Source organism: Ictidomys tridecemlineatus, chromosome 2 (genome assembly GCF_052094955.1).
Source record: "Ictidomys tridecemlineatus isolate mIctTri1 chromosome 2, mIctTri1.hap1, whole genome shotgun sequence".
In the NCBI taxonomy this organism is placed as follows: domain Eukaryota; kingdom Metazoa; phylum Chordata; class Mammalia; order Rodentia; family Sciuridae; genus Ictidomys; species Ictidomys tridecemlineatus.
In genome coordinates, this window is record NC_135478.1 from 224,281,642 (window position 1) to 224,403,537 (window position 121,896).

General features: G+C 42.2%; 1 protein-coding gene across 4 annotated transcripts; it reads left to right on the forward strand.

Moving 5' to 3' along the window:
* The first annotated feature begins 35,823 nt into the window (after nucleotides 1-35,823).
* Nucleotides 35,824-119,864, forward strand: Cul1 (cullin 1). 4 transcript variants are annotated; one of them, XM_078040750.1, is made up of 22 exons: nucleotides 35,824-35,843; nucleotides 71,623-71,923; nucleotides 86,825-86,999; nucleotides 88,890-89,057; nucleotides 92,568-92,618; nucleotides 92,813-92,903; nucleotides 93,595-93,758; nucleotides 99,059-99,221; nucleotides 100,101-100,231; nucleotides 106,463-106,570; nucleotides 106,648-106,754; nucleotides 108,551-108,599; nucleotides 108,919-109,050; nucleotides 109,892-110,009; nucleotides 111,286-111,362; nucleotides 111,693-111,824; nucleotides 113,984-114,076; nucleotides 116,744-116,791; nucleotides 116,871-116,953; nucleotides 117,496-117,601; nucleotides 118,111-118,224; nucleotides 119,329-119,864. In XM_078040750.1, exons 2-22 carry the CDS (start codon nucleotides 71,784-71,786, stop codon nucleotides 119,407-119,409), a joined length of 2,331 nt encoding a protein of 776 aa, XP_077896876.1. In that variant the 5' UTR covers nucleotides 35,824-35,843; nucleotides 71,623-71,783; the 3' UTR covers nucleotides 119,410-119,864. The 4 variants fall into 4 exon arrangements, with proteins under 4 accessions (XP_077896876.1, XP_077896877.1, XP_077896875.1 ...); XM_078040751.1 differs by lacking the exon at nucleotides 35,824-35,843 and adding an exon at nucleotides 36,476-36,566; XM_078040749.1 differs by lacking the exon at nucleotides 35,824-35,843 and adding an exon at nucleotides 36,635-36,772.
* The last annotated feature ends 2,032 nt before the right edge of the window (nucleotides 119,865-121,896 follow it).

Sequence of the window (121,896 nt, forward strand, 5' to 3'; positions counted from 1 at the left end):
GGCGGGACCTGGGTTCGATCCTCTGCACCACATAAAAATAAAGGCATTGTGTTGTGTCCATCTACACCTAAAAAATAAATGTTTTAAAAAGGAGGGGGGATGGGGATGTGGCTCAGTGGTTACGCACTCCTGGGTTCAATCCCTGGTCCAAATAATGACTCTTCCAATCCTTCAAAGTCCTCCACAGGTGTCCTCTCCTCTAAGCCTTCCTTTCCTTCCTCCTGAGCAGGTGTCTGTTGTTCTGGCCATCTGCCTCCCCACGTTCCTTTTGCCTCACCCTTGCCTCGGAGCTCAGCTTCTCTCCCATCCCCCATGGGCTGGGAGCTTCCAGTAGAGTAACCCTGGCCAGAGGTGTGCGTGATGCTGGACCCCACACACTTGGTTGCTGCGGCCCCGTGTAGTCTGAGCCGGCATGGCGGAGACAGCTGCTCTTGCCTGCCAATGACCATTTGCCCCTTGATTGCCCCTAAGGGAGAATAGGTGATTTTTCAAGGGAAAGGATTGAGTCCCAGGCAGATGGGCGCCTGAGTGGCCTGGTGTTTGGAAAAGCAGCCTCTGCGTCTCCACGAGTGAGGACTGTGTGCCTCTCATCTCCACGCAGGTTGCAGCCCCAGGATCTAAGAAGGCTACATGACCCGAGTTTCTGTGCTGGTTCCAGTGGCCGGTGTCTGGTTCCTGTCCTGGTTAGTATTTCTGGCAAGCACCCTTCCAGGTGTCTTTATCTGGTAACCCGGGAGGCGGAGGGGAGATCCTGCGCATTCCTAGCTAACGTTAGTGTGTAGGTGATCTATAGAAAAAAGACTTCAGTGGACAGCTTAAAGAGATGGAGCAGTCCGAAACAAAGAGAAACCTCAAAGAAGTGGGTCTTGACGGGGGCCGGTATGTGCACTTTCAAGGCCTTTAGATTATCTAAGCTCCTAGAATTAGTCATGACCCAGAAAATGGTGGGAACACCATTCATTCCATCCTGGTCAAAGGTAGGGCTCAATACAGACATTAAAGAAAAACCTAGAGGCTGGGTGTGGTGGCGCACACCTGTCATCCCAGCGGCTCAGGAGGCCGAGGCAGGAGGATGGTGAGTTCAAAGCCAGCCTTAGCAACTTAGCAAGGCACTAAGTAACTCAGCGAACCCTGTCTCTAATAAAATACAAAATAGGGCTGGGGATGTGGCTCAGTGGTCGAGTGCCCCTGAGTTCAATCCCTGGTACCCTCACTGCCCCCGCCCCACCAAAAAAAAAAAAAATGTAGAAAGAAATTGTTCTTTCTTACTTGGGTTGAAGACTAAGATTAACACTCCTGATATACTTATTTCTGTCTTGGTCTTATCCTTCCCGTTAAACTATAATAAGCAAGGATTGTTTTATCTTTGTGTCCCCTGCAACTGCCATCACAATAATTTATGCAAAGCAGACACCCCATCACTGTGTTTCCAAGTTGAACTGAATCAAGCAGATTGGGAAGCTTACAGCGGGGCTGGATTTCCTACGGCAATGAGATAGTCTTTCTTGATTTATGAGAAGACCTCAAAAAACTGTGCATATTTTCATGAGAAAATGAAAAAGTCTCATCAATGGTCTACGAAGGTCCATGGAATTTGCATCTCTGGCATGGGGAGGGTTGTTTAAGCCTAGTTATTAGAAGAACTGGCCGTGTCTCTCCCGCGTGGTCAGAGAGCACTGCACTTTTGAAAAACAGAACCACAGAATTTGAAAAATGGAAGGGATGTGAGCCATCATCTAACCAACACCCTCCCTCCTGAGTAGGGGAAACCAGAGATATGTGGCAATTGCCCAAAGTGACAGAGTCCACGAGAGAGCCAGAGCTCGAATCTGCCCCCTCCCACTTTCCCCTGCTGGCTGAGGTCCCATGACCCACCTGCCCCCAGAGTCCTACAGACCCTCCACCATCTTGCCACAGAGCCCACCCTCCCCGACCTCCGGGTAAAACACCTGGATCAAGCCAAGGTTTCTGATCTTCGTATACCTGGGCTGCCTGAGACCGACAGCCAGCCTCACAGACCGGTGCCACCACAGGGTCACGGCTGCAGACTCCTTGGGCCCTGGCACTGCCAGCCACCCCTGGATCCTTCCCTGTGCCATTCCCTGAGCGTCACGCCAGATATCTCACAAACTGTCTACTCTCCTAACCTCCTGGCCGCACTCAGACCTACTAAAAGGAAGTCCCGTGATGGAAATGCCCACCACCAGGCCACTGGGAACCTGCATCCGCCGGCGTGGAACCACACTCCAGGCTGTGCTCTGTGCTCTCTCTTCTTCTCTCTGAAGGACTCCTGCTTTGCCTTGTCCCCTCCCTTGCTCCGTCTTTCACGTCTCCTTCTGAAGGAGCTGCTTACCATCCGAAGTCCTGCAGGAGAACCCAGAGGTGGCTCCTAAGTTAAAAATCAAACAAACTTGAGAAATTATACCCCGTCTGATTCAAATGTATGATATATCAAGATCATTGTGCTGTCGTGTCATGTGTAAATAATTAAAATAAATTTTAAAAAATTAAACAAATTTCCAAGCCTCAGGTTCCTGTGGTCTCTCCCCACCAGCCCCTCGTGCTCCCCTCTCAAGCCCCCATCCCACCCCCACCGTCTGGCTGTCCTCCCAGGACCTCACTGTCAGGTCCAACAGGGTCGGCTCAGTCCTCACCTGCTGGCAGCATCGGACTCTGTCGGCAGGCCTCTTTCCAGAACATTCTCTCACTTGATTTCCATGACTTGACGTTCCTCTGATTTTTCTAGACTTCTCTAGCCACATCCTGTCAGACTCCTTTTCAAGCCACTCTTCTCTTAGCCACACCATAAATGTTGGTGTCCCTTGGGAGTGCTGTGTTATCTTCTCTGACCACCCTGAACACTGTCCCTGAGTAATTTCATCTACTTCTCCACTTGCAATCCATGTTGACGTCCTCCGAATCCATGTTTGTGAGCCCTGACCTGGCTCGGCAACTCCAGATCTATAATTCTATTGAGCCTCTCCTCTTGGCCTCTCTGATTCAAACCAGTGAAGGGCGGTACCTCTGGCCTCCTCATCACCCAGAGCTCTTCCTGTGCCTCGTGACTCCCAAGTGTAGGCCATCAGCGAATGCCCGATCAAGTCCACCCTCTAAGTACCCTCAAGTCAGTGCATCCTGGAGAGAAGACTGTAGGGAGGTGCTGAACCTGCAGACGGCAGGGGTTCAAATCCCAGACCTACCTCTTGGTGAGGCAGGTAACTCAGCCGCTCTGTGTCTCTTACAGCACAGGAGGTAGGTACAGACTCCCCCGCCACTCGGGCACCAGGAGGGCTCCCTGAGCTTGCGCGTGTCAAAAAGCACTTAGAAGGGCCTTTGCCACACAGAAGGCGTTGGATGTCCTTGGAGTCCTTGCTGCCACTCGCTAGCACTAGCCACCCACCCCCTGTTCCCTGGCTGACCATTACAGCCTCCCATGGTCCTTCTGCTTGTCACTTGTGCCCTCTCAATCTGGTTTTCACACTACCGTCAAAAGGACCTTACAGAAACAATCAAGAGCATGCAGAGAGCCTACAGGAGGGGAGAAAATCTTTGCCACCTGCACCTCAGATAGAGCACTAATCTCCAGGATATAAAGAACTCAAAAACACCAAAAAACAAATAACCCAATCAATAAATGGGCAAAGGAATTGAACAGGCACTTCACAGAAGAAGGAAATACAAATGGTCAAAAAATATATTTTAAAAAGTTAATATCAAGGGCTGGGGATGTGGCTCAAGCGGTAGCGCGCTCGCCTGGCATGCATGCGGCCCAGGTTCGATCCTCAGCACCACATACAAACAAAGATGTTGTGTCCGCTGAAAACTAAAAAAATAAATATTAAAAAAATTCTCTCTCTCTCTCTCTCTCTCTCTCTCTCTCTCTCTCTCTCTCTAAAAAAAAAAAAAAGTCAATATCACTAGAATTAGAGAATGCAAATTAAAGCTACCCTGAGATTCCATCTCACTCCAGTCAGAATGGCAATTATCAAGAATACAAGTAACAATAAATGTTGGCGAGGATGTGGGGGGAAATGTTCATTCACACATTGCTGGTGGGACTGCAAATTGGTGTAACCACTCTGGAAAGCAGCATGGAAATTCCTCAGACAACTTGGAATGGAACCACCATTTGACCCAGCTATCCCACTCCTCGGCATATATCCAAAGGACTTAAAATCAGCATACTACAGAGACACAGCCACATCAGTGATTATAGCTGCTCAATTCACAATAGCTAAGCTATGGAACCAAAGTAGGTGCCCTTCAACAGATAAATGGGTAAAGAAAATGTGGTTTATATGTACAATGGAATAATACTCAGCCATAAAGAAGAATGAAATTACAGCATTTGCCAGTAAATGGGTGAACTGGATATTCTCATGCTAAGTGAAATAAGTCAATCCCAAAAAACCAAAGGCCAAATGTTATCTCTGATATGTGGATGCTAACAAAAAATAAGGGGGGGGGATAGAAATTCATTGGATTAGATAAAGGGGAATGAAGGGAAGGGAAGGAGATGGGATTAGGAAAAACAGTAGGATGAATTAGACATGACTTTCCTATGTTCATGCATACATAACCAGTGTAACTCCACATCATGTACAACCTCAAGAATGAGAAGTTAGGGCTGGGGTTGTGGCTCAGTGGTAGCGTGCTTGCCTTGCGTGCATGGGGCACTGGGTTTGATCCTCATCATCACATAAATAAATTAAATAAAGGTATTGTGTCCATGTACAACTAAAAAAATGTTTTTAAATGGGAAGTTGTACTCCCTGTATGTATAATATGTCGAAATACACTCTACTGCCATGTATATCTAAACAGAAAAAAATAAAAAAGGAATTGATCATGTTGTTTCTTTTTTATTTTTCAAATTTTTTTTGTTTCAATTAGTTATACATGACAATACTGCACTTTGATACATCATAAATATTGGAATATAATTTCTCATTCTTCTGATGGTACGTGATGTGGAATCACACGGGTCATATGGTTATATACGCACATAGGTAATAATGTCTGTTTCATTCTATGTCCTTCCTACCCCTTCACCCCCTCCGTTTCCTTCACTCCCCTCTACCTATGTTGCTTCTTAATTAAAATCGTAACCCTGGTTTCCCATTGCTCTTAAAATAGGTTTCAGGTCTGACTGTGCTCACCAGTTCCCCTGGGACCTGGCTTCCAGCCACTCTCCTGACTGACCTCTACTCTCTCTCCTACATGCCTCTCCAGCCACCCTGGCCATCTCCATTATGGTTCCTAGAAGTCCTCTCTCCTCTGGGCCTTCTCAGTGACGGTTGCTGTGCAAGGGACACCCCTTCCCTACCCAGGTCACCTGCCTGGGCTCTGCTATCCTACTCTTCAGGTCTCAGCTTACTGTCACTGGCTCTAGAAGATGGGACTCTGAGCTTCCCCAGGAGGAAAGCTCCTCCCTCCCCCATCATGGACCTCCCCACTGGGCCCATCAACACATACCTGACTGCTTCTCCTGCACATGATGTGCTCTGCTATCTTTCAGAATTTTTTTTTTTTAATGGCTGACTGCCATGAGGTCTTTGGGAGCAGGAACTGCATTTGATTCCCCACTTTATCCCAAGAACCTTTCATCTAAGAAGCACTCAATAAATATTTGCTCAATGAATTAAAGGATAAAATTTCAACACAGATGTCAATTTTTCAGGTAATGGAAGTTACTATAGTTCATTCTAGACACCCAACACCCGAAAAATCTTAAAATAATAGAGTCTGCTCTTGTTTGGTGGCTCTCCCTTGAGAAGCCTCGCACAATCTTCTCCAGTGACTTCTCCACGCCCCATCCCTTCTCTAGTGCACCTTCCTCCCCGATAGGTTCCAGAGAACTTCACAGAAAAGAAGTCTTACTTCTTTCCACGGAGAGATCTGGAGCAGACAAGACTGTGGCCTACTTGGACATGAAGCAATGACCCTAATCACAGGTGACAACCTTCTCTACTTAAAATTATCTGTGCCAACCAAGAGAATAGTTAGTAAAATAGTCAAATCGAACTTCAAATGGTCTTTCCCCAAATGTTTTCACAGTAATGACTTGCAATACAAGGTAATATTGTTGGTTTTAGAAAGTAAGAAAAGAATTTCTTTCATTTTAAAATGTGTTCTTTTAAAATTTCCTCCCTTAGGCTAAAAGATGAGATTCCAGAAGAGCGTGTGTCAGTACCGATTATGATTAAGCTCTTATTCTTTTGTATTAATGTTTGGGCATCTTTTGATCACCCAACATGTTCTCTCTTCTCCCCGCATCCTACCGTTTCTCTTTCTTCCGACAGTTCTTGAGGGCAAAGGAAAGAGAAGAAAAAGTATACAATATACATGGCTAGACATCTGAGGAAGGAGAGGGATCTTGCAATATGATCATAAGTGGAGAAAGAAGGCTTTGCACATATGTATATATAATCAAGTCATGCATGTAGATGTGTGTATGTGTGTATATATAAATACTTGGTATATATAAATACATGTATTAATGGAAATACATGTGTATACATATATAAAAATACATAAACACTTAGTAATTTCTAACATGTTATTAATTAATTTCTAGGGTTATCTCTAGAAATGGGTAAAATTTCCATAGGTACATATGAACACATATTGAGTATACACCCATAGTTTATATTTATGTTGATATTATATTAATATAAATATATATTATTAATATAGTATTCATGTTATTTATATGTATAATGTATATATAACTATATATGTACTTTATATACATGTGAATATATATATGCACCCATATGGTCATATGCATTTATGAAAATTTTATTCATTCATGGAGATGACCCCAGAAATTAACTAGTAAATCACATTGTGCACACTGTTTATGTTCCTAAAAAACTATATCACCAAGCGCATGAATGTGAATTTTTTATTTCTTTGTAATCCCTGACTTTTGGGAGAATTTGTGGGTAAACTTTTTGTCTGGACTCATGAAAGAGTTTCTTCCCAAAACTGTCACAGGGAAACCAAAGTAGAGCAAATGCTTTGCAGATCTGAGGATAGTTCCTTGACACCACCCTAAAATCCTAGGGATGCCCCAGGAAGTTACCTGCTAAGGGCCAGCGCCTTACCTCACACACTTCCCACTTGTCCCAGGCCCACTTGTCCAGGCAGGCCTCTGCTGTCACAGCCTAGCAGACAGATGACCTTTCCAGGAGAAGCCAGGTTACCTCCCACTCTTCCTCTCCTTGCCCAGGTCTGAAGGTCAGTATCGGCCTTTCTGTTCCCAATGGCTCCTCTCCTCCCGTGTCTCTGGGAATGAGAGATGCGAGTTTCCACCAAATTTATTCATTATTGGCTAGCTGTGCACACATCACATGCCTTCTCTGAACTTTACTTCCTCTCCCTCCACTGAGTAATTTGAACAGCATCTTTATTTATTTATTTGGTACTGGGGACTGAACCCAGAGACCCTTTACCACTGAGCCATGTCTCCAATATATATATATTTGAGATGGATCTCAGTTGCTGAGTTCAAAGTTCAAGGTTGGCCTTGAACTTTGAATCCTGTTGCCTCAGGCTCCTTAATCACTGGGATTATAGTCTTGCACCACCGCACCTAGCTGAACTATTTTATTTTTTTGGTGGTGCTAGGGATTGAACCCATGGCCTTGTGCATGCAAGGTAAACACTCTACCAACTGAGCTATATCCCCAGCCCCCTCCCCGCCCCATGAACTAAGTCATCTTTAAGCTACTTTTAGCTCCACCATTGGATTCTAATTTTCTAAGATGTGGAAAGATAGGTCTGCTGGCATTCCAGTACCTGCTCCATGTAGTAAAAATGTTTGACCAGTTTATTAAAGCTAAGTATCTTTTCTAGTGAACACAAAATGAGGAGCTTAGGTTTAAGGACAGTCTATAGGATGGAAAGGGAAGATCTCACAGGTTGACATTTCTTCTACTAACTGGATCTTAAGTGGAGGCAAAGGAAGGAGGAGGGCAGTTTGCGGAACAGCTTATCCCACTGAAGAGATCTGGAAGCAACAGGAACAACTACAACAACACCTCTTTCCTGACTCTGAAGGTTAGAACAGATCTGGGGAAAGAGTCTAGGAGAGACAGTGAGAGGGGGATTAGAGAAGACTCCATTCTGTAGCTGTATATTTACTTTTGACTTGTTAAACCGTGTGTTACTTTGCACTCAGGGGGAAAAGATACATAAGATTAGTGAAAAGTAAAATCCCCACAGTGAATTTTTATTGAGCTCCTCTAGGATTTATTTTGCTCACAGGGAGCTCCCATGTGGAACCCCTGCTGCTCTTCACCCCTGTCCACAGAGGTGAAAGAGGAGGTCTTACCGCTAAAGAAACTTCCACAAAAGATCACAGCCCATCCCACTCTGCCCACCAGAGCAGGAACACACCCCCCACCCCACCCCCCACCGTCTCAGCAGGGAACGTTCTCTTCGGAAGGCTGGAGAGCTTATCTCACAGAACCTTGGATCTCCCCGGGGGGTGGGGGTGGGGTTCAGAAAACCCATTCTCTTACCAAGGTCAGAAAAAAAAAGGCAGGGGCTGGAGCTGTGGCTCAGTGATAGAGCACTCCATGTGTGAGGCCCTGTGTTCAATCCTCAGCACCACATAAAAATAAATAAATAAAATAAAGGCATTGTGTCCAACTACACCTAAAAAAATTTTTTTAAAGAAAAAAAAAGGCAGGAGTTTTATGCTTAAGCAAAACAAGAGTCAGCATGAGGAACAAAAGGCATAACTGAAATTCATTAGGGGCTGAGGCTGTAGCTCAGCGGTAGAGCAGTTGCCTAGCATGTGTGAGGCACTGGTTTCAATTCCCAGCACCACATATAAATAAATGAATAAAATAAAGGTCCACCAACACCTAAAAAAATTTAAAAAAAGAAAGATATTCATTAACCAGACTTTGAAAGAGCCTTAGGGATGGCAGTGCACACCTATAATCCCAAGTTCAGGGGGCTGAGGCAAGAGAGTCACAAGTTCAAGGCCAGGGAAACTTGGTGAGGCCTTGATTCAACTACAAAAAAGGGTGGGTGATGTGCCTCAGTGGTAGATGCCCCTGTGTTAAATCCCTAGAACCACAGAAGCTGAAGCATGAATAGGGAAAAAGAGAGAGAGAGAGCCTTAAACAAATTTGTTCTCTGACTACATGCTTCGTTGATATCTTTTAATTACTGGCATTTTTACCTGCCATTAACTATTAATGAAGGGGGCTAATATTACTAATGTGTTATTATCTGTTGTAGCAGAAGCGACTACTTGTCCCGGGTATTTATTTTACCCATTTCCTATTTTTTCATTTTATTATCATTTTAATGGCACAAATGTATGAGTTACAGTTTGATAGTCTAATACATATATACAGTGCACAATGATCAGATCAATGTAGTTACTAAAGGGAAAGCAAGGAACGAGAAATGGGTAAGCGAGAAATAAAAGATGGAGACCAGGCGGAGATACCTGAGAGTTTGTCAGAGCTGACAAATAAAGGCCATCTCTCTGTAGCAGAGAGAGGCCAAACAGGCTTGGCTTCTGGGACTTTTATAGGGCAGGCTCAGGAGTCAGAGCCAGGCGGGTCCTAATGGGGCCGTTAGGGGTGGGGTTGGAATGAGGGAGTGGTGAGTCTTTCTCAGGCCCTTGGACAGGAAAACAAAACTTTTTCCTTAAAATGGCAGTTGTCGCTTAAGATGGTGGTCCAGATGCTAAGCAAGGACCTTACACTTAACATTTGCATTTCCTTAAACATTTTTTAAATACTTGATTATAATGAAGTACAGTGTCTACTGCTGTACTATGCACAATAGCTAAGATATGGAATCAACTCACAGGCCTATCAATGGATGCATGGAGAAAGGAAGTATTTTACCTACCCACTCTACTAAAGATCAGCCTGAGGCCAGATCCTGCCTGCCACCTGGTTTTTTTTTTGTTGTTGTTTGTTTGTTTTTTTAACTGAACCTGAGACTGCCACACATTTTACTGCCACTTTTTTTTTAGTTGTATTTACTTTTATTTTATTTATTTATATGTGGTGCTGAGGATCCAACCCAGGGCTTCACATATGCCAGGCAAGTGCTCTACCACTGAGCCACAACTCCTGCCCCAGCCTTTTTTTTTTTTTAAGGACAAATTTTATTATTTTTTATAACTTACTTTATTTATTTATTTATTATGTGGTGCTCAGGATTGAACCCAGTGCCTCACAAGTGCTACTAGGCAAGCGCTCTACCACTGAGCCACAACCCCAGCCTCTGCCACCTGTCTGTATAGATAAAGTTTTATTGGAACACAGCCACAGACACTCATCTCTTTATTGTCCATGGCTGCTTTTCCACCACAATCACACAGAGATAGTTGAGACAGAAGGCATGTGGTTCACAAAAGTCTTAAGTATTATCCAGATGGCTATTTATAGAAAAAGTTTGCCAACATTTGTTCTATAATAGTAGAACACAGAACTTTAAGTATCTAGAAGAGGGCTGGGGATGCGGCTCAAGTGGTAGCGCGCTCACCTGGCGTGCGTGCGGCCCAGGTTCGATCCTCAGCACCACATACAAAGATGTTGTGTCTGCCGAAAACTAAAAAATAAATATTAAAAAATTCTCTCTCTTTCTTAAAAAAAAATAAAATGAAAATAAGTATCTGGAAGAGAGACTTAATTTTCCAACTTCCCCTAAGCCTCATGAGCCTAGGGTTGCCAAAAGATGCAAATGAAGCTGGGTGTGGTGGTGCCGGTTTGTAGTCCTAGTTACCTGGGAGGCTGAGGCAAAAGGATCACAAGTTAGAGGCCAGTCTCAGCAACTTAGTGAGACCCTGTCTGAAAATAAAAAATAAAAAGGGCAGGGAATGTAGCTCAGTGGTAGAGCATTCCTGGATTCAATCCCCCAGTCCACCATCCCCGCAAAAAAGATGTAAGTGAAAACTATGTACAGCTTCATCTGAAACCATGAGATGATCTCGAGAACAAAGGGCACAAGTGGTAGACTGATAGGGCAGGAAGAGCCTGATCCTAACACACAGAGTTTTGTACTAGCCTGGACATTCTGTCAGTCTCTAGATAAGAGACAGAGACAAATCCTTACTTTGGATTTTTTTTTTTTTAAACCAGGGATTGCACCCAGTGGTGGTTACCCAGCGAGCCACATTCCAGCACACACCATTCCTTTTTTTTCTGAGACAGCATCTGCTAAATTGCTGAGGGCCTCACTAAGTTGCTGAGAGTGGCTTTGAACTTTCTGTCCTCCTGCCTCAGCTTCCCAAAAGGCTAGGCATGCGCCACCCTACCCGACCCTTACTGTGGATTTTAAGACTCTTACAATTAAATATAATCTTCATATGTACATCTTCTTTTAATGTAAAATTCAGCTAAGCTAAAAAGAAAGTTTTATGTCTCTTCCTCAAACAAAAACCAGTTTTCTATCAGCATTCAAATAAAAAAAGAGATGTTATAACAGCTATTTAAAATAATTTCGCATAAGTGACCCCAGACCATTCAACAGAGACATGGGAATGCTCCTGTTCGCATCTGAAGCTTTGGTTTTATAAGCTGTAACTTCTCAGTTCATCATCCGGGTCCTTAACTGAATGAGGACAGGATGCTATTTCTTGTAATTATAATAACTATTAAACAAAGTTGTCATGCCCTAAGTAATTGAGAATGTCAAATCCAGAATGTGTGCTTTCCTAATGTGTCACCGCAAATGAATGGGGGGGAAATCGGGATGTATTGGCTACAATTCATCTTTTCCTTCTGGCTGTTATTTTCCTTCTGCCTTCATCCTTAAGTGGCAAAGCTGTTCTGTCACAACAGGGGAGAAACCTGTGCCTGGTGACACAGCAGGTATGGGGCACATGTTTTAACAAAATGCCTTTTTATTAATTTAATTAGCACCTGCGATCCCAGGCTAGCATGCAGAGCCAGAAGCTGAAGCATGAACCCAACCATCTCCCTCCCCGAAGCAAACCTCCGCAGGGGCCCATTTTCCTCCATCTTCTTCCAGGGCAAAGTCGTTTGTCATTTAATCCTGTTGTCACTCTTGGCTTGCTGTTTTCTCTGGAATTGAAAAGATGGAAAAATCTGAACCTTTCCAGATAGGTGGCGAATTATCCACCTATTTTGTTTTTATTTGATGAAAAAATATTTGAAGAATCAGGAGTCTAATGTGCCAAAGACATCCTTGATGGTTTAGTCTCACCTCCTGTCTCTCTAGAAAGCTCAGTCTCAGAGAAGTTGAGGTCTTTTGTCCACAGTCATGGAGAAGTCTGGGTTAGACAATGAACCTTTGACACAGTTCAAGGCTTTTTTGTGTCCTGGACAAATTCAGATGGCTTCAAGACCTGTCACTCTTAAGGAATGCAACACGGAGCTCAGCAGGTTTGTTCAGTGAATTTCACCCCAAGGCAAGGAGGACTCCGAGCATGTGGAGAGGCTCAGGATGGTCACAGCCAACCCCACTTGGTTGGCAACAAACAAATCTAATCAAAGATGGCACCATCCAAGACAATCAGATAGACCTACTAATTCAATAGTTTTGTGAAGACATGCATTTGGTTCTGCTGGAAAAATGTCTTAGATTACCACCACCCAGAGCATCCAGCCATTATCAAACTTTTATTCTCTTATTATAACTAAGTACTTAGTAAGAACTCTAAACTGATTTTTTTTTTTTTAGGGGGAGGGTACTGGGAATTGATCCCAGAGGCACTTTACCAATTAGCTACATCCCCAATCTTTTTTTTTTTTTTTAATTTCTCCAAAGATAGGGTCTTACTAAGTTGCTTAGGGCCTTGTTTAGTAGCTGAAGCTAGCCTCAAACTTTCAATTCTTCTGCCTCAGCCTCCCAAGTCACTGGGATCACCATGCCCAGCCGTAGTCTTTATTTCAATATAACTTATTTAACTATAAATTTATAAAAGTTAATGTTAAATAATGACTGTATAACAACAGGCTGGCCAAGTTCTCCGAATCTTAACAATTGACTTTCATGAGCTAGGATGAGCCAGCACTATCGTTAGCATCAGCAAATGCTCCATAGAAGGTTTCTGTTATCAGAAAAATGGGGAACAGATGCTGAGCAGGTCAAATAATAGACATCTCTTATAATCAAGAGGTGAGATTTTAATGAAAGTTCCAAGCCAGTTATATTGTAGCTTGAGGATATGCAAAAGAAAATTTCTATTCTTGCCAGAAATAGATTTCAGGAGAAAATCATCAAGAATTAGGGAGAGTCAAAGATGCTGGGTGAGTTTGCCCCTCCTCCTACCAAGGGCTAATAGCTCCCAGTACTTCTGCAGCCTCAGCCCTGAGGGCTGCTGGTTGGGGACAGCACAGCACCAGGGGCTGTTCCACAACCTCACCAGTGTGCTTCTCTCTTGCTCTCCCTACTTACATCCTCCACACCAGTTCATGTCAATAATCAAAATTAAATGCAGAAAAATCCTCTGTAAACTCATGGAAGTCTGAATTGTCACTTTTGGAGAAGGGAAGTTGCATTTCAGTGCACATGCTGAGCAGTCTTCTTTGTCTCAGCATTCACTGACTCCTGCCTCCTGAACTTCTGCAGTACTTCATCATGATACAGTTGACACTAACATACACGTGCTCATTTTGTTACAAAGATATTGGTGGGTGAAACTTTTATCCTTCTAAGCAGGTTATTGGCTCCTGAATATCTGTTTTTATCTCCAATAATACTGAACATAGTATTAAGTGCATAGAGTGGCCTCAATTTTTAAAAATGACATGAAGATTCAACATTGAGTAATACCTTACTAGCTACCAAAATAACTTAGTTTATGAAAGGACAAGAGTGATTTGGTAAACAGGAGAGTAAATTACATTTAAATACTGCATCTACATCCTTGAGGGTGCTTTAAAAGTATTTACTTGCTTTGAAATCTTACCAATAATGCAAAGTTACATTTCAATTTTTTTTTTAAATGGTGTCATGGTAAAATGCAAGTTAAGCCTTATCCAAATCCATTTGCAGTTTGTGTTCATCAAAGCCAACGTATGAGACTTCACTGTAAGTAAGAATTTATAGCAACAGTTCTTTCTTTGTCAGTTCTTTGAGCTCTCGGTCCTGGAAGAAAACTAGCCAAACTGGACAAATTCACAGAATTCCAGAAAGGCAGCTTCAGATTAGATAGCCTGACTGAGCTAATATCTCGTGCTGGCCACTGGATGAAAGGTCACCAGTTTCTTAACACAGAGTCTAAGGTGGGAACTTGATTCCAAATGCAGCTTCCAAGCCCACTGTGGGGATCAGAACCCAAACAGTTGACAACCACTTAACTTACCTTTGGAGGCAAAGTCATCTTTCTGGCAACAAAATTGAAACAATTACCACTTAATCATCTTAATTATTCCTATCACACATTAGAAAAGTCGTAGAGTCTCAAATGCTATAATTATAGTGTCTTACTCAGCCTTTATTCTACAGCTGTGCCCTCGACACGCCCCTACCCCTTGCTAAAATAGATTCTGACTACTTTCCCAGTTTACAGGGGATGAGACCATACCTGAAGCCCTCTCCCTTTGGTTTTCATTTCTCAGTCTCCTTGTGCCAGCTGCCTTCAGCAGATGGGATTATGGCCCCTAAATAGGTGGTGTGCTAGGGTACCTGCTGTCTCATTCCGTGTTAAATTGCATACATGTGTGCCTGTGGGCTTCTCCAGTCACACTTTAAATTATGTCTAAATTTAACTTTAATTCTAAACACAATCTCTCAGAGCAGCAAATAAAAACAGGTAATTAGAAGTTTGCAAATTTCTATTATGATAATAATTTGGAGGAACAGAAAAATAATATAAGGATGAGGATGTGGCTCAAGCTGTAGTGCGCTTGCCTGGCATGTGTTCGGCCCGGGTTCGATCCTCAGCACCACATACAAACAAAGATGTTGTGTCCGCCGAGAACTGAAAAATAAATATTAAAATTTTCTCTCTCTTTCTTTCTCTTTAAAAAAAAAAGAAAAAGAAATAATATAAATGCAGAATTTTAGAACGGCTAGGACAAATTCACAAATGTTGCTAACCTCCCCCCCACACACATACACACAAAAGAAAACATAATATTTTTAAGCCATTGTCCAATTTCCTGCTATCTCAAGTTCTTATAGAATGTGATTTTGCAGAGCTAACTTTCTAAAAATAATAACTATGCCTTATCAAACCTTCAAAGCCACAACCATTCTTATTCGAATACCATCCAAGAGATGTTATAGTAAGCTTACAAATATCATTTAATCCACTCCTGAATGACTTGCAGTCATTCCTGTGCACATTGTTTCTTGGACTGCACTGTCGTAGCAGATAGCTCAGCGAGTCCGAAATACGTCTTGTTCATTTCCTTCCCATACCACAAACATTTTTGTTTGCTTGCTGGGGGCCAGCCATGATGCTGGGTCCTAAGAACAGATGAATGGAACTGGCCTGAGAGCAGGGATGCTCATTCTAACAGAACTCGAGAGCGCAGGGATACCAGTGCCAAGTCCAAGATAACTGGCCTTGGGCAGGTCAGCAAGAACCGGGTTACGAGGGACTTTGGACTTGACCCAGAAGTATTTTAAATGGGCAGTAACCTGATCACCATTAGGGTTCACCGTAAGGGTGTGATGACCCTACATACAAAAAGTGAACAGGTACAGGCCAAACCAGAGACTATGAGAGGGGTTTGGAGAAGCCTGCTCTAGCCCAAACGAGAAGTGATGCCGGCATGAGCTCAGATATAGGGCATGTAGGAGCTTACATGATGCGGTGTCTATCTTAACAGTGGACTAGAGAAGGAACAATCTGGAATGATTTCTCAGTCCCATGCTACAGCAACTGGTAGATGATGCTGTTAGCCAAAATGGGGAATTTGGGGTTCTTTTCTTTTTTGTCTTTTTTTTTTTGAACTGGGGGTCGAACCCAGGGCTTTGCGAATGCAAGGCAGAGCCTTTGCCACTGAGCTACATCCCAGCCCCCAAATGGGGAATCTGGAAAGGGTAGGCTTGCCAGGAAAGGTACTCAGTTTGGGTTTTCATTCATTTATTCAACAATTAACTCTCAGTCACTAGTAAAAGCCAGTCAGTAGGCTGGCACAGTGGGTACAAGTGCAACCAAAAGGAGACAGGGCCCTGGACCTCTTGGGTTGACAGAAGATTGGCTAAGTAATCACATAAATATATGTTTAAACGCATCCTCTGTGATGATTGTGCCCTGAAGGTTTGTCATGCCAGGTGTGTGTGGGGAGGGGGGAGAAGGGAGCTTCCTCAGGAATTATGAGAAAGTAGTCTTGGAGCAGAGAAAGGGAGGATGAGTGGGAGTCAGCTAAGTGCTGGGGAGGGGGGGAGAAACAAAGTGTCCTTGGGCTCCATAGTGGGAGGGAGGTCTTTTCCCAATTCAAAGAAAACCAGTGTGGCTGGAACAGCTGGGGCAGAAGATGACACTGGAAAGGAAGATATACCAGATCACAGAGGGCCACTGGGACAGCCTGATGGGCAGGCAGGCCACACCAGTATGGCCACGCTGACAGTCAGACATTATGTAATGTTATGGTTTGGACACGAGATGTCTCTGGAAAAGCTCATGTGACATGAAGGAAGGTTCAGAGGTGAAATGATTAGATTATGATTAATCCCTTAGGTGGACCAATAATTCGAATGGGACTAAGTGGGTGGTAGCTGTCAGCAGGTGGGGTGTAGCTAAAGGAAGTAGGTCACTGGGGTCATGCCCTTGGGGATTATATCTTGTCCCTGGCTTCTCAGTCTGTGTCTCTGCTTCCTGGATGCCATGAGCTAATAGCTTTCCTCCAACATGCCCTTCTGCCAGATGGCATGCCTCACCTCGGGCCCAGAGCATTGGAGTCAGCCAACCATGGGCAGAACCTCTGAAGCCGTGAGCCCAAAATAAACTTTTCTTCCTCCAAGTTGTTTGTGTCAGGCATTTTGTTCACAGTGACGAAATGCTAACCAACACACACACCTTGGTGCAAGTTGATGAAAGGTGTTTTACCAAGCTACCCTAGTGTTTTCCCATCCCCGCCCCAGACGCTTCTCCAGCTGTTCAGCACCTCCCCACCCCCACCGGGCTTCCCCAAGATCTAGCAACCAAAAGAATATCTGTCATAATGGTGGGGTGGGGATAAAATACTGCTCCAAACAGTTGGCCTGTTCTGTTGAGTCAGTACCTGCTCAATAACAATGGCTAAATATTTTGACAAGAATAATGGGACACCTTTGAAGTAAGTAACATGATCAGAGATATATATATATATATTTAAATACCACTCCAATTGCAAGGGGAATAAAAGACTGGGGAGGAACCAAAGTGTAGGCAGATGGACCAGTTTGGCAGACTGTTGTTGATCCCAACTTCTGTTAGGGGTGGCATTTGTGGTAGAGATGGAAAAAAAAAATGGTTCAAAAGATAGAGGAGAAATGCCAATCAAAATCTCTGCAGGCTTTCTTAGAGAATCAGCAAGTTAATTCTAAAATTTATAAGAATTTTAAAAAGTCTAGAATTACTGTAGTGATTTTTAAAAAGAAAAACAAAGTTGAAAAATACTACCTGACTGCGAGTTTTGCCATAAAAGTTAAGGCATTCAATGGTGCCCCTTTGGCACAAGTATAAACACGTTATTGTAAATGGAATTACTTTCTTGATTCCTTTTCAGACTGTTCTTTGCTAGTGTATAGGAATACAACTAATTTGTGTGTGTGTGTGTGTATTCACTTTGTATCCTGCAACTTTATTGACTTCATTATTATGTCTAAATGTCTTTTTGCAAATTCCTTAAGGCTTTTGCACATAAGATTATGTAATCTTTGTAAAAGGACTGCAGAGAGTTTTACATCTTTATTCCCAATTTAGATTTTTTTTTTCCTTTTTCTTGCCTGATTGCTCTGGCTAGAACTTCTATTATGAAGTTGAAAAGGCAAAAGCAAGCATTCCTGATCTTGGCAGAAAAGCTGTTAGTTTTTATCATCAAATATAATATTAGCTCACCGTGTGGTGGCCCACATCTGTAATCCGGCGGTTCAAGAGGCTGAGGCAGGAAGATCACGAGTTCAAAGTCAGCCTCAGCAACTGTGAAACTCTAAGCAACTCAGTGAAACACCATCTCTAAGTAAAATACAAAATAAGACTGGGGATGTGGCTCAGTGGTCAAGTGCCCCTGAGTTCAATCCCCAGTGCTGCCCCCCAAAAAATATATATAATATTAGTGTGGGTTTTATATATGGCCTTCATATGTTCAGGAAGTTCTTAGTGATTTCCAGTTTACCGGATGTTCTTATTATGAAAGGATATGCATTCAAATGCCTTTTCTACATTAATTAAATTTATTATATTTGTCTCTTTTTTTTCTTTTGGTACTAAGTATTGAACCCAGGAATTCTTAACTGCCAAGCACATCCCCAGCCCCTTTTACTTTTTCTTTTGAGGCTGGGTATCATTAAATTGCTCAGGGCCCTGCTAAGTGGTCAAGGCTGGCTTTGAACTTACACTCCTCCTGCCTCAGCCTCCCAAGCCGCTGAGATTACAGGCGCGCACCACCATGCCCAGGTGTTTCCTTCTTTCAACTAGGGTGTTTTATCACACTGATTTATTTTTGTATTTTGAGTAACACATTCCTGGGAAAAATCCCATTGACAGACTGATTTTTGATAAAGATCCCAAGGTAATTCAATGGGGAAAGGACAGCTATCCAACAACTGGTGAAGAGATAAATTGTGGTATGCCTCTACCGTGAAATGCCATCAGCAACGAAATGGAATGAACTGATGTTACAATTGCCCAAATTGCAACAGCCTTATGCTAAATGAGAGAAATCAGATGCCAAAGACAAACTACCATATGGTTTTGTTTATTTGAAATTCTAAAAAAAAAGTGATTTCCAGAGCACCTGGCATAGGGGGAAAGAGACTTATTGTAAAGGGGTATGAGGAAATGTTGGGGGGCCATGGAGAGATTCCATATCTTGACTCTGGTATTAGTTATGTATTCACCAAAATTTGTTGAACCATTCACTTTTAAAATTGTTAAATTTTATTTATTTATTTTCTTTTTTTCTTTGTTTAATAATTTTAATATTAGTACTTCTTAAATTAATTTTTTATATTAAATTATATTTACTTGGTATCAGTTGCTTTTTAAACTCATTCTGTAAAATAAAACACATCATAGGAAAATACACTAAACAGAGGTAGATGTTTCTGAGGTAGATCTTAATGAATTATAAAGCAGTTACCCTGGTGACCCCCATCACCATCATTCCTCTCCTCACATACCCCTCAGTTTGCTTTTTTGGTTGTTTTTAGGTTGGTGTTATAATATTCACTAAATAAATGATGTGGGTGAAAAATTGTTAAATTTTATAGGGCCTAAATCAGACTCCATAAAGCTGATCTTTAAGTAAACAACACTCAGAAGTAAACTCCATGAAACAACAATAAGTGTTGGCAAGGATTTGGGGGGAAAGGCACACTCATACACTGCTGGTGGGATTGTAAATTGATGTAGCCAATATGGAAAGCAGTATGGAGATTCCTTGGAAATCTGGGAATGGAACCACCATTTGACCCAGCTATCCCTCTCCTCGGACTATACCCAAAGGACTTAAAAACAGCATACTATAGGGACACAGCCACATCAATGTTTTATAGCAGCACAATTCACAATAGCTAAACTGTGGAGCCAACCTAGATGCCCTTCAGTGAAGGAATGGATAAAAAAAAAAATGTGGCATATACACACAATGGAATTTTACTCATCAATAAAAGAGAATAAAATCATGGCATTTGCAGGTAAATGGATGGCGAGGAAGAAGATAATGCTAAGTAAAGTTAGCCAATCCCAAAAAACAAATGCCGAATGTTTTCTCTGATATAAGGAGGCTGACTCACAATGGGGTAGCTAGGGGGAGCATGGGGGGAATAGAGGAACTCTAGATAGGACAGAGGGGTGGGAGAAGGGAGGGGGCAGGGGATTAGCAAGAATGGTGGAATGTGATGGACATTATTATCCAAAGTACATGTATGAAGACACGAATTGGTGTCAACATACTTTATATATAAACAGAGATATGAAAAATTGTGCTGTATATGTGTAATAAAAATTGTAATGTAGGGCTGGGGATGTGGCTCAAGCGGTAGCACGCTCGCCTGGCATGCGTGCGGCCCAGGTTCGATCCTCAGCACCACATACCAACAAAGATGTTGTGTCCGCCGAAAACTAAAAAATAAATATTAAAAATAAAATTCTCTCTCCTCTCTCTCTCTCTCTCAAAAAAAAAATTTAAAAAAAATTGTAATGTATTCCACTGTCATTTATTTAAAAAAAATCAATAAAAAAAGAAGTAAACTACATGAGGTGAACTATGAAGGGGAAGGAAGAAAATTGTCATGCAATGGACTGAATGGCAAAGCCAGGGGCTGAAATGACGAATCCTGAAGAACAGGGCTGGGGGGACATCAGATCCACTTTGGGACTCTGCTGAGTGTCGCTGTCTTTGAGATACCTAAGAGTGATCAAGGAAGTTGTTTGGTGTATTGGTCCAGAGCTTCAAAGAAGTCTTCTGTTTAAAGATATAAATGTGCAAGACGTGTACGTTGAGGTGGTAATTGATAGAATATCAAGTGAGAAGAGGAAAAGCCAAGACCGGGCTTTTTGAGGAAGGCCAGCATTTAAAAGCCAGGAAGAGGCAAGTGAGGCTACAAAGAACCAGAGAAGTGTCAGTCACAGCTCTTCTGTGAGGAAAGCAAAATAAGATAGCTTGGGGCGCTCACCAGCCATCTGGGTGGAGGAGCCAAGAAGACACAGAGGAATGTGGGCCAGGAAGTGGGAAGCCTGGCCCAGGAGGAGAACTGGGCTGGGAGTTATTGTACACAGGTAGGTCAAAAGCCTCCCAGAGAGAGTGCTAAGCCACTAGGCCAGCACTGAGGAGACAAACCTGGAAAACAGTAATTTTGAGCCATAAATGGAGGACATAGAGATTTAGGAAAGAATGGTGTTGAGAAGACCAAGGGATACACTGAGAGAAAGAAGTAGGGGAAATTGCCAAAAGCTGCAGAAAGATGTCTGGACTGTTTCCTGGGTGATGATTGAAACATTATTACATTTGTGGGTCCTGTTGTGTAATGTCATGCTCTTATCCTGGGTTATGTTATCTTATTTTGTGTTGATAGCTGCAGGGACTACTGGAAGGTGCCCCATAGTTGGAGAAAGTAGGATCTTAGTTTCTCTTGTCCCTGGTCCCTTCCTCTCTCTCTCATTCCCTCCCCACTCCCTCTCTCTCTGCTTCCCTGCTACCTTGCACTAAGCAGCTTTCTTCCCCCATACCCTTCCGCCATGATGTTTCTGCCCTAAAGCCAGCTGACCAAGGACAGAACTCTGAAACTGTGAGCCAAAACAAACCTTTCCTCCTCTAAGTTGTTCCTGTCAGGTACTTGGGCACAGAGAGGCCAAGAGGAGAAAAGGGTGCTGCTCTGCAGGAGGGTGAGATCAGAGAGCCTCCTGATCTGCCTTTAGGGCTGTCATTAAAAGTGGGTATGGTAGGCAGAATAACAGACACCCAAAGATGTCCATGGCCTAACCCCTAGAACCTGGGACTATGTTACCGTGTGTGACAGAAGGGGCTTTCAAATGTGATTAAACTAAGGATCTTTACTCTGGAGGAGGTGGTCCTGGATTATCTGGGTGGTCCAATGAATTATAAAGTCCTCTTGAGTGGGAGGCAGATTCCTTCAGGGTCAAAGAAGAAAATGTGATTCTGGAAACAGAGGCTGGGTGAGGTAGTGTCAGGAGCCTAGGAGCATGGGCAGAGAGCCTCGGGAAACTGGGTCCTTGAAGTTAGCATGGATTCTTCCTTGCTCACTCCTCCTTAGATTGCTTCCTTTGTGGAAAATCAGCCACCATGTTGTGAGATATCCATGTGCAGGAAAACCGAGGCCTATAGCCAATAGCCTGGTGAGGGAGGAGCTGGGAATGGACTTCCAGCCCGTCTAGCCTTCTGATGACCACAGCCCCTGCTGGCCTCCTGATGTAGCTAGCAACTACTCTTGCATCTTGAGCTGGCCTTAAGTGCTCCCACCGGCCCAGGCTGAGGTTGGAAGGCAGAGGAGTTCTACGGTGAGATATTCAAGTAGTATATGACTGAAAAGCTACTTTAGCTCATATGATCTTTTCCTGGTAAATAGAGAAAGGAGATATGTTATTTCTAAGAATGTATTAAGAATGTATTAGTTATCTATTACTGTGTAACAAATTACCCCAAATTTTGGTGGCTTTAAACAACAAACATTTGTAGTCTCACATTTTCTGTGGCTCAGGAATTTGGGGCTGCCTGAGCTGAGTGATTCTGGCTCAGAGTCTCCCCCACATCAGGAGGCCAGCAAAGGCTATGGTCATCGGAAGGCTAGATTAGGCTGGAAGATCCATTCCCAGCTCCTCCCTCACCTGGCTATTGGCTGTAGGCCTCGGTTTTCCTGCACATGGAGATCTCACAATATGGTGGCTGACTTTCCACAATGGAAGCAATCTAAGGAGGAGTAAAGCAAGGAAGAATCCATGCTACCTTCAAGGACCAAGTTTCCTGAGACTCGCATCATCATTTCCACTTCATTCTATTTATTAGAAGCAAGTCCTAAGTCCAGGACATACTCAAGGGAAGAGGAATTTGGTTCCATTTCTTAAAAGGAGGAGCATAAAAAATTGTACATATATTAAAGCCATTATAAAGAATATTAACCCCAAGACTATAACAATTCAGAGGCTGAAGTCTCACTGGGTGCACTGAAGTGACGTGAAGCACATTAAATATACAATTTTACCTATGCAAATAATGTTTTTAAAGGATGGCAGCTGACTTTGGCAGCTCTCATATCCTTGCTTACTTTTATAAAGTAGGCAAATACTCTTTGCATTCTTATTTTCGTTGTTACAAGTCAGGATGAAAAACTGACATGTTCAGAAAACTCATCTCTTAACAAAGTGCCATTTTCAAATAGTTCCGTTAAAAGTACTTTTAATAAACATAATGTAATGATTTTTTTAAAAATCCCTAGTACTGCATATCATATTATATTTATGATTTGGAGTTTTCTTTTTATGATGTCCTCGGCATGTTAAACTTACTGCCTGTTGAATATATGTGTAAATGATAAGTTCAGGGAACTTAAAAGTCAGGCTAAAGATGCCTCAGAAACACAGAAATTCTTAAATCTTTTCAGAACTTTCTCCCTCCTCTTTCTCTTCCTCTTTTTTCCCTTCCACCTCTCCTTTTCCTTATCTCCTTCTCTCTCCATTCTTCTTTAACATTTGTTTTAATCACCAGGTTCTAAAAAATTACTGCCGAGATCTGATTTAACATCATTCCTTTTTTTTTTTTTTAAAGAGAGAGGAGGGAGAGAGAGAGAGAATTTTTAATATTTATTTTTTAGTTCTCGGCTGACACAACATCTTTGTTTGTATGTGGTGCTGAGGATCGAACCCGGGTCGCACGAATGCCAGGCAAGCGCGCTATCGCTTGAGCCACATCCCCAGCCCCAACATCATTCCTTTCTTACAATAATTAGTCTATACCCAAATGTTTTGGATAAAACACACTTAACCTGACCCTGTTCATTCACATGCTTGTAACCTTAACTACGTCATTTTTCTAAGCAGCTAGAAATCTTAATTAAACCTAGCAGTTTTTCTTCTACAATATTTCTGCTATATTTAACTTTCCTTTTATTTCTTTTAAAATAGAGAATCTTTATTTTGCCTTTTATTGGGATTGTATCTTTTATGGTCTTTTTTTTTTTTTTAAAGAGAGAGAGAGAGAATTTATTTATTTTTTTCTTAGTTTTCGGCGGACACAACATCTTTGTTGGTATGTGGTGCTGAGGATCGAACCTGGGCCGCATGCATGCCAGGCGATTGCGCTACCGCTTGAGCCACATCCCCAGCCCCCTTTATTGTCTTTTTATGGAGAGGCAGCCATTTTAATAATAGTAATAGTTATTATTATTTTTGAGACAGACCTCATTATGTTGCCCAGGCTGGCCTTTATCTCCTGGGATCAAGTGCTCCACGTGGCTCAGTCTCCCAAGAAGCTGCGTCCAGAGGCACACGTTGCTGCACCCAGTGAAGCAACCACTGTAGATTGATGTGCTGGGGCCCAATGTCACATGAAGGTCACAGCCCCTGTGGTCCCGTTTTAGAAGAAATGCTCCACTGCTCTGAATGCTGACAGGTGCTCAGCAGGAGTCAGACTTCCATTCCATAATTTGTCCTGAGGTTAAATGAAAATGACACTCTGTATTTGGATACAACACTGAACAAAGCGCTCCATGGGCCTTGTCCGCGTGCCAGCACGTCAATGCTGTGAAGTAGGAGCATCATGATATTCTCCTTTGAAGGCTCAAATGGACAAAGTGACTTGACTAAGAAGGCCTGAGACATGTTGGCTATCACTCAACAGATAAATAGTTGGATGTTATTCCAAAGACCTGGACCTTCCCAGTGTCCCAGCCAACTTAATTCCCTCCAGTGTGTCAGATGAAGCTCTCAGAGGCGTGCTGTGGAGTACAGGAGAGGAGGGGAGACTTGGTGTCACAAGGACTCTAAATGGTGGAGGCAGTGGCTGACTAAGTCTGAGTCCACTCAGGAGATTGAAGCCCCATGGCAGGCTGGTTAGGGAAGATGAACGTGAAGAATTGTTGATTGTGCCAAGGCAGGAGGAAACTCTATTCAGCGCCCTAGAGTCAGGGGGCCATCTTGCAATGGGTTCAGTCTCCTTGCAGAAGGGGCAGTTTGGCCCACCAGGGAGCAGAGAAGTCTACTATTTGATAGAGCTGGTCTGGAGTAGCTGGGCAGGCACTGGCCACCATGCAGAGTGCAGGTGGTGCCCTGGGAGGTGGGGCGCACAGTGGGAATCTGGGCCCCAGATGGGGCGGAGGACCTGGCGTGCAAGCTGTGTGGGGCCAGGTTGGGCTTGCAGAGGGGGCAGCTGTTGTACATGAGACCCTCTTTCACGGGCAGAGGCCTTCAGAGTGTGCAGGACATGTGGGGACTCTAGTGACTGTGTCAAGAAGCCCAAGGGAAAGGTTATCACTGAGCTGAGACACTGAAGTCTGCTTCTCAAAACTCTAAGAACTAATTCAGCAATAATTTAACTCCCACTTGTAAGACACTTATTAACTCTTTATTTTTAACAAAAACTTATTGAGAACCTACAATGCCCTAGGCACCAAGTTAGTTAACTACTGTTTCCAAGGTAATATGCCAAAGAGATGGCAGAAATAAAGACATATATCTGGCTCTCAAGATACCTAGGATCTCAACATGTGGACCAATAGACTAGGAGAGAAAACCCAGAAATAGTAGCCCACAAATATGATTCATAACTTTGTAACTTCGTTTGACAAAGTTACAAAGAGAATCCAACAGAAGAAGGATAGTTTTGTCAACAGATGTTGCTGGAGCAGTTGGCTGTCCATGGGCAAATGAGCTTTACCCTCAACCTTCCACTTCACACAAAAATGAGCTCAAAATAGATCCCACAGTTAAAAGTAAAACATAATCCTAAAACATGATTAGGAAAACCACAGGAGGAACTCTCTGGAACCCAGGAGTGGGTGAAGTGTTCTCAGCTTCAACAGCAAAAGCACAATATATAAGGAGAAGGACTGAGGAGTTGGATGCTGTCCAATTAAAACCTTTTGCTCTGAGAAAAAGCAGAAAAAGAGGATGGACAGACAAGGAGTGTGGAGTCTCGCATTCAGAAAAACAAGACTCCAGAAGCCCAGGTGGTTCAGGAGAACACAGGAAGACAAGATCCATTTCAGCCCTGGGACTCTGAGAAGTCTGATGAGGGAAGAACCTAAATACGACTTGAAGAATAAACGCAATAAAATGACCCAGGAGGAAAAAGAGCATGCAAACACGAGTGAGCAAAAGCTAAAGTGCAGGGCGTCTACATGGGATGCTCCAAGACCCAGGGCAGCTCAAGGTGAACAGGAGGGGAGGGCAGGGAGTGAGCCTGCCACAGGGTTGGGGACAAACCGTGTAACCAGTGTGGTAGTGACATAGCCCTGCTTCCAAATAGTTCAAGCTAGAAATTGGTAAATACAAAGAGAGGGACAGTTCTGACAGCTTGAACTCCAGGTGTCAGAAGGATGGGATTCAGCAAGACCATCCTGAGAGATGCCCCTCTCCTCCAAGAGGCAGAGTCTGGGGGCAGGACCAGCCAGGAGCCTATGCTGCCTCACATCCTGTGCTAACCTGTCCTGCCTGAGTCTGTCTTGTTCCTTTGGTAGCCTGCTTCTTCCTTGCATCTTCCCCCAGTTCTCACACTGAGGGCAGAACTGAAAATAGCTTACCTGTAGCACAATCTCAGGGTGTGGGGGGTGGATTATATCCAGTTCCGTGCAAGGTAAGAGCCACCCCTACTTCCTGTCTCAACCACCTTGCAGGTTTTGGCTTTGGGGGGAATAAAACAGAAAAGTAGGTCAGTTAGCAAGTGATTCATGAAATACTTGCTCAAGAAACACATCTCAGTAAATATTTTTCAAATCCGTGGATAAACTGGGATTAAAAACAAAAATCACTTTACTCTGACCATTAGAATTTCATATGTGTCATAAGTGTCTGGTATTAGATTTTATTTCATTGCTAGTTTCTTCCAAGTGGTCTTGCTGGTACCTTCACAGTAAAAGTCCATCTGCTCAGTTCAAGGAGCATTTCCTCATTTAAATGCAATTAAGACTGCAATCTTTTAACAACCAGGGAGAAGTTTGCTGGATATTCATCTAGTTCTAATCTCTTAGGAAAAGATTCCGACGTGGAGCTGTAGTGGTTTAGCATGCACGGGGTCCTGGATATATTCCCAGCACTTATCAAAAAAAAAAAAAAGTAGTAGTTTAGGCTATTGGGAGATAGTGAGTAGGGGAAAAATAATAGTGTAATTGACAAAAGAAGGGGAAAGATTACCAGCCACTGGGAGGAAAGTTGAGCTGTTCTTCTGGATATTGAGTTGCAGTTTTCTACCCATCCCTTATCTCTCACTTCCCTACCAATATTTGTAATTCTTGTTCTCGCCAGGCTATTTCCCTCTTATTTATCTGTTAAGTTTGCAGAAGGGACTTGAAGACTGAGAGTGTTCTCAGAGAAGCCCAATGCCTGCTAATGACCGTGTTGCTGCTGAGATGGAACAGTGGGTGATGACTACATTTCTGGGACATTATCAGCAAAAATAGTAAGTAGCTCTCATGGTGCAATGAGAGTTTGGTTTCTGAATTTCTTCTATCAGCAGAACTAGCCAGCAGTTATTAATCCAGATCCCAACTCTGAATTAAACGCATCCTTTTAAAAAAAAGGTCAGAGAAATTATGTAAATTCTCAAGATGTCACTTCACTTGTCACCCACAGAAAAATTACTTGGGGAATAAGCAATTTTTCCCACAAAATGATAATATAATACGTTTTTTGGTGGTGGTTGTTCTTATCCATTAATTGAGGACTCCAGGCTGCAGGTTCCTTCAGTCTCCTTATTCTATTTGAGTAAAAAGCAGTTAACCACGTGGGATGATGCACACCTATAATCCCAGCAGCTCCGGAGGCTGAGGCAGGAGGATTGAGAGTTCAAAGCCAGAGGTGCTAAGCAATTCAGTGAGACCCTGTTGCTAAACAAAATACAAAAAAGAGCAGGGGATGTGGCTCAGTGCTTAAGTATCCCTGAGTTCAATCCCTGGTACCAAAAAAAAAAAAAAAAAAAAGCAACTGACCACCCCATAAATTGGCACATACCTGTAATCCTAGCAACTCAGGAGGCTGAGGCAGGATAGAATTCTGAGACAGTCTCAGCAACTTAGTGAGACCCTGACTCAAGATAAAAAAAAATTAAAAACAGCTAGGAATATGGCTCGGTGGTTAAGAGCATCTGGGTTCAATTCCAAGTACAAAAAAAAAAAAAAAAGGCAACTGATTTTATGGAACATGAAAACTAAGATCTAAGGTCATTGCGATTTCTTGATGCTCTGTGCGTAATATTTCTTTAAAATATTTACTTCCACAAATGGTGTTGATGAGCTATAAAGTTTTTCCTGGCAAGAATATGCTCTGACCTGGAAAACACACTTCATTATTCATGACTAGAATATTCTCTCCAACTTATGCCAATAAAAACGTGAAATAATCTAAGATACGCTTTACCCGAATTACATGAGCACGGGCATGTGAGTGGTAGCTTCGAAACTTACACTCTGTGATTTGGAATTGATGAGGAAAGTTCAGGGTGAGGGAGTTTTTCAGAGGTCTTTTGCCCGATGTTTATGAAAAAAGAAAAGAAAAATCTCCAGACACTGTGAGGGTAGAGAGAAGAGGCTGAGAAAACTTCAGAGTCTGACACTGAATCAGGAGTCTGGGGAAGTGATTAATATTCCTCAGCCAAAGAAAAAGGAAGGACAAGCCGGGCACGGTGGCATATGCCTATAATCCCAGCAGCTCGGGAGGCTGAGGCAGGAGGATCAAGAGTTCAAAGCCAGCCTCAGCAATTCAGCAAGGCACTAAGCAACTCAGTGAGACCCTGTCTCTAATAAAGTATTTAAAAAAGGGCTGGGGATGTTGCTCAGGGGTTAAGCGCCCCCCATGTTCAATCCTGGTACCAAAAAAAAAAAAGGACATTCCCAACAAAGGAAGCCAACGGGAGTGCCCATGCTGTCTGGGAACATCTGTGTGACCGCACCATAAGGTCTACTAAGAGATAAACATTCTGAACAAAGAGGACTCTCAATAAAGAAATTGGCTGTCCATAATGTGGGTGGTCCTCGTCCTAGCATCGAAGATCTTTTTAAAGCAAGGTCTACACTTCCCTAAGCCTCCTGATGGTCTTAGACTTGAACTGCAATGTTGGCTCTTCCATGGGGGGCCAGCCTGCAAACCTACCCTGCAGATTTTGGACTTGCCAGTCTCCATAATCACATGAGTCCTGAGTCAATTTCATAAAATAAATATCCATCTATCTATTGGTTAATGGATCCATCCATCTCTATTGATTTTGTTTCTTTGGAGAACCCTAACTAGTGGTTCTATTTAAATCTATTTTAAAATGTCTTCAAGAAACCTACCTGTGCAAGAAGAGAAATGACATTCACATCTTGTTGAGGAGCAGGAGAGGATTTTACTAAGGAGATTGCATTCAAGGTGGGCCCAGAAGGATGGATTCTACTGGGGTAAGCAGTGGCTGGGGAAGAGCAGCTTATATGGAAGGTGGAGTTGCACGAGAGAATGCTTGGGGCCAATCAGGCATTCCCAGGATCCAGTTTGGATCTAGTGTGATATCTATTAGAAATTAAAGGGGACAATCTGGAAGAATTTATCCATTGGAATCAAATTTTAGATGATGTTTCAAGGTTAGGATTCAGGAGTTTGTGGTTTTTTCAGTAGGGAACAGGGAATTATTAAAGGCCTTTGAGCAGGAAAGTGAAATGACTGTGTTTCATAATACAAGCAATTCCAACTAATGCATAAATTGGATTCCAATCATTCCTCTACTATGTGCCAGGCGCTATGCTAAACGCAGTGGATGTAGTAACAAAAGACTGTCTCTGAAATCAAGGGGCTCACAATCTATGAGGGAGTTGGAGATAGACAAGGGAACAATTAAATGCAAGAAGATAAATTCTTCATTGAGAACAGACACAGGATGCAAGAGAATCACAGACACCTAGTTCCAATATGGGTGGTTGAGGTATGAAGGGTCAGAGAGAGCTTCCTTAAAGGAGAGATTTTAGGACAATTTCTGGAACTCTGAATGGTTTCCTCATGGAGACAGTTGAACCATTTGAAAATGAATTGCAATCTCATGTGATCCAACCTAATCCAATGTTAGATGGTGTTTAGGTCCCCCAGGATGGACCTCCAAAGACCACTTAATTCAGGACTGACAATAGTATTTTCCAGGTTCCAAAACATCTGAAACTATATATTCAAATTTTAAATCTTTCAGCGCCTTTCCAGTCTTCCCTTCTTTTGCTGAAGTCTCCTCTTCCCTGAATCTCTGACCTGAGGTTTTCAACCTTCCCTGAGGCTCTCAATGTTTCAGCAAAACTTGATTTGCTCCAAACTTTTTGCATTTTTAGGTTTTACTGATCCTAAGAAGGCAATATGATTCAACTTGGTGGTGCTAAAGTACAAATGATCACCAAGCCCTCTTACCCTCTCAGAACAATTTGCGCTCTTCAGAAATGCTAATTAGGAATTGTTTGTGTATTCTAGCAATAAAAACAAGCCCTTTGTGTATTTGCTTGAATAAGTGATTTAGAAGTCAGAAACTGAGAGCTGGGTTTGGTGGCAGCACCTGCAGTCTCAGCAAGTTGGGAGGCTGAAGTGGGAGGTCAGCCTGGACCTTGTAGCCAGAGCCTGTCTCTCAGGAAAAAAAGAAAAAAAAGGAAAGAAAGTCTTAGAGTTGGGAAGGTGAGGTCTACCAATTTTGTGTTCCCCATGAGGATTGTTTGACTTAGGTAAGTTTCTGCTTCACATTTCACATCTAGTTACCTCTAAATAGCATTAAAATCTTGTTTCTTTGGCATTTGATGGGCCAAAATGAGCTATGATTTTTTTTTCTAATGAATTAACATGGAAGATTTAAACACTTGCTTCTTCAAAACCAGTTTATGTCTCTTTGAAATGGAAGAAAAACACTGCTTCATGTTTTTCCTGTTTCTTCTGAACACTTACCTGGTTGAATTACACAGTTACAACTTATGTACAGCTATTTTTCTAAGAGGAACCAGATTTTTAAAAATCGTGAATAATGTACATTTCATGATATGGATTAAAAAAACATTTAATTAAAAAATCTGGAAACTGTTTGATACTGGGATTGTCAAGTGAAGCACCTCTGTTGGATCTGGCCCCTCTGGGGGACTCTGAGGAAAAGCTCACTCCAGGCACCATTCTGTCACCACAGGGGAGGAGAGGGGCAAAATGTCTTCATATGCCAAAAGAAGAAATACCCAGACTCCTTTTCAGTTTCAATGAATTCTCCAAGAAATGTTCAGAAAAATGGAAGCTCATGTCTGTAAAGGAAAAGTTAAAGTTCAAAGATATGGGGAAAAGTGATAAAGTTACTATGTCAGGGAGATGAGAAATTACGTTCCTCCCAAAAGTGATAAAAAAGATCTGATGTTCTCAAAAGACCACCATCTGCCTTCTTTCTGTTTTGCTCTGAACATTGCCCAAAGATCAGAGGAGACACCCAGACCTCTCCATTGTGGATGCTGCAAAAAAAAAAAATTGGGTGAAATGTGTCTGGAACAATCCATCAATGAGAATCATCCAGATAAGCAAAAAGAGCTAAGCTAAAGGGGAAATATTAAAGCACATTGCTGCATACTGAGCCAGAGGCGAGAGTGAGGTAAGAAGAAAGGGCTGGGCAGGGGAACGGGCTCAAAGGAGAAGGCACCAGAGGAGGAGGAAGAGGTTGAAGATGAACACGGGCTGTCCTGTACTGAGGGCATGGTGTGTGTCTGCACTCAGGCCACAGTGAAGAAGGGGAGTTCAAGTGCAGCTGATACTTGCTTCAGTATAAAAACTGATTTTTAGAACTGGGGATGTAGCTCAGAGGTAGTACTTGCCTCGCATGCCCAAAGCCATGGGTCCAGTCCCAAGTACTGCAGAGAAAACAAAAGTAACAGTAAAAGCTACTGATCTTTGTATAGCTGATAAGATTCTTTGAGGAGAAAATATTTTTTTTAAAAAAATTCAGGCTGTATTTAGTGAAATCCTAAGCAACTTAGTGAGACCCCATCTAAAAATAAAAAAATAAAAAGGGCTGCAGTTGTGGCTCGGTATTTAAGTGCCCCTGGGTTCTATCCCTGGTACAAAAAACAAAAACAAAACAGGTTGCAGTTTTTTTGTTTGTTTTTAAGGGATTACTACACACAGTTCGGGTTTAAAACTTCTGATCTTAAATGCTTTGAAATATTTAGTGGTTTCTTGATTTGTGGTAACAAGCAAACCTTTAGGAATTAGTACCAATAATAAATTTTGGGTTTTGGGGAATGTTGTATTTTGTACAACATTTACATATTAATATAAATGTATATATTTATATTAATTATATATTAATGATTATATTAATAATTAGTATATATTTAAGATTTATAATAAAATTGTGCATACAAAAATCCTCATTCTTTTTTTAAATATTTTTTTAGTTGTAGACAGATACAATACCTTTATTCATTTTTATGTGTTGCTGAGGATGGAACCCACACATGCGAGGCAAACCCTCTACCAATTGAGCTACAAACCCAGCCCCTCTTTCTTAATTACACTATTTCAAAAACAAGGTTTATTGGAATATATCATAATGCTTAATTCTGGAAGCTTTAAACTCTAGCAGGGGAAGGAGTGGGAATGGTTCCTTAACTCAGTGGTTGCCAACTGGGTTCACCAGACTGGCCTTAAGTCATCACAGAATCATCGTCACCAGCAGCAGTAATATTATTGTTTCATTTTTTAAAAACTCTTTATGAAATAATTTTTTAAATTTTAAATTTTTGTGGTGCTAGGACTTGAACCCAGTACCTCTTGCACACTGGGCAAGCAAAGCGCTCTACCCCTGAGCTACGTCCCCAGCCTGAAATACTACCATCATCTTTTGAGGCATGGAGAATTTATGTAACTTGCTCAAAGTTACCCAGTTAATGAGTAGTGAAGCCAGGCTATGAATTCTGGCAATTTCAAATCCCCTTCCTGCTCTTTCCCACCCAATTTTGATTTACTGGGTCTGGAATGGGGCCCCTGGAATATTGTCTTTCAGAATCAAGGGATTCTAAAGCAAAGTCAGGTTGGAAACCATCCTGTTAAATTGATTTACTTTGCATTGGATGGTTATTTCCTTGCCTGGGTCTGAAAAATAATGGCTCCTAGGCCCAGGCAAGTGACTCAGTGCCCTTTGATTTAGGAGTAAACAAACATGCTCTGGACAAGCTGCAGTGTTCTCCAGGCACAATGCTGCAGTGGCTGGGGCACTTCAGGGAACAGCCCTTCTCCCCAAGCACAGACCTCCTAGTTTAAAGTGCACATGGAAGGCCAGGGGCACACCTGCTGGTGGCACTCAACTGAAATCCCAGCCACCCTGAAGCCTGAGGCAGGGGAATTGCAAGTTTGAGGCCAGTCTCAAAATAAAATTTAAAGAGTCGGGAATAAAGCTCAGTGGTAGAGCACTTACTTAGCATGTATGAGGCTCTGGTTGAAACCCCAGTACTGTTCAGGTGTGGGGGGAGGGGAGGCACAAGTGAGAGTTGGCAGTGAGGGAGAGGTCAAAAAGCAGATGGGCTTCCTGGGAGGGAAAGGGAGCAGGATCTTGAAAAGCAAGCATGATTCGAGATAGAAATGAGAAGGCAGGAACTGTATCTATTTACTAAGGGTTCAAAGGGAAGCAAGCATTCACCAGTGGTGATTCAAGGCTGGAACGCATGGGCCATGAGTGTGTCCAATGGGATTGGATGGAGCCTTGAATTCCTTTTAGGAGGTATCTGGGAACTAATACAATTGGAAAAGTAAGTTAGGACAAGATATAAAACCTTAAGTGATGGGCCAGAACTTGGACTGAACCCTATCAACAATGGGGAGCCACTGAATTTTAAAAGGACAATGAAGTAATGAAGGTTTCAGTTTAAAGGAATAATCTACAGTTGTTACTATGTAGGGGAAAGGATAGGGGATATACCAGAACTGGGAAAACCATTTGAAAGATTATAGCAATGATACCAGTGGAAGAAAGTGTCTTATAACATAGTGGACATACTCAGGTCAGGTTATGCCAAGGACTGAGCTTGGTGATTTGGAGCAAATTCCCTAACACCTCTGAGCCTTGGGTCTTTTCATTGGAAAACAGGTGTGATAATGATGATGTCCTTGAAGACTGAGCCAAAATAAACAAAGGATTTCCCTGGGTTGGCAATGGTTCTGGGATGCCAGGTGAATGGGTCAGGATTTTGAGTTGCTTTCCAGGCCTGTATGACTTAGAAAATGTGAATGTTATGAGTATCAACAGATGCCCATGGGCCTCCACTCTGTGGAAAATGAGGAAGGGAAGGGAGCTAACAATGAATGATCCAAGATTATAATGGAATAACACCCTTGAGAGGTAGATACTTTTTTATCCCCAATTTACAGTTCACTGAACTTGACCAAAAAATTTTTGAGTCTGGGTAGAAACCAAGGTCCACCTAAATCTAAAACTTGAGATTTTTTCCAACTACATCATATTTTAGACTTGTAAATTGACATTTTCTTTCACTGGTTTTGGTCTAATATTCTATTCTTTTAAGATTGTTTTGAACTTTGATTCTGACATTAAATTAAGAATCCTTCCTTGGGGCTGAGGCTGTAGCTCAGTGGTAAAGTGCTTGCCTCACATGTAGGAGGCACTGGATTCAATCCTCACCACCGCATAAAAAATACATAAAGATACTGTGTTCATCTACAACTAAATAAATATTTTAAAAAAATCCTTCCGGGGGCTGTGGTTGGTAGAGTACTTGCCTAGCATGTGTGAGGCACTGGGTTCGGTTCTTAGCACCATATATAAACAAATAAATAAATAAAGGTCCATCAATAACTAATAAAAATTTTTAAAAAATTAAGAATACTTGCAAACTTTGGGTCATCTAAGAGACATGGATTTATGAGATAGGGGAGAAACACAAGGGAAGGAGGTTCTGAGTGGAAAGAGAACACATGGTCTTGTCCTGATGGGTAAGAGGCCAGCTTATCTGCCCAGAGCAGACACAATCTGGTTGTAAAGTGGTCATGAGTAGATCAAATAAGTCTAGCTGCTTAGAGGAACAGTTCAGACAAGTGGAGAGTAAAGGAGAGAGCGTTAGGAATCAGGATGAGGGCAGTGAGAAGGGGAGAGGGTATGCTGCTGGGCTAAGTACTAACTAAGGACAAACAGAAGGTAAGGGAACATTAACCCACTCAGCTCCCATATTCTGCTGTGGGAAGTCACGGAAAAGATCACATAGTATGGTAAGGTGGGAGGAGAGGGCTTAGAGAAGATGGAGATGAGGGACACAGAGGTTCCAGCAAAGGGCAGAGACTGGGATATTTAAAAACCTATATGTTGCTGAGCACAGTGGCATGCGCCTGTAATCCTAGTGACTCAGAAGGCTGAGGCAGAGGGATTGAAAGTTCAAGGGCAGCCTCAGCAATTTAGGGAGACTCTGCTTCAATTAAAAAAAATTTTTTTTTTTTTTTAAAAAGGCTGTGAATGTAGCTCGGTGGTAGAGTGCCCTTGGCTCAATTCCCAGTACAAAACAAAACGGCCATATGCACATGGGATGGCGTTGTCCACAGGAATAAATCCGATAAACCTTCCATTTTTAAACTCCAGCATTAATTGAAGAATCATATAATTTGGACACAGGTAAATACAACAATACTTTTTTTTTGGTGGTGGTGGGGGGCGGGGGAAGCTACTGGGGCTTGAACCCAAGGCCTCACACATGCTTGCAAGCACTCTACCAGGGATTGACATTCCCAGCCACCCACAAAAAAATCTCTAAAGATACTTAACAAAAGTTGACAAAAGCCACATTTCTATCCAAGGGACTACATACCAGTGGGATGGTTCTTCTGCAAGAAACCCAAGTTACTTAGGACACAGCGAGGACCCTGGGCCGCCCCCTGCTCTGGCAGGGGGTCTCCGCAGTGTCCTAGTTTGCAGAGAACAGGAAGTCGCATCCGCCACATGTCTGACCCAGACGACGGGCTATCTGAACTCCTGCCCTGCTCCTGTCCATGGAATCGCGGAGCCAGGGCATCGGAGCACCTGCCTCCACCTAGGTGCGGGGTAAGTCCACTCTCTCCCCAGCTCACCACAGGAAGCCCACTGGCTAGTCGTGCTGCCAAAACTCTCACGTAGTTTGAATATTCCAAAGCCCCCATCATGATTTAATTTCCAACCAGTGATAGTAACTACTTCCGACTACACGTGAAAACAGCGCAGGCCACCCCTTTGTGGCATCAAAGCCTCCAAGTCTAGCCACCATCTCTTCTGACTAAGGGTAAGCTGAGTTTTTGTTAAAACTCGCCAAAAACGAGTCGGCTAAAGAGTTTAGAGAGGGAAGCCTGGTTCAGTCCTTTTGGAGAAAGCGTTAGAAAAGGCGGGACACACACTTGCAGGTGAGCCCGGGTCTCTGGCGGCCCGGCGGCGGGCAGGTGCGGGTCAGGGCCCGGCGCGGCTCTCGGAGCCTGGCCCATTTCTGCGCGTCTCGGGCTTCCTCGGCTCGGCCGGGGTCTGTCGCCCGGAGCGGAGGCACATGGCTGGGTGCAGCTGCGTCCCTTGCCAGCTCGGGCTGTGTGCGCGCAGGGGCGGCGGAAGCCCCTCTCCTTCGGGAAGTTTCTCCCGGGCCCGGAGCCCCCCGCCCAAGGTCAGCCCAATCGAGAGGTCCGAAGTGGCGGGAACCCGGCCTCCAGAGGTGGCCCGGCGGCGGGGGCGGCTGCAAAACCCGGCGGCGGATCCGGCGCGCCGCGCGGGACGGCTGGGCGCCCGGGCAGGGGCCGCGGCTCGCAGGTAGACAGCGCCCCACGAGCGGGGCCGCCGCCGAGGGCCAGCCGGGTCGCCGGCCGCGGCGGGCGGGCGGGAGGTTTCCGGGCCCCTCCCGCGCCTCGGGCGAGCGGGGCGATGGCGGCGGCGGTTTCCCGGCTCCCCCTCCCCGGACGCCGATGGCGGTGCGTTCCGGCCCTCCCCCACGGCCTCTCCCGCGGTCGCCGGAGCCGGTGAGGCCGGGAGGGCGGGGAGCCGCGCAGGAAAGGCGAGAGGGCGGAGGTTGCGTGGTGCAGGCGGCGGCGGCGGCGGCGGGAGGAGGGCCGGCGGGCGGGCAGGGGAGGAGGCGGAGGCGGGCGCCGTGTCGCACGCAGCTCCAGGCGGGGCAGCCCGGGCGGCTGAGGGACGCAGCCAGACCTTGGCGGGACGGGGTTTCTCGGGGCCCGGGCCCAGCGAGCAAGCGGACACGTCGCCGGAGCCTTGGGGGCACCCGGGAGACGCGGGTGAGTGCCGGCGGCCGCCGGGGCCCAGCGGCGGCGGCTGCGGCGGCGCAGGCCGGGCCCGAGCCGCGGTGTCGCAGTGACTGGGGCCGCGGCTGCCGAGCGCAGGCGCCGGGCAAGGCCCGCGCCGCGGCGGGGCGGAATGGCGGCTGGGCCGGGGGACTCGTGGGCGGAGGGCGGCGAGCGGGCCCCGGCCCTGAGTCACCGGGAAGGCCGACTCGGGCCTGGCGGGGCCTCGGATATTGAATTCGGGCTCGCGGCCGCCAGGCCCGGCTACGCACTGGGAAAAAGTCCGATTCATCGCCCCAGCCGCGGCGGCCTGGCGGCTCCGGCCTTTCCCAGCCGCGGGCGGCTCGGCGTCCGCGCCTCGCCTCGTGCGGCGACCCCCGCGGGACGCCCGGACGCGCGCCCTCTCCCCCTCGCCCGCGCAGGTCACGCTCGCAGCGGGACTCATGCTCTCCAGGAGCCCGGGCTCGCGCGCAGGAGCAGCCGCCGAGCCGCGCCGGGCGCTCCGGCTTTCCGGTCCCCTGTCCGCGGCCCCCGGGTCCCCCGCTCGCATTGTTGCGACGGTGCACGGCGCTATTATTGGGTAATAGTCGTCCTTTTGCCCCGTTCTCCTGGGGAGCGGGCCGCGGTGGGCGCGCAGGGATGCGAGTGCGGCGGCCCAACGGGACGGAGCCCCCCGGCGCTCGTGAGTCGGGCCGGGCCCTGCGCCACGGCCTCGGCGCGCCCCCGGTCCCGGCGGGAGCGCGCGCTCTGACCCCGGAGGTAACCGGGCGCCGGGCCAGGCCGCGGGGAGTAGGGGTCTCCGGGCCCCGGGTCGTGCACCTTCATTCCCAGGCCTGGGAGGCCCCTCTTTCTGTCACCTGTGTAATGCGGTGCAGTGTAGACCTAAGATAATTCGGATTGGAATGCTTTTACACGTTCCCCAGAGATTAACCTCCAAAGTTAAGAGGTTTCCCACTAGCTCTGCCCAAAAGAGGATTCGCTTTTCCCTCTGGGTCACTGTTGTTGCTTTTAGTTCCTAGTAGGGGTTAGTGGTAAAGGCACAAGTACTGAATTGCAGTCAACGTACCCAAGTATTTGCTCTGTAATTGCTCTTTCCTGTAGTGGCATTAAAATAGTTAAGAGGGGAGTAAATGGTCAGGCAGTTTTCGATATGCGCTTATACTTTTTAAGTCATGAGCTGCTCTCTCATGAACGTAAGCATAACCGTATGAACCTAAGCATACCGTTTTAGCAGTTCGTTTTGAGGGGTACGAGAATTTACCGGATTTTCTGATGTCCCAGGGTTTTATGTATTTTATGTAGCACAGTACTACCCACTACTTTTGTTTAAGAAAAGTAGGATATGATTTTTTTTTTTAAGGTTTAGGGATATTAGAAAACTCTTCCTTGACCATTCCATTTGTTGCTTTCCAGGGCAATTGGAGATAATGGCATTGAATTTCAAATTCCCAAGACTGGCTTGCTTTAACTCTTATTATGCCCATTTTTGGAGGTTTCAGGAGAGTGCTCATTTAGTTTGAGAGGGATGGCTGAGTTGCTTTCTAAAAATGTTAAGAACTTTTTTTCTCATTGGCATCATCTTTTAAAAACTATTTTGCAACCAATTTTAGATACACTATGGTTTTTCCACCAGTTTAGATGATCCACCCTCCCTCTTTGAGAGCACCTTGCTCATGTCCTCATAGGCGGAGACAAATGCTGAGCCTATTCTACACCACCTCCATACGTATTACTTGAACTCCTCTGCCCCTACTAAGTACTACCTTCCAGCTACAATTAACTTAGTCTTGATTGTTAAGGAAGATTTATTTCCCATACACAATCCAGGCTGTGAATTCATTGAGAAAAGAGGGGATATTCTTTACTTATTTTTGCACTCCCAGAGTAATATACCTCAGTATTGTTTTGTTTTGTTGAATGAAGGAACTTTCTAATTTAATCCCAGTGTTTGCCTTTTGCTCTGATTTTGCTACAGAAAACTGTATTTAATTGCTGTATTTAAGATAGTTTAAAGTGCAAACTATTATTTATATGCTTTAAATTTTTTTCATTGTAGATGGATAGAATACCTTTATTTTATTTATTTTTATTTGGTGCTAAGGATCAAACCCAGTGCCTCACAGGAAGCACTCTGCCATTGAGCTACAGCCCCAGCCCCTATTACATGCTGCTTAAGAGAGAAGCATTTGTCACCTTTCTCATTTTCCACACTCTCCCTCCCTAGTATCTAGCTGAGCGCCCTAAGAGAATAGTGTTCAGGTTTTCTTTAACTGTGGAAATCCAGGGAAGTGAGAAAAAAACAACTTGTGAAACTTTCACAAAACTTGTTTTAAGGTATAGATTTTTACGTGTGTGTGTGTGTGTGTGTGTGTGTGTGTGTGTGTGTGTGTGTTTAAACAAAACACCCCCACTTCACCCCCACAGCCTTGCCTTGCCTTTGGAGCAAAGCAGTTTGGTAGTTGAGAAGGAGGCCAGCCCAGGGGTGTGACTAGTCTGCATGAAGTCCCACTGGGTCCTGAGGACCTTTTCATTCCCTTTATACCCAGGGGCAGAAATGGTGTGCCTTCCCTTCAGCATGGAAAATTTAGGTTAATGTACTTTAAATTGAGGAGTTGTTTTCCATTCTTCAAATTTTAATAATTAGGGCCCTGCATCTTTTGACTGTGTTTGTATTTCGTAAAGTTTCAACCCTCTAGCTTCCAAAGCATGGCCTTTCTGCCCTTTGCTATTGAATCACTCTGGGAAAAGATGTCTTTTGGAGTCTAGTGGCTTCTTTTTGAACTGATCTTTTAGCTATGCCTGGAGAAAAGGGTGGTGGCCATTTATTTTAAAGACCAATACTAAATTTACCTTGCCTTTTAAAAATTATTAGTAGATTATCAGTAAGGTGGTTTTTTGTTTGTTTCAAAACAAAGAAATGAGCCTGTATGGTGGTGCAGGCCTGTAAACCCAAGGGCTCTGGAGGCTGAGGCAGGAGATTGTGAGTTCAAAGTCAGCCTCAGCAAAAGCGAGGCACTAAGCAGCTCAGTGAGACCTTTTCTCAAAATAAAATACAAAATAGGGCTGGGGGTGTGGCTTATGGTCAAGTGCCCCTGAGTTCAATCCCTGGTATCCAAAAAAAAAAAAAAAAAAGTCAAGAAATGAGCATTTGAGCATTCAATGAAGAATTAAGTGAGTTTGGATAAAACCTTTAAGTTTATTATCAAGGACTTTAAGCTAGTAATAGGTACATTTACTAATATACACTACATACAGAATTATTGCAACACTTATGACTTCAAATTTTTATTCACACAGATTTTCTAGTGTCTAAAAAACCTGCATGGGGAGGGTACTTATTCCTTTATTTTTGTTTGGGTGAAAAGACAGGGAGTCTAGTTTGAGCCTAACTTTGCTAGGCCTGTATTTCCTCATGTGTAAAATGAAATAGCTTTTAATTGATACTGTTTAAGGTTTCTTTAGGCCCTCAGAGTATATGGATCCCATGGGAAAGTCACAACTTTTTGACAGGAACAGCAACATTGGAAAAACTACCTCATAGAAGGTAATGTATCATATATACAGTTGACAAGCAGAGTTGTGACCCCTAGGTTTGATAGTCATTTTGATTGTTCCCTTGGGAAGCTTGAACCGGGTAGCATGGTTTTGCTCTCCTTTGCTTCCAGGCCATGCTTCTGCGTGATTGGGGTTCCATTCCCTGAACTTTGTTTGTGTCTCTCTTCCATCCCCCCTTCCTATAGCTGACAGTTCAAGGTTGCCATCCCTTGGAAGCTTGCCCATTAGGAGCCTTCCCAGGTTCCTGGGGTCCTGCCTGTTTTACTGTCTCGGCATTCACACTTCTGATAGTACTTGGTGATCTCCCTCTAGACTGCCCTGTAGGACAGGGATGGTGTGCCACACGTCTGGCCCCTATGCCTAGCGTGCTACTAATGTCAACATTTTTGAACATCCCTCACTTGAAATCTTTACAAAGCTCTATGAAGTTCAGGTACTATGGCTTAACCCTTTGTTTAGAATGTAGGAGCAGAAACTTCTCTGGTGAAGGCCAGGGCTGGAAAGGTGGTGAATCCCCAGTTAGAATGAAATAGTATCCCAGGGCTTGACCTTTAACAAGGGTTATATCTGATTGATTTATAAGGTGGAAGTTGTTTTGTTAGATAATGAACTAAAATATTAACGATGATTTACCTTTAAAATGAAAATATTTGAAGGATTGATATCTGATCATCACTATGGAATTTATCATGTGGAGCAGACCTATATCATAATAGTTTAGAAAACATTATGAAATGGGTGTAGCCATTTAAACAGGTAAAATGTGTCTGCTTTGGTGAAAGTATTTAAGGCAGAAAAACAGTTATGATTTCAGGATGGTGAACTTGTGTGATTTAAAATGATTTTTAAAAAATATTTATTTTTTAGTTGTATTTGGACACAATACTTTTATTTTATTTATTTTTATGTGGTGCTGAGGATCGAACCCAGGGCCTTGCACGTGCTGGGCAAGCGCTCTGCCGCTGAGCCACAACCCCAGTCCTAAAATGATTTTTTAAAATATTTAAAATACTTATAAAAGATAATAGGGTGAAGATAACATAACTGTAACATCAAAAGTAGAGACAGTAAAGGAGAAAATTCATTTGGCTACTTTATTTGTTTTTTTTTTTTTTTTTTTTTAAAGAGAGAGTGAGAGAGAGGGGGACGGAGGGAGAGAATTTTAACATTTATTTATTTCTTAGTTCTCAGCGGACACAACATCTTTGTTGGTATGTGGTGCTGCTGAGGATCGAACCCGGGCCGCACGCATGCTAGGCGAGCGCGCTACCACTTGAGCCACATCCCCAGCCCTCATTTGGCTACTTTAGAGTAATAAAACTTCATAAGTTAAAATCCTGTATGAATTACAAGGCAAATAGCAAACTGAGAAAAATAGTCACTTACAAGCAAATTTACTTTCCAAGCTATGAAAGGATGGCTTATAAACCAATAAAATAGTCCCCTGCCTCCTGGGAAAAAAAGGGAGGAAGGACTGGTAATTTATACAAGGAGCAGGAGCAGGAAACATGAAAAAAGTCTTCAGTTTTACTAGCAGTATTCCCCAAGATGCAGATCTATGAGATACTGGGGTTCTTTGGAGGGAAGGGGGAGCAAAGATTAATAAAATAAGCCATATCTGTTGAGAATATGCAGAAATGAATCCAGTCATTGCTAGAAAGAGTAATCGAATAGGATTTTTCAGGAGCAAAATATGCAAGAACAACTTACATAAAAATATGTGTGTACCTTGAAATAGCTAATGTGCTTCTAAGGATTTAGTTAAGAAACTAAAAAGTGATTCATAGATTAGTAGTCTGTCCTGGGTATGCTATTGTTTAATATCTTCTTATTGTGCTATTATGGATGATTTAGTATTGTTTAGATAAGTCTTTGTATTTCCATAATACTATATTTAATGAGCATTTTATGAGTGCTATAAGGTGCCATATGTAATAAAATTTTTTTAGCATCTGATTTTATCTTTGAGCATTGGGATTATGGGCTATTTTTATTTTTTCCTCCAATATTCTACAGTGCAGATGTATTTATGATACAGTAGACAGATTTTTCTTTTGCATTGCGAAGTATCAAACCTAGGGCTTTGCATATGTTAGACAGGTGCTCCACCTCTGAACTACATCCCCAGAAAGGTTGGGTAATTCACAATGAAAATCCCAAGAAAAGAGAAGCAGAGGGACCACTGGCAAGGCAGAGCTTCTGCTTGTTAATGCTGGCGGCACATGGTGCTTGCTTTACCTGTAGTTGCTCCTGTGTGCTGTACCGGTGACACGTCTGACCTGGTAGCCTGTGGTTCTGGTGGTCAGGTCTGCCTTTGTCTTCCCATTCATTTCTCATATTGCAATCCTTCAGTACTTAGGTACTCTTCACTAGGTTGTCTTAATACAATGAAATTCATTTACATTTTGATTGATTTACTTAAGGATGGGGGGATAAAGATCAGAGGTGGATCATACCTGGGTTCAATCCCCAATGCCATTTTTAAAAAGAGATTAGGTGCTGATTAGTTGCCTTTGGAGTGGAAGTTTCCTTTTTTTAGGGGCATTGTGACTTTCCTATCCTTTTTGCTTCCTAGTGATAGGACATGCATTTTAAATGGAACGTTTAAAGTTGATGTCATTATGTTTAAGAATATAAAGTTGCTGAAAATTAGAAAGTTAATTACTTTGGCATAGTTCTGTAGCTTGTAAATTTGAAAGGTCACTATTGATTATCTTAAGAATGCTACTCTAGACGGCTTAAATTAGGAATACTGTTGGAATTATGGAAAATAGGCACACAGCATTGTCACCAAATTGGGGGAGGAATGCCTTTGCCACATAGAAATTTTATACTAAATAATTATATCTGCCTCAGGGGCATGTCAAGTCAGGGTGTGGGAAGAAGGCAAAAGAGCTCAGATCTCTCTTCCTGTGAGATGGAAGGAGTCTGCTCTGGTCAGAAAGGTTAGGAATCCTGCATGAGACGGATAAAGTACAGACCAGACTCCGCAATCCAAAGTGAGATTGAGGCGTAGATGCAAAGGCCAGGCCATTTCCTCCTCCCTAAACCCCAAGTGTATCTTTGGGAACTAGGAGATACAGCTTGGGGGAGGGTGAAAAACGAAAAAATCCAGGGTGATTTCTGATTTCCGCATTTTAAAGATTAAAAATCTTTAAAAGATTAATGATTGGATATGATGGAGCATATCTATAATCCCAGTGACTCAGGAGGCTGAGGCAGGTGGATCACAAGTTCAAGTACAGCCTCAACAATTTAGACTCAGAAATAAAAAGGGATGGGGATATAGATCAGAGGTGGCTCATCCCTGGGTTCAATCCCCAATGCCATTTTTAAAAGGAAAAAAAATTTTCAAAGAAAATTTACTTGCAGATTCTTCCTTCATATGATGACACTTAGCGGAGTGTTCAGCACTGAGTGCTCCTGAAGATCTGCTGACCATGTTTTTGTTACTTAGTAGCTGCTGGCTATCCACTTTCTGCTGCTCTTAAATGCTTTATATTGAACAGAATTCCATCTTTGCTGTCCTGATTGAAAGTAGAGTGCAGCATAGGAGTGTATTATGACATTAGTTATCAGGTCGACTACTGAATTTGAGTGTCTTGTATTTGACATGTTGATGAAAGTCTACCTGGGCACCTGATACCGAGAGGAGGTTGCTTCCAACAAGTGACCCAAGAGAGACAGAAGGGAAGGCAGGCCTAGGGATTCTGGAACAGTTTTGCCTGAAGTTTATCTTTTCAGTAGTAGCTTTGTTTGTGTCCTAAGTATAGGTGACTTTGCCCTGTACAGGGTTTTTTTTTCTTTTTAATATATGTGATCTCTTTGAACATTAGGAAGCTTTGGTTTATTTGTTTTGCTTTGCTATCATTTTTACAATAAAGGAGCTCTGCTCTATCACTCTACATGTTACTGTGTTTTCAGGATTTTTATTTATTTTCTTAAATTAGAGTTTGTCCCTGTAAGGTATAAGAATTGGAGGGAAGATCTGTGAATAAATTTAGATAATGCTGGTTTGCATCAGTCTTTAATATGTTAATGTGCATTGACAGTTTTGTAAGGGGAGGATATTAGTTGTCCCCCCCATACACAATACACACTGAGTTGCTGAGGCTGGCCTAGAACTTGGAATCCTCCTGCCTCAGCCTCTGGAGTAACTGGAATTATAGACATGTTCCACCATACCCAGCTTACTCCCAACATGTTAAAAGAACATGTTTTGTAGAGCACATATAGATTTTCAAATCAGAATATGGGAAAATCATGTGCTCTTACAGTCAAGATTTGGTATATAGTAATTTTTTAAAAATATATATTTTTTAAATTGTTGCTGGACTTTTATTTATTTATTTACATGTGGTGCTGAGAATCGAAGCCAGTGCCTTACCTGTGCTAGGCAAGCGCTCTACCTCTGAGCTACAATCCCAGCCCAAGATTTGTTATATAGTAAATTTATGTGTTCATTTTTTTCTGTCTTTGATGAAGCGTGATGAGCATGTGGAAGCTCTTGTGTTCTTTGTAGCACAGTGTGTATGAGCCTTGGAGGTCAGGATCCCAGTGAAAAACTGTTGTAGGTTTAGTTGTCAGGAAGGGATTTTTGCTTGACTTTAGTTTTTGTCTCAATCCTAAATTCTAGCTGCTATTAAAGGAAGTGTCTTAAACATTTTTTAAAAGCATATTCATCAGCATTAATCCATAATTAGTACTGAGAAAACAAGAAAGTTAAAGCCTGTGTTCATCACATTTTACTGGTAGTATCAAATATTGAGAGAACTTCTTAAACCTGGAAAATACTGGTTTGTAACAGGAACTACAGACATTTCAGATTCTCTTTTCCTTTAAAAGTCTAGGGGCTGGGGGCATAAGCTCACTGGCAGAGCACTTTCCTAGGCATTAGGTCTTGTGTATGGTCTCCAGCACCATAAAAGAGTCTAGAAACATTAAGTTTTAAAGGTATCTTGGTACTTCTTTCTCCTAAAGTACTCTTAGGTGCTTTCCTGACACATTAGGTTGGTTTGTCTGCATTTTAAACTCAGTGGCCTTCAGAGGGTGATTACTGCTCACATGATATGTTAGGTCAGATTGGTTTGGGAAGCGTAACCAGGTCTACTTTCTAGAACATTCTGTGCCCTCTAGAGAGGGGTTGTAACATGCACCCGTTCTTCTGTGCCAGATCACGGTTATTTTTTCTTGGGTGATCTGTGGACACGAGGGTTCAGTGGGGAATCCTTGCTGCAGTCATTTTTTTTTGTCCTGGTGGGGGTTTGGTAGCTCTCTTGGACTTGATCCTGTTGTACTTCTGTGTCTTTCAGTTTTATTTAGGTTGGGCAGCTGGAGCAGAGATCCTTTCCTCCTGCTCACTGCCTTCAGGGCTCTCCCGTAGCTTACCTGCCCTTACTACCTCCTGCCTGCCCCAGACTGCTCTCTTTAGCTTGTTCCTCAGCCCTCTCCAGCTTTCTGTGTCTAGCACTGTATCTAGACACCGGCCTAAAACTTTGTTCTTTCTTGTTCATATTTAGAAGCTACCAGACCTTATTAGCTCTTGATTCAGGTTTCACCCTGTTGTCAGCGGCTTCAGTATGCTCTGTGCCCCCAGCCTGGTGTATCACCCGTGTTGATGCAGGACCTGCCGTGGCTCCCTGGCCCACACAGTCTCCCGGGCAGGTGCGGAGCCACCATGGCCTGGTCGAGTGGACCGTGCTCCGTGTCTCAGTCCTTCACCACAGCAGTCCCTTCCATTTTTAACTAGCTGCTTTTTTTTTTTTTTAACCGGCTCTGCTACACTTCTTGCCTGAAAGTAGCTGGCATTGGTTCTGCTATTTCTCTCAATCTTTGTTCTTCAAACTCGATTTATGATTTTGAAGAACAAAGATTAAATAATTTCAATAAAGCAATCAATTTGTGGAAATTCTGTTAACTAGGATTGTACCATAGTATATATAAGTATTGAAACTTTCTTTTGTTAAAGCTGATCTATGAAAAAATTTGATTAAATAATTTATAGATTATTAGAATTATTTTGAAAGTATGATGTGTCAGATGAATGTCTCCTCTGCTTTTTATGGTAGATACAAAGGTGAGTGTATGTATATATATATCTATGACACTAGTTCCCATAATAGTTGTAGGAAAAGTGACTTGAAAAAAAAATTTGATAACTCCCTTGACAACAGTGAATGAAACTGCAGTTTTATTTTATTATCAGCATTATTTTTAAAATTTTCTGGTGCTGGGGTGGCACTCAGGGCCTTATGCATGTTAGGCAAGCAGTCTACCACCGAGCTATATCCCCAGCTGTAGTTTTTCTTAAAAAGGAGATCCTCCTGCCAAGTGCAGAGGGTTTATTTGTTTGATTGACAGTCTAGTGTAAAGTAAAGTGACCACAAGACTTTGTGTGTGTATATGTGAGATTTTGGGAAAAATTAGTCCTAAAATGTACTAAGTAACTAGCACACTTTATTTTTTCTTTATTTGTAATTTTTAGAAGTTGATTTATTTGCAGTTTTGATATGTCACATTTATCTTAGAAGATTGAATCATGTTTCCTCTATTATGTCTGTTAATGTGAGTTTTTTGTTTTTTTTTTTTAAGAGTGGGAGAGAGAGAGAATTTTAATATTTATTTTTTTTAGTATTTGGCGGACACAACATCTTAGTTTGTATGTGGTGCTGAGGATCGAACCCGGGCCGCACGCATGCTAGGCGAGCGCGCTACCCCTTGAGCCACATCCCCAGCCCAATGAGTTTTTGATTTTATTAAAACTATGGAAAAATCTGTATTTTGTGGTAGGGTGGATTTTGGTTTTTGGTTTTTTTTTTGGTACTGGGATTGAACTCAGGGGCACTTGACCACTGAGCCACATTCCCAGCCCCATTTATTTAGAGACAGGGTCTCACAAAGTTGCTTAGCACCTTGCTTTTGCTGAGGCTGACTTTGAATTCAGTCTCCTGCCTCAGCCTTCTGAGCCACTGGAATTACAGGCGTGTGCCACCATGCCTGGCTTGGTGTTTTTTCTTTTCTTTCTTTTTTTTTTTTTAATATTTAGTTTTTAGTTTTCAGTGGACACAAAATCCTTATTTTATTTTTTATTTTGGTGATGAGGGTTGAACTCAGAGCCCCACGCATGCCAGGCGAGCGCGCTACTGCTTGAGCCACATCTCCAGCCGCTTGCTGTTTTTTCTTTACTTTTAAAAACATTAACTATATTTTCAAATGGGAACATGAATGGTAATTTTCAAAGTAAGCTACTTGGAGTATAAGCTTGAATGCCATGCTTGAGAAAATACACTGTTAATGAAGTCAGTTATATGAATCCAAGAATACTGGCAGCCTTATGCGGACCCCCACACTAACCTTGAGCTGAACAGTAAAGCTGAATGACTGCTGCACCAGTCATAGCCTGAGCAGTAATAGAAACTAATGACATCTCCACAGTGGAGTGTTCTTTTACTTAAAATATGGGTTTTGGTTTTTGTAGAGATGCAGAGGGGCTGCTTTTATATCTCTTCTGCCTCTGAACAGTGCCCTTGCCTGGCTTCTGGTATGGTGAAGTGGAAGGATTGTGGAAGCATCCGTTGAGCCTGGGAAACACAGCAAGACACCCTCCACACACCTCCCTATCACAAAAACAGAACAGCAACCATAACCCTCCCCCCCAACCTAAAGGAACAAACAACACCACTTTGATAGTTGCAGATAAGAACAAGTTGTACAGGCTGTGTGGGAATTTCAGGAGAAATCTTTGTAAGTAAAAAGGTGCATCTTGATTAGGGGTGCTCAGTGCAAAAACTCAAGTAGAAAATGCTGGAGGCATTTTCAAACCATCTCAGGCTTCACCAAATTTTCCCCTTTGAGATAGACATGACCAGATCTGCGTAGAAAGCAAGTTTGAATTAAAAGCCCCAAAGAACACCACTTTTTAGTGAAAGCTGTCATCAAATGACATTTTCATGGGCTCAGAAGGTGTGTTCAGCTAGTCAGTTCATAGACTGCATTTAATCTAATTGTCTTTTGATGTCCAGGTTTAAATACGCATGCGTCTGGTTATGCGTCTCCTTGCACCCTTTCCCTAGCATTTACAATGTCTGAAAATTTACAAGTTCCACAAACATGCATATATGTTTGCATGTTAGGTGTTTGAAATAGTCTCTGTCACGGTGATATGAGTAGTGGCCCTTAAGCTATTTCTGTATAAGAAATGTGGGTTTTTTTGTTTTGTTTTTGGTACCAGGGGTTGAACTTGGGGCACTTGACCACTGAATCACATCCCAAGCCCATTTTTTGTATTTTATTTAAAGACAGGGTCTCACTGAGTTGCTTAGCACCTTGCTGTTGGCTGAGGCTGACTTTGAACTTGCAATCTTCCTGTCTCAGCCTCTTGAGCTGCTGGGATTACAGGCATATGCTACCGCACCTCGCAAGAAATGTGTTTTTTAGGGTAACCCAACACCAACAGTCAGAACTGAAAAGGCACTGAGTGGCACAAGCTGAACATCCCTAAGTTGAAAGGCTTAAATCCAAAAATACTCTAAAATCCAACATTATTTGATGTTTGAGGACCAACATTATGCCACTAGTGGACAGTTCCACATGACTTGTCACAGTGAAAACTGTGACTTCACATGACTTGTCACAGTGAAAACATAGGTGTATTAAAACTACTATGTAAACGTGCCTTCAGTCTGTGTGTTTAAAGTGTATATGAAATATAAATGAATTTTTGGTTTAGATTTGGTTCCCATCCACAAAATATATGACTGTATATATGCAAATACTCCAAAATCTGAGATACCTCTGGTCCCAAGCATTTCGGATAAGGATTACTCAGCCTATAATACTTACCTTGTTTAGAGCCTATGGGTTTTTGTTTTTTTTTCCTATTTCAATTTTTTAAAAAGTTCCAGTTGCTATTTGCTAAATTGGTTTTATGATCTACACAGTAATGGATTAAAGCCCTCTGTTCAGAAAACAAACATGGTATAAATAGATGATCAAATGTAATTCCATTTCTTTTTGTTTTAAAATGAATGAAAATTCTTGGCAGTAAAATGCATACAAGTACCAGTCTTCATCATTGAGGAAAAGCATTGCACTGGAACTGAGAATTGAAATCTAGTTCTTCACAGCTCCAAATAGTTTATTTGGACAAACTGGTTAATCTGTATAACACCTATCAGGTGTAATGTGCTCATAGTTTTTTGTACAGTTTTAGCTTTTACAGCAGATATACCAGCAATGCTTGTGGTACCCTACTTAGAAATTCTACAGTCATTAAAGTAGAAAAAATAATAGATATTGACTGAATTAAAATTGTTACAAACAATTTTAAGACTTTGAGGGCTTTTTATATAAATTAAATTTTAAAAGGGTGCTCTTCTGGGCTGGGGCTCTGTAGCTCAGTGGTTTGTGTAGCTCAGTGGTAGGGCTCTTGCCTAGCATGTGTGAGGCACTGAGTTTGATCCTCAGCACCACATAAAAATAGAGGTATTTGTGTGCATCTACAACTAAGAATAATTAAAAAGGGGCAGGGGCTTCTTCTATTAATTGTTCAGGTACCATGTCTAAGAGAATAAAAATTGTGGATTGGAGCTGTAGCTCAGTAGCACGGCGCTTACCTAGTGTGCCCAGGACCTGGGTTAGATGCCTCGTGCTACAAAAACAAATAGTGAAGGCCCTCAAAAAGCAAGAAAATAAGACCTGGGGATGTAGCTCAGTTGGTAGAGTGCTTGCCTTGCATGTACAAGACCCTGGGTTCAATCCCCAGCAACACACACACACACAGGCAAGACAGCAAAAACCAGAGTACAGAATTTGTTTTCTAATTCTTGAGGTGCTCATAGGAGAAAGAGAAAATTCATACTTGATCTATTTCTCATGATTGTAAAATGTGTGTGGGGGATTGAATTAAATTAGTGTGTGTAAGTATTTATATTATGTAATTAGAAGGACCAAAGATTGACGGATAGAAGGCCAATATATTAATTCATTTAGTAAATTTTAGTGTCTGCTAATTTCATAGCTCAATTGACTTTTAGAAAGTGGGAGAAACAGAGGAGATAACTGAAGTTTGAATTATATTTGCTCTTGTACTACCCCAGGATGTGGATCTTGGTTTTATTTAAGTCTTTAAAATGATCAGTATTAATAGTTTTCATGGCTTGTTTGAATAATTTTATTCCTCTTAAATTTATATTTAATATAAACATTGTGGCCTTCCCTTTAGTAATAGTATTCTAACTAGGCCAAGGGAAAGTAAAATGCCAGGAGTTTTGGTATGTTTTTTGAAGTATCCTAAGAGATTTGAGTTATGTCCCTAAAATATTTGGAGTATTTATCTGTATTTCAGAACACCTGTATTGGCCAAGGCACCCACTATTGAGTGGAGAGGATTAAACTGTGAACAAGTTACCTGGGCACAAGCATAGAACAGGAGCCTGCAGATCAGAAGTATTACTCCCATTAAATCTATAGATTTTTCTACACAAAGAATAACCTTTACTGGTACATTTTCCAGTTGTACATAAAAAAGATATAAATGTAAAATCTACTTAGTAAAATATCCATTTTTCAAATAGCAATAATTATCAAGAAGTCTAATTTTTGGGAGCTGGGGATGTGGCTCAAGCGGTAGCGCGCTCGCCTGGCATGCGTGCGGCCCGGGTTCGATCCTCAGCACCACATACAAACAAAGATGTTGTGTCCGCCGAGAACTAAAGAAAATACTAAAAAATTCTCTCTCTCTCCCGCTCTTTAAAAAAAAAAAAAGAAGTCTAATTTTGAATTAAGAAAAATAAGTATGATATTAAATACTGGCTTTGTTTACTAATGTTTTCTAGCTTTTAAAATTATAAGTGTGTATCATGAGTGCAAAATATAGAAGTCAAAAGTAAGCCGCTACTTTCATTTTTAAGGAAGGGTTTACAAATATTATAAGCATAATTAATTCAGCAATTATGGCTTGTAATGGTCAACAAAAAGTGGCCTTGTATTTAATGGGTTTTAACCATTTCCTGTTTAAAACCATGTTAGATGGATCCTTAAGGATTTTCTCCAACCCCTCTAGAGTTTATAAAGAAGCAAGCTACCACTGGGGGATTCCTGCTGTGTACAAGGTATAGGACTGGATGTTTATGATGTCTCTAATATTAGTCTTTATACAGCAGTTCTGAGAATTTGGTATTTTGGTGTTTAATCCCCCCCAACCTTTTAAAATTTATTTTTTATTTTTTTATATTTATTTTTTAGTTGGACACAATATCTTTATTTATTTTTATGTGGTGCTGAGGATCGAACCCAGGGCCTTGCATGTGCTAGGCAAGCACTCTACCGCTGAGCCACAACCCCAGCCACCCCCCAACCTTTTTAAGGTATAATTGACAAAACTTGTTTATGATACATACATACCTTGACATGTGTGTATATTGTGAAATGATTAAATCAAGCTAATCACATACTTATTTTTTTGTGGTGAGAACTTGAAGGTTTACTTTTAGAACTTTTTGTTCCTTTTAAAGTAAGTTTCAAGTATATAGAACATTATTATTAACTACATTTGGTATGCTGTACAGTATATCTCCAGAGCTCATTCATCCTGTGTAACTGAATTTTATACCTTTGACAGACATCTCCCCACTGTCACCCCTGTGTTTAATTTTTAAAGATTGTTTTAAAGTGAGTGAAGAGAATTAGGAACCTAGGAGAATCTGACTAGCATGCTCACTTGTTTCAGATTCTTCCTATTTGTTTCTTCTCTACAGTGCATGGTATTGTTTTCTTGGTGCCATCTGAGTTGGGATCATCTTTTACTAGAAGTCGTCAGGAGCAATAGGAAGCATGAACATACCTAGGCAGGATGTGGTCGACCCTGTTCCAGACTTTGAATTCAGGGTTAAGGTCATTCAACTTTGAAACATGCATAAAAATTTTTTTATTATTATTTTTTAATGAAGTATGTGGTTTATTTTGGAAGTTGAAGCATGAGAGCTGTCACATGTTTGTATGTTGATAATCGTTATATTTATATCCTAGCTTTAGAACTTAAAAGGAAGCCTCTTGTCCCTTTCACATTGTCACTGTATGTATAATGGTGAACGGGGTAATAGTCTTCCCCTCTTTTAGTCTGTTTCTGTTAGCAACAGAGCTGATGTCCTCCTTTCACCTTTGTTTTGATAGGCTGTTTTCTCTTTCCACGGGATTGCTGTCTGGTTTTCTTGCCTTCCACTTTATTAGAGCTCCATTCTCTGTACCTGTCCTGGGGGTTGATCCCAGGGTCTTAAGTGTAGTCATTCCATCACTGAATTACGTCTACTGCCTGGAGCTGAGTTTTGCTTTTTTTTTTTTTTTTTTAAGTACTGAGGATTGAATTTATGCTAGGCATGTGCTCTACCACTGAGCTACATCCCCAACCCTTTTTACTTTTTTGAGGGGGGGAGACAGAATCTCACTGAGTTGCCCGGGCTGGCCTTGAACTTGTCAGGCCTCCTGCTTTAGCCTCCCAAGTAGCTGAGAAATACAGGTGTCCACCATAGCACCCAACTGGAGCTTTGTTCCGAAGCCACCAGTCTTCTGACACTCACTACAGTGACTTTTTTTATGGTAGAACTTTCCTTGATGTATCTTCAACCTTTGCTGCTGTTGAACTAGAAGTTGCATTAACTAACTATTCTTTACTTGCTGTTCCTGGCCTCCTGGTTTTCCTACCTGTATATTCTGGGGGTGTTGGAGGGGAGACAGGGACTCACTGTCCCTGAGTCCTCTAACTGTAAGCTTTAGTTCTCATCTCTGTTCATTCTTTATACTTTGAAGATGTTATCCAGGCTGATGCCTATAATTTTACCTTTTTTCCCCCCCTGTTACTAAATTTATTTAATCAGAGGTGATTTCCTTTGAGCTACAGTTTTGTTTTTTAAACTGCCTGCTTGGGCATTTTCATTTTGGTGTTTTTAAAATCACTTCACATTCAACATGTCTTAAGATTATGCTCTTCACCTCCTCTACATTCAGTTCTCTTCACATAACTTAGCCGTTTCTCTTAATAATGCCAACTTTCTTATGTAAAGTTCCTCTCAAATTCCCTTTACCCTTGGGATTTTGCCAGCATGAGGGTTTTTAAATTGAGTGCTCAGTTTAGTGATAGAAAGATTTTCAAATAAACACAGTTAGGAATATCTGAATGATCCACATTGAATTTTGTATATGTGAGTTTATATTTATTTACCCTTATAGTGTTGCCAGGTGATTCCCTAAAGCAGAGAATGTGATTGGTTGAGAGATTGGTTGAGATCCTGTAGGCAAATAAGTCCCAAGATGTTTTTATAGCTTTTGCAGTGTGACTTTTTTTTTTTTTTTACTTTTTTCATTATGAAAGATGAAGAATTTCACTTTTAGCCTATTTGCTGTGTATTTAAGGTCTAGTGAGTGAGTTCTGTCACTACTGTCATTCCAAAGTATTGATGACTGTAAATGATTCTGGCAGTTACTGTCATGGGACAGTGGAAAATCTCTTGTTGGAAAAGAGCCCTGGGAAACCACTGTGGTTTGTTGTCGGCATGCTAAGTGAAGGGATTGTCGGATTTCAGCCAGGGGTAGTGAAAATAAAGATGTGATTTCTTCTCGGTCTTCATTTACAGGCCCCCGAGTTCTCTGTGGGCCCCGCTGAAGTCTCGCCTCCACCTGGGTCCTATCCTGGGTCCTCCTCTGGGGAGCGGTCTTCATCAGCTTGTCCTCCCAGTTTTTCTTTTTGAAAGGAAAAGCAGATCTCTGTGCTTGTGTTCACTCCCCTCCCCATGCTCTTTGGAATTGTAGCAGCTACAGGAAGGGCAGCATTGTTCAGTCATCTCTGCTGGGAAGTCCTTGTGCCCGTGCCTGGACGTCCTCCTCCTTCCTTTTCACACCGTTATGTGAACCTGCCAGAGTTCAGTCATCTTGTCCCATTTGTGGAGTTTTGGGTCGATTTCCAGTCTTTTGCTGTGACTAAACTTACAACTCTTGTGGTTTTGGCCAGTTTGTTTATTCATTTATTTATTTTTAGTTGTCAATGGACCTTTATGTATTTATTTATACATAGTGCTCAGAATCGAGCCCGGTGCCTCACACATGCTAGGCAAGTGCTCTACCACTGAGCCCCAGCCCCAGCCCTGGCTAGTTTATTCCTAGAAGTGGATTGCTGGGTCAGAGGGTAAATGTGTCTGTCTTGTTATTAGAAATGGCCAAATTCTGGTTCATATCATTGAGCATTTTCCACCAGGCAAGTTGTTTTGAATTGCCAGTGTAACCAGAGATAGTTTATTGGAGGTTAAGAAATACAGATTTGAGACGCAGCCTTTGTCATCCTTAATTCTTCTCTCCCTGAGCCACCCAAATCCAGTCAGTTGAGTAACTGTAATTCCTACTTTGGGTTGTCTTTGCTGCTAGCCTTTCTTTTTGCATGGTGCTGGTCTAAGTTGAGTGATGCTCCCATTAATGCCACGCCTGTGTCCTTTCTCATGCAAACTCCACAGAACACAGACTGCAGACTGCTATTTCTAAAATCACGTCTGTTGTAGGGCTTCCCTCCTGAAGCCTTCATAACTGTTACCACACAGAACAAAGGCCTGGAGTTGGCCTACCCGTGCCTGCTCGCCCTGCCACCCAGCTGCTTGCATCAGCCCCACATATACTCTCGTGTGATTTGTTTTTCTGCCTCTTGCTCTTCCCTGTACAACACTCTTCCTGTACCTCTTATGTTCATATCCTAATTGTTCTTGTCGAAGCTGTGGAAAATATTGATTTCACCAAAGCCTTCTTGACCATTGTGGCCTAGAATGAGTTCTTTCCCCCCTGAACTAGTTGCTGCCATTTTTGTGTGTAATTAGGTGGTAAACCCTGTATACCATGTACCTCTTCCCATACCTTGAGGCAAGTAGTCTTTATGTATTTTCAGCTGTTTATATATTGTTGTAGGACAGTACAAGCTCTTCTGTTAGAAATGGCCTTGCTTTCTGGTGGAATACTGCTTTTGGTGCTTATGCTAAGACCTATGTGTCTGCAGATCCCTGCCATCTTGTAGAGAGGGGTGCATTCGCTTCTGGGATGAGCAGAACTGGACAGTTTGTTCATAGCTAGCATGCTTTAAGTTTGGTCTTTTTTCTTAACAGTTTTATTGAGACATGATTCTAATAACCACAAAATTCACTCATTTTAAGTGTATAAAGTCAAGAATTTTTAGGAAAGTCACAGTTGTGCCGCCATCACCATAACCCAATGTGTGAACAGTTCCATTACCCCAAAAGATTCCTGTGCCTGTTTGCAGTCACTCCCTGACCCACAGGCAACCATTATTCTACTTTCTATCCTGGACATAACACATGGTAAATCAGGTATGTTATGTGGTCCTCTGCATGTGGCCTTCACCTGGAGCAATGTTTGGAGGTTCATCCTTGCTGCATTGGTACTCCATCCTTTATTGTCAGGTAGTCTGCAGCTGTGTGGCTGTGCTGTGGTCTGCTTATCCATTTATCATTGATGGATGAACATTTGGGTTATCTACTTTTGGGCTATTATAAATAATAAACTATGAACACATTCGTGTACAAGTCTTTGAGTGCACGTATGTTTTCTTGCTTGGGGAGTAGTAGAATTGATGAGTCATGGTAAATTTGTTTTAACTGAACCAGGACTTTTAATGCCCCTGATGTTTGCTAGCTTTAAATAAAGATAAATGAGGGTAATGTAGGCATGTATGATATTTTCAGGTACTGACAACTAACTCAACTTTGAATTCGTTCTAGAAGCAAAATTTACTTGGGCATTATTTATATTGCTTCTCTGATTATAGCCTTGGACTCAAAGTTCGTTCGTTCGTTCGTTCCTTCCTTCCTTCCTTCCTTCCTTCCTTCCTTCCTTCCTTCCTTCCTTCCTTCCTTCCTTCCACCACTGAGCCCCATCCCCAGCCTTTTAATTTTTTTTTCTTGCCTCCTGGGTTGCTGGGATTACAGGTATGCAATACTGTACCTGGCTAACTTAAAGCTTTTCGAAGTCCTTAGATAAGTAGAGATAAAACTTAGCTAAGGTTTCTGACAGGCTGTTTATTACTATATTTGTCTCCAGTGCTGAGAATCCAATATAGGGCCTCTTGTGTTCTAGGCAAGCATCCTACCACTAAGCTCCATCTCCATTCCTAATTTAATTTTTGAATGCTTCTTGTTAATTGTAATTTTTTGAATAGAAGTTCCTCTAGTTCTATATAGAAAGGAGATAATTTTAAATCTTTCAAGTGTGAATTTTGAGAACCTTGTATTTCTTCTTTTTTTAATTCATTAATTTTTTTATTCTACTTAATCGTACAGGAGAGAAGAATGCATTTCAATTCATCGTACGCAAATGGAGCGTGACATTTTAATTCTCTGGTTGTACACAATGTAGAGAAGCACCATTCGTGCAATCATACATGTACCTAGGGTAACAATGTCCATCTCATTCCACCCTCTTTCCTAATCCCACCCTCCCCTTTGCCCAATACAAAGTTCTGCCATTCTTCCCATTTCCCCCCCCCCACTCCAATAATACTAAACCGAGAAAACATTCTTACTTTGCTTAACATAATATTCCCCAACTCCATCCATTTACCTGCAGATGCCATAATGCTGAGTAATCTTCCATTGTGTATGTATACCACAGATTCTGTATCTGTTCATATATTGATGGGTATTTAGGTTGGTTCCTCAGTTTAGCTATTGTGAATTCAGTTGCTATAAACATTGGTGTGCATGTAAACTGTAGTTTGCTGATTTTAAGTCCTTTGGGTATAGACTGAGGAGTGAGATAGCTGGGTCAAATGGTGGTTCATTCCAAGTTTCTGAGGAGTCTCTACCACTGCTTTCCAAAGTGGTAGCACCAATTTGCAGCCCACCAGCAATTATGAGTGTGCCTTTTCCCCCAAATCCTCTCCAACACTTATTATTGCCTGTATTCTTTTTTTTTAAAGAGAGAGTGAGAGAGGAGAGAGAGAGAGAGAGAAAATTTTTTTAATATTTATTTTTTACTAATCGGCGGACACAACATCTTTGTTGGTATGTGGTGCTGAGGATCGAACCCAGGCTGCACGCATGCCAGGCGAGCGCGCTACCGCTTGAGCCACATCCCCAGCCCCTTGCCTGTATTCTTGATAACTGCCATAATGACTGGGGAGAGATGAAATCTTAGTTTTGATTTGCGTTTCTCAAATTACTAAAGGTGTTGAACATTTTTTCCATATATTTGTTGATCACACTTGTATATCTTCTTCTGAGAGGTGTCTGTTCAGTTCCTTAGCCCATTTATTGATTGGGTTGTTTATTTATTTATTGGTATTAAGTTCTTTGAGTTCTTTATGTATACTGGAGAGCAGTGCTCTATCTGATGTCCATGTGGTAAAAATTTGCTCCCATATTGTAGACTCTCTTCACCTCATTGATTGTTTCTTTTGCTGAGAAGCAGCTTTTAATTTGACTTCATCCCATTTATTGATTTTTTTAAAAAAAATTTTTTTTTTGGTTATAAGTGGACACAATATCTTTATTTTATTTTTATGTGGTGATGAGGATTGAACCCAGTGCCTCACGCATGACAGGCGAGTACTCTACCTCTGAGCCACAACCCCAGCCCCCCCATTTATTGATTCTTGATTTTATTTCTTGAGCTTTAAGAGTCTTGTTAAAGAAGTCAGGGCCTAATCTGACATGATGAAGATTTGGACCTACTTTTTCTTCTATTAAGTGCAGGGTGTCTGGTCTAATTTCTAGGTCCTTGATCTACTTTGAGTTAAGTTTTGTGCATGGTGAGAGAGAGAGGTTTAATTTCCTTTTACTATGTACGGATTTCCAGTTTTACCGGCACCATTTGTTGAAGAGGCTATCCTTTCTCCACTGTATGTTTTTGTTGCCTTTGTCTAGTATGAGATAGCTGTATTTATGTTGTTTGGTCTCTGTGTCTTCTATTCTGTACCATTGGTCTACATGTCTATTTTGGTGCCAGCCATGCTGTTTTTGTTACTGTTTCTCTGTAGTATAGTTTAAGGTCTGGTGTTGTGATGCCTCCTGCTTCAGCTCTTTTTGCTAAGGATTGCTTTGGCTATTCTTGATTTCTTATTTTCCCAAATGAATTTCATGATTGCTTTTTCTAGTTCTATGAAGAATGTCATTGTGATTTCAATAGGAATTGCATTAAATCTGTATAAGAGTTTTGGTAGTATGGTCATTTTGACGATATTAACTCTTATCCAAGAGCATGGGGGATCTTTTCATCTTCTAAGGTCTTCTTCAGTTTTCTTCTTTAGTGTAGTTTTCATTGTAGAGGTCTTTTACCTCTTTTGTTAGTGACTCCCAAGGTTGGCTTTTTTTTTTTTTGAGGCCATTTTGAATTGGGTAGTTTTCCTAATTTCTCTTTTAGTGGATTCATCACTTTTATATAGAAATGCATTTGATTTAGGGGTATTGGTTTTTATATCCTGCTACTTGGCTGAATTTATTTGTTGTAGAAGTTTTCTGGTGGAATTTTTTTTTTTAATCTTCTAAATATAGAATCATGTCGTTGGCAGATTAGTGGCAGTTTGAGTTCTTAATTTCTTTTGTCTGTCTGATTGTTCTTGCTAGAATTTTAAGGACTATGTTGAATAGAAGTGGTGAAAGAGGACATCCCTGTTTTGTTCCAGTTTTTAGAGGGAATGCTTTAAATTTTTCTCCATTTAGAATGATGATGGCCTTGGGCTTAGCATAGATAGTTTTTACAATGTTGAGGTATGAACCTTGAATTTCAGTAATCAAGTCATTGAGTCTTGCCTAAACTAGTAAATGCCTTTCTTGGATGTTGCATAAGTAGAACTTTAAATATTGAATGCATAACTGTTATTCTGTCTTTATAAGATATTAGTTCTTGTCATCTAAGCTAAAGTTCCTTCTGGATTAAAAAAATTGGCCAAAATTAAAAATAATTAATAATCAGATGTAAACTAGTGAAAATTGAAATGAAAGTTTAAAGTATTTTTGGAATTTAGTGTAAATAAGAGTCAAGTTTGTGAGTTTGATGGTTCTCCCTGTCCTGCTCTTTAGTAGCAGTTTGCACTTGTTACCCAGTTATGTCAGGAAACTCACTGTCTTTTTGCATGGTTCCCTTGGAAGTCAGCTTGTAATCTGAAATTGCAGGGTAGCTCTCAGTATCCTTAGCGAAATGGAATGAGCAACACTCACCTTCCTATGGCAGCAGCACTGAGCAGGGGATGGAAAGAACCGGGTTTTAGAGTGTAGTTCCAGGGTGGGAATCCTTGCCATCGATGAGTGGCAGAGTGGGTTTGGGCAAACGATTTCACATCTCAGCCTGAGTGCCCTCATCTGTGGGCTGTCGGTAGTGTCGTGTAGAGAGCGTAGCTGTCTGAGGATTGGTGAGTTAGTGCATAGAGGTGGCACAGTGTGGAGGAGCCCCCATGAGCAGGAGTTCTCCCTTGCGTAGTTGATAAATGGCCATGGCATGATTCTGTTTGATGGCTCCAACCTGGAGGAGGTGGCTGTGAGCGTGGGGTACATAAGCAGAGTATGGAAGGTCACTGGCCCTGGTTCAGAACGAGTGCCTGTTTGTGGAAGAACGTTCCTTGGGCAGCAGTGTGGACTGGAGGGGCGAGACTGGTGACAAAGCATTTTAGACCCCTTAGTCAGTGACTCCAGGAGAGAGAGTGTTGGGCCCCCAGCAGTTGTGAGTACTAAAGAGAAGGGAATGGGTTTAAGAGGGTGAGGACCCGCGGCAGCTGCTGCTCCTCCAGGAGGGTGGGGAGCCCAACCCACAGGCGAAGCCTGGTGAGCAGCTTTGCAGAGGCCTGGGGAGGCAGGGTGGGTGGCTGTGGGGCTTGGAGGGGAGGGCAGCCCTGGCTTCACTCCTGGGGCTCGGTTACTGGGGGTTACTGGGTTGGAGTAACGGAGGCTTCTATTCGGGAGTTTGTGGCCTTTGAAAGACTTGGGGGAAAGGAGGGAAGAGGACCTGGCCAAGGCATGCAGCGGCCGCGCGGTCGGAGGTGTCACAGCCGCACCTGCCGCTAGTTGCCGTTTTTCTTACTCCTCAGATTTTTAAGAAGCCTGTTCCTAAAATGCTGCCGGGAACCGGGTCGGGTTTGCGTCTCCAGGCGTTCCTTTCCTTTCCTCCAGGCAGTGTGAGTGGCCTCCCCGTGGTGTCCCCCACGGCCGAGCTCACTCTTCTCACACCAGGTACCCTCCAGCCGCTGATAGTTTCCTTTTGGATTTGTCAGAGAGATGGTAATAAAACATGAGGTGCTGCACGAGAAGCTGAGAAGCGTGTGGATTGCCAGGGGCGCACAGGCAGCCCCGGGACCCCAGCTGTGAAGGCTCCAGGGCCCCGAGCTGTTCCTGCCGCAGGTCTTTCATGGCTGCTGCCCCCTGGCTCATTTCGCTTTTCTCTCTCTCATCGCCTTATGCTGTGTGGTTCTGCTGAGTTTTTGTTAGCTTTTAATTATGGAGTGTAGAAATCAGGTGCCCCTTGCATCTACCAGTCACCGTGTCACTCGACCCACAGAAGCATGTACCCAGCAGTAGGCTTTGGTTTTGTTTATTTTCTTTCTAAAACGCAAGTGCAGTGAAACCATGGTGGCCAGTAGTTAATGGCGGGGGGAGCTCCAACCTGCTTTTCTTTTGTAAAAATGCTTTTTAAAAATTAATCTTATGTGTAGGGCTGGGGATGTGGCTCAAGCGGTAGCGCGCTCGCCTGGCATGGTGCGGCCCGGGTTCCATCCTCAGCACCACGTACCAACAGAGATGTTGTGTCCGCCGAGAACTAAAAAAATAAGTATTAAAAATTCTCTCTCTCTCTCTCTTTCTCTCTCTTTAAAAAAAATTAATCTTATGTATAGAAATGGTGCCATATGTCATGTGCCTTCTGTGACTTTTTCGCGTGGATTCTGAGAGACGCGTCTGCCAAGCAGTAGCTGCAGTCCACTCGTTTGTGTATGGTGCTGTGTGATTGTCCCATCCTGGCTTCCATGTGAGTCTCCTGCCGGGGAGCGTGGAGGGTTGCTTCTAGAGTGCTCTTTTCCTTCTCTAAGCAGTGCACAGGTGCTGTGCCTGTGTGTTCCTGATGAGGAGAAACGGGGGTTCTTTAGGTCTGAGGTGTTCACTGCACGTTTCACATCTCATACCTGAGTGTTGTGCATGCTCCCACCAGGTGTTAGGAAATTAAAAATTACTTTATTGAGTAGTGTCTAGGATCATTTTTTAAAGTGTCACTGAGCTAGATAAGCTGAATTGAGTCTTATTTTATATTTAATAGTGAATTTTAACTATTTTTATTAACTCAAATATAGACTTTTTAATGATATACCAAAACATTTTGTCTTGCTGCATCTATACATGTACATTTTTTTCAAAAGCTACCAATTTGTACCAGAGCAGTTGTCATCTTTTCTTGAAAGAGCTTATTTCTTGTGTTCCTGTCACAACTCTGATTTGAATCATCCCAGTTTAACACTCTTCAACATTGGCTTTGGCAGTAGTATCTGTGAAATGTGTTTGGTCTTAATTTATAGAAATGGAGGCAAATATTTCACATTTATGGGCAAAAATGGTGTCTGGGTTTTGAAGAGTTTGAGGAGGGACACAGTTACGGTCTGTGATGCAGCGAGTAGAGATTTACTCATACTCACTGATGGCTCCGGAGCTGAGCATTCTTCTTGGAGCTCTAGGACTTGCCAGGGGAATGATGTTTGAGGAGACAGTGCAGCTTGTTTGGGTCAGATATGGTGAAGAGACACTGGCCCTCTGGGGCCAGATCCTGCAGGGTGGAGGCCAATCTCCCGAAACCAGTGGTCCTGTCTCTCCTGTATTTGGTTGCGAGCCTCAGGTCATCTTTCCATCATCTGAACTGGTGTGTCCCAGCTGCCTGGGATGTCCTCTGGCCAAGGCCTGTGCCCCATTCCCTCACTTTTCTCTCCACTTGTGACTAGGAGCACTCTGGAGTTGTGGTCACCAATAGGAAACAACCCGTGGCCTCTTGTCACCTTCCTCCCAGCCCTTACTAAGGACAAAGACTTTTTACAGCTATTTCAGGATACATCTGTTCCACTGTCCAGCATCCCTGGGCCTCGTGGTCCGCACCTGTTCGTTCATACCACAGAGAATCCAGAAGTGGCTCCTTGGAAGCTCCGTGGCTTGCCTGTTTCTCCTCTGTGTGGTGGCCACCACTAATTGCCAGATCTAGAAGTTCAGTGGACCCTCTGGCCCTGTCCAGAGCCTCCCTCACTCTTTAACACCTGTGGTCATAGGTAGCCCTTCACATGGGAAGCCTGCCAGGGTGTGCTGCCTCCTTTCCTTGAGGTTCTTTTTGTTCCTGTCATTCATAGACATGGCCCTGTCTTAGCTTCTCACCCACATGTTGCCCTGCGGAGCAGTGATCTGCATGTCTGCCTGCCAGCCATGCCTCGTGTTCCATCCTGTGCCATTTTCTCTAAAGGCAGAGAGAGAATTGTTGGGGTCTGGGGGCAGATCACATGGCCTTTCTGTTTGTTCATCCTTCTCAGTGTTCCTAGTCTGCTTTTCTAGCCCTCCCATTCTGTTCCAATTTCTTCCTTCCCCTCACCCCTTTCTTCCTTCTTGGATTGAACCCAGGATGCTGTGCCACAGAGCTACACCGCCAGTCATTTTTAGTTTAAGATAGGATCTCACTGGGTTGCCCAGACTGACCTTGTGATCCTCCTGCCTTAGCCTGCAGAGATCCTCCACGCCTGAGATGACAGGCATGCTGACCTAGCCCATTCTAGTTTGGAACTCTTGCCTTGTTAAGGTCACCACCAACTTACACAAAACTCAACTGAGAAGGTACATTCAGATATAATGACAATGACAGTAATAGCATCTACCAAGCACTGTCGCCTCATTTAACAGCCTTACTGCAAGTCCATGAGGCAGGTGAAGAGACGTAAAGGAATCTGTTCAAGGTCATAGGAGAAGATAATGGCAGTTTTATGTGGCTTCATTAGGCCCAGCCACCAAACCACTGCCTTTTCATCTCCTGGCTTCTAGTTCACAGTTAGAAACTCTCTGGGTTCCTTGTCACCCTAGTGCTGGGGATTGAACCCAGGGCCCTGTGCATATGAGGCAAGCACTCTACCAGTAAGCTACATCCCAGTCCCCCAGTCGGTTCTTAAATGTTACTCAGAACTGTTTAAGCCCATTCATTAGCTGTGATTTCTGTGATTTTTGGTGGTTCCCAGAATCAAGCAGCATCTTTTAGAAATGAACCCAGAGCCAGTCCAGTCTTCTCTTCTGTGCTGTAGCCCCCTGTGGCCAGTTGTCCGGGTAACCTTCAAGTCTGCTGTGTCTATTCCTGTCCTAATAGGTGGCGTCATAATTCACCTGATAGTTGTCATGTAGATACAGGTAGGTCTTTATCTGTATTCCTAAAGTAGGCAAAAAATAAATAATTGCAAGGCGTATTTTGCAGTATTATTTAAAATTGTTTAAAAGACTTGAAAGCTTTTTAGTAGGAGACTACTAGTTCAATGAGTAAAAAATATTATATAGCTCTCTGTTTTATATTATTTTAAGTAAAGTGGGGTGTAGCTCATTTTTAAGTGAAAAAGTTTGCAGAACAGTGTGTGATACCCAGAGAGCTGGGCGGGGGGCGGGGGTGGTCAACACAAATACACTGTTTTGGGGTGAGGGCATTCCTTGCAGTTCTAGAGTTTTCTTGAGAAACGGTCCAAGATACATTCTGGAAAATAAATGCTATGACCAAGTGAGTTTGAGTGAAAATGTTTTATACTAAAAGTATTTTTTTCTGGGCAGTTCATAAGACATGCTCAGTCATTAAGGCCTCTGAAGTGTTGTAGCAACAAAGTATTTCACTTGACTAGAGCTGGTACTTCCCAGATTCCCTTGATGTTCAGTTCAGTTGACGTTCCAATTAGTGTTTTGTGGAAGACTTGTAAGTGCACTTTTTAAAAGGCCTTTCAGTATGCATGGGTAAAACTTTGAATTTCTAGTATCAAAGAGGAAATACATTTTCAGGATTCTTGGAGGTCCTTTAGTTGTTGAGTTAGTTGATAATTTTACTCAGTGAAGGAATCTTATACAACATGAATCTTGAAATGGGCTAGTTAGTTCACAGTTCAAATTGTTAGAAAGCTTGTTTAATGAATCAGTTGACTTATCTCCTTTTGGAATGAGGTTTTTCTAATAGATGAGTCCTTAAATATCCAGTCCCCCTTCTTCTGTTAGACCTGCTTATTTTGACTGTTGTGTTCCATCCCATTCTCATTGTCCTAAGATGAAATGACTGAAGGAGGACAACAGCATATGCTGTGGCAATCTGCACAGCTTTGAGTAACCAGTGGCCAGAGTGTGTGAAGGTACAATTGGGTGTCCTGTCCTTGATCACCTATCGGGAAAACAGTCTGTGTGGAGTTGGAGGGGGCTTGTGAGTGGTGAGGGACCCGTGGCCACTTGAACTGGCATTTGTTTCCCTTGTTGGTGACCTCCTGTCTGCCAGCTGCTGGGGCCTTGCTCCAAAGTCATGCAGTAGAGGATCTGAAGATGTGTCCTGAAACTTGCGGACCTTCATAACCATAGTTTGGTGAACACTAATGCCAAGCGTACTTTCAAAACAGCCTGATGGGCTAAGTGTGTTTTGTTTTTTTGTTTTTGTCATTATCTGTAGGTTAGGCGGACCTCCTAAGCTTTCTGGCTACATGGTGTAATTAGGTAAAGATCTTAACCTTTTACCTAAAACCATTTGGCCTTTGACTTGACTTTTATGAAGTTTGCTTAAGATTATTGATGGTTTTTGATGGCCTGGATATGAGGTAGAGGGTACCTAAAGTGGTACATTTCTGGAAATTCAACATTGTGACAGATAAGCCACAATTTTTTGCGGGGCGGGGGTACTGGGGATTGAACTCAGGGGCACTCAACCACTGAGCCACATCCACAGCCCTATGTTATATTTTATTTAGAGACAGGGTCTCACTGAGTTGCTTAGCCCCTCCCTTTTGCTGAGGATGGCTTTGAGCCGCTGGGATTACAGGCATGTGTCATCACGCCCGGCCAGACTAGCCTTTTGTGGCACCTGTGTTCTGCTTCATTGCTCTGCAGTTTTGCAGTCAGTTCATTTAGTTAGAAGGCTGGCCTGCGGCACCAGGTGAAGCACTGACAACAGCTTTGGCGGGCCAACACCATACTCCTGTTCCCTCTGCCGGGTGAGCTCCTGCTCTTCCTCTCACAGGTGTGCCTCCCTAAGAAGCATCTTCCACCCTAGCTGGGTCTCAACGTCTGCTCTAGAAGCCCAGCCTGAGATAAGCAGATCTGCTGCTGCTGGTCAGCCACTCTTCTCTTTTCAGACATTTTTGTGGTGCTTACATTTGACATTTTCATTTAGACTTACTTTTCAGTTCCTTTGCTGTTTTAGTTAAAAATGTTTTATGTATGTAGGTATGAGGTTCTCCAGGGGATATTAAAAATATAAGGTAAGGTCATCCCCTTTACACTTGCCCACTTACATAGGTAAGGACTTGTGAATGTTTGAGAACCTCAGATCGTCAGCGTGTCAACTAGAAAAAGGGAATGGATAGATGGAGAATAATAAATATATAACATCAGGACTAGAGAAGGTTTTGCCAAGTTCTCACCTTACTCTGAATGTAAGCTGAATGTGTAGCTCAGTTATCACATGTAGAACTGGATGCAGGAGTGTATAATAAAATAAACCTGACATTGAACATGAAGAGGATGCATATGACTCAAGGGATCAGAAGTATAATATAAAGAACAACAACACGTGAAGAACACACGTCAGACATATTGCATATGCAGAACAGGAGAGTAGAGGTGCCAGTAGGAGAATCCACACTGGCTGTTTTTGTTTGGTGTATTTTAACTTTCGAAAGGACAAGTGGTATATTGACCTTTTCCTTTTTTACTGTTTTGATATTTTAGTGTTTGTCTTTATTTTTAAAAACACTTTTTCTTTGCGGGGGGGGGGGGGGTACCAGAGACTTAACCTAGGAGTGCTTTACCACAAAGCCACATTCCCAGCCTTTTTAAATAACTTTTTTAAAATTATTTTTTAGTTATAGATGGACACAATATCTTTTTTTTTAATTTTTATTTATTGTTTTATGTGGTACTGAGTATTAAACCTAGTGCCTCACATGTGCGAAGTAAGCACTCTGCCACTGAGCCACTCTCCAGGGACCCTCCCAAGCCCTTTTTAAAAACAGTCTTGGGGCTGGGGATGTGGCTCAAGCGGTAGCGCGCTCGCCTGGCATGCGTGCGGCCCTGGTTCGATCCTCAGCACCACATACAAACAAAGATGTTGTGTCTACCAAAAAAATAAATATTAAAAAAAAAATTCTCATTCTCTCTCTCTCTCTCTCTCTCTCTCAAAAAAAAAAAATAAAAATAAAAACAGTCCTGTTAAATTGCTTATGGTCTCACTAAGTTGCTGGCCACAAATGTGCAATCTTCCTGCCTCAGCCTCCTGAGTTGCTGGGATTACAGGTGTGTGCCACCATACCTGACTAAAAAGGCTGTTTTAAAAATGAGCTTTCTTAAATTTTAAAGTATTTGAATAGAAATATTATTGATACAATTAGGAGTAATTTGCTAGCTCTTTAAAACTATCGGGTTTTTCATTAGGGTATTTGGGTTTCTTAGTTTAACGAATAGATAATTGGTGAATCTATTTTGTCATGACTTACAGGGGTTTCACTGTTTATTGAAAATGAGAAACCTAAAATCCAGACTAGAGTACTGGGAACATACTGGCTTGAGAACATGGTCAGGGACCTGATCATGGTACTGCTACTTTTTGGTGTAATGATCTTGGCCAAGTTTGTTTGCTTCTTTGAATCCATTTCTTCATCTGAAAAAAGGAAAGGCCAGAAGTATTTTTAAGGTCAGCTTCTAATGTCTGTAACTATAATCGGTTCTCGTGAGCAGAATGCTTTTAGTACACAAATGCATGGTCCATCAAGTTTCCAGTTCACAAGTAGCTTATGCACCCAGAGTCTGTTTGTGTTAGCTTCTTAGAAGGAAGGATGCTTTTTTTATTCCATAGCTGCATTGTGAACATAGACCATGCTGTTCTTTTTTTTTTTTTTTAATACATTAACCTCAAGATACAATTCTTAATATTTATTTATTTAGTTTTCGGAGGACACAACATCTTTGTTTGTATGTGGTGCTGAGGATCGAACCCGGGCCTCACGCATGCCAGGCGAGCGTGCTACCGCTTGAGCCACATCCCCAGCCCCCATGCTGTTCTGATTTAGCACATAGGACAGTGCCTGGCACAGAGCAGCTTCTGCTGAGTGTTTGTTACGTAGGTGTAAGTGGTCGCTGAAGTTCTGCATGATTCATACGCCTGTTTAAACACTGTTAAGCTGTCCACACGTTTGTAATGACCAGACAGTATAAACCATTACTAAATGAAACGGAAAGTAAAAATGATACTGGGGATGGAATTTAGGGGCAGTCAACCACTGAGCCACACCCGCAGCCCTATTTTGTATTTTATTAGGGACAGGGTCTCGCTGAGTTGCTCAGTGCCTCGCCATTGCTGAAGCTGGCTTTGAACTCAAGATCCTTCTATCTCAGCCTCCCAAGCTGTTGGGATTACAGGTGTGTGCCACCATGCTCAGCTGGGAAGTAAATTTTAGTCTAAAATCGAGTGTCTGAAGGCAGAAGTTTAAAAGGAACTAGATAGAGATTGTTGTAGAGATTCTCAAGGGATTCTGAGCAAATTTAGATGCTCTATGGTATTGGATTTTCATATTTGTAGATCTTTTAAAAATTTACAACTATTCAGTTCCTTAATTTATTCTTTTATATGTGCAAAACTTTGAGCTTTGTGCTGGGCTCTCTACTGGGTTTTCAATATAACCTGGTAGGCAAAAGAAAAAGTATGCCCTGGATCTTCACACCCATGAAGCATTGTGTCACAGTGAGGAAACAAGCATGGGCCACCACTTTGGACAGTGTTAAGAAAGGAAGGTCCCATGTTATACGCGAGCCTGACCTCTTCTCTGACTCCCTAGTCAATCTCACCTGAGTATCATATTTCACCACATAATCGTCACATTTTATGCCTTTTTTTTTTTTTTGCAAAAGGGGCAACCATTAATGAAGATTCTTTTTCCTCCCCCTGGTAGTACTTAAAAATAATTTTTTACCTGTCTTTGGTGCAAGATTAGGGTGTTGAGAATATAGGTTATAATTAAATAGTCTGAATCTATGCACATCATTTCTTTGTGACAGTAAAGCGAACATTTTTCCAGTGTGGAAAAAAGTTAATACATTAGTTTCATTAATAACATTAATACATATGTTTAGTCAAAATATTAAAGTTGAGAAAATTTACCATGTGGTGAAGTATGCACTTAACAATATTTAATCTTCTGAGTCTGAGGATTCTGTGCTGCTGTCAGTGACACTGTCTTCATTGCCACTTATGGGAGATGTGTCTACCATTAGCACTTGCCCAAGGTGGAATATTCTGACCATGTACCTATGCTGAGGATTCTAGGCTCTGGCTCCCAGTACAGCAAAAACAGTGCATGTCTATGTGCCACTGGTGAATACCTCTTGAGTGGCCTGACGCAGTTAGTCATGTCACTCAATGACTCCCTGTGAAAGGTCTCAACCAGGGTGGCTTGGAGATGGGGGAGGCGCATTTCAAGCCAGCCCAGGAAGGGGAGAAGTCTGTGTGTCAACCCTGAGGAAAAAAAAAAAGTGGAGCTTTGTAAGATGCAAGTGGGCAGAAAGAAAGGGTCTGGTTGTGCTGCATTAGGATTTTCCTGTTTTGACTCTCTGGTGTCCCCATTGCTCTTAGGATGACAGCTTATTCAGAATTAGGATGACAACAATTTTAGACTGATAGGTAGGTCAGAATGGGATGAGAGCATACAAATGGACACAGTTACCAGACTCTGTTTAGACTATTAAAACAGTGGCCCAGGTAAGGGATCATGGAGATTACTGTAGGAGGAAATGATATTAAGCAAGTCAGCCTTGACAGCTAACATCAGTAGTTTGAATATGAAAGATGAGGCATCAGCATCCTTCCCAGATTTCTGACTGACGCTTAGATACAGTGGCATTGCCACTACACAGGTGGGCAGTGATGGTGGAGAATGGAGCTAGAGGCAGAGAACATTTTCCTCAGTTGTTGGTGAAAATTAGAAGAGAAGAAAAAGTCAAAGAACATCTAGATGCGTGTGAGAAAGCTTATCCAAGGTAGAATTAACTGTACTGTTAATTCTAGTTTGGGCAGTCAAAGTGGGAAATTAGAACAGGGTTGGGGAAGAGAGGTCCATCCATGGTCAGGTGGCAAGTGCCAGTCCAGATGTGCTAAGTGTTATCAAGTGGGATGTCACTACGATCCTCCCCAGGCAGAGGAAAGAAGGACCGATTCAAGACCCACATTAGAAACATTTGCAGAGCGATTGCTGAGTTGTTAGTTCTTTGCACTCGAGGAGTCCTTCTGCTAGAGATGTTCTCAGTTCACATTTGAACATATCTGTTTGAAATCAGTGGTGTGGTTTCAGAAAATGTTAACTCCCACAAGCTTAGATTATAAGTATTAGAGATGATTCAGGTATTGGTAGTTCAAACTTGTCCACAGGCACAACCCCTGAGGTCCTTAAATGTGCCTTGGGCTACTCGGAGCCCAGTGATGCGGAGAGACATGGGATGTTCTGAACTCCTGATGGCAACTCAGACCTGGATCCACAGGCTCTGGCAACCTTGTTGCCCCTGTTGTCTTAGATCCCTTGAGCTCTCCAATGATCATTTATTTTGTGAAGTCATTACAGTAATTCAGAAGTGTTTCTTGATTTAAACCAGAAATATATATTCAAAACCTTCACATTTTGATGTGGTATACACAGACAACCCTTACAAGTATGCCTGAAATATGCTGTACATTAAGAAGTGTTAACTTACATAGTGTCAAGAAGCCTTAATTTATCCAGCATTAAGAAGCATTAAATTATACAGTATTGAGAATCATTATACAATATTGATGCCAGGTATGGTGGCACACACTTGTAATCCCAGGCATTTGAGTGGCTGAGGCAGGAGGATTGTGAGTTCAAAGTCAGCCCCAGCAACTTAGTGAGGCCCTAAGTGACTCAGTAAGATCCTGTATTTAAATAAAATATTAAAAAGGGCTGGTTAAAACACCCCTGGGTTCAATCCCTGGTACCTAATAATAAAAATTTAAAAAATATATATTAACTACCAAGGGCCTTTATGGATCCAAGATCTGAAACATAGATTGTGTTTCACAGTAGCTTCATGTGCTTGGAAATAATAGCCATTACCACTTGTTAAACATTATCTGTGTATAAATATGTTACATACATTATCTTTTTTTAGGTATTACAACAGCCGTTTGAGGAAAGTGATTTGTCCTGTAGAAAGCTGAAGCTTAGAGAATTTAAGCAGCTCGCCCATATCTACCTAGTAGGTGAGGAGCTGAGCTTCAAGTCCAGGACACGTTGTAAATTTTGATAGTTCTTGCCAAATTCTCTTCTACAAGGAAGTGCCCATATCCTCTCATTTTCTCCTTCACCAACATTCACCTTCTTATACAAAAAAATTACTAAAACTCATAGTTATTGAGATTGAATGAGTTTTCTTATTTATTTGCTATTTGTGTTTCTGGGAATTTCTTGAGCATGTCCTTTGACCTTTTTTCTTCAAGTTTGTTTTCCTAATGGCTATGTAGGTCAAGTTATGATACTTTAAATATTGATAATTTTAGAAGTAAAGAAAGGCAACAGTTTCTACTTGTGCAAAGTTTTACCTAATTTTCTCATGAGTGAAGGGATTATGGATGAAATGTCAAGTAAACATGTTTCTACACATGGACTGTGTAATGAATGTTTCACATTTCCTCAGGACAAGAGCAGTGCCTGCTGATGCCCAGATTTAGTCTTTTGTCAGCGTGTGTCACCATGTTACCTGCTCAGGGATGTTAGAAAAAATTAATTCCCTTTATTTCTTCTTCAGGTTTGCCTGCAATGAGATTTCATTCTTCACACTTAAAGGACATCCTTTCTGAGCTGCCGTGAAAGAATTTGGAATGATACTGTATATTTTCAATTAATGGAGAAATAGCTGTGTCTTGAATAAGGATCGCTGCCCTGGACGACTTCAGAACATTGCTCACAATGTCATCAAACAGGAGTCAGAATCCCCATGGACTGAAGCAGATTGGCCTTGACCAGATCTGGGATGACCTCAGAGCTGGAATCCAGCAAGTGTACACCAGACAAAGCATGGCCAAGTCCAGATACATGGAACTCTACACGTATCCTCCTGCTTGAGCTGAGATTTGTTTGTTAAGAATTTTGATTATTTACTATTTTGATTTTTGAATCATTAGAAATCTTACTTCATGTTTACTCTTCCCAGTTCATCCTATAATACAGTCACCCACTTTGTTTTTTGCTTTAATTTTTGAGCAGAGATAAGATTTGACTAGTAATCTCACGCATTGCTGTTAAGTATGGTAGCCACCAACTACATGTAGATGTTCACATTTAAAATAGGTTGCTTCTCCACATTTACTACCTCTGTGTTCATGGATTCCACAAACCAGCCATTTAAAATATTTGGGAAATTTTGATCTCTGTTGTGAATATGTGCATAATTTTTTTCCTGTCATCATTCCCCAAACAGTGTAGTATAGCAGTTGTTCATACTGCACTAGGTGTTTTGAATCATTAGAGATGACTTTCAAGGGTATGGGAGGGTGTGCATTAGGTTATGTGCAAATGCTGCACCATTTTATATGAGACTTGAGAATCTGGATTTTGGTATGGAGGAGGTCCTGGATATTGAAGGACAGCAATAATTTACAAAGATTCAGTTCCTAGCCACATTTCAGGTATTCAGTAGTGGGATACTGGAATGTGTCTGTAACTGTAGAAAGTTCTAGAGACAGTGCTGGCTTAAGCAGAGGATGGTTCATTTAAATGCCTTTTTGTTCGGGGACAGAGTTGAGTAGTTGTATCAGAAATAGTTTAGCCCACAAAGCCTGAAGTATTTACCGTGTGGCCTTCACAGGCAGCTGTTGACCTGATCAAAAGGAACAGCACATGGAGTGAAAGTTTGACCATTATGGCCCCAACATACGAATATGTTATTAATAAAGCATTTTACTCATTATTTAGTCCATGGTATGTACAAGGGATTGTGCTGCAAACCACAAAGATTATGAGGGTATGAAAGACATAGCCCCTGCTGTCATGATGTACTTACTTAGAGGGTCTTGGTTCCTTACAGATAGAAAATGGAAATTAAAGCTAACTCAGAGCAGGTTGCTACTGATTTTAGGACTTTAAAGTTGCCAATTTAATGAAGATTTCAGTGATTATCAAACTAGGTTATGTGATGCTATAGTGTACCTTTAAATTTTAAATATTTTAGAATCCTAAAAAAGTTAACATTAATTATAGATATGAAACTGTCTCTAATTAATTAAAACTTATTGTATGGGATACATATGTAAATACACTTACATTGTAGAACACTTTTAAAAAATTAGTTTTATTGAAAAAGAATTCATCCATTTTAAAGTGTATAGTTCAGTGGTTTTCAGTATATTTAGTTTTGCCACTATTACTATGTTAATTTTAGAACATTTTCATCACTGAAAAGACACCTTGTTCCCACTAGCATTCAGTCTCCATGTTCCCCTCCCCTTGTCCCTGGCAGCCACAAGTCTCCTTTCTGTCTCTGGATTTGTCTCTGATGGGCTGTTGGTGTAAATGGACTTGTAGAGCACGAGGCCTTGTGTCTAGTTTCTTGCCATGGGCTGGTGTCTTGTGCTTGTCTTTGTAGCACTGTCAGAACCTTGTTTCTCTTGATGAGTGAGTCTCGCCGGCTCTTTTACATTTGTGTATCCATTCATCACTGAAAGCTTTGGGCTTATTTCTGCCTTGGGTTGTTAGGAGTGCTGGTATGAGCATCACGGTCCCCTGTTCCCTTGGGGCTCTGCCTGAGTGGAATCTCTAAGTCATTGACATGTAGGTTTTTATTTATTTTTAAGCAAAGGGTTTTATTGCTTTGCTAGCAAAGGGGAAACACAGGGGATTCCTGTCCCAGAGGCTGTAATTCTGCCCATCAGGGGAAAAGGAGGTCCTTTTAAAAAGATGATTCAAAGGCTACATTCCAGTTCTCTGTCTGGAGTTGAAATTCACTTGTTAATTTGGGAGACAGTCTTTTCTTAGATCTTCTGGAACCATTCCTAAGTTTGATTTACTTCATTTCTGTGGTGGGTGTGTGCTCAAGGACTGATAATTCTGCTTAGGATGGGGAAGAAAGATAATCCTGTTTCCCCTGAGATTAGGGAGGAGGAGGAGGAGGAGGAGGGGAAGAGAAAAATGTTTTAAAAATAAATCCTGGGGCTGGGATTGTGGTTTAGCAGTAGAGCATGGGCAGGACCCAGGTTGATTTTCAGCACCACATAAAAATAAAGGCATTGTGTTGTGTCCATCTACACCTAAAAAATATTAAAAATAAATAAGTCCTAAATAAATAAATAAGTCCTAGTGGCAGCGCAGCAAGGGACATGTATAATACTTTTAAGGAAGGGCCAGTTTTTAGGAATTATTGAATTATTTTATTCTATAAATAATTATAATTTGTAACTATTCTGATAACTGCAACTTGAATTTTTTTTAAGGACTGCCACTCTTTGTTTTTGAAGTACCAAAGCTCAAAATCAGAGTCTCGAAAATGCTAGGCAAGTACACTCTCACTGAACCATATCCCCAGCCCAGGACTGCCACTCTTAAATTGGGTATTATTCTTTTCCTTTCAGTTTTCCTTGAGAAAATAATAGCTTCATTTATTTATTGAAGTTGGAAAATCTAAACTGAGTCTAAAGTATCTTAATTTAATTCTTCAGCTATTATCTAAAAAATAAGAGGTACAATTTGAGTGCTGGGTGTCAGGCAGTATGCTGGGAACCTTCCACTTCTGACCCGAGGCTCAGCTCAGCCTGAGGACTGTGAAGGGAGCCTCTGTCGATGCTGGAAATGGGTGTCCCAAAGTGTGTTTTACTTGTACTTGGAAGGCACGTGCGTTTTCTAGAGAAGTTGACCTACTTGTGGATGTGAAACAAGTATTCTTAGAACCTCAAGGGGCCTCTGGCATTTGTGTTTACTATAATAGGAGGGAGATTATTAAATGTTTTTCTTTCTTTTTTTTTCAATTCAAAATGGCAAAGGAAAGAGGGGAGTTTAAGGAAAGGGGGAAAAAATTCCCAGCCTCTATAAAGAGCAAGATCTGATTCAGTTAACTTGTTTGTATACCCTTCTCCAAGGTTTTTTTCTTCTCAAGTTTTAACCTCAAGCCCTTGCTCTTTTTCTGACTAGTATACACATCTGGGTTTCTGTCATGGCTGACACTACAGGTGGTTATGATAACTTTTTTTTTTTTTTTTAAATTTTACAGTGCAGCATAGTACTGTCCAAGTAAGTGGGTAAATAACAGATTTCTTTCCATTTGAAATTGAAATAGGTAGTGAAACTTCTTAGTTTATTGATACCATTACATATCAGATACTGTGCTGGGCTCCAGAAACAAGCATGGGTCCCAACTAGGGGAGGGAAGTGTGGAGTCCAGCAAGCTCAACCAGATATCAGGCTGTGTGTTAGAGGGTTCTGTTTCTTTTTGTTGATCCTTGGTCTACCTGTCACCTATTCCAAGTTTTCAGATAAGAATCCGTGTTCAGTAACCTGGTTGTGGTTGTGGTTATTGTGGTTGTTTTGTAGTTATCACCTATCTAAATCATAATGTTAGCCTCCCTGGGAATCAGTTTAAATTTCCATGTTGATATCTTTTTTTTTTTTTTATTTAATTTGGACATAAAATTCCAAATTATTTTCTCATAGATAGCCTCTGCAGGTGCAGCAACAGGTTTCTCCATAGATCACACATTTACAGAGAAGGCACTGATTTTGTTCCCTGGGAACAGGTACTGCTATTGTGTTCGCTTATGATTCCAGAAAGAAAGTACTATTTGTTTTTTGGATCCCAAAGTCTGGTGCAATAACTAAGAGACAAAACTTTGGAAATGGTCTTGATCCACATTTCCATAAAAGCCTTCCACCTAGATTGGGGAGGTTTCTGCACTCATACGGTGAGTCTCTATTCTTCCTCATGGAACCATTAGAGTAGAGTTTCATCATTTGCTTGATGTTATTATAGGTACGAAAGAGGTTTAAAGAAAGGAATCACAGAAGCATCTTGACTGTCTGGCTGTTCCCACCAGTATGTCAACTCTTGGGTAAGACAGGCTTGGATGGTTTGGTGGGCATAAAACTGGGAAATAGAGACTGTGGCAACAAATAAATGAGGTGGAGAAATCAGAGATTTTACCCAGAATTTGCCTATTTCGACTTATATGTTTCATGTAATACTTTGGGGGGAAACATCTTGGTAATTACTTAGCAGTAAGTCTCACCAAGGAAAGCTTTTTTTTTTTTTTTTTTTTTTTTAATAAAGCATGTGGACTTGTGATAGCAAATATACCCTTCCATGAGTTTCTTCTGAAGAATGAAAACCAGTGGCTCAACAGACCAGGCATGGTGAACTGCATTGTCCCTCGGGGGAACCATGCGGGTGCCTAGATTAGCTCTCATAAACTTGGAAGTCTGTTTTTCCCCACTAGTGCTGTGAACTGAACTCGTGTGTTTTCTTAGCCTGTTTTTTTGAAGTCCTCTTTCTCCCGGCCCAAGGATTCCTACTTTCTTGTCTTCGCCACTTTTGCTGTTGAGTAAGTCACAGCAAGTGCACTCAGAATTTGTACGTGATCCTCCGTGGCCCATAGTCCGTGATCATGGGACAGGGATGCCTTTTTCACCAGGAGTCAGCCCGCTGAGCCCCGGGGAAGACTGCAGCCTGTGCATTGCAGGGACAGTGTGTGAGGACTCGCTGGTCTCTGCTGTTGGCCCACCTGCCAGTTGTCTCAGTCTCAGCTACCACCACCCCTAGGTCTGCAGAGTTCCTGCCTTGTCTTCTGGGTCCAGGGGGAGCACTCCAGGTGCCAGCCTTTCTTCTTCACTTGCCTGCTGCAGGCTCTTACTCTCCACATGGGAAATCAAAATCTCATGGAAAAGCAGATCAAACGGAAGATCAAATAGACTGTTGTCGTAGATCTGTGGAAGTCTGGATCCATCTAACCCAACAAATGTGTTGGGCTGCTTTATCTCGCACACTTTTATTTGGGAGACTTGCCTTAATTTTGTTTGCTCACCTGATGAGCATGACTTACATCAGATGAGCCTGAACATGTAAGGGCTTCTTATTTTTTCAAATGTGTACTACCATTTTCATTTGTATATGTGCTCACCCATCCCTCTAGAAGGCTCTAAAGGACATAGTTCACACACACAAAAAAAGAAATGCAGACGATTAACATGTGGACACAAGTTCAGTCTTACAATTGTTAAGGAAATCAAGACTTAAAATGAGATTTTAGTTTTTTAACTAATAAGGTGGAAAAGTTTTAAAGATACAAGGTACTAGCCCTGGAATTGGGAGACCGAGCTCCTGCAGAGCATGTGGAAGCGATAGTCTGCTACTTTCTGGAGAGGAATTGGAGACACTCTTCTAAAGACTTAAAAATATACTTTCAGGAATTTATTTTTTTAACTCAAGATAGAAATAGTTTATTCAAATTGTATGTTCAAGTCTCTTTGGCTTATTTTAATAATGGGAAAAATGGGAAATAACTTTAGTCCTTGACACTAAGAATTTGTGAGAACTATAAACAGCTGTCAGACCTGCAGGGAAGGGCAGGGGGTGGAGCTCCGTGGCAGAGTGAGTGCCCAAGTGTTGGGTTTGCTGAGTTTGACCTTGGACTTGTGATCCTCCGAGCCTTCTAAGTTGTTAGAATTACAAGTGTGTACTAGTGTTCTAATCTGGATGATTTTGAACAATCCTTGTTTTTTGTCTTTGTTTTGTAAAACACCAAATCCAAGTTATACTCACTTGCAAAATTCTACCTTTCACTAAGAACTGGTAGTTTTTAGGACTGAGGAATTACGTACCTGCTTTGGAGCAAGAACCCATAGAAATTGCTCTCATGTGCATAATTGCCTAAATAAATGATTTCTTTTTTTTTTTTTTTGGTTAGTATAAATATGGTATGTTCACTCTTCTAAACTTGATTTGTAGTGTGTGTGTGTGCGTACATATACGCACACACACACACATATATACATACATACTCATCTTTCTAAGCATTTAAATTTTATAGTTCATCACGATCATCTTTGCTTTTAAAGTATGCTGTTAGATGTGAATTTGTTTTGGGTGGGATATTCCTTTTCAGAAATGCACCTAACCACAGACTGGGAAGAACTTTATTCTTATTTGACTTTGTACTCTGATTTTACAAATGGTATGAGGCCTGCTGCCACTGCCATCTTGTATAGGTGGCCCATTTATTGGCATGTGAAGACGGGAAGTATAGAGCCTTTTAAATGAATTTTAATAGAACCTTAGTTTTATTTATTTTTTTTAAATATTTTATTAGTTGTTGTTGGACCTTTATTTTTATGTGGTGTTGAGAATTGAACCCAGTGCCTCACACCTGCTAGGCAAGTGTTCTACCACTGAGCCACAACCCCAGCCCTAGTTTTATTTCTTTAACTGAATTGACTTTTAAAAAAATGAAAGTGGTTGGAGTCTTATAATAAATAAAGGTCAAAAGCTGATTGCCCAGATATCTTTTACTTCACCAATAATGCATGTTGCTATGGGTGACAATCATTGGGGCATCTCATGGCCCCTGCTGATGGTGGAGAGGACTGCTGTATCCGCCGCTGTCATGTGCTCCGAATGGCAGTCAGCTGTGTGCAGGCTGCTCCTGGGTGACACAGAGCTCGAGGAGGGCAGTTTTTCTTTCTACCTGTCCTTTACAGTGCGTGGCGTGGGGCAGGTGCCCTGTGAGTGTCTGATAGGACCTTGTTCCAGCAGTTGTTCTCCCAAGCAGAACTGTTCTAGCAGCGTGTGCCTTGGCCAGTGTTGAATGTTCCAGGATGGCAGGGGAGTTCTAGGACATATTTTGGAGGCTGACCCGACTTGGCTCTAAGGCCAGGACCTATCGCAGCATTTCCCCCTACCAGTGGGAGAGACCCAGATTGCTGCCCAGTCCTCCTTGATTTTCCTGCCCAAGAAACTCTTCTGGGGATCTGTGAAAAAGAGCCTTGGCACTCAACTGCTAACCGCTTGCCCACCGAACGAAACTTCTATCTTATTGCTGTTTAGAGTTTATTTTCATCTGTTTTTTTCTCATTTCCTCTTTATTCCTATTTTTAACTTTTTCTCATATTCTATCATTTGTTTACTTTAAGAATAACTTTCAATGGGACCGTTTTTCTTCTAAACATTGTCATACTTTGTCTTTCTCACTGTCTAAAGTGACTTGTTCACATTTGTCTTGTCACATCTTGGGAGGTAGGTGGCCAGTATGGCCTCTGTGAGGACAGCAGCAGGGTGAACCTGGCTCAGGCAGGACATGCCCTGGAGTTTCCCCATAGGGACCCTTTGGGCCAGTTCTTAGGAAGAAACCCCACTCGTTGTCCTCCAATGTTACTGGTTCTCCTGCCCAATTAACAGATGAGTGGTGCCGGTGGCCCTGCCCTCGGCTCTCATCCCTATGGGACCTGAGGCAGGGCTAGGTCCCTGAACAGATTTCTGAGACACAATAAGAATCTGCTTTTCCTTTCCTGATTACGTTTCCTCATGTTGTTTAGTTGAGTTCAAACTAAGATTGACATCATCAGAGCCATGTCGGATGCGCCTTGAGTCTTATGGTGATTCGAGTACAGTCGATGAGGTTCTTCTGTCAGACGTGGTTCACACTTGGCCATAAGTCCATACCCATGAGGACTGTCCCTGTGAGGTGAATGCCTTTCAATTGCTGGTAGACCTGGAGTCTTCTGTTTACGGTGTCCAGTTCTTTCGCCCTGCATCCCAGTTTTAGAATAGTTTAATTAATTAGAGTAGCTCTTTTTTTTATATCTTTGGGTGAGCAAATGTTTATTGATGTCTTTGAACAATTTTTTTATTATCATTTTAAGGAAACCTGGCTTACATTGGTTGGTTTCCTTTGTTTATTCAACAGTTTTTGCTTTCTATAACCTAAGAAACTTTTGCCTAGATCATAAATATTCTGTTTTCCTACTAGAGCTTCGTTTAGGTGTTTAGGTTTATGGTCTGACTAAAGTTAACAAAGTATGGTGTGAGTTAGGTTTTGAGGTTGAGCTCCCCATTCAGTTATTTCAGCATCATTTGCTGTCAACAAACACTTATCCCCATCAACTGCTTTGGTGCCTTTAAGAGTTAAATGACAAATACTTCTATTTATAGGGCTCTATCTCACTGATATGTTGGTCCTTAGTCAAATATTTTTTGCATCTATGTTCATGTTCATGTGAGATATTAGTGTGGGTATTTTTGTTTTTGTTTGTAATATTGTATACTGTAGCTTTATGAGAATTCTTTTCTCTCTTTTTTTGGGGAGAGGGGTACGCAGTGCTGGGGATTGAAGGACTTCATGCATCCCATTGATCTATATCCCCAGCCTTTAGGACGTTTTTGTTGTTGTTGTTGTTGTTGTTGTTATCAGGAGTTGAACCCAGGGGTGCTTAACCACATTCCAACCATTCATTCATTCATTCATTCATTTATTTATTTATTTATTTATTTTATTTTATTTTAATTTTTTTCGTACCAGGGATTGAACTCAGGGGCACTCAACCACTGAGCTACATCTCCAGCCCTATTTTGTATTTTATTTAGAGACAGAGTCTCATTGAGTTGCTTAGTACCTAGCCATTGCTGAGGCTGGCTTTGAACTCACTGTCCTCCTGTCTCAGCCTCCTGAGGTGCTGGGATTACAGGTATGCGTCACTGCGCCTGGTCCATTTTTTATTTTGAGACAGGGTCTTGCTATGTTGCTGATGCTGGCTTTGAATTTGTGATCCTCCTGCCTCAGCATCCTGAGTCATTGAGATTATAGGCATGCTTTGTGAGAATTCCTTAAGTTAAATGATAGAATCTTTCAGCTTCGTTCTTCCCCACTCCCCAAGATTATTTTGACTCTTCTTGTTTCTTTGCATTCCTCTTTATAGTTTGTGTTGACCCCAAAATTACTGGGATTATGATTAGAATTATTTGAATTTTTAGAAAAATAATGGCTTTATTGAGATATAATTCACATGGAATATAAAAGTGGACATCTCAGTAGTTTTTAGTATATTCACAAATATATTTGACCTTACATATTCAATTTTAGATATTTTTATCATCTCAAAAAGAAATCCTGTCCCTTAGCTGTCACTCCCTTGTCTCCCCCTGCTAACCCACTTTCCACTTCCAAATCAGCTTGCTCTGCACGTTTTATGTTCGTATAATCACATAACATGTAGGGGACTGCGGACTTCGTTGTTAATGTTAATTCATGTTAAAACCCTCACCCCTGAATGATGGGTCTTGGAGGCAGGGTCTTTGGGGGGAGTAATTAAGGTTAAGTTAGGTTGTGAGGCTAGGGTCTTAGTCTGACAGCATTTTGTCCTTTTAAGAAGAGGAAGGGACACCAAAGAGTTCTGTCTGTCCACATAGCTGTGTGAGGAGACAGAAAGCTAGGAACCAACCTCAGATGGTTGATTTTGGACTTCTGGTCTTCAGAACTGAGAATGAATTCCTGTTGTTTGGTGTTTAAGCTGAAGTCTGTATTTTGGCAGCCTGAGCAGATGAACCCGTGGTCTCTTATGACTGGTTTTCCTCCACTTAGCGTGATGTTTTAAAATTTCACCATATTATAGCACATGCCAATATTTTGTTTGTTTTTGTGAGTAAAATAGTATTCCATTTCATGGACATTCCACATTGTTTATCTGTCGGTCAGTTGGGGACATTTGGGTTGTTTCCTACTTCTGACTCTGAATAATACTGCCGTAAACATTTGTGTCTGTGTCCTCCTGTGGATGCCTGGGGGTGGAGTTTCTTGATCAGATGGTGATCCTAGTTAAGCCATTTGCAGAACCATCAGGTGAACATGGTGTTCACTCTTGACCTTTTAATAGAAGTCCAGAAGTATCACTTAACTGCACATAAGCTATCATTGGGTTCGTTTTTTAAAACTTTTTTAAGTTAATAGTCAAAAAAATATACTACTGCCAAGAAACAGAAGTCAGGCTGAAATTGTTAGCCTAACAAATCCTAGAACTGGATGATGGGTGAAATGTAGCATAAATGCACAGCTGACTTTGCGCAAAGATGAGGGGAACCCCGGGCAGCGTGGGGATTCGGGAAAAGGCGGGCTGGTTGGTGGCAGCCACACAGGAGGAGACAGAGCCCTGGTGGGAACAGCAGGCGGGGAGCTGAAAAAATTCGGACCATGCAAAAACCTCAACGAACCTGCTCTGCCAGGGAGGCAACTAAGAAAATATTTAAACTGAGCTCTGGATGCAAGGAGGGTTTGGGGAAAGTCTGTCTTGAGAATTTGTAACTCAAATGTGTGTGGAACTTACTTCAATCTGGGAAATTAATGTGAAAGCCCGCCCCCCTCTATGAGTTAAAATAAAGTTGCAAAGCATAGGAGAAAGTTCACCATGAAGTCAGTACATGCTCCAAGCCACAAAGTCAGACCCCAGAACTTCAAATAAAAGGATCCTGGAAGAGGGTGTTTCATTCCATCCAAAATGATTAATGATAGATAAGGATGAGGAACACTTTGGAAAACCCAAGACATTTTACAAATAAAAAAATTGAACAGCAGATTTGACATAGCTGCTGGAGATTCACTTAAGCAGATGGTATATCTAGAAAAATGCAAAAGTTTGAACAAAGATAAAGTGACAGAAAATAATTGAAGTTTTTAACTGATGTATGGAAGAAGCATGCACTTGACCAACATACCTGCAACAGAAGAACTAGGAGAAAACAGCAGAAATACTTGATGAGATGAAGGCCAAACATTTTCCCAAATAGGCCAGAGACGATGTATATCACATTTTAAGATAACCATTTCTAGAATTCAAATAGAATGTAAAATTTCAAAATAATAAAAGAATTGGAATGGAATATGCAAATTAACATTCTAATAGAAGGGGGAAAATGAGATGCATATAAAATTGGAAAATACAAAATACAATGGTAGAAGTTAATCCAGATAGTCTTATAGAATAGTTTAATTGTAAAATCAAACTTTCCTATCACAGTATGAGGTCCATTAATTACGCTCTGGTGGTTTACAGTAGACATATCAAAACACAGAAACATAAAGGTAGAAAATAGAACAAAAGTCATGAGAAAAATTCTAACAACAAAAAAAGGAATGATTTAGTAATATCAGATACAGTAGGTTTCTAAAGCAGTGTTGTTAGATTAAACAGAGCTATAGAGCTATTTCTAAAGATGAAAGGACCGTGTCACCAGGAATATAATTCCAAATTTGTATTGTTAACACCATCTCAAAATATGATAGGTACCTTAGGGAATTATAAGAGAAATTGACAAAACCGTTATTATATTGGGAGATTACAATAAAAATTTCTTACTGATAAACAGGCAAATCAACAACAGTATAGATTTGAAAGGCAGAATTGACTAGCTGTACTTAACAGTCTCGGTATCTGACAATTATGGAATGGACCATCCTCCTGGGCACATGGGAAGTACTTGTCCTCTTCCCTGCCTAAAAATAAATTTCGTTTAACATAAGTCTCATCATTTAAAAAATACTATCAAAAAGAGGATGTTCTTTGAATTTTCTAATCTAATTTTAAAGTGAAATTCTTAAAGGTTAAAAAATAAACTTTGGAAATTTAAACAGTTGAACACTAAAGATAGAACCAACTAATAATGGAAAAAGGAAAATACTGAACAAGAGGGGAAATGTGTGCACATCAGACTGGAGTGGCATGGCCAAGTGGTGTGTTTCGTATATCGTCGCACATTTGTGTATTTCAGATGTTAAGAGAAATTGCAAAGTTAACTGACCAAAGATTTATACACAGAGAGCAAGTATAAAGAAGTAAATACAAAAGAACCAAATGAAATAAAGTCATGAGAATGAAAATTAATAAAACTCATACTGGCTGTTTGAAAAGACTCAATACACAAGCTACTGGCAAAATTAATCATAAAAACCCCACAATGTGATAAATGTATAAGGGGATATTACAGAAAGAACAGATGTGTTTTCAAAGAAGACTAAAAAGGCAGTTGCTTGGAAACCGTTGAAACAGTTTTCAAGAAGTAGCAGTGTACATAGTGAGGATGGGTTGGATGTTTAATTTGTAGAGCCATTGATTATGCAGATAACTAAAATGACTTCTTGTATCATGTATGAGGTAAGTCTGCCTGGATTGGAAACCTCAGTGAAGAAGTCAGCTTTATAAGAACATACAGTAGAATGATTGTCTTGGCCAAGGAAATGATTTCCTCAACCAGCATGGCACAAGCCATAGAAGAAAATTGGGAAAAATTTGACGACAGATTAAGAATTTCTCTTTACTCAGCAATAGCTGCTCATAAGGACATTTTTCACAATAAATTCAAGTCCAGAGGCAACTTAGTGAGTTAGCAGAAATATTTAAAGTGCTTACCTTTTTTAAAATGTAGAATTTTTTAGGGCAAAAGTTATATAACAAAATCTCCATATATTAAAGCATGTGGTTTATTTGTTGTGTGTGGGGGGGTATGTATAGGGATTGAACCCAAGGACACTTTACCACTGAGCTGCATCCCCAGTCCTTTGTTTTTTTGAGACAGGTTTTTACTGAGTTGTTGAGACTGGCCTTAAACTTGCCATTCTCAAACCTCAGGCTCCTGAGTTGCTGGGATTACAGGAGTGTGTCACCATGCCTCATTGATTTGCATATTTTGAATGTAAACATAACCCTATTCAAGATACTAAAAGTTCTCTCCAGTTCTCCTTGATGTTTTTTCACCCTTTAGTCATGCAAAAGGAATCACTCTCCCAATTTCTAGCACTATGAGTTAAGTTGTATTGATTCTGGAAGTTTACATGGGTGGAATTTCATGTGTCTGGCTCTTTATTCAATATGTTTTGGAAATTAATTCATGAAATGTGTCGGGTAGTGCACTTTTTAAACTGCCAAGTAATGTTCTCCAAATAGACCACAATTTGCTTTAAGAAATGGACAATTTTTTTTGCAAAGTAATTATGCCCTTTTGTATTCCTAGTATTAATGTCTGAGCAAACTTTTTAGTTAGGATATGAGCAGACGATATACAGAAGAGAATGAAAACAATCAACTGAAATGCACTTAAAGCCACGAGAACCATAGTACGTGCCTGGGCAAGGTTGTGGCAGTGGAAATGCACAGTAGCCACTTTGTAAAGCAGTCTGGCTGAAGGTGTGCTGGGAAGTCCCTGCTGCTACAGACTTGTACCTGTGTGCAAGGGACATGCTAAAAATGTACACAACTTTGTTTGAAAGTACCCAAAATTGGTACCTGCTAAAATGATGTCTAGCAAGGTCCATAAACAAGAAAATAGATGTGTCGTTGTACATAGATACTATACAGTGTATTAACACTGCTGGAGCTATCTCACACAGTATCAAAAACAGATAACAGAAGTGAATGTGTGGATTACAGTTTGCGTAATCTGAAACTGTTAAACATGCAAAACAATATATGTTTTCCAGTAAAATATAAGAACATGCATAGGAACAATATATAACAAACAAATCATGGGGTGTTTTCTTCAAAGAATGGGAGGGACTAGGGAGGCATAGAGTTTGTTACAACCTGTAATATTTCACTTCCTAAAAAGTTGGCGGCAGCCCAGGGGTGGAGGTGGGGTAGGGTTTATGGGTGGAATTTGGGACAAATGTTTGTCAACTGTTGTGAACAAAAGGTGGGTTATTGTCATCTGTGATTATCTGTATAATTGAAATATTTAATTCATTATGTTAAGATAGTTCTTTGATTACCACATGGGTTTTTCTAGTCATTAATGTGTTGTCTTTTACTTTTGGATTTTCTGTTGGTGTGCTTTGGCCATGTTTTTATAGAGGCTTGTTTTTTTTCATATTGTTTTAAATTATTTTAATTATAGCAATGCTGGGGATATAGCTCAGTGGTAAAGTGCCCCTGGTACCAAAAAAAATAAATGCATAAAGATAGTAATTTTGTTAGTGTAAGGTACTTTTTACTTTAATATATTTGAAACTTATAATTAAGTATTTATACATAGTCTTTGCTTAACCAGGTTTTAACAAACCTGAGAATAGATAAATGTTCCTGGATATTTTCAGCTTTACCCAGGTAATGTCACATGCAAGATGAGTTCATCATATTTAAAGGTTAGGACCATGCAGTCAGTCCTCTGCCCTCCTGTCCCAGCCCCATTCCCTCCAGCACCCCTGCAGGGGGCAGCTGGCTGCACCTGCCACTCTTTCTCAGAGGCCTGTGGAAGGGATTTGGTTGGTCAGCTTCTGACCTGCTATTCTAGCATGGTGCAGGCTATGGCTCTCTTGTTCCTCTCCTGCTTTTCATCCTTCATCCTTAGAATGTAGTTTTGTGTGCATCCATTTGCAAATCGGTTTTTTAAAAAATATTTTTTTCTAGTTGTCAATGGACCTTTATTTTATTTATTTATATGTGGTGCTGAAATTGAGCCCAGTGCTTCATACATGCTAGGCAAGCACTCTACCACAGAGCTACAGCCCTAGCCCTTGCAAATCATTTTAAAATAAAGTTTTATTATGTCAGTATTCATATTGTGTTTCTGGAAGTATTTATAGCTGAGCTTCATCTGCTATGATGATTATTAGCTTTTTGTTTTTCCTGAAGTAAATACTGTAATTGGTTTTTTCTTCTTCATTTGCAACCTTTCCTTGGTACCTGTTGCCAGTTCTTTTTATGCCTTTTAAATACTCAAGACAGCTTTCCACAAGGTCAGGCATGCGAGGTGGTCTGAAAGCTCCGGATTCTTTCTTGGCAGTCTCCTGGCTTATCGCTTATCCCCAGGCCCATGGGCACCTTGTGGATAGAGCTTGCAGACTCCACTCTATTGACAGGGAGTAGAATCTTTTTTCCACAGGTTCTGGTCGACATGTAGGCAAAGTGTTGGTACTGAAATAGAAGGAAATATGTTTATATTAGCCACTGTTTGCATTCGAGGTGCACATTGATTCCCTTAACTTTTCTCCAAGTCACGTTTATAACTACTGTACTAGCGTACACCAGTCAAACCAAGCACGGGGAGCTGGAGTCCCTCCTTCTAAATCGAAAAAGGGGCAGACACCTGGAGGGGCTCAGTTTGTTGGCCTGGAATTGTACAAACGACTTAAAGAATTTTTGAAGAATTACTTGACAAATCTTCTTAAGGTAAGACATTTTACATCTCTATTGCACATTTATAATAGAAGGTAAAGAGGAAATGGTAATTCTACCTTAAATGCTCAGTTTTTCACTTTGCTTGCTCATTAAATGTTTTAGTATTGCTTAATCTTTTATCTCTTATAATGATGAAAACTCTATAAAGCATGTTTTTATTTTTTTAAATTAGAAGTTTTGGGCATCCTTATTATCATAATAATGTTGTTCCATAAATTATTAGCCAGTTTGTATCTGGTGATTAGAGATTGATGAGCCCTAGCCAGGCATGGTGTATATGCCTGTAATCCCAGTTACTCGAGACGAAGCAGGAGGATTGTGAGTTTGAGGTCATCCTCAGCAACTTAGCAAGACCCTATCTCAAAATAAAAAGGGCTAGGTAAAGTGCTCTTTGGTTAGTCCCCAGTACAGTGGGGAGAGATGAAGAAAGAAATTGATGACCCTTTTCATTTCAAGCATATAATTACATATCCAGATATTACTATATTCTGAGCCCCATATGATGTTGTCCATGAAAATGTGTAAACAGGCTGGAGGTGTAGCCTAGTGGTAGAGCACCTGCCTAGCATAAGGAGGCTCTGGGTTAACCTCTGCCACTGAAAAAAAAGTAAACAAGGTTCTTTATAGCCTTTGACAATCACATTGTTAAAATGTGATCTAGCTTTTGTTGTTGTTGTTGTTTGTTCTGTTTTTTAGTTTATTTTACAAGCTCATCGGAAACATGCATCATTCTAACACTGTAGTCAGTTGACCACAAACAGTGGTTCATAGTAGTACCGCTTGCACGTTCTCCAGAGACTAAGGTCTTCCTACAACCACTTTGTTTTTTCTATTCACAACACTTTATAAATTGGATATTGTAATTACTTATTTTTTGTTACCAAAGAGCATGACAGTGTACTGTATTATGTAAAAGTATTGATAGCCAGACCATTAGTGATATTTTTGAATTTTAAAAAAGGTCTATCATAAGCCAGAATAGCCTAGCTTTGCTTTTAAAGTTCATTTCATATTAAGTGAACAAAAATTTGGTTGTGTTTAGACATGGTCAGGTGTTTGCGTGCATGGTTGGGTCACCTGAGTACAGTTACTCATGGAGCGTCCATTCTGGCAGCCTTGGCCTTCCCGCCTTCGACGTTGCCCTGGCCTGAGTGCGGAGGCGCCCCTCCCCTCTCATTCTCCTCTTCAGTGCTTTTCTGCACAGCACCTGGAAATGGTGGTGCTGCGTTTTTAAAGGGTAGGACATACTTTTTAGATTCCACTAATACATAGGGAAAAGTTTCCAGTTAGTTTTCTTCAGATAAAAATAGTGGTTTAAGTTATAGAGATCTCAGTAAAAATACTTAAGAGTAAATGTACATTTTCTTCATGAGGTCTGGTTAAAGAAGATATATCACACTATTGTACTTATTTTACTTTTATGAAAATGGCAACAGATTTCCACAAAAGGCTATAACTTTTTATAATCTTTAAATAAATTTAAAGATGGGAAAAGCATTTAAAAATTGAGCGTCATGTTTTGCCCTATGTTCTTAGTTAATGTGACATGTTAATTCTTTTAACAGGAAAATTATCAAGAATAGAGATGATTTTAAAGTTAATTCCTTATTTAAAAAAAAAAGAAGTAGCCATCAGATTCTTAAAGTTTAGAGTACTTTTTGTAAGTGTATATTCATATTTAATGCCATAGGAAAGGTTCTAGTTTAATTTCATGTGAAAGAATTTTTTACTGTGTTCTTGTGAGAATCTATAATAAGTTAGTGTGGTTTTGTACACAGAGTGATTTAAGAATCCTTTTGTATTGGTGTATTTTGTTTCATTAGCTTTTTCTTTGATCTGCATCCAACAGTCATCTTAAAGCTTTAGTGAACTTGTTTTCAGGATGGAGAGGATCTGATGGACGAGAGCGTGCTGAAGTTCTACACTCAGCAATGGGAAGATTACCGATTCTCAAGCAAAGTGCTAAATGGAATCTGTGCCTACCTCAATAGACATTGGGTTCGCCGTGAATGTGATGAAGGACGAAAAGGAATATATGAAATCTATTCAGTAAGATGTTTTTTAAAATATTTAAAATGTTTCTTAATGATACGTTGTCTTTCAATAAGGAGAACCAGGCAAATGTTAAGCTGTTTTCAGAATATTTATACTAATTTTCTTTATCAATGAATGACTCCTCCATACTTTGTGACAAAGTAGAAGGATGAGAAATGGAGTTATAAAATACAGCTTACACAGTCTGCACTTACTTTTTAGAAGTGTATTCTTTAATGGTTTAATCACCATCTCATTTTGCAAATCAGGCTCCTTGCCTGAGACTCAAGCCCTAAGCATGAGCCTCACACACTCTCCTGTCTGGGAACTCTGCTTCCAGGAGAAGACCTTGAATTAATCATGAAACCACCCCCATCAATACATTTCTTCAGTCAGTGAAGGTTTTTTAGGCCTATTGGTTTTCAAAGTATGTTTCTCAGCATAATCTGGAAACTTGCTAGGAGCACAAATTCTCAGACCTTGTCCTAGACTTGATTGGACAGTCTACAGGTGGGGCCCGACAGTCTAGTGTTTTTAGTTGTCAATGGACCTTTACTTTATTTGTTTATATGTGGTGCTGAGAATCAAACCCAGTACCTCTCACATGCTAGGCAAGTGCTCTACCACTGAGCCACAACCCCAGCCCTATGACAGTCTTGTTTTAAGAAGCTCTTTAGGTGATTCTTGGCACAGTCTGAGAGCCATTGTTGTAAAGCAATAAGGTAGTTTTGGTGAGGACAGCAGGACAGTCATCCCTTTTGAACAGTGCCCCTTTTGAACTGTGGTTATGTAAGGTTTTATGTATGTCCATACATAAAATTGTTCCTATATTAGCAATATTTTGTTGCTTCACTGTTGCAAATTTAATTAAAGCATAATGTGGCCCAAGGCATGGCTAATTTTTATTGTTTATATAGCTGAGTTTCGGCATCAAAATTCTTGTTGTATCGTAGTGGTAGTTTTGTTATATACTTAAGTTTTTAACAAAACTTTCTAAGTTTAGTTTTTATTTGAAGTTTTTATACTTTCCTTTTTCTTTTGTTCTGTACTCTTTTTTTTTTTGACAGATTACATATGTTTACCATGTATTATAACATGGGTTTTTTTGTTTGTTTGGTGCTGGGAATGAAACCCAGGGGCACTTTATCATTGAGCAACATCCTCAGCCTTTTTCATTTTTCATTTTGAAACAATATCTTATTAAGTTCCTTAGGCCTTGCTAAGTTGTTGAGGCTGGCCTTGAACTTAGAATCCTCCTGCCTCACCCTCCTGGGTTGGTGGGAATATTGGCATGTACCACCACACCACAACTACCAGATGTTTTTTGAAATATATATGCATTGAGAAATGGTTGAAGTGCTTTTCATTGTCTTTCATGTCAAAATGCTTTCTTGAGACTCCCAAGTTGGCAGAGTAAGAATCAGCATGGTTTTGGATGACTTCATTTTAGAAGTTCACTTGACCTAAAGACCATGTATACCGCATAGCAACATATAGACTTCTAAAAGTACAAGGATACTTGATTAAGATTCAGCTGCTGCCGGTCACAGTGGCACATGCCTATAATCCCAGACACTTGGGAGGCTGAGACAGGAGGATCATGAATTCAAAGCCAGCCTCAGCAAAAGCAAAGTGTTAAGCAACTCACTGAGACTCTGACTCTAAATATTAAAATACAAAATATGGGTGGGGATGTGGCTCAGTGGTTGAGTCCCCTGAGTTCAATCCCCAGTTAACCCACCCCCCAAAAAAAGATCCAACTTGCTTTTATTATTTTTAATCCACTTTCAAAATTTGTACTTCCTACATACACCCTCACATGCCATAGTTACTGTTCAGAAACGTAAGAGAGGGCCATAAATTCTAGCAAAGACCAAGTCAGCACACCTCCTTAGAAACAAGGTTCCACTGTGTGCTGTGCCAGTGACACCGCAGAATTCATACAGAAGTTTGATCTCATCATATGTCTCGAATCTCCAGAAAATGGGGCTGCTTGTCAAGAAATCATTTCATGACTACTTGTGAAGTTTTACTTTTTTCTGAATGATTCTTCATTTTTTTTTAATATTTGTTTTTTAGCTTTAGGTGGACACAATATCTTTATTTTATTTTATGTGGTGCTGAGGATCGAACCCAGTGCCTCACACATGCCAGGCGAGCGTGTTACTACTTGAGCCACATCGCCAGCCCCTGATTGATTCTTTATTTTTTAACTGTAGAAAGTTTCTTTTCAAGTCAACCAGAGGACATTCGTTTAATTTTCTAGTTGGTGTATTCAAATGATGCAACCAAACCGATTCCCTAACTTGTACTGGAGTTCCGGTGGCCTGCTGCTGGTCCTGCTTCCTCTCCCTGCGCGGCTCTTCTCCCTTAGACCCACCTCAGGTTAGGTCTAAGGGAGTGGTGATTTCAAGTTGCGCTTTTTGGTGACCTGTCAATGCTTTTTAGACGTTTGTGTCTGCTACAGACCTTTCCGACTCTCCTCTGCCCTCAGGAAGGCGAGGACAGCCAGGACTCCACTGTGAGGGGCATTTCCAGAGTGCCTCCTCCCTGTGTTTCTCCAAGAGGAGGAGTCTCTTCATTCCGGCATTGTTCAAGCATCTTAGTCATAGCTCCTAATGATGAAATCTTATTTTTTCCCCAATATTAGCCTTCAGCATATATTTATTGTTCATGATTTGTCAAAAAATTTTTGTCTCTTAAATATTGTTTTTAATGCTATTTATTTGAGGAAACACCACTTTTAAAGTCCTTCATAAAATAAATTTACATATAATGTTTTCAGAAATATATCTTTTATAAACTCTGTTGTATCTATAGTGAGATTTGTGAAAAATAAAACTAGGATTTATATTTCAAACGAATGTCTCAACAGTTAGCATATGTGTATTAGACTGTTACAAATTTTATTTTATTTGAATTAATACCTCTCCCAGCAAATGATTTAAAAGTCATGTATGAATTCTAACATTTTTATGGTGCATGTGGTCAGTGGCACCGTCCAGAGTGTGTGGTGTGGTGCACTCACAGTTGTACACATCTGTGAAACCACTGCCACCAAGACACATAGCTTTTTTAGAGTGTAAAATCTATAATTTATCTTACTGAGTATGTCAAAGCTGATGTAATAAATGGAATCATTTTCATCAAATGTGGAAGGTCAAATTAAATTTGTTTGATCCAAGGGACAAATTTGTAGGTTGAATCTACTTTTGCCCTTTAAACTGACAGAAAATGTGCTCCTTAAATCAAATTTGTCTTTATATTTTAACTGTTAAAATGTGAGCCGATAAGCACCTGTACCTTCTCTGCCTCTTGAGATGGGTAGCTCAAGAGTGGCTTTCTGATCTTGTTCTGATAGATTTTTACCAAGTTATATTCTAACTTTGATAAAATTTGGAATTCAGGTTATTTCCTATGACTTCAGTCTTGGGAAAACATAGTAAAAGTATAGATATCTAACACTATTGTGTTTATAGTTAATAATTTTTTAATTGTTTTATTTATTTTTTCTTTCTTATCCAGCTTGCATTGGTGACTTGGAGAGATTGTCTGTTCAGGCCATTGAATAAACAGGTACCTGCTTGTGTGAGTGGGTGTGTTTTGCTTTTAAAAGTCCCCATTTCATTACTTAACCTTTGTCCTCCTCAGGCCTTTGAGAGATTTCAAGAATATCTGTCATAATGCATTGTTTAATGGCTTTGAATGTTTAAGGAATATGTAGTAATATATATTGTGAAATATATCTTCTGTCTTTATTCTTTCTGAAGGTAACAAATGCTGTTTTAAAACTGATTGAAAAGGAAAGAAATGGTGAGACCATCAATACAAGACTGATTAGTGGAGTTGTACAGTCCTATGGTAAATAATTTCCCTTTAATTTATTCATTTTCATATCGTATGATAATTATAGCAATGCTCTAACAAGATGCATTTTTTAAATATTTTAATATTATCAAGAATGTTGCTAGCATTTACAAAGGTTCTCCTAATTCTCTTCAAGTCAGTGTGATTTTATTGATTTTACCCATCAAAAAAATTGTTTGGTCCTTGTGCCTTAAGGAAATTTGATGGAAAAGAAATACGAATTATTTTCTGGTCTCATTGAATTACTGGATGTAAATATGAGAGAACATTATTGAGCTAAATGATAACCAGAAATCTATATCAGCTTGAAAAATTGAGATTGAGAAACTGATAAAGTAATACAATGTTTTAAAAACTTGGGTAGCATTGTATTTCTTTGAAAGTTTAAAATTAGAAATTTGTATTGCTTTTTCAAATGTAAAAGTTCTCTAAATGAACTTTGTGGTAATTTGGAAGCATATCTGGCCCTGGGTCAGAATTACTTGCCTTTTAGACATCTTGGATTTTTTTCTTTTCTTTTAGTGAAACAAGTGTTCTTTTATACTAGTAAATAAGAGTTACTTTATACCCTCCATTTCACATTGACCTTTTAAGCATAACTTAAACTGAATGCTACACCTAAGTATTTTCTGTGAAATATAACAAAAAATAGGGTGATTGAAATGTAGCTCGTATTTATTTCTAGTGGAATTGGGGCTGAATGAAGATGATGCATTTGCAAAGGGCCCTACGTTAACAGTGTATAAAGAATCCTTTGAATCTCAATTTTTGGCTGACACAGAGAGATTTTATACCAGAGAGAGTACTGAATTCTTGCAGCAGAACCCAGTTACTGAATATATGAAAAAGGTAAGCTGAAACATAGTACGTACAGTAGACATAAGTTGAAATAGTCGTTGCCCCTCGGTGAGGTCTCGGCACCTGCAGCTGTCCTCGCAGCCCTACGTTGGCACTGTTGTCATGTAGTGCGTTTAGCAGGTGCCATGCTCCTGTTTCTCTTAAGACGCTTTTATAAATGAGTTTGTAGTAGTGACCGTGACTGCGTGTTCTCTTTGATGTTCTAAGGTTGTAACCATGAGAGCTGCATGCCTTTCATAGTTGGAGGGTTTCTTCTGGAATGTGGGTCTGTGTCCGTGAGACAATTTTAAGAAATAAGTGTTCTCAGATTTGCAAAGTTAAAGTGTTTGCTTTTTTGTTCCTAGAATATTCCCTAAGAATTTGTAACACAGCCTTCAGGTTTAGATTAGGTTCACATTAGCCTTCTGAAACTGGAGGAGTGGGCCATGTTTCATGTTCCGTGTTCCAAGTTCCATGTTTCATGCATCCTTTTCTTTTTTTGTACTTAGTGATGTCATCATGAAGTTCTAGTGCAATTATTCTTGGTTCTCTTTCTTGAAAATTCAGGTAGCCTAGATGTAGGTTCTTAGAAATGATTAGATCAAGAAGCTGTGAACTTTCTCTGCAGGGCCAGATAGTAAATATTTTAGCCTTTGTGGGCTACGTATGGTCTCTGCTGCAGCTATTCAACCCTGCCATTGTAGGGCAAAAGCAACCACAACATTATGTAAACAAATAGGTATGACTGGGATCCAGTAAAATTTTTTTTACAAAAAACAGGCTGGGAATGTAGCTCAGTGATAGAATGTTTATCTCACCAGTGCAAGGCCCTGGGTTCAATCCTCAACACTTGAAAACAAATAAAGAAACAAAAAAATCATTGGCTGGCTGCAGTGGCACATGCCTGTATTCACAGTGACTGTGGGGGGCCAAGGCAGGAGAATCATGAGTTCAAGGGCAACTTAGGCCCTAAACAACTTAGTGAAACCATGTCTCAAAATCAGAAATAAAAAGAGCTGGGGATGTGGCTTAGTTTTTAAACACCCCTGGGTTCAGTCCCCAGTACCAAACAAAACAATCCAGATAGCAGCAGAATTTGGCATACATGTTATATATAGTTTTCTGACCCAGACCTAGAGACACTAGGAGACTTCCACGGAGCCTCTGGGTCTTACTGAGTCTGATATCTGCTTTGCCCTTTGTCCCCTACTTACTTGAGAGGGAATAGACTACAGAATCACTTTTTCCATACCTGCGGATAGAAAGTGAGTCAGCTTAGAAAATTAGTAAGAGCAATTGCTCTGCTTCTGTCACATGAAGTCCTACCCAATTTGTCTTCAGTGGTCTGAATGTATTTTCCTATGGAAGACAGTTGTTGTAAGTGGAGCTTATACGTTTGAAGTTGAAAGTTCTCAACAAATAAATTTCTAATATCTCAGAATATAACCAACCATTCAAAATTATCATCCTTTGTGTATTTTGAGAGTTAAATTGACCTTTTTTTGTACTGATCAAAAACTAGCTCAACCAGAGTAGTTGTTTTTTTTTCATCCAAAGTTTCCAACAACTGTCTGACACATGAACTTTTGAAACATTATGTGTTTCGAATCTTAGTGCTGCCTGTTATTTCATTTTGTAGTGTGACAATGTAGTTTTCATAAACATGTCTCTTAAATTCTACTCTATGTGTTTGTTCTTCTAAAACCACATTTTATTTTATTTTTTTTTTTGAGAGAGAGAGAATTTTTTAATATTTATTTTTTAGTTTTCCATGGACACAACATCTTTATTTGTATGTGGTGCTGAGGATCGAACCCAGTGCTGGGAGCATGCCAGGCAAGCGCGCTACCGCTTGAGCCACATCCCCAGCCCCTAAAACCACGTTTTAAAAAGTGGAACCACTTATCAGAGTGTATGTCCACAGTAGCCATATGAGTCCTTTTTGTGCACTTCTTAGTGAGTTGTCATTGTCTCAGTTGTCCATGATGATGAAGACCAGTAGCACTCCAGTGCAAGCAAAATAGCTTTTTAGGGCAGAACCACATGAGCAGGAAAGTCTGGAGAGCAGAGATGTGCACTGGCCTGGTTTGACCAGAATGTGCCTGCCTTTAAGGAAACCAGTCGTGTGCTTCCTGCATCCTAGTTGTATAAATTTGATTTCTTCTTCTTCTTTATTCGTTTACTTACATGCAACATGTGGTGCTGAGAATCGAACCCCGTACCCATACATGCTGGGCAAGTGCTCTACCACTGAGCCATAACCTCAGCCCTCTTCTTTTTTTGACAGCAGGAGTTGAACCCAGAGATACTTAATCACTGAGCCACATCCTAGCCTTTTAAATATTTTATTTAGAGACAAGGTCTTGCTAAGTTGCTTGAGCCTTACTAAGTTGTTGACGCTGGCTTTGAATTCCATCCTCCTGCCTCAGCCTCCTGAGCCGCTGGGAAGACTGGCATGTGCCACTGTGCCCAGCAATTTTATTTCATCATAGAGGAATTAAAGGTTTGGCCCAGAGCCATTTGGCTCATACCAAACATGACTTCTAGCACATTTCAAAAGTCTGTAATGCCAAAAGTCTGCAAGCATGAAATTGGAATTGAGAGTCATACAAACAATTTTGCTCTTATTTAATGGCCTTGCATCTGATGCTGGACTGTGAATCTAGGTTAAAATCCCTATGCCACTAAGGAGATAACCTTTCCATTCCTCAGTTTCTCACCTATGAAGTTGGAAATAATAATAGTAGGTAAGAATGAGGATTAAATCAGCCTTAATTTCTAAATAATCTGAGATTTTTTAAAAGTATATATGTATGTATAAAAGTGAGTATAGAAGAGTGTAGGGCAGAAAGCTAGCAGGATGGAAGGCTTTGGTCTTCCACGTGAGTGCCTCCCAGAACCTCAGTGCCTGGGATGCAGCGCCACGGGCAGACAGGAGGCAGCTCTGATTCAGTGACTCAGAAGATTTTTCATTAAGACTGTAAAACTCCTGAACAACACTGAGGTCAAGAGTGGACCTTCAGAAACACGGTGCTTTCAGCAGCTAGTTTGGGCTAGATCCTCAGATTCCGTGAAGCTCACTTTCCTGTTGTCTGGAGTATTTCAGTGGAGACATTTGAGAATCTGGCGCATCCTTCTAAGGACGGCTTTGATGACTGAACAACTGGAAGCCACATTAATGTTTTTAAAATATCTTACTGTCCTATGTGACTGAGACTAATCTAAGCTACAGAAACTTTGACTATTCTGGGTTCCTAATGTTTCTTTTTCTTAGTTTTTTAACTTCAAAATTAAAATAATGTCAATTAATTTGCTCACCCTTTATGGTCTGCTTTTCTTTTTTTAAACCTGAAACTGATCCTAACAGAATTAATTTAGGGTAATCTTTTGTAGGTTACTTCTACTTTGAATTTGATCTCGGTGTTCTAAAACTGTCTGCCAAGCACAGTGATGAAGAGCTTGCTTGTCTTAAAGAGTTTAGGAAGAGGGTAAAAGGTTATCCTTTCTAAAACATGCCCACACCCAGCACCTGGGCCCATGGCTGATTCACCAGTGTGTGACATAAGCTCCGGCAGAGCCCCTATGGCCACGAATGCCTCCCCAGTCCCTTGGGCACCTGCTTGCTCTCCTGCTGCTTGGCTCTTTCGGGAGGGGTTTGTGAAATGCTGCTATTTCTAGCTTAAGAGGGGGAAAGCCAGTGCCCCTCAGTGAATCAGCAGTGACGTGGAAGCCTAATGTTTCATCTGGGCAAGAAGTATAAAGTTTGTCTAGCTGCCCAGGGGGATTATGTCCTTCCAAGAAACAGGCGTAACTTGATCCAGAGCAAGGGTGCTGCTGGGTCTCCATCTTCTGTTTCATCAGCCTTCATCCTTGAGGTACTGGCTGGAGGAAATTCTGCAGTTTTGCCACCAGATCTGAACTGGGAACTCCTGGGTGAAGCACAGAAAGTGTCTCATTATTTTAATAGGACTTTATGATCAGAGAAACAGAATTACACAGGCTTTCAGGAAAATAAAAATAATATGACCCTGCTAGCCTGGGACACTTAAGTGATTGTGTATATAAACCAGATTGGAATATTGCGATGGGTTTTTTTGTAACCTCTCCATTAATGATTCGTTGTGTTAACATTTTATATTTATTTTGGTGGATAATTATATTTCATTTACCAAATATGCTATAGTTTATTTTAGCATGTTGAATTAGGTAAAATTGATTTCCTTTTAATTGGAAATTTAATAACTTCAAACTTTTTACATTAATTTGTGCATTATCTCTTCCTTTCCTTTCTCGTGTTTTATTCAGATGCATTTGCTGGTGTGCTCTGCATCGTCACACATTAGGACTACTGTCCAAATCCACTTTCACCTTAGCCCTCAGTGGCATGTGTGATAAGGCTGCAGCTCTGTTCTGTGGTTTAACACCTGTCCCCTGGTTGCTCTGGGTAGCCCAAGCCTTCCCAGCCAGTTGTTTTATGTTTTCTTGGCTCTTGAGTATTTCTTCATTCCCAGTTGAATTTTTCCAGGTTTACCCAAAATTATACCAAATTCAAAAATCATTTTGAGTACTGGCATTTTTACAATTCAAAAGAAGTTTTTGTTTCTTTATTCAGATTACATGAATAATTTGAGACTGTCGATGACATTTACTCCTTGCTCTGACGATTTAGTGCTTCCTTGGTGATGCTGTGCACCACACTTTTTGGTGATGGAGTCTAAAATTCGCTGACTTTAAGTCATTTTGCTCCTCTGTTCAAGTGCCTATTTTTCTCTCCTCCTTGGAGGGAAACACAGGAAATCGAGGTGTGTAAGTAACCCAGTGGATTGGCAAGAGATGGCTAGCTATATTGTTTTTCTTTACATGTTTTGAAGGCTGTATATTTTTTTCTTTAAAACTTTTTTAAAGCCTTATTGCTAATGCTTATTCCTGAGTAATCATTTCCAGGATTGTGATGGTGTGATCCTTGACTTTAGGCAGCCTTCAATCAAAAGTAGAGCTTTTTACATGGTGTCTATGTTCAGGGAGGGTCTTTAGGTTTTTCAGGTTGGAGACATTAACACCCCAAAAAGGTGAAATATCACTTATCTGAAGGAGAAAAATTGTTGTAAAGATATTCAAACTGTTAATAATAGTAGCTCTGTCAGGGCTTTTGGATAGGACTTGAAACACTTCTGTGTATTTAAATATGGCCACTTAAATATCCCCTTTTTCATAATTTATTTTATTAGAACAGATTTGTGAATTTAATTTTCCATTATTCACTTTACAGTTCTTTAAAAGCAAATCAAAACCACTCAATTAATTCTCTGCAGGCAGAGGCTCGTCTGCTTGAGGAACAGCGAAGAGTTCAGGTTTATCTTCATGAAAGCACGCAAGATGAGCTGGCCAGGAAATGTGAACAGGTCCTTATCGAAAAACACTTGGAAATTTTCCACACAGAGTTTCAGAATTTATTGGATGCCGACAAGAATGAAGGTGAGGCACTAAAACTTGTCAAATGTGGGCACTCACTTTGAGCTTCGATGTGCCGCTGTCTGCAGTTCTAGCTTATGTGCATCGTCAGTGTCCATCGTTGTTGAAAAGATGTCGTGTGTGGCCCTTACTGCATGTTGATTGCAGATTTCTGTGGTGTTTGGGTATAAAAGAGCATCTTTTCAGTTTAATTTTATATATAACTTGTTCCATACACTTTTAGTGTTAAATGATGTTACCTCCTAATTCTTTCTTGAGTATTCTTCCTTTGAAAATTCTTAGACAACAAGACTATTTTATAGTCCCTTAACCTTTCCTTGCTTTACTGGGATGTGTAAGGAGCACAGTCAGACATAGATATTTGTATTTCGGGTTCTTTCTCTGCTTCTCCTAAATTGAACATGTACAATCCATAGTCAATGAAGAATTTGGGGTCCCATTTGTGACTTTTATAGTTTAGCTGGTGATCCATGTTCTCCTTAAATTTATTCATTTCTTAAACATATCTAAGTGCCTATTATGTGTCAGGCATAGATAATATCTCAGTGTTGAAAATTTTAAGAAGCATTAGATACACTAATTAAAAGAACCTCTTCTCTATAATGTTAGTAGATTCTCATAGTAAGGAAGGGAATACACTTACTTCTATAGTAGCATAATTTCATTGTAACTTTTAGCAAAATATACATAAAGAAATACACAAATAGAAAATATTGTTTTAATGCTTTTGATTATTTTTAATTTGTATACTTTTGATTATTTACATCTAATAAGAGCTGTCTTATTTCAGAATGTCTTCCATCTCAGTATAAATATGTAATTAGTGGAATAGATACACAGAGTTTTTTTCTGTGCATAAAGGTGACTGCCTTCTTCTTGCAGATTTGGGACGCATGTATAATCTTGTATCTAGAATCCAGGATGGCCTAGGAGAGTTGAAAAAGCTGCTGGAGACACACATTCATAATCAGGGTCTTGCAGCAATTGAGAAGTGTGGTGAAGCTGCCTTAAATGTAAGTAATACTCAGTTGAAAACAGTGGCCTTAGTATTTTCACACAGCTGCAAGCATGTGAGATGCATCTCTGTTGTTCACCCAGGTAGTTAAGAGTCTTCAAAACAAGCAAACTTGTTTTGACTCTTTGAAATAAGAGTTCAGGGACTACTTTGTTTCCCCCCCCCCCCCAAGCAAATACCTGCATGAATCATTCTGGCCCCTTTGAGGCATTGAGGATGTCAGTTTTTTTCCCCTCTCTGGAACTTTGATCCAAGTTGTACCCTCCAACTGAAAATCACAAGACTGTTTGCACCAAAGAGGCCCCAAAATTTATAGCATTGTTTAGTGCTCTCCCTGCTCAAGGAGCTACCTAGATTGTTCCTGCTAGGTTTTTTGTAATTGAGGTGCTCATTTTACATGGGAAGTATCAGGTTTCCAAGACATAAGTCAGTTGTCTTCAGTTTGGTTCCTGTGATGGACTTTAATTTTTAAATGTTTGGGAGAACTAATGGAGAAGAAAAGTTTCTAAATTGGAGCTGGTCCTTTCACCTGAGCTGAGAAAACTTTTCTGACTCTGATTTTATTGTGCTTAATGTTAATTATTTTTGACAATATTGACTTTAGGATTTTTTTTTAATCCTTATTTCTCTATTATCTTTGGAAAGTTCCTTTTCCATATTTATTTTTGGGATTGAGAATTCTCAGGCCCATCTATGAGTCATTAGAGGGATGTATGTAAAGCTCTTTCTTTAGGTTTATAAAGTGATTAACTTTACATTTACAACTTGGGAGGGAGCTGGCTTAATAATGGTTTTGTGGAAAAGATCTCCAGGTTTTAGTAAAAGCTTAAGTATGAACTCCCCAGTATGGGGACGCATGATGCCATTATAGTGTGACTGATACAGACCTGGACTGTCTGCCTTGGTTCACACCCCGGCTCTGCCGCTTACTAATGCCGTGACCTTCCACAAGGAGCTGTCACAGCGACCCCAAAGAAAAAGGTATTTGTGTCTCTTGTGTGGTTATTTTGCGCAGCCCAGGCAGCCCAGTTAGCCCAGTTTAATTGGAGTAAACCCTGAGGCTTTTAGTCTCGAGAACAGAAACCTGGCAATTGGCGTCCAACGTGGGGTGAAAGATCTGAGTCTTTAAGCCACCAGGACAAAAGCAACAAATGCTGGCTCTTAACGGGACTCCAATTTAAATTTTAAAAGTCTAGGGAAGTTGAACGTTCTCTCCAGAAGTTAAACATGCTTAGGATTGCAGAGTATTGGGGGCTGAATTGTAGAAAGTAAGTGAAAATCTGTGACCTTAAGGGTCCTCAGGAAGAGAGAGCAAGAGCGCACTCTGACTCCTTTTACTGAGGAGAAGCTATTCAGATGAGGCAAGGGGTCAGGTTTCAGGGGGCTGAGTCTATCTTCATGATGTCCACTGTCAGCAGGTTGACTGATATCTGGGTAGGCCACACCCAAAGGCACAGTAAGAGAAGGGGACACATACAAGGCACTTCCCTGGGAGAGTCTATCCTAAACAGGGCAAGGGGTTATATTACAAAGGAACAGGTGAGCATAGCTCCACCCATGGGGCTGTAGCAAGACACACCCATACACGAGACACCGGCCCTCGAACCCAGGAAGGGTGGGGAAAGCTCTGCCACATTTCTGCGACTGAGCCCCTCAGCACCCAGCCGGGGAATGTGACCCATTCACATGCAAGGTTGGTCTCCTACACCCGAACACACACAGACTGGCACAGGAGGCACCTCAGAAACCCTCTGGGCACTGAGGACAGTCTGCATGCATACAGATTATTAGCTGTTTTACTCTGCAGTTGATGGTTTGTGTTTATTGTGTGCACATTTCTGAAACTTTGGCTTCTCTGTGTTCTCTCTTTGTTTTATGTGGAGATAAAGTTATTCCAAAGACAAAGTGCTTATGAGGAAGGATTAGAGACCCCCAAATTATTGGGCGGTGTGTTTCTTACTTCTTTAATTTCTTTCCCCTAATTTCTTCTCAAAGAAGAGAAGGTCCTTACCTTTTTCGGAGGTAAGGGCTATGAACAAGGCCCCAGTCGTGCCATTTTACGTCTTTTGGTGTGGACTCCTGCCTGTCCTCAGAATTCTCAGAACTCGAGTCACAATCTGCTCTGGTTGGCTCCTGGATGGATGAAAGACGAGGATGCTAACTGAGCCCTCCAAGGTGCTGAAGAGAAGAGCAGGTGTCAAGGACTGGCCTGGGGAAGCGCCAGTTTCCATATGAATGGTGAGGGGTGCTCCCTCGCCTGTAGCACCTGGGACACCCTTGGCAGTGTCTCTAATGACGCTAGATCATTCATGACATATTTAGATGTTAAAGTAATACTTAGAGTCACAGTGGACCCTCTGAAATCATACCCAACACTATATGAGCTCTCTGGGCACCTCTTGGATGCCATTTTTTGGATACCTTGTTAGGGACAGGTGAAATAAAAAGTTGTGCGAGACCTTTAAGTATATTTCCTTTTTAAATTTCTTAAAATTTGTTCTAATTAGTTGTACCTGACAGCAGAACATATCCTGACACATGGTACACAGTGGAGCACAGCTTTTCCTTCCTCTGGCTGTACCTGGTGCAGAGCCACCCCAAGAGTGTATCATAATGCCATCCTTCCCACCCTTCCTCCCCTCTGCTAACCCAGAGTCCCTCATCTTTCCTGCCCACCGTGTATCTCCTGTCCTGGAGGTCACCATGCGCAGCAGGCAAGTTGCAGTGTCTTCACATGGTCTGTCCAGCAAGAGAAGCAGCCATCGGCAGGCACCTGTGCTAGGACTGGGGCAGTGTGTGGCAGGGGGGAGGCAGAGCCTGTCTTGGAAGTTCAGTGAAGTCTTCGAAAAGCTAGGCAGAGGGGTCCCCACAGATGAGCCTCAGTGGTCAAAACGTACCCATTCCAAGCAGAGACCCTGCGTGACTGGAAGTTCCTGCTGAAGGGAGGGCTGGCTGCTTAGGTCTAGGGGCCTTTAGGGACCACATTAGTTGTTAGTTATGTTGGCTTAATTTCAAGGACAAGAAGGAAACTAGATAAGTGTGTTATGATAATCATGGAATTGAGCTGGGCGCAGTGATGCACACCTATAATTCCAACATCTCAGGAGGCTGAGGCAGAAGGATTGTGAGTTCAAAGCCAGCCTCAGCAACTTAGCAAGTCCCTGACTCTAAAAAAAAAAATTTAAAAAAGGGCTAAGGATGTGGCTCATTGGGTAAACACTCCTGAGTTCAACCCCTAGTACCAAAAAAACAAAACATGAACCAAAAAACATGGAATTGACAAGACCAGATTTTGATATTTAAAAAATTGTTTATGGAAAATAGGTTAAAATGAAGAAGAGTTGCTGTATGTATATCAGTGAGTTTTGTCACAGTACCCAGATGAAATGACAGCAGCAGTAGCCTGCTATTCCCTAGTGGGGTGGGGAGGAAGGGCAGGGAGCTGGGCCTCTGTGGTCAGGTTTCCTATTTGATAATCGTCGAAGTTGGATGGCAAGTTAATGGGGGAGAGTCTACTATTCTTTCTAACTTTTCCCACATTAAACTGTTAAAAAAGAAATGGACAGTCAACAGGGATTGCTGGTGGGGGAGTAGTGGCACTTAGATGCAGGGTCAGGGTGGGCATCCGGTCTTTTTCTGACTGCAGAGTTTGGGATCCCAGGAAACATAGAAGGGCGGGTCCTGTGAACTGGAGCTTGGTGGGTTTGGTCTAGGGATACAAGGGTCAGTCCTTAGCATTAATAATTAATTGGGAAGGTAACGGTAAACATAAAATCCTACTGGTTCCCAAGAATCTATTGATGACAAGTCAGGAGTCTAACAGGGACACAGGCATGGAGTTGAAGGTTAAAGTTGGCATTTCTGAATTGGTGAGAGCACATGACAGGTAGCCATGCACATGTCTCTTGTTATGAGTGTGGGTTTGTGGTACCTCTGCTGCTCATGTACAAATGTACAATAGGTATTGCTATATTTATTTACATAATAGACTTTACATGAATTCTATGCATGGTATTTGAAGAAATAGTAAGTTTTAGAAGCAAATAAAGTCCCCAAATTGGCAATTGTGACATGGGAGTACTTTGTAATGTTTTTCACCTGTCAAGATGCTTTATGGAGTACTACCAGTGGCGCCTGCTGGTGTTTCCCCTGTGGGAATGCTCCCTGTGTGCTAGAGTTCTTGCAAACACCATGACAAAAAGAAAAAAAAATGCAAAAGGAACAGTGTGTGAATATTGTGGGATGATTTGACAAGAGATCAGAAACTGATCTGAAATCAGGATTGGCCAAAGCACTATGGATTTCAATGGCAAAGTCAAAATCAGTCAAGCAGAAATGCTTCATTGTTAAAAGTAGGAAGGAGCCGGGCGCCGTGGCACATGCCTGTAATCCCAGCATCTAGAGAGGCTGAGATAGGATCATAAACTCAAAGCCAGCCTCAGCAACTTAGCGAGGCCCTAAGCAATACAGTGAAACCCTGTCTCAAAATAAAAAGGGCTGGGGATGTGGCTCAGTAGTTGAATACCTCTGGGTTCAATCCTTGGCGCACCCCCCCCCCAAATAAAAAAGGAAGGTGTGTTTATATGAATTGAATGAGGTGTGTTGTGCCCTCTTAGAGGTGCTTTGGGATGTGCCCTGTAAGACTCACCTTTGAGGAACAAGGAGTTTCTCTCCCCCTCAGTCACCTGGTGCTATTTTGACACGTCAAGACGGGTGGGTGTTATCAAATGTATTACCCTTTGGTATCTTATGATTTTTTTTGGCAATTTTTAAAATCCCTTTAAAGTTCTATCATCAAATGTTTATATCCAGTAGAGACCATATTTCCATCTTATGAAATCATAATTTATCACAATATATTTTTTTCATAATAATATCAGATTTGCTTTTTTAGTACAGAAAACCTCTAAAACTTGGAGTGAATAATTTTTCTGTAATGGGATTGTGCTTTCACTGGTTACTCATTAGTTAAAAACAAATGTTGCCCACAATGTAGAATAATTAGTATGCCAACAATTCTGGTTTCTCTTTCCTGAACCCTCCAGATTAATGTCTCAGGATTTTGAAAATACTGGCAAGTCTTTCAGCCCCAGTTACCTAAGGCCTCTGGTTTGTGAGGGGACAGTCAGGAGCCCTGCTGGCTCATGGTGGGCCATCATGCCACCCAGGTCTGGCATCTCTGCTTGCTCCATGGGTCTTCCTGACCTAACACCTGGGTCCTTTCCCTTTCCAAGCTATAGAGAACCTGTCCAACTCAGGAGTCCCCTGCCTGGGTCTTTGCCTTGCTCTGTTGCCACTTAGCTCTTGGCAGGATGCTTCACTGGGATTTGATTTCTTGTCTGTAAAGTGGGGGATAAACCACCTTCACACTGTGCTAGTCAAGGGCCTGGGAGCCTGGCGAGCAGCAAGGGCCCCATGTCAAGAGCTAGGTGCTCCTGTTCCTTGGCTCTGTGTCCTTTGCCTCCCCACAGCCACTCTTCCATTTCATTCCCATGTGTCCTTTTGCTGGAGACTCCCTGTTGCCCCAGCGCTTGCCCTGGCTACGCGGAACTGGACCCTGTGGTTTATGGCCACCAATGCAAGCCCACACGCTTCTTCCAGTTGGTTCTGCTGTCTCCACCCTCCCCACTCCACTGCTGGCCCTCTGACTGAGCTCCTAGCTGAGTTCAAGATTGGTCCCACTGGCTGATTCCAGCCAAAATAAAGTACAGAATTTGGATTTGCAATGTCAAAAACTAAAATGACTTGCCAGAGCTATCACTTAGAAAATGTTTAGTCAAAGGAGATTTTCTTTCATACACACACACACACACACACACACACACACATACACATATAAAATCAGAATGTCCTGTGTGTTTCAGTGGTCAAACAAAAGTTCTGATCTTATTTGTTAATTTCTTTGAGAATGCATATAAACCTTTTAGATTTGGGCTTTTTGTTGTTGTTGTTGTTTGTTGTTTTTTGTTTTTGTGTGTGTGGTGGCAGTACTGGGGATTGAACCCAGGGATGCTCTACCACTGAGCTGCATCCCTTTTATTTATTTATTTTTAATTTTTATGTTTCTTGAGACAAGGTCTCACTGAGTTGCCCAGGCTGGCCTTGAAGTTGCCTCCTCCTCTAGCCAGGAGGACAGGCCTGCGCCACCCCACCTGGCTAGAGTATGTTACAGCAGCACATACAGTTGAACTCCCAGTAACCACCTTTTGTTTCTTTTTTTCCCTCTAAGGACCCCAAAATGTATGTACAGACAGTGCTAGATGTTCATAAAAAGTACAATGCCCTGGTAATGTCGGCCTTCAACAACGACGCTGGCTTCGTGGCTGCACTTGATAAGGTGGGTCTGTTCCCGGGGCTTGCCTGCAGCGTGCAGGGGCGGGATGCTTTTCTCTGACTGTCTCTCCTGCCCCGCAGGCATGTGGTCGGTTCATAAACAACAACGCAGTTACCAAAATGGCCCAGTCATCCAGTAAATCCCCTGAGCTGCTGGCGCGATACTGTGACTCCTTGTTGAAGAAGAGGTATTACCCTTTGTGTTTCTGCTTCTGCCTCTGTTTAAAATCTCAGCTTTTATCTGAGGAGTTAAAATTTACATTATGGTTCTATGTGGATTGGATTTTAATTTTGGTACCTTTTGAGAAAATGCCTCAAAGATAATGCATCCCGTTTCCAGTTGGAAATTTGCATCCGCTCCCGTGGGCTGTTTGCAGAAAGCAGAGACCACATATCTAGTGCTGTGTTACTCTGTGTACTGTAAGACATTATTTTTCATTTGATGAGTTTGTTGTGTTGCTATTTCATAGTCTTTATTTTTTAACCATTTTATTTCTCAACTGGTACTTTGCCTAATCCTATTTATGATTTATGTGTATTCAGAGTGGAAGTGACATCGTCAGATGTGCTTCCCTCTCCACATGTGTCTTCAAGTTCTCACTGATTGTGTGTGTCCCCATGTGTCCCTGTGTCCAGCCCCATCCTGCTTTCCCTCAGGTTCTCCTTCCCTTCCACAGTTCCTCTCAGATCAGAGGCGCTCAAGGTCTGCTTCACAACCCTGAATGTCACATGGACAAATGTTAATGAAGGGAGACAGTTCCTTTCCGGCTCTCTGCTGCAGTAGTTTCCCACCCAAACTGTTCTGGTTTGATATGGGTAAATTATTCTTAGAGAACAGTCTAAGAACATGACCTCAATACAAAAAGGCCCAAGAATACCTACATATACCAGCATAAAAAGACCAGAGACAAGTCTCACTTAAGAAGAGAGCTGCAGAAATCTGATGTTTGAGCAAACCAGATTCTCCAGTGAACTGAGGAATTATTCCTGGAAATACAGCAGGAGCAAGCCTGAGGGTCTCCAACCTTAGCTGGGAACCTTGGGAAAACCACATGGGCTTTGTGGTAGAAGAAGGGGAAACATTTGGTAAAGGTCAATAGCTCCCTCTCTAAAAATTAATTAATTTTAAAAAATAGCTATCTCTAGCAACATGCGCCCCACCAACCCCTACCAGTGAGAACTTGAGTAGTTGGTGATCCTTCTGCTTACTGCCACCACGCTGGGCTCGTGCGTGATTTCAGCACTTCTCATCAGATGCTCTAGTGCGTGCTTTCCAAGAATGAAAAGGGGCTTGACGTTGCAGTGCTTCCTGTGACTTATGTCACCGTTTTTAGAATGTAGCATATTAAGTAATTTAAATATGGAGATAGTTTTTCACCCATTGTCTTTTCTAAATGGCCCTAATCAAATCTGTGATGTGTCATCAGTTAAGTCTGCTGAAACACAGTGGCAGAGAAATTTCCAGGGCATTCCTTTAGTGGGTGCTGAGTGACTGCTCCGGGGAGTGCAGCTGCCTGACCAGCCAGTGAAGAACAGGTAGTTTCTGAGCTGGATGTTCTCAGGCTGTCTATGCCTCTGTCTGGCACTTGGGCCACCGAAAGGAAATGATGTACCTTTTAATTTTTTTAAAGCTAAATTACAGCAGACTGTAAAAAGCAATCAGAAAAGTGGCCCTCACTTACTGATATTTAAATGGATTATCTTAAAGGAAAGTGTCATGTTTTTCTTGGGCTTTTTTTCCCTAACTATCTCCTGTTGGATATTCTAAATATTCCTTCACAGTCCGTTCTTTGGTGTAACTAGGGCTTACCAGGTCACCTCAATGAGGAGGGCCAACCCTCCGGTAGCCTCAGGTCTGGCCTGGTGGAGGAAGCGGATCACTTACGCGCTCCGCCCACTCTCTGATAGGGTCATTTGGCCAAGTGGTGCTTGTGTAAACGCCTGCTCTTTGTTTTAAAACATGGTACCTTTTTTAAAATTTCAGTTCCAAGAATCCAGAAGAGGCAGAACTAGAAGACACACTCAATCAAGTGGTAAGGCGTTCCGTGGCCACCTCTGTGCTTCATTAGTTGTTGTGAGGCTGGGTATGTTGGGCAGTGATTTTATTTTGAATCGATGATTTTATTCCTTAAATTGAGGCATTACTGTCCTCGTTGACACTAAGCCCAGGCCAGCTCCATGTGCTACGTTGGACTGGCGGAAATGCTTAGTGCCAGTGCTCTGGGCTGGATTTTGCCTTCGTACACGTTGGCACACAGGCCTGGCCAAAACCAGGCACACTGTGCGTCCTGGCATGTGGCCTGTCACCTTGAGCACATGCTTCATGAGTGCGTCCTCTCGTGGCTTTGTCAGATGGTTGTCTTCAAGTACATAGAGGACAAAGATGTGTTCCAGAAGTTCTACGCGAAGATGTTGGCCAAGAGACTCGTTCATCAGAACAGTGCGAGCGATGATGCCGAAGCAAGCATGATCTCCAAGCTCAAGGTGAGTGTCCTCTTTCCTGGAGACCCTGAGCCCTCGGACCACATCCATCCAGTCGTGTTCACTGGGTTGTCCAGGGGCAAAGGAGTTGCCCAGCGCACTCTGCCACTCCACCGCCGCCGGCCACAAGGCTGGGTTGTTGTGCTGTTTGTTGTGGGGTTTTCTGTTCTGCCCCTGAGCCCTGTCCCTGGGTACAGGTGGGGCGGCCAGCCTTTCCGGGGCTGTCCGTGCCTCAGCATGTTTCACTTGACCCAGAATCAGGGTCAGAGCCGTCTTTGTCTGCTCAGACACTAAAGCCAAACACCTTAGACCAGAGGCTTCGGAAACAGCACTTGGTTCTCAAAACTCTGGAGGCAGAGCTCCAAGACCAGGTGCTGGCCAGCTGAGTACAGCTGCGCCTTCTCTCTCTCCTCACCTGGCAGAGAGCACGTTACAAGTTCTGTCCCAGAGGACACCAAGCCTGGGATCTAGACCTAATTTTCCCAAAGGCGCCCCCTCCGAGTACCTTCACCCACGTGGCTGGAGCCTCCACACTGGGGGTGGGGGAGGGGTCGGGATAAAGGACAAATCACATCATCTATGCGTTCTGCCTGAGGGTGGGGTGCTGTGCTCTTGGATGCTGAAACAGTGGTTTGGTATGCATTAAGTCTCACTGTTTCACATGTAGTGACAGTGTATCGACTTTAATCATCACGCTTTTATACCATACCACATAACTAAAGGTTATTAACTTGGGGAGTAGTTTGACATGATTGAGTCATGCCGTGTTCTTACTTCTCTGAAATTGCCTTGTGCACGTTGCTATTTCTGTACAAATGAGTGAAACAGCATCTGATCCTTTCAGCAAGCGTGTGGTTTTGAGTATACTTCCAAGCTCCAGCGGATGTTCCAGGACATTGGTGTGAGCAAAGATCTGAATGAGCAGTTCAAAAAGCACCTGACGAATTCAGAACCGCTAGACTGTGAGTATCAAGTGTTCTCCTGCAGGCAGGGTTCTTTGCAGCCAAAGAGAGAAATAACAACACCATTAGCAACAGTGGCGGGTGCTCCGCCAGCCATCGAGATGGAGTAGTAGAACGTTCCCCCCGCATACCACACCATCCTCCTGAGCATGGCTCTCTTCTCTGGCCTCCAAGTTCACCCCCACACAGATGAGGGGTGCGTGGGCTTGTTTGTCTTGTCCTATTTTGGACCTTACTTTGGATCTATTCTAGAAATTTTGTTGATTTTAGAAAAAAAAATTAGGGTGGGTGTACTGGAGATTGAACTCAGGGCATTCAGCCACTGAGCCACATTCTCAGCCCTATTTTGTATTTTATTTAGAGTCAGGGTCTCACTGAGTTGATTAGCACCTCCTTTTTTGCTGAAGCTGGCTTTGAATCTGCGATCCTCCTGCCTCAGCCTCCTGAGCTGCTGGGATTACAGGCATGCGCCACTGCACCTGGCTAGAATTTTTTTAAAAAATATTTATTTATTTATTTTTATTTTTATTTTTTTAGTTATAGATGAACAAAATACCTTTATTTTATTTTATATGGTGCTTAGGATCGAACCCAGCACTTCACACATGCTGGGTGAGCGCTCTACCTCTGAGCCACAACCCCAGCTCCTAGAAATTTTTTTGATTACAAGAAAGAGAGTGAGTCAAACTAGACGTTGCAACTTCAGGTCAGAGTTAGGACTATTATAGACAACGCAAGCGACTCAGTGCACCAGAGAGAGCAGACAGGGTCCTGCTTCAGGGTCTTGCAGTGGTGGTGGGAGGCAGGTTTGTGCCAGCATTGTCCGCTGATGTCATGTGCTAACCACGCTAACCCACTGGTAAGCTTGGCAGTTTTGCCAGTGGGCCTTCTGCCATCTGTTAAGGTGAAAGTCTTGTTAACAATTCATGGGTTACACAGGCCCAGCTTGGTCTCCTTACAAGCCGTAAGCTATTGTGCAGTGCCTGTGACCCGAGGTGGCAGGTAGACTGCATCATGCGCAGCAGAAAAAGACAGTGAGCAAACAGAACGGCACAGGGTATCACGGCTCTTCTTTGACAATAACACGTTAAACTTGGACTCTTCTGTCTTTTACTAATTTTAATTAAATAAAATGTTTGTTTAATTCTTATTTTACATTCAAGCAGGATTCTTCATTTAACATGTTTTGACTAAGGATTTCATGTTTATCTGAAACAATGGAATGTTCTGGCTTGTAAGACTAAAGGTATTTCTAAATTTTCACCCCCTCCCCCAGTGGACTTCAGTATCCAAGTCCTGAGCTCCGGGTCGTGGCCCTTCCAGCAGTCCTGCACATTCGCCTTGCCGTCCGAGGTAAGGATGGCTCTGCCCACTGCTGTTGGGGCTGAGCAGAGATGGAGAGGGCAGCAGGCCCCACTGTGGCATGGTCCCTGCTGGCCAGGCACTCTGCTGAGTCACAGGGCCTGCGATAAACATCTGATGGCAGCTGCTGGGCTTGAAGTGGAAGCCCCATTTGGCTTTACCCTTTAGTGCTTCCAGAACTTTCCAGGAGTCTCCCCTAGCCCCGACTTCTATGTATGCACAGCTTTGATGCTGTAAACTTGGGGTGGTGCTTTATCTAGAAATGCTGACTGTAGGATGTGGTGGGCTGTGGAGTCCACATACTACTGTTCTTTTATCCAGTTGGAACGAAGCTATCAGCGATTCACAGCTTTCTACGCCAGCCGTCACAGTGGCAGAAAACTGACATGGTTGTATCAGTTGTCCAAAGGAGAATTGGTAACTAACTGCTTCAAGAACAGGTACACTTTGCAGGTAAGATCACCTTCTTATTCAGAAATAAGTTTTTTTAAAAAACTTGTTTAAAAGCCCAGTCTCTGTGGGCCAACAAGCTGCACCAGGTGTTGGGTAAGGAGCCAATGCTCTGAGCCTCAGTTTGCCCCTCTGCCAAACAGGGATGTGTTGGTGTTTGTACTTGAAAAGTGGTGTGTGTGTGCATGTGATGTGGTTTCTGCCTGACACACAGTGATGTTTAGGTGGTAGCTTAAAAACTGGAATTTCACATATTTAGTTATAATAACAGCTCTTTGTGCAGTTTTATATTAATAATAACCCAGAATGATTACAGCAGTTCTGAGAACTGAATGAGTATGTGGTGACAATCACCATGTAATCATATTTCCGTTTTGTAGATGAGGAAACTGAGGTCCAGTTAATTTTACTGACTCTTTGGATTCTAGCTTATTAGGTAGCAGAGACAAAATTTCACTTAAGGCTTTTACTCTTATTAAAAAAAAGTCCAGGTTCTAAAATGGCATTGAGGCACATGCCTATAATCCCAGCGGCTAGGGAAGCTGAGGCAGGAGGATTGCAAGTTCAAAGCCAGCCTCAGCAACTTAGCAAGTCCTTAAGCTGCTCAGCGAGACCCCGTCTCTAAAGAAAATGTGAAAACCAGGCTGAGGGTATGGCTCAGTGGTGACGCCCCTCTGGTTCAGTCCCTATTACTAAAAATGTAAGTCCAGGTTCTTCACAAGCATTTGTGAATGGTGGGCTTCACAGTAACCACTTGTTTAACGTCTGCCATCATTTTGCCCTGAGCCTAAAAAGATAATTGCAAGTCTTTTTAAATGTTAAGAAACTTCCAAATGGATTCTGCAGCTCAAGCTATTTATTAATTTAAATTTCAGGAATTTTATTAAATGCATAAATGTTCTGTTGTGCTGGGTTCAGAGGTCTTTATTACCTTGAGCACATGTTACTCTACAATTGGAAGTTTGGTTTAGAAATACGCACCAGAGAATGCATGTGTTTATACTGCAGAACCCAGAACCTAGGGTGTCTTGCTCTGTTCCTGACCAGGTGGAAGCTTAGCACAGGGTGCATCCGCCACATTAAGGTGGCTGAGAGCAGGCACAGCTTGAATGCCAGTAATGTGCTCTTTCCCTGTCCTTGTGTTTTATTTAAGGCAGGAACAAATAAGGTGCTTTTCCCTGTGTTTTTAATTGATTCTTTTTTGTACGTCATCTTTATTGAAATCATTTAATATAATAAATGGCATGCATTTTAATCATGCAGTCTAAATTACGGCCAAAGAAAACACCTGTGTAACCACACCAGGACAACGTTCCTTTAAGATTTGTTTTGGTCACTGCCATTAGAAAGATCATGGAATTTCCTGTTCTCCAGGCAGCCTGCTCACTGTCCTGGGAAGAGCATCTCTGGGGCCTTGCAGAGTCTTACTCTTCCTTCCTCCTCTGGAGAGTCATTGGTCATTTCTTACTGGCACCTTTTAGTTGGCCAGAAGCATTGCTGTGGGTGCCCTGAAACAGGCCCAGGGTGTCACTGCATATTTCTCTCTCGTCGACCAGGCGTGGAGTCCTGTGCATTACTGGATGCTCTGGACCCTGTGGGAGGGAGGGAAGGGCAGGAGAGGTGCTCCCTAGGGGTCCTCAGCCCCCGTGGGCTTTTCTTGCCTTTTCACTGGACGTTTTTACATTCATAGTGAAGTGCTCAGGGGAAACTAATATATTATATATATATATATTAAAAGATTAAAAGATATATATAAAAAGATTCAGAGTGCGGGTTGTTTTATGTCAATATTATACCAAGAAATAATGTCCTTCTCATAAGTACAAAAGCAAACATGAAGATGTGTGCTTGATGTCTGTGTACCGGGTGCATGCGTGTTTAGGTGAGCGCGCGTGGCTGTGTGTAGAGCGTATTACATAGACAGCACGTTGAAGAAGGAAACTCAAAATCATGGTGATGTTTGAGAAGGTAGTCAGCCACTGGTCCTTCTGGAAAGTGTGTAACGGTGACGTTGCAGCCTTTGTATTGCCTTTGAATATTAGATCTGCTTTGTTTTTTGCATCTGTTTGAAAAGTATATTTCATAAAACTTAAAGCTGTTTGTGTGTTTTTTTCCCCACTATTTAAATTTTTCTTCTCTGTCTTTTACACGGGGCCTCAAAGGCATCCACGTTCCAAATGGCGATCCTGCTCCAGTACAACTCAGAGGACGCCTACACTGTGCAGCAGCTGACCGACAGCACGCAGATCAAAATGGTATTGCTGTTGCGCCACGGTGTTTACTGTGTCCAGGGGCCACTCCTTGTTCTTGTGGATGTGGTAGGAAGGTGTGGGGAGAGGACATGGGTGGGTGTCTTTGATATGAAATAGAAGTTTGCTTCATGAATATGAACGTGCCGAGTTCCGGAAAATCCTGGCCCCAGTGTATGGCCCTTCAGGAGATTGAGGAGAGGCCGACTGAGCAGGGTGTGCTGAAAACTGGGGACTTAGAGACACAAGCATGTCTTGGGTGGTGGCAAGGCCATGGTCACCACGGTTTGGGGGAGGAGGAGGGGCACTTGTAATGGTCAGGCACAAGTGGCTTCATCCAAGCTAGAACGTACCTCTTGCTGACAGGACCAGGGTCTGGGCCATGGAGTTCCTCAGATCATGCTGATGGTTTTGTCTGTGTTTAGAGTTTGTTGGAATCTGTGTGAGGAGAATAGATGAGGCCTGCTCAAAGTGGCTGCAGTCGGGTTGAGCTGATTTATATCACCCCCCCACACACACACACACACACTGTTCTCTCCATTTATCTAGTTCTTAAACCTCTTTTCAATTAGACTTTTCTTACCTAGATTAAGTTTTCACTTAGTGTCATTTTTATTGAGACCCTTTAAATACCATAAAATTCCATATAACATATCTTCCCATTTCAAAGTGTGCAATTCAGTGGTTGTTAGGGTGTTCACACGCTTACACAGCCACCACAGCTGTCCAGTTCCAGAACATTTCTAACCCCAAAGAGACCTGTACTTGTTAGCAGGGTGACATGAACCATAGGTGTGTGGCTTTATTTCTAAGTTCTTTCCCAGTGATCCCTTTCTCTCCTTAGGCCACACCACGCCGTCTTGATTACTGTTGTTTGTAGTACTACAGTTTTAAAATGGAGACCTGCAACTTTTTTCTAGTTTTTCAAGATTATTTTGGTATTCTGAGGCCTTTACATCGTCATATGATTCAGGCTCAGCTTGTTCATTTCTTTAAAAGGGGCAGTTGAGATCGTGACAGGGATTATACCAAATCTGTAGGTTGCTTTGAGGAAGGAATATTTCACCGCCTCAGCAGTGTTCGTTCTCCCATTCTGAGCATGGGTGTCTATCCACCTGGTTAGGCTCTTCAGTTTCTTCCACCCGCGCTTCATAGTTTTCAGTATGTGAGTCTTGCATTTCTTGTTAAATGTATTCCTACAGATCATTCTGACACTATTGTAGGTAGAGTTTTTCTCTTGACCTCACTGATGAGGTATTACTAGTATATAAGGTCACAGCTGTACATACATCTGGGTCTCACACCGTGCTTCACTCACTAGCTTTAACCACTGTGGGGTCTGTAGGATTTTGAGATATCATCCGCAGATTCAGACAGTTTCAGATTTCAGAGTGTTTAAGATCTCGAGTTTTTGGATCAGGGAGGTTCAACCAGTACAGTCCATGTAAATATCACAAAATGCAAACACTCTGAGATTTGAAATACTTCTCCCGAGTATTTCAGAAGAGTGGCTCCCTGCCAATGTTTTCTTGAGGAGTTTTAGACATAAAAGGTATCTGTGGTTTCCTAGTTACATTTATCTCATTTTGGGGCTCAGGTTAATGCTGGCCTCATAGAAAGTAAGGAGAATCATTTTAGTCTCAAATACATCTTCAACTTCTGATAAGCCGATGGGTTCGCTCCTCTGTACGGGGGAGCCTTTCCTGCTTCCTCGTCACATCAGAGTGAGGCGCCTGAAAGGCAGTTGGAGGCTGGTGCTGCTGGAGGGGCTGACGGGCAGCCGTCTCGCTGCCTTTGCTTGGCTTCATGATCAAGGCCATGCCAGTCTTCACTCGTGTGTAGTATTAGGTTGCTGTTCCCTTCCCTGCCCTAGCCATAGTTGGCACTTCTGGGCCAGTTACTAGATTCGAGGCCTCTTGAACTGCCTGCCTTACCTGTGTATCCTTGGGCCAGAATGGTTTCCTTATGGTGTGGGCAAGACCTTTGTTCCTGCATGATGACAGTCCAGGGGGTCGTGGAGGTGCCCAGGCTGATGATGTCCTTGGGTTCTATGAGATCAAAAAACTGGGAAGTGACCAGACCATTCACTGTTAGGGATGAGAGGCCACACAATATGCTTAAAGTCACCAAAGCCACATTGGCAGCAAGTCACTGTCCCTGAGCCCTAGCATGTTCATAAACAGAACTTTTTTTCCAGTGCTGCTGCTGAAGTTCTTTGCTGGTTCTAAGGTATGGGGTGGGTGCAGTTCAGTGGTGTTGAGTGCTTGCCTGGCACATGCAAGGCCCTAGGTTTATTCCCAGCACCAAAAAATAAAAAACAAGTTTCTTTTGCAGTGATCAGTGTCTCAGATGATCTGTCAGGCATTTAAGAAATGAAAGCCTTCCTGTAGCTTTAATGGAAGAAACCAGCTGTGCATTCTGATACTCAGGTGTGGTGGAATGGTCAGCTTTTGTCATTGGTGATCAGAGAATGAGTCCACTCTTACTGAGGGTGGGAGGAAGTGATGGATTAGAGAACCTCTGAGAAGCACTGTTTTTCTTCTTCCTCTGGACATATTCTTCTTTGGGGACGGTTATATGGAGGAAGCATGGGCCGAGGGGTTGCCACGGTGGCTATTGCAGACAGCAGAGCTCGTTCTCCTTAGCTCATTTTCTTTCTCTCTCCAATTGCAGGACATTCTGGCACAGGTGCTGCAGATTTTACTGAAGTCGAAGTTACTGGTATGTTTGTGCACTTTGTACCCACAGCTAGTCGACTTGTGCTGACTAACGGTGTAGACTAACGGTGGTTTCCCTCCAGGTCCTGGAGGACGAAAACGCAAATGTTGACGAGGTGGAGTTGAAGCCGGACACCTTAATAAAGTTGTATCTTGGTTATAAAAAGTAAGAAAAGCCTACTGAACAGCTGGCTGGTCCTTGAGCATAGATTGATTCCCTTGCACCTGGGGTTCGTTTCTTGGTATTACAAACTGAGGGAGTCTGCTGTCAGCGCAAGGCTGGGTGGGCCAGCTCGAAGCCTGCTGGTGGCCTTGGATTCTGTTGGTAGTCCAAAGTGCTTCATCAGACGCAGAGTTTGGGTTTTTTCCTTATTTGAGAAATGCCCTTTTAAATGACTCGCCTGGAACTTTTAGGCCTATATGTCCAAATGTCTCAGCTTCCTCTCCTTTGGGGGAGCAGATCAGGACCTGGATGTCCCGTGGTAATGTGTTGCCACTAGTTGTCCCTGTTACTGGCAGAGCAGGAGGCCACCCGTGATGGCAGCGCGTGGTGTTCAGGGAGGACACTTCCCAGCCAAGATGGAAGGCATGTCACACCCTTTGCCCGGCCTGGGACAAGGGGGGCCAAACTCTTTTGAAACATTGGAAGATGCTTCCTTGCCACTTTTGGGGGAGAGTAGTGATCGGGTTCTTTGGTTTTCTTGACAGTAAGAAATTGAGGGTTAACATCAATGTGCCAATGAAAACTGAACAGAAGCAAGAACAAGAAACCACACACAAAAACATTGAGGAAGACCGCAAACTCCTGATTCAGGTGACTAAACATGGCCATGTCACGTGTGATTCTCCTCAGGACAGGGCTGAGGCACAGGCTGTGTCATGTGTGGCAGTGATGGTGAGTGGCTGCCAGGTCAATACCGATTCTGCGATGGCCAAAGATGAGAGTCCTGGAACCAGGCGCTTGGTGTCCAGGGGATGAGGTCGTTATGTCTCCTCTTTCCCTAAATGTTGGAAAGCAGATAAACACAGCGGAGTTAAAGAAAGCGAGAGAGAAGGACGGGCAGGCCACTTGAGAGAAGGACGGGCAGTTTCGTGCTCTCAAGACTGTCACTAAAGTTAGCATAAGACCAAAACATTTCAATGTTTGTTCGAGTTGAAACATGGGCGGATAAGCTGCCCCCTCTCACCTGCAGGACACCTGCTGCCTGTGGGAAACTGCGCCTGTGCGTAGACCCAGGCTTTGGGCAGCCTTGATGCAGCTGCCTTTAACTCCAGTGCTCAGCTTGGCGGCTCAAAGCATCCGTTTGTGTGCTCTGTTCACAGGCGGCCATCGTGAGGATCATGAAGATGAGGAAGGTCCTGAAGCACCAGCAGCTCCTCGGGGAGGTCCTCACGCAGCTGTCCTCCCGGTTCAAGCCTCGGGTCCCAGTGATCAAGGTACCGGCCCACAGCGGCTGCTTTCCCTTCTCACTGCAGAGGAGGGAGAGGTGGATTAACTGCTGGTTTGTGAAGAAGGAGGGAACTGGCTTACTCCTGTGTAATAGAGTTATACAAAAGAAGTAGGATTAATTTTGACATTCTCTTGAAATCTTCGTACAGAGAAGTACACACCCCTTAAATACACAGTTTCACAATTTTCAAAGACAGTTGTGTCATCAGCACCCAGACAAGGAATAAGAGGGCACCAACATCCCAGAAGCACCCACGCCCCCCTCCCCAATACTCACACACATCCCACCTAACCAGAGTCAGCTGGGACCTACGCTCTCCCGGGCAAACCACTGTCCATCTGACTTCTCACACCAAAGGGCAGCCGGCCTTGTCGTGAACCATACGTAACTGGTTTATAGAACACGCTCGCCGTGCGGGAGGAATTGGCTCCGTCCTGTACAGGAGGGCCTTGGAAGCCGCAGCGTCTAGCCGTCCTGCGCCCATCTTCACCCGCACAGGCGGTCCGTGGTATGAGCACACACCTTCATTACTTCTACTGTTGACTCACATTTGGCCTGTTTCTAATTGAGCTTGTTTAGAATAGTAACAGGTCTTTCCTCTTCTGAAAAAACTTGGATAACTTAATCAATCCCCCTTGCAATTTGTTGAGCACCCACAATGGAGAGCCTCAGAGGGTGGCAATGATGGTGACTCCCCAGCAGTCAGGAGGCCAGGTGTGGCTCCTGGAGTCCTGTGAGACCAAGTCCCGCCTAAGACTAAGACAGCGAGACTCTGCTAGAAAGGGAAATTATAGCCCAGATGGTTCTATACCCTCTGGTGCCAGTTGCAGGGGGTGGGGGTAGGGGGTTTCTGGGCTGGCTCTGGAGGAGTCACCAAGTTTACTGAAGGGATTCCACCAGTGAAGGCAACATCTGAGCTGCCTACACTGTAAAGCAGATGCTAAGCAGACATGCAGGGTGAATTTGCTCCCTTCTGAGCTTTGGGAAGTAGGGGGTGAGCTTTGGTGAGGGTAGCCTACCTCTGTTCTGATGGTGGTTTGTGTTTTTCTTCCCCGTTCACTACTTCTTCCTTTCCTAACAAACTGCCCAGAAATGCATTGACATTCTGATTGAGAAGGAATATTTGGAGCGAGTCGATGGTGAAAAGGACACCTACAGTTACTTGGCTTAACCCTTCCAGAAGGGTCTGCACGACCCGCAGCAAATAGTTCTGGTGGAGAGAATGGAAACAAGTCAAGTTCATAGCAGCCAGCCTGCCACCATTTGGACCTCCCTTTTTAAAACCGAGACCAAGACTCCCATCAGCTGGTCTCGGATTTACAGCAGAACTGCTCAGGACTGATACATTTCAAGTCTGTAAATATGGACACCAACGCCATTTAACCTAATTTAAGAACAGAGGGGAACTGAACCTTCTATGCTGAGGGCTGCATGCTACTGCATTTAAATCAATACATTGGCTACCTGATTAACAGCTGTCGTCCAAGGCAGCGCCTGTAACGTTGGCAGCACTTTGAGAGCAAGTCTGAATGGACCCACGTGTAATCTGCTATGAAAAACCATTTGTATAGTGTGTTTCATTTTTTAATGTGTGAAAATAAAGAAAATTAAAGGATTTCTGTACAAGTTGCATTTGGTTTTGTTTTAAGTTTTACTAATTTCTATATGTAAATAAAAGATATAATGATTGTGCAACTTCATATTCCCCGTGTCTTCCTGTGGTCTTCAAGGGCTGCATCTCTGGATCTTAATCAGTCCCCCTTGCAATTTGTTGAACACCCACACTTATTTCTGAGGCTTCCTCCTGTGACTTGAATGCAGCAAGAAATTCAGTGACCTCAGGTCGGTTGGCTGACACTGAGCACTTCACAGGTTAATCCTCTGGGGAGGGGCTAGACTGTCACAGTTGAACAGAGGAACTGAGATTTGGAGGTAGAGCTGGCCAGAGCTCTACAGTGTCCCACCTCAGCTGCCAAATCTAACAGGTCAACAGGAGGTGAGTTAAGGGTACCTCCTCCTCTCCAGTGAATATGGAATACCGTCCCCAGCATGTCCCCAAAGGAAACCTCAAGCTGTGCTTCAGGCTGCACACCCACCTCAGATGGGGCCACATCCTGGGTGTCCTGCACCCCTCAGTGGCTGTTGTACATCTGCTCCTCACTAGCTTCCTTCTTGGTTCTCATTCTTAGGTCTGGTTTATGTTCATTTTCTGGCCAGAAGAATGGGGAGGAGATGGCCAGGCTCCTTAGCCAGGTCTGCTGTTACTTTCATTTTCCTCATGGAAGCTCAGAATGTCTCAAATGCTTGGACATCCTCCCTTATCAGGTCGAGTTAGCAGAGTGGGTGGAGGCGCAGCCGACTAAGGTGAGCAGCAGTGCTTGGGGTTCCTCGGAACCCAGCAGGCTCTTAATGCTCATGACGCATGCACACTTCCAGTGTGTCCCAGTGGGTAAGCCAGGCACAAGCTGCAGTGGGTCTTTCTCCAACCCTTAAGTGCCCTCAGGCTCCAGGGGAAGGACTGGAAAAGCGCCCCTTAACGTCAAATGGGAGTGGTGCTCACAGTTTGCTTTTCCTTGTAACCGTTCCTTTTGTATCTCTGGGAAAAATTCTGTAAAGAAACAACTATGAGAATTTGTGTGTGAGTCTGTGAACAGTGGAAAGGATCCTCAGGAGGTTGCTGGAGTCTTCACCTCTCCAGGATCAGGCAGCCCTGGGTAAGTGCCTTGGTTCTGTTTTGCTTAACAGTAAGCCAAGCTGAACACGTGAAGGGACAGCTCTGTCAGGCACCAATTCCGTCTGTCTTCAGACCCACTCTCGGACCTGCCCCCTTCACACTGGATAAATGTACTGTTATGGAAAGAAAATGCCATTCCAGGTCCTTTGCCTTCATTTACTCAACCATACCATATCCTAACGGGCCAAGAGGGTTGAGCTCCAGAGAGTCACCTTTAGGCCCAAATGGTTGCTTAACAGATTCCCGGCATTTCTTGTTTAGAAAAGCACATTCTGTGGAGTTTACTTTTCAGGACCATCTAGTAAATAGCACTCTTCCGTAGCAGCTTGGAAGCAAAGGCCTGGCGCTATGGCATGCAGTCCACAGGGAAGTCTGTGCCCTGCCCTGAGGAGTGACCTGGATTAGCTTCCTGAGTTGGCAACCCACACGAGTGTCACCTCCCCTCACCAAGGAATTCTCAACCTTCTTACTCACCTCACTTGTGATTCTTACCATGACACTGTCAGTGTGATTTGGCTTTTAAGGAGTTACTATTAACTAGTTAAACTTGTAGCTTAGCCCTCACATCTCACGAGTTACCTGTATCACTTTTAGAGGCCACAGGGGAGCCTTTTTTATAAAGCTGTAGCAATCCTGGGTGGTGATGTTTGCAGCTGGATGCTACAGCAGGAGCCTATGGAGTGGCCATCACCCACTCTTGACAGTGCTTATTATCTTGGAATTATGGCCCGAAAGGTTGGAAACAAAGTATTGTGACAACAAAAGTTTATTTTTCGTCTGTCAACTTTCCCTCCTTGATAAATGCATGTTCTGCCATTGGGCTTGCTGAACAAAATCAGTTTCTGGTCTTATCAGAGTTAGGCTTTGAACTAAGAAAATCCCTGGGGGACCGTTCCCTCTGATCATGCCAGCCTCAGCAGCTAA

Coding starts and splice junctions, on each gene's coding strand:
- Cul1 (XM_078040750.1), top strand. CDS start 71,784: ATGTCATCAAACAGGAGTCAGAATCCCCATGGACTGAAGCAGATTGGC. Junction 87,000..88,889: donor ACTTGACAAATCTTCTTAAG/GTAAGACATTTT, acceptor ACTTGTTTTCAG/GATGGAGAGGATCTGATGGA. Junction 109,051..109,891: donor GCATGATCTCCAAGCTCAAG/GTGAGTGTCCTC, acceptor TGATCCTTTCAG/CAAGCGTGTGGTTTTGAGTA.